Genomic DNA, 144,179 nt, shown 5'->3' on the forward strand with positions numbered 1-144,179 from the left:
AGCCGGGTCGGTACTGGTGGAAAAGGAGCACAAGTGTCCTCGGTAAGTTGATCTTGGCGGCTCTGGCTGAGATTAACGGGACAGAATTAGTTCTGATGGATGCTCTCCCAGAACTGAATCTGTGCCGAGCAGCCAATCAAAAAGGAACTCCTTCCACTTTCATTATTGTGAGTTTTTACTTGGTTGTAAAGTAAAGGAGTCGGCATTTATACAGCCTTTTAAAATTAATCTTTAATTTACTTTTTTTTACACATAAAACAAAGATGAAGCATAATATTGCATTATAAGATATGATGACAGGAAGGGAAACATTTATATTTAAAGCTCATATTGGATATAGTTTTTCATTCTTTTAAAGCCTTTAGAAGCTACTTAATAATTACAGAATTCCATCTTGAAATGAATCTTAAAGTGTTGATAGTCAGTGTGAGGTTTGATGGAGACCTTTTTCATGCGATAAACACCAACATCATTCTGGATTTGATGCAGTATTGTTCCAGACAGCTCAGCTTTGCCAGAAACTCTTTAATTTCTCCAATTTCTTCTGTTTCCGTGTTCAATCTTCTCCAGTTGCGTGATGCTGTGCTGGCGGTAGCGGGATGGTTGTGGTATCGCTACTACCTTCCTGTGGTATTCTATTGATTTCTGGCTCTCCTTTCGAATGTAATATAGATGTTTTGCGTAGCAGTTGTAAAGCATCTGTTGATCTTCAGGGTCTAGATCTGAAGCAGCAGAAAGACACTCGTCGAATATCTTCTCGGCTTCCGCTATGTCACACTTTGCGTATATTTCTGCAAGATTTAATTTTATTTCAAATGAAGAATCGGGATAAAGAGCGATCACCTCCTTGCAGAGGCTGATCGCTCTGTCCATCCGTTGCCTGTCATAGTTGCCTGTCTCATGAAAGATCCTCCTTTTGTAGCATATGGCGGCGCACCTCTTTACATAATGGGAATCTGGATACCTCGTCAGGGCCTCATCTGCCAAATGAATGGCTTCATCCATGGATATATGCTTTCTGTACAGCCTTAATAATGCGGTGAGGCCACTGTAGGTGCCGATTGGCTTCCGTAAAACCTTTCTCGCCAGCTCACGTGCATCATCGTCAACTTCTTCTCCTTTTGCAGCACGTATTTCCAGGTAGAAAGCAGCCAGGTACAAGTTGTCTGGATCGTGTTCTTTGGCGATTTTCATTATCTCCAGGACGTCAGCACTCAGGTTTTTGTCGTTGGCTTTAAAGCCGTGTGATAATGCCAAGGCTCGGCTGGTCTGCCATTCCACCATGTCCGGATTCATCCTGACGGCTCTCTGGAAGTAATCTGCAGCCTGCAGCTTCTTGTCTTTGTCAAACTTCATCAGGGTCCAGGCCTTCTCAGCGCAGATCTCCGGGTGGAGCTCGTCCTGGGACGGAGACGGGTATTTACCCATCAGGTCCTGGACCTTTAACAGGTAATCTTGACTCTGTGCTTGTTCTCCCAGATGATGATGCAGCCAAGCCAGATTCCCATAGTTCACCACCAACCAGGGGCCCTCGTCCGAGACCGAGTTTCTCATCTGGCGGAAAGCCTCTGTGGCCTTGTAGAGGAATCGACGGGCTTCTTCATCAAAGCCCAGCAGGGAATGAACAAACCCCTGCAGGTTGTTAATGTGACCCAGCCAGCTGAACCCTTCCTCTGGGCTGATGTCCTCCAGCTGGTCCCGTATAAAGAAAAGTCTGGACCTGCTGGGATTCAGGTCCCAGGTGAAGTGGCACTCAAGAGCCTCCAGTTTGGACTCCAGTGTGGACTGACTGTTAGCAGCACTGGGGACATAAATAATGACAAATCTTAAAGCACATCAACAGAATAACGTGTTCTGGATAATTACTTGTGAAGAACAAATAAGGAGGAACAAAGAAGCAGACAGTATATTATATAGTACTGCGTCACTATGGGGCGCTGGTAGAGGCGACATTACATCTCCAGAGAGAGGATAAACTTTTTAAACATTATTTTGGGTGCCAATGCCAAAGGCATCATGGCACACATTACTATTGTGCATACTTATTATTTTCCCGTTTCCGTCACAAATTTTGGTGCGCTGCTGGTCCCACAGGGTTGGTCCGACCTGGATAAAAAGCTTATTCCCGGGTGTCCAGGGATTTGGAATAGTGTGCTTGTATTTTACTCTCTCATTACTCAAACGGAATGCCAGGAAAATTGGGAAAAACTGGGAATTTTTGCCCAATGTAAATGCACTACTGACAATGTTTAAATCCAGGCTGAAAACAGTTCTATTTAGCTGTGCATATGACACCTGAAAGTATTTTATCTGCACTCTTCACTTTTAAATTAATTAATTAATGATTATTTTTAATGGGTTTTTAAATTATTATTTTTTTAAATTTTATTATTATTTTTTTTTTTTTTTTTTTAATGATTTTATTGCCTTCTTGTGATTTTATGTAGCTGTGAAGCACTTTGAATTGCCTTGTGTACGAATTGTGCTCTATAAATAAAATTGCCTTGCCTTGCCATAAAAATTCATAAGTAATGGGACAAAAACAGCCCTATTTGGAGGCCTCATAACTCAGCCATACGGCATCACATATACATCATTCGAAGTTTAAACAAAGCAGGAAAGACTCATCTTTAACTGAACGAAAAGGTTTGTTGATCTATTTTATAGCTTTGACACAACGGCAGTTTACGTTTTAGGAAAAATCAGAACTCCTCTCACTCTGCTGTCCTGGGGTCTCGCACTCTATTTTAACCAGTTTGAAATTAATACCAAAATCACTCAAACAAACGCCTTTCACGTCCAAAATGTTTGTTGCACCTAGACAAATTTTACTGTAAAACGTAGGTACTTTTGTCCTCTTTCACCCAAAGTCGTCGTCATTGTGCTCGGCCTCACGGTTTTCTCTCAAATCACCTCTGAGCTCAGAGAGCGACCACTCGGGCTCCCATGCCCGGCCATTACAACCAGGCCTCATCTCCTTATCAAATCGATATGAAGGCTGTAATTAAAACTGCCATAAAAAAAATACCGTACATAGGAGCAGAATAAAAATTACACCAGTGGCTTCCCCCGTCCCTTCTGGCGCTCACGATTCAAGAATTTGTCAGATATGACTCATAGTGTTCGAACAGCGACTATTTGTTCGAGGCATACGAATCAGTACTGAACACCAAGGTAAACTGTCAGTTGGTCATAGTGAGGGCGCTCCTGTCTGTTACACACAGCTGTCTCCATGGCAACCAGCCACACCTCTGCTACTCCTTGTGAGCCACAGCCAAGATGGCTGCCCTGTTATAACAGGTTTACGGACACAGATATGTATAGAATGGCTAGATGTCTCGTCCGCGTTGCTGGGCAACGGAGAGGAACGTCCGCAGATGGCGGCCATCTTACCACAGGCAGCTCTCTCATTGTGTTGATGGTGAAACATTCAAACATTCAAGACATAACTTGCTTAATTCTCAAACGTTTAGGTTATTATAAACATCAAAGTAGTAAGCTAATTATCACACTACAGACGAAGTCCATATTTATTTTTTTTAAATAAAAACGTAAATATTTAACGTTTATTTGCCCCATGACTCAACTTTATTTACCCCTTGGGATGACTCCCTCAGGGAAATTCAAGTCCCCAGTAGCTCCAAACACACACATAGGATCTCTATAAATCTAAAATACAGTATAATATAGAATACTTAATATAATATATAATTATAATATAATTAATATAGAATAGTCTAAAACAAAGTGTAAAAAAGAATATAGGCTATACAAGATATACAAAGTAAAGAGAGTTAAATAAAATAACTTATAGCACTATGGTTGAGTTATTGCCCATATTGCACTACACTTGTGTTAATCACACATTGTATGCACATAGTCTGACCATAAATAGAAAAGATATTGCACAGTAGTGACGTGAATTATTGCACAGATGACCGAATAAATAAAATATCGCACAGGGTCTTTTAGTATGTAAAATAGTGTAAAATGGTGGAGATTTCTGTGAGATGAGAGTAATAGCGTCAGAGCAGATCACTTACCGTAACTATGGTTACCTCAGGTTTGACTGTCTCCCGGACATCTCACCCTGTGGTAAGATGGCCGACTTGTGCGGACGTTCTAAACTCAGACGTAACACATCTAGCCATTCTAAACATATCTGTGTTTACGGAAGCCACTGTGATATGTCTGCTCCCAAAACAATATAACACGACAGCCTCTGTCTTTCAGCGGGCAGTAGCTCCATTGACACCCATCAAAATTTCTTCAGAAATGTTCAAGTTATCACTTCCATTAACCCGTGTGTAAACATATAACTGCTACTTATTATTTTTCTGTACTGAAAATGAGATGACTCGTAGCTCTCTTTTCCCACTCCTGAGGTACAAGTGAATGCAGAGAAAGTAAAAAGAAAGTAAAATGGCATAAAAAAGAGAGGAAATCTCACGGTTCTTTTTGTTTAGTGTTGTTATTTGACCTTATTTTTTTAAGGAATTGGTGAACTTTCAGTTCCTGTTTTATTTTGTGCATTCTCTTTAACGAACTGCATTTTTTTGCACATTCTCTCGCTCACACCTCACTCCCGCACATAGAATAGAATAGAATAGAATAGAACAGAAAAATGCTATTTATTTATTATTTATCCCCCAATGGGGGAAATTAAAAAAACATGCACAAATCTGCGGTTTTGCACACACGGTGTACATATCTCGGACTTTAACTTGTGCACATACATATATTTACTTTATTTTGTACTCTATTTTATTCTAAATGTATATATTTTTAATCTTATTTTGTATTTTAATCTTGCTTATATATTTTATATATTTTATTTGACATTCTACTATTCTAATTTAGGAATATTTAATTTTACTTTAACTTTCTATTAATGTTACTTTGCTACCTAGTTTATATTTTATAGTTTATAGTTTGTATTTTGTGGACGGCGGTCAAAGGTCATTTCACTGCATGTTGTACCGTGTATAACTGTGCATGTGACAAATAAAACTTTGAATTGAATTGAACTTTACTTCCCAATCTTACTTCATACCAAGTAAAAATATGATTCTGCTTTCAGAAGCTCTCATTCTGGTTTGAAGGCCTAAGTACGCTGTCATCACAACCTGGATAAACTGGGATATTAACGAGAATTCAGTTACAGTCAGTGAGGAAAAGAAAACAGCAGCAGATATCATTAAAGGCAGCCACTCACCTCATCGTTCGGTCGACTCAGAAGAACAAAGATGCATCCGTGTTCTGCCTTTTATCTGCGCTGGGCTTTTTAGTGCAGTGCCGTAAAATAACTAATGTTTAACCTTTGTGATCTTGTAAATGATGTTATCTCAGGACTCTGTGAGTTTCCTTTACCCATGAAACAGAAACACAGATGGGTTAGTTAGACCCGGGTCAGAGCGCTGTCAGAGAAATCAGAGTTGGCTGCACACTTTTTTATCTTGGGGTTGGGCGATTATTGAGCCATATTTGCTCAAAAGATTAAAGTCCAAGAGAAGTTAACACGTGTTGAATTCTCCTTTAAAACGGTCACAAGCATATCATAAGACTTCTGGTTAGGTACTAAATACATTCACACCACCAGTCATTTGATACCCAGAGTGGATCTTTACTTTTCTTTTCTTTTTTTTCCTCTCTTTCCTCCCTTCTTCTTTCTCTCCTTCTTTTAAAAAAATCATTTATTTTTTCTACTTATATTATTTATTTTTTTCCCTTTCAAATTATCACTACAATTAAAATTATCATTATTTTTTTTTTTCTAAATCATGTTCAGTTATTTAAAAAATGAATAAAAATTAAGTTATTAAAAAAAAAAAACTGCAAAAAAAACCTGATCCCAACACAATGGAAGACGTTTGGTATTGTTTCCTTTGTAAGAATTTTTTGAGTTATTTGAGATTAATGATTCAGCCACGATTAAAATCTGGTGTTAAACATAATTTTATGAACCATAAATCAGTGACATCATCCCTGAGCAGCTTAAAGCTGGCAGTAATAAACAAACTCATTCTGGTTGTACTGACGGTTGGTTGAAAGTCCACGAACACATGACAGGGAGGCAGATGGACAGCTCAACAACATCGAGGAACCAACTCTGTTGGTTTCCTTAGCTAGGAAATTGTTTTTGAATTGGCTCTATATGAATGAATTGGATTATTTTATGAATAATTATGATTACAATTAATTCAATTCCAATTGGCTTGAATTGGACTTTATTATCTAAGTGCCTTGAGATGACATTTGTTTTATTTGGCGCTATATAAATAAAAATTAATTGAATTGAATTCTGAGTGAACCTCATCCGGCCCCGGCTGGGCCCCCGGGGGCCTTTCCTCACAGAGCCTATGATGATTTTAAAGAAAACGCATTAGTTCAACTTCAAACCATCTCATTTAATTTCATATATTGTGTGAGAAGTAGTTCTGGATATGTCCAATTTGCTGGTCGTGCATCAGATTGTTTAGTATTGTTTGGCTGTTGTTTCATTTAGCTCCAAACTGGGACAAAACTATTTAATTTACATGTGAACAATAAGTTCAGAGATGCTGCATTCTGTGTTGTTTACACATGAAATAAATGTCTTTGTTGTGGGGATGATTTAAAGGTTAAAGATGGTTTGATGTTTATAAGTTAAATTTTATATGAGAGGTTGAATTTAGATTTTTTTTTGGTTTGATAATAGATGAGCCGATCTGCTGGATTTAATCTCTGACTCCGACTTTTAAACGATGACTCGAACTTTCTGACGGCCCGGCGGAGGAGGGCAGGCAGGCGGAGGGTCTTTAAAGTTTAAAGTGAATATCTGCAGATGTTTCCATGGTAACAGCTGCAGAGATGCACTGAAACATGTTCCAACATGAACATAAACCCAGAATCTGAGGCAGAACCAGAGTTAGTTCAGTTCTGAGCAGCTTTAAAGTGAATATCTGCAGCCCCCCTGCATTCCCCAGCCCCCCTCTCCAGCTCCTCCTGGGGGGTCCTGAGGCGTTCCCAGGCCAGATGGGATATAAAATCCCTCCAAAGAGTTCTGGTTCTGCCCTTGGGCCTCCTAACCATCCTAACCAGATACCTGAACCAGAGCATTGGCTCTCCCCTGAGCTCTCTCTGGATGGTCGAACTCCTCACCCGATCTCCATCTCTAATCGCCACCTAAAGGTGGGGGAGGGGTTTAACTACCTCCATGATCCAGAGGGCTGTGTCATTGGGGGTATGAGCCCCTGGTAAGGAGAGCGGTCAGACTACGGCTGTGTTCGAAACCGCCTACTACATACTACATACTCATCGATCAGACAGTATGCAGTCTTTACACACAATGCATTTTGCTCCTGCCCGAGCCGAAATCAGCCGGCCTGAAGCTGATATCTCTTAAAGTGACCATCCGGGATTTTGGACACAGGACCTCATTTCCAAGTCAGCCGGGGTGTAAGAAATGTGTCCAGGTGTTTTTTTTGCATTCCATGCAGTCCTTGTGAAATCCCATATCCCTGTTGCTAAGCTAGCGCAAGTGAACGGCTATGCTCTAGCCTGTCCCAAAAACAGTCTTATCCAGTTTAAACAACATTCAAAACAAAACCGTAATTATGCCAGGCTCCGAATGTAAATGTTTGTCTTCATATAATGAGGTTTGAAATAAAACCGACCTAGCACTGCCTGGATTTTAGAATGTTGAGGGACTATTTTCTCGGGGTGAGCGGAATTTTACCTCGCTGTCTTCAGTTGTGATGTAACCACACTGTCAACAACAGGTGAGGCGCAAGAGACGTCGCTTAGCAAGGCTAGTTGTACAACTCGCTTTCGGATCGAATAGTATATTAAAAAACAGCGACATAGCAACATGGTACATCAATGTGCATATATAAACTGCAACAATAAAGCCCACAGATGGGTACCGGCAAGTTTTCACTATTTTCCGGTAAAAGATGTGGAAAGAACCAAACTCTGTTGGCTGCAGGATCTGCAGTGATCATTTCAGTCCTGACGACTTCACAAAGTCCTTCTCGAAGTTCGCAAACATAACTCTAAAAGTGTCTGCGGTGCCATGATAATTGAGTTTCTTTCAGTGTGAAATAAATAGGTTATAGAGTGTTTTCGGGGCAGGCTAAAGCATAGCCGTTCACTTGCGCTAGCTTAGAAATAGGGATATGGGATTTCACAAGGACTGCATGGAATGCAAAAAAAACACCTGGACACATTTCTTACACCCCGGCTGACTTGGAAATGAGGTCCTGTGTCCAAAATCCCGGATGGTCCCTTTAAGCTATAAACTCTGTAAACTTTAGCAACATTTGAAACATTTTCAGGCGAGAAAGTAGTCGTTTAGATCCCCAACGTGTTGAAAACATGACAAAATACCAGCTATTTACAATTTTGTTCCCACGAATTTGGCGCTACTAAAGCTAGCCGCAGTGAGCTAACGCACTTCCTGTTATTTTCCCAAAATAAAATACCCGTTGCCTTTTATCATAGGGAAAGCCATTACCATACAATTGGTGCTTTTGTTTTGAAAACAGGAAGTGAACCTACCCTCGTTGTAGCTAGCTTGAAACTGCCATTTTGACAGGAAATGACGATCGGCGACGTCACGTTACGTTGCATCTTGGGTAGTTTGAGTATGAGTAGTAACCTCATGATGCATACCCAACATTTCGAAGAATCTCGTATGCATCTAGAACTTAAAAAAAGTTCAAGTTAGTTGGAGTAGTGGGAGTAGTAGGAGAAGTAGGCGGTTTCGAACACAGACTAAGAGTGATTCAAAGGCCTTGATGGAGCAGCATCATTTTAGAAAAGTCACCTCACCTGGAAAAGGAAACCGGTGAGTTCCTGGTGGCAGAGCCAGGATTCTGGGGCTCGGCCCACAGAAGCAACGACATGTCACCTTCACGTGGGCCCATCACTTGTGGAGAGGAAATATGAGGTGGAATTCAGTGGGAGCTGGGCGGGGGCGGGGTCCTGGGTGTTCTGATTCCTGTCAGGGTAAACGGACTCAGCAGGCCAGTTCGTACAGCTAACAGTTTTCTGGCAAAAGTCCAGTGTTGTCTGAATTCTCAGTTGAGTTTTTCTGTCTGGATTTAACATTTTTCACTCTACATTCATCCAACCTGCACTTTCTTTGAATGAAGTGTCACGTGATCACCGTATGTTGTGTGTAGGAACGAAGCATCAAATGACCGTGATGCGCCCATTCATTTGAGAGCTCTCAGAGCTAGCACGGGCTAGCCTGAGTCGGAACCACCGCTGTAGAGCCTTTTGTGTTGAGTCAGCCAGCACAAAGAAAGCCTGGCTGTGTTGAGGACGTACTGTGTAATCGCATCGTTAAACTTATTCTTGTGTTCTCCTCTCCTTCCAGAACTCCCTAAGCATTACATCTGTAGTGACGAGGAAGTTCTGACTAATGAGCCGCTCTGTAAGAAGAAGAGGAACTCCGGTCTGGACCGGGGAGAAGCAGCACCTCCACAGATTAAAGTGGAGGAGGAGGATTTCTGTATCAGTCCGGAGGAAGAACCATTTGTTCTGAAGCCAGAGATGGATGCTTGTATGGTCACTCCAACTTATGAGGACAGTGAGGACAGTGAAGAGGAAGCAAACATGGATCAGCCTCTGTCTCCCAACGCTGCTGCAGCTGAGAGGCAAGACGAGGAAGCAACCGGTCAGAAAGCTGCTAAAAATGCAGCGAAGAAGCTGATTAAAAGACGTCCCATTAACAGAAGTCACACCGACGACGTCGACGGCTCTCAAACTTCCGAGATTCAGCGTGTTTCCAATACGGCCAAAAAGTTTATCAAATGTGAGTTCTTTGGGAAAAATTTTCGGTCTAAATCTAAAACGAAGAAACATTACGTGTCCCACACAAACGAGAAGCCGTACATGTGCAATGCCTGCGGGAAAAGATTCAGCCACGTGTCGACCTTAAAGGTTCATTCCAGGATCCACACCGGGGAGGGCTTGTGGTTCTGTAAAATATGCGGGAGAGGTTTCACCCGAAGAGATATTCTGAGACTCCACATGAGAATTCACACGGGCGAAAAGACGTACTTTTGCAAAACATGCGGGAAAAGTTTCAGGCACAGTGGAACTTTGACCGACCATGTGAGAACTCACACAGGTGAGAGGCCTTTCTCCTGCCACATCTGCTGGAAAAGTTTCACTTATAAAAGGGGTTTGACCGTGCACATGAGAACTCACTCGGCTGAAAATCTGTATTCTTGTGAGACTTGGTAAATGAAAGTAAAGCAGCCAGATGCTGAGGGAGGTGACGGCAAACTGAAGGCATTTTTTTCCCTCCGTTGTTCTTACCAAAAACAGACAAAGTTCAGTTCTGATAATGGCTGACAAAAGGCAGAATGTATATACAGTGGAAACCGCTTATCGTGATCACGTTGGTCCAGAGCCAATTTGAACACTATAAGCGGTTGATTACTAAAACCGAATTTGTATTACATGTACAGTGGAAACTGCAGGTGCTTTTCCCGGGCGCCGTCGTTTTCTTTCTCCGTCGTTAGCATTCATGACTGTCTCTCGTTGCTTAATTAGACTACACAAGGTAGCCTGAGGAATGCCAAGCTTCGCCGCAGCATCTCATTGGCTCGTTTTTGGTAATTTGTCATACGCCTCGAGGAGACTACGTTTTTCATTCAGAGAAAATTACTTCCTTTTTCCAGCCATGATTCGCGCGCTTGCTGCAACTCGTTACGTTAGCTAGCGAGGCAGAAGCAGACGTCCAGAAAGGAATCAAGGGAGTAAAAAATAAAATAGCTACACGTAGTTTTAAAATTATTTTTGCACATGTTTACATTCATAAAATGGGCAAAAATTAACATTATAAGCGGATTTCTTGATTACTATAAACAAATTATTTAAACAGCATTTGTATAGAAATGATTCTGTCCCAAGCCTTTTGATCTATATAAGCGGTTGATTACTATATCCGTGACCACTATAAGCGGTTTCCACTGTATCAATAATGCGAAGAAATGCTATTAGAAGACTTAAAATTATAAATATTAGCAGAACATGCGGAGATGAATGTTTTGTGCATCTCTGTACTGTCTAAAAGTAAGATTTGTGACTTCTTTAAACTTTCACTATTCTGATGTGTAACCTCAGAAACGTCATAGTTTCCATAGCAACTGAGGTCATTTTGTTATTCATTGTATGTGTGATCGTCTATGGCTTTATTGTCCGAGGCTTTTGGGCTCACATTGGACAGAACCAGACTCAGGATGGTCAGTGTTGGAGTTCAACTGTAATGTTCCACTTGGGCGATGCTCTCTTTTTCTCAGTTGTGTTCACACGACAACTAGCGTAAAACTGACCTCATGTGCCTGTCAGCCATTTTGGTTGTTGTTGAACTTTTTTGGCTTTTATCTTAACGTTGTACCTGCACAGATGTGTTCAGATATATATGTCAGCTATATGTCAGCCATGACGGGAATATTCCTCAGACTGGTGCTGCAAAACAGTTTGAGAATGTAGCATTTAGCTCTGAATTTATCTGAAAGGGCTCATCAATTGGTTGGAGGGGGGGGTGTTAGGTAAGCAATACTTATTTATCTCCGAAGGAAAAGGGGACTATACCTCTACGAAACGGAGAGGAGATGAGGGGAATCTGAATTGGGTGGTTTTGTGAGCTGTTGGTAAAAACACTAAATAATATCCAGAACTGCGTAAAGCTGAACATCTGTTGGCGGCGTTATCTCGGCCACCAGTCCAGGATCACATTAAAGGTACAGTTTGCCTCTTTTGACATGAAGCTGTATAACATCCCATATCAGCAGCATCATTTATGAACATCTTCTTACCCCCTGCTGCGTCCTGTGAGCAGAGTTCCAGCCTCGTTTTGGTGTTGATGAAGGTAGTCCGGCTAGTTGGCTGGGGTTTAAAAAATAAAGTTCAACAGAGTAATACATTTGCTACACAAAATCGTTCTCCAGGAAAAAGTCAGACCTCACAATCGCTTGGCCCTATTTTTGCCTGCCTTGATATCAATGCATCCAATATAAAACTGTGCAGACCGAAGTGCAGAGCGAGCAGTCCCCTGCTTCTGAGCAGCAAACACAGTAACAGGCGCGGCTGTCGGCAGGCGGCAGCAGGCAGTGATACGAAGGGAGAGAAAATAGGGCCAAGAGATTGTGAGGTCTGACTTTTTCCTGGAGAACCATTTTGTGATGCAAATGTATTACTCTGTTGAACGCATATTGTTCTGAGAAGCAAAACGCTTTATTTTTTAAACCCCAGCCAACTAGCCGGACTACCTTCATCAACACCAAAACGAGGCTGGAACTCTGCTCACAGGACGCAGCAGGGGGTAAGAAGATGTTCAGAAATGATGTTGCTGATATGGGATGTTACACAGCTTCATGTCAGAAGAGGCGAACTGTCCCTTTAAAGTCCCGCTGATTGCGTGTAAATGCTTGAATGGTCCGGCACCGGCTTCTCCGTCAGACTTTGTCACACTTGAAGGTCATCAGATCAGCAGTCGCTTGTTCGCCGGCCCCATCGTCCGACGCCGTGAACAGATTGTGCTCTTCGTCTTCTCTAAATCTTTTAAGTTTACTTTCTGTCCCTTTCTTAGGGATAAACAAAGCTTTAGGTGCTTTGTTTTCATAGTTTGAATTGAGAATGTGTTCAAATTCATTAGTTTAATTTAGTCTTTTACACCTTTTCAAATGTAAAATGATTGTGTGAATTATTGCAGTTTTTTTTATACTATGTTCTGTGCAACACTTTGGTTCGGTTCACTTATTTTTGAATGTGCTGTATAAATAAACTGACTTGACTTGACGCTGTGCTGTTCTTACTGTCTGCTGCTCTCGTTCTTCTTCTTTATACTTTACAAGTTGAAGCGATTATTGAGGCCATCGGCTTGGCGTGCATTGGCGGCGTTCTTTCGTGACTCATCCAGCGGCATTCCTTCCTGGCCAATCGGTGGCCTGCAGTCTGTAGACGTCGCATTTTCATCTCGACTTAGCTCGCTTGGAACCCCGGCCGAGTAGGTTGCTAAAAATGGACCCGAGCCGGTTGCTCTTACCTGGTGTAAAACCCTAGAAGTCGAGCCGGGTCGGTACTGGTGGAAAAGGAGCACAAGTGTCCTCGGTAAGTTGATCTTGCCGGCTCTGGCTGAGATTAACGGGACAGAATTAGTCCTGATGGATTCTCTCCCAGAACTGAATCTGTGCCGAGCAGCCAATCAAAAAGGAACTCCTTCCACTTTCATTTTTGTGAGTTTTTACTTGGTTGTAAAGTAAAGGAGTCGGCATTTATACAGCCTTTTAAAATTAATCTTTAATTTACTTTTTTTTACACATAAAACAAAGATGAAGCATAATATTGCATTATAAGATATGATGACAGGAAGGGAAACATTTATATTTAAAGCTCATATTGGATATAGTTTTTCATTCTTTTAAAGCCTTTAGAAGCTACTTAATAATTACAGAATTCCATCTTGAAATGAATCTTAAAGTGTTGATAGTCAGTGTGAGGTTTGATGGAGACCTTTTTCATGCGATAAACACCAACATCATTCTGGATTTGATGCAGTATTGTTCCAGACAGCTCAGCTTTGCCAGAAACTCTTTAATTTCTCCAATTTCTTCTGTTTCCGTGTTCAATCTTCTCCAGTTGCGTGATGCTGTGCTGGCGGTAGCGGGATGGTTGTGGTATCGCTACTACCTTCCTGTGGTATTCTATTGATTTCTGGCTCTCCTTTCGAATGTAATATAGATGTTTTGCGTAGCAGTTGTAAAGCATCTGTTGATCTTCAGGGTCTAGATCTGAAGCAGCAGAAAGACACTCGTCGAATATCTTCTCGGCTTCCGCTATGTCACACTTTGCGTATATTTCTGCAAGATTTAATTTTATTTCAAATGAAGAATCGGGATAAAGAGCGATCACCTCCTTGCAGAGGCTGATCGCTCTGTCCATCCGTTGCCTGTCATAGTTGCCTGTCTCATGAAAGATCCTCCTTTTGTAGCATATGGCGGCGCACCTCTTTACATAATGGGAATCTGGATACCTCGTCAGGGCCTCATCTGCCAAATGAATGGCTTCATCCATGGATATATGCTTTCTGTACAGCCTTAATAATGCGGTGAGGCCACTGTAGGTGCCGATTGGCTTCCGTAAAACCTTTCTCGCCAGCTCACGTGCATCATCGTCAACTTCTTCTCCTTTTGCAGCACGTATTTCCAGGTAGAAGGCAGCCAGGTACAAGTTGTCTGGATCGTGTTCTTTGGCGATTTTCATTATGTCCAGGACGTCAGCACTCAGGTTTTTGTCGTTGGCTTTAAAGCCGTGTGATAATGCCAAGGCTCGGCTGGTCTGCCATTCCACCATGTCCGGATTCATCCTGACGGCTCTCTGGAAGTAATCTGCAGCCTGCAGCTTCTTGTCTTTGTCAAACTTCATCAGGGTCCAGGCCTTCTCAGCGCAGATCTCCGGGTGGAGCTCGTCCTGGGACGGAGACGGGTATTTACCCATCAGGTCCTGGACCTTTAACAGGTAATCTTGACTCTGTGCTTGCTCTCCCAGATGATGATGCAGCCAAGCCAGATTCCCATAGTTCACCACCAACCAGGGGCCCTCGTCCGAGACCGAGTTTCTCATCTGGCGGAAAGCCTCTGTGGCCTTGTAGAGGAATCCACGGGCCTCTTCATCAAAGCCCAGCAGGGAATGAACAAATCCCTGCAGGTTGTTAATGTGACCCAGCCAGCTGAACCCTTCCTCTGGGCTGATGTCCTCCAGCTGGTCCCGTATAAAGAAAAGTCTGGACCTGCTGGGATTCAGGTCCCAGGTGAAGTGGCACTCAAGAGCCTCCAGTTTGGACTCCAGTGTGGACTGACTGTTAGCAGCACTGGGGACATAAATAATGACAAATCTTAAAGCACATCAACAGAATAACGTGTTCTGGATAATTACTTGTGAAGAACAAATAAGGAGGAACAAAGAAGCAGACAGTATATTATATAGTACTGCGTCACTATGGGGCGCTGGTAGAGGCGACATTACATCTCCAGAGAGAGGATAAACTTTTTAAACATTATTTTGGGTGCCAATGCCAAAGGCATCATGGCACACATTACTATTGTGCATACTTATTATTCTCCCGTTTCCGTCACAAATTTTGGTGCGCTACTGGTCCCACAGGGTTGGTCCGACCTGGATAAAAAGCTTATTCCCGGGTGTCCAGGGATTGGGAATAGTGTGCTTGTATTTTTCTCTCTCATTACTTGAACGGAATGCCAGGAAAATTGGGAAAAACTGGGAATTTTTGCCCAATGTAAATGCATAACTGACAATGTTTAAATCCAGGCTGACAACAGTTCTATTTAGCTGTGCATATGACACCTGAAAGTATTTTATCTGCACTCTTCACTTTTAAATTAATTAATTATTTTTAAATTTTAAAAGTTTTTAAATTATTATTTTTTTAAATTTTATTATTATTTTTTTTTATTTTTTTCTTTATTTATTTTTAATGATTTTATTGCCTTCTTGTGATTTTATGTAGCTGTGAAGCACTTTGAATTGCCTTGTGTACGAATTGTGCTCTATAAATAAAATTGCCTTGCCTTGCCATTAAAATTCATAAGTAATGGGACAAAAACAGCCCTATTTGGAGGCCTCATAACTCAGCCATACGGCATCACAGATACATCATTCGAAGTTTAAACAAAGCAGGAAAGACTCATCTTTAACTGAACTAAAAGGTTTGTTGATCTATTTTATAGCTTTGACACAACGGCAGTTTACGTTTTAGGAAAAATCAGAACTCCTCTCACTCTGCTGTCCTGGGGTCTCGCACTCTATTTTAACCAGTTTGAAATTAATACCAAAATCACTCAAACAAACGCCTTTCACGTCCAAAATGTTTGTTGCACCTAGACAAATTTTACTGTAAAACGTAGGTATTTTTGTCCTCTTTCACCCAAAGTCACCGTGATTGTGCTCGGCCTCACGGTTTTCTCTCAAATCACCTCTGAGCTCAGAGAGCGACCACTCGGGCTCCCATGCCCGGCCATTACAACCAGGCCTCATCTCCTTATCAAATCGATATGAAGGCTGTAATTAAAACTGCCATAAAAAAATACCGTACATAGGAGCAGAATAAAAATTACACCATTGGCTTCCCCCGTCCCTTCTGGCGCTCACGGTTCAAGAATTTGTCAGATATGACTCATAGTGTTCGAACAGCGACTATTTGTTCGAGGCATACGAATCAGTACTGAACACCAAGGTCAACTGTCAGTTGGTCATAGTGAGGGCGCTCCTGTCTGTTACACACAGCTGTCTCCATGGCAACCAGCCACACCTCTGCTACTCCTTGTGAGCCACAGCCAAGATGGCTGCCCTGTTATAACAGGTTTACGGACATAGATATGTATAGAATGGCTAGATGTCTCGTCCACGTTGCTGGGCAACGGAGTGGAACGTCCGCAGATGGCGGCCATCTTACCACAGGCAGCTCTCTCATTGTGTTGATGGTGAAACATTCAAACATTCAAGACATAACTTGCTTAATTCCCAAACGTTTAGGTTATTATAAACATCAAAGTAGTAAGCTAATTATCACACTACAGACAAAGTCCATATTTATTTTTTAAAATAAAAACGTCAATATTTCAAGTTTATTTGCCCCATGACTCAACAGCACTAGTTTTGCTCTTAGCTGTTTGGTATTGGGAGGAAATGCACTTATGATTTCTTGTGACCTGAAGTTCTTTTGCCTACCGATGTTGAACGCACTTATTGTAAGTCGCTTTGGATAAAAGCGTCTGCAAAATGACCGTAATGTAATGTAATGTAATGACTCCCTCAGGGAAATTCAAGTCCCCAGTAGCTCCAAACACACACATAGGATCTCTATAAATCTAAAATACAGTATAATATAGAATAATTAATATAATATATAATTAAAATATAATTAATATAGAATAATCTAAAACAAAGTGTAAAAAAGAATATAGGCTGTACAAGATATACAAAGTAAAGAGAGTTAAATAAAATAAGTTATAGCACTATGGTTGAGTTATTGCCCATATTGCACTACACTTGTGTTAATTACACATTGTATGCACATAGTCTGACCATAAATAGATCAGATATTGCACAGTAGTGACGTGAATTATTGCACAGATGACCGAATAAATAAAATATCGCACAGGGTCTTTTAGTATGTAAAATAGTGTAAAATGGTGGAGATTTCTGTGAGATAAGAGTAATAGCGTCAGAGCAGATCACTTAGCGTAACTATGGTTACCTCAGGTTTTGTCTCCCGGACATCTCATCCTGTGGTAAGATGGCCGACTTGTGCGGACGTTCTAAACTCAGACGTAACACATCTAGCTATTCTATACATATCTATGTTTACGGAAGCCACTGTGATATGTCTGCTCCCAAAACAATATAACACGACAGCCTCTGTCTTTCAGCGGGCAGTAGCTCCATTGGCACCCATCAAAATTTCTTCAGAAATGTTCAAGTTATCACTTCCATTAACCCGTGTGTAAACATAACTGCTACTTATTATTTTTCTGTACTGAAAATGAGATGACTCGTAGCTCTCTTTTCCCACTCCTGAGGTACAAGTGAATGCAGAGAAAGTAAAAAGAAAGTAAAATGGCATAAAAAAGAGAGGAAATCTCACGGTTCTTTTTGTTTAGTGTTGTTATTTGACCTTATTTTTTTAGGTAATTGGTGAACTTTCAGTTCCTGTTTTATTTTGTGCATTCTCTTTAACGAACTGCATTTTTTGCACATACTCTCGCTCACACCTCACTCCCGCACATAGAATAGAATAGAATAGAACAGAAAAATGCTATTTATTTATTATTTATCCCCCAATGGGGGAAATTAAAAAAACATGCACAAATCTGCGGTTTTGCACACACGGTGTACATATCTCGGACTTTAACTTGTGCACATACATATATTTACTTTATTTTGTACTCTATTTTATTCTAAATGTATATATTTTTAATCTTATTTTGTATTTTAATCTTGCTTATATATTTTATATATTTTATTTGAAATTCTACTATTCTAATTTAGGAATATTTAATTTTACTTTACCTTTCTATTAATGTTACTTTGCTACCTAGTTTATATTTTATAGTTTATAGTTTGTATTTTGTGGACGGCGGTCAAAGGTCATTTCACTGCATGTTGTGCCGTGTATAACTATGCATGTGACAAATACAACTTTGAATTGAATTGAACTTTACTTCCCAATCTTAGTTCATACCAAGTAAAAATATGATTCTGCTTTCAGAAGCCCTCATTCTGGTTTGAAGGCCTAAGTACGCTGTCATCACAACCTGGATAAACTGGGATATTAACAAGAATTCAGTTACAGTCGGTGAGGAAAAGAAAACAGCAGCAGATATCATTAAAGGCAGCCACTCACCTCATCGTTCGGTCGACTCAGAAGAACAAAGATGCATCCGTGTTCTGCCTTTTATCTGCGCTGGGCTTTTTAGTGCAGTGCCGTAAAGTAACTAATGTTTAACCTTTGTGATCTTGTAAATGATGTTATCTCAGGACTCTGTGAGTTTCCTTTACCCATGAAACAGAAACACAGATGGGTTAGTTAGACCCGGGTCAGAGCGCTGTCAGAGAAATCAGAGTTGGCTGCACACTTTTTTATCTTGGGGTTGGGCGATTATTGAGCCATATTTTGCTCAAAAGATTAAAGTCCAAGAGAAGTTAACACGTATTGAATTCTCTTCTAAAACGGTCACAAGCATATCATAAGACTTCTGGTTAGGTACTAAATACATTCACACCACCAGTCATTTGATAACTAGAGTGGATCTTTCCTTTTCTTTTCTTTTTTTCCCTCTCTTTCCTCCCTTCTTCTTTCTCTCCTTCCTTTAAAAAAATCTTTTTTTTCTACTTATATTATTTCTTTTTTTTCCCTTTCAAATGATCACTACAATTAAAATTATCATTTTTATTTTTTTTTCTAAATTATGTTCAGATAAATATCTTTATCTAATTTTCACTTCAAATCTGTGTAATTGGTCCTTTGTTTTATTAGTTTTCATTTATTGAACGACTATATTTCATGACTGTTGATTTTGCTGAGATGATGTGCAGCTGTAAACAGAAACAGGAAAACATGTACATGAAGGGAAATTTGACTTGTCAGGTTACCATTGTGAAAAAATGAATAAAAATGAAGTTATTAAAAAAAAAAAAACTGCAAAAAAACCTGATCCCAACACAATGGAAGACGTTTGGTATCATTTCCTTTGTAAGAATTTTTTGAGTTATTTGAGATTAATGATTCAACCACAATTAAAATCTGGGGATAAACATAATTTTATGAACCATAAATCAGTGACATCATCCCTGAGCAGCTTAAAGCCGGCAGTAATAAACAAACTCATTCTGGTTGTACTGACGGTTGGTTGAAAGTCCACAAACACATGACAGGGAGGCAGATGGACAGCTCAACAACATCCAGGAACCAACTCTGTTGGTTTCCTTAGCTAGGAAATTGTTTTTGAATTGGCTCTATATGAACGAATTGGATTATTTTATGAATAATTATGATTACAATTAATTCAATTCCAATTGGCTTGAATTGGACTTTATTATCTAAGTGCCTTGAGATGACATTTGTTGTATTTGCTGGTCGTGCATCAGATTGTTTAGTATTGTTTGGCTGTTGTTTCATTTAGCTCCAAACTGGGACAAAACTATTTAATTTGCATGTGAACAATAAGTTCAGAGACGCTGTATTCTGTGTTGTTTACACATGAAATAAATGTCTTTGTTGTGGGGATGATTTAAAAGTTAAAGATGGTTTGATGTTTATAAGTTAAATTTTATATGAGAAGTTGAATTTGGATTTTTTTTGGTTTGATAATAGACGATAACTTGATGATAAAATATCTTTCATTGGGAAAACAGCAAAAAAGTTTCTTGGATTACAACAATTTTCAATTATTTTTCCATATTTCAGCTGTTTAGAGCTGAGTAATTTAGATTCTGTGGATTTTATAGGGAAAATATCTGAGACTGAGAACCTGCCAAAAGTTTAGTTAGTAAGTCAGAAGCTTAGAGATTCAAATGAGTTACAGACTTTAAAAAGGAAATATTTCCAGACAGTCTACAGTTTTTTTTATTAGTTATGAGGATGTGAACCATAGTTTTGAACCAGGCTTTTTGGGCTTGAACTTTACATTGGTTTGAACCCCTTTAACTCTTTATTTATCGGCAGGGAACATCTCTGCTGACCCGTCACAATCTGTTCAAGCTCCTTCTCTCAGGCAGGCGTTACAGAGCTCTGTACACCAAAGCATCCCAACATAAGAACAGTTTCTTCCCTCTGATGAACTCATTCTAGTCTCAGAACTCTCACTGTGTAATAACTGTGTCTCTTTGCCTGTAATTAAGACTATTTATTATCATATTCACACTGTATTTGTGTAAATATAATCCATTCTTCTGTTATAAAGCCAAATACACTCTTTCATGTAAATACACCTGTTCCACTATTACACTACTGTTCCCTGTAAGTATTAGTACTTAACTTATTTAGCTATATTTAGTTTCTCTCTTCATTACTGTACATAGGCTGTGTAGTGGCTGTTCGTTCTCTTGTGTCACTAATCAACACTAAAAAATGTCAAAAACCATAATAAACTAATTAAATCAAACGGCCACTGAGACAGCTAGGGAGTGAAGTAGGATTATTTTTATTGGATTATTTTATTATTTTATTATTTTTAATTGGATTATTTTAAAAATAATTATGATTACAATTAATTGAATTCCAATTGGCTTGAATTGGACTTTATTATCTAAGTGCCTTGAGATGACATTTGTTGTATTTGGCGCTATATAAATAAAAATGAATTGAATTGAATTTACGCAGGTAAAATGAGTCCATTGTCCAGGCAAAAAATTAGGTTTCTTTAGGTTTATTTCTCCAAACACAAGCAAACAAACAAAGAACAAAGAACAATGGGCCTTTGCCGCCTCTCTTGCCCTGGTAAAAAACCTATTAGCCCTCCCAGGTGCCTGCTCACCTGCCCATCTAAGTGAACTCTCCCAGTGCGCCCCAGCTAACCAGTGATTTCAAAATAAAAGCAGAATTAAATACCCAAATTAACTCAAACAATACTAAATATCATGAACAACGAAAAAAGGTTTATTCCCCAAACTAAATCCCCAAAAGATAACTAAATAATAAGTGAGCCAAATATACAAAATAACAAATAGCTACTACAGGCTGTATCATTTAGAGAGCTAAGCCAACTGGAGTCAAATTCCAGCTATGGATGCACGTACATGGCCATTAAAGCGGATTCTGATATGTTTTTAATTCTATTTTCTTCTTTTTTTTAACCCTTATGCGGTCTTAACATTGTGTTTACTCCCCTTGTCCTACCAAAGCCCCAAAATAAAGCAACTTAATTGAATTTTAAATCCAAAATCTATTTTGTATGATGAAACCACCTGTTATTTATCTATTCAACTCAATTTAATACATATTTTTTTCATGTATTTTTTGTTACACAAAACAAAAAGACAATCACCAGTTTTCAGGATTACACTTTTTTTTTTTTTACTGTCAGTTGGACCAACAGTTTTCTTGTTTTCTCAGTTTTCTTTTACATAATAAAGGTTTATTATTGCTATTATATAAATGTGAAGTAATTACTTCTGAATTAATTATATTGAAAGGGAAAAAAAACTGAACTTTTTTCTGGTGTTTAAATGTTTTTATAATTCACGGGTTCAAAAATGACCCATAAGACAATCTTTGTACCCTAGTGGTGTACAGCCCACATGGAGACATAAACAAAAATAAAGTGTGACTTTTTCTAATGATGATTACTTTGGGCGTGGAGTATGCAGATCTACTATCCTCGTGCACTTAAATGCGCACGGGTGGCATTCATCGTTTACACACACTTTTTAACGAAGTTAAGAGCGTTTGTTGAATGTGACGTGGCGTGTTTGTACGGAAAAACGGAGAAATTTAGAATAAAAATAGGAAAATGTTCCTGCATGAGGCCCATTGTTTAAAACACACACCAAGATAAAAAGCAGAGCAGAATCACAGCGGCTGGGAGCAAACTTCCACTCTGTTTCATTTCTGCTCTTTGAGCGAAGCCATGAAGAAATCGCGCTCGTTCTGCATCTGCTGGCGGAAGATGGCGTCGGCCCTCCTGATCTGCTCGGGGGTCTTCAGGTGCTTGTCCAGCAGCTTCCTGTAGTGGTCCTCGGGGTGCCCCACCATGTTGTTCTTCTTCCAGGTGAAGTAGGCGTTGAACTCCCTTTCCTTGAGGTTTTGGGCGAGCCACAGCCAGAGCCTGGCGCAGGGAAGGAGGGCCACGGCGAAGAAGATGGGCTCCTGCTCGTTCATGGCGGCCTCGTAGTCCGACAGGTACTTCTCCATGACGGGGATCGCTTTGATCTCCGACACGCCCTGTGGGGGTAACGGGTGGATATGTTACAGATCCTGGATATGAATCAATAAATCAGTTCAGCAGAATATTTAGAAGAAACCGGTTAAGTTCGTGTTCAGTGTACAGATCAATAATTCTGACTTTCCTTTCTTATTTCCTGACACATAAACTCATGATGGTACGTATCTGTGTATATTCTGCATGCTGGAATGTTGTAAAAGCTGCTTCCTGGTTACATAAAGCCTAAATAACCTTGGGGTTCACTTACTTTTTCTACTAGCAAAATTTGTCTGCAATGTTTAACTCAAACTTCCTCGTCTTTACGAGCAGTAATGACTATTGTTGACTGAATGAAAGTGACGGTTTCTCACGCTCAGGTTGAACTGCTTCAGCGTTTCCACGGCGTACTCCTTGTAGCTCTTGTATCTGTCCTGCATGAACTGCCGGATGTCATCGGGGAGTGTCCCTCTCTGGCACATCTCCTGCAGCATCTCCGTTACCTTCACCAGGTAGTTGAAGTCCTGGATCATGAAGCAGGTGTAGTCATCGGCCTGCAGGTCTCCGGCCTGCATGTGCTGAACAAACGGCGCCCTGAGCGTCTGCTCGGCCACGTCCTTATTCTTGTTCCACAGCGAGTCGTAGACGTCCATGCCGCAGATGTGTCTGAGAGAGTAATAGGGACACTCGTTGACATTCATGGCACAAAGGTTTCTGAGAGAGTAGGGACGCCGTGCACGCTTTAAATAAAAGCCCAGATGGAGTTTATGGGAAATGCTTATCAAAGAAGCTGCGTAAATAAACAGCAGTGACCTGGACACTGTGTGCAGAGGTACAACACCCGGGTTCATTCTTTTATTCCACTCAACACGAGCAGGACGACACACATTCAGCTTCACATCATGTAAGATCGGCTCTTTTTACTTCTGCTGATCAAGTGTGAAGCCCTAAAAGTTCTCTTAAAACATAACTGGGAACAAAGCCCGGCTGTCCAAAAAAAAAAAGAACAAAAATGACCAATTCAGCTCACATTTCCATCTTCTCTAGATGTTTAACCAACATTTTCTGCTCCCTGACAATAATATCTTGAACAGCGTTTCTGTATTTTTCTGCTCCGCTCACCTGAACCGGAGCCGGTTCTGTAAATGTTTAACCGGTTCACCATATTTGCTCCTTTTTTTTCCAGCTGGATTTACTGTAAAAACGTGGAGAATTCCCTCATTTTTCTCAACCCTCGCGCAGCCACGGAGACATTATTTAGAATTTAACACGAAAGTTTATTCATAATTCAGGTAAGAAATGGGCGAGTTAACTCGTTATTATCGCGTTAACTCGTTAATTATTTAACGCCGATAAATAAACATTAACGCAGGTTTTATTTATTTATTTTAAAAAATGTATATATTAATTTTTTTTTAAATATAGAGAGACAGGAAGTAGGGGGCAGAGAGGGGGAACAACAGGCAGCACAGGGCCGTCCGATGTGGGACTCGAACCGGGGCCAGCTGCATCGAGGACTATAGCCTCTGTACATGGGGAGCCTGCTCAACCCACTACGCCACAGACCCCCCCTGTTTTATTATTTATTTTATTATTGTAAAAGTCTGTTACTCACAGGCTTTTATTTTGTAAAAGTATGTCGCTCACAGGCTTTTATTTTGTAAAAGTCTGCTGCTCACAGGCTTTTATTCTGTAAAAGTCTGTTGCTCACAGGCTTTTATTCTGTAAAAGTCTGCTGCTCACAGGCTTTTATTCTGTAAAAGTCTGTTGCTCACAGGCTTTTATTCTGTAAAAGTCTGCTGCTCACAGGCTTTTATTCTGTAAAAGTCTGTTGCTCACAGGCTTTTATTTTGTAAAAGTCTGCTGCTGTCTGCTGCGGAACAGGAAAAGAAAGTAATCGGCGGATCCACCAAACATGGAGAAGGGTACGGAACTTTTACTCGGCCATTTTCATTTTAAAGTTCTTCCAGACGGCGGAGTCGACAGAACCAAAGTCATCTGTAAACACTGCCAAGTTGAATTGTCTTCTCAGCGTAGTAGTTCCAGTCTAAAATATCACTTAAAGGCAAAACACACAACTGATAGCAGCAAGTCATTCAAGGAAACAGACAGTGGAGCGAGGCTTCTACATAAAAACTACAGAAAGATGCTGAGGGTCACCTGACACAGATGTGCATCAGGTGAACCTGTGAGTCAGTAAATAAAGTGACTTACCCGACTCCTTCAGAGGGCGAATCTGTCCGACGGCTTCTGTCTGTCTTCTTCTTAAAGGAACAAACTCAGGGAAGGGTTCAGAGGCTCCGCCTCCTGCCGCAGGGCTGCTTATGCACTTGTAAACTTCAGAAATTTAAATTTTCAGTGCGTCTGTGGATGTATCGTAGCATTGAAAATAAAGCCGACTTTGACTTTGAGAGAATCAGGTTGTTGGTCCTGTTTTGACTGAATAAAAGAACTTGAAATACTTTCACTTCCTCTCTCTCTTTCACACAGTCGTTACGAAACTGAAGATTAACAGAAAGAATTACTTCCTCCTCACAAAAGCTCTGAAAGCCAATAAAAAACTGACTGATGTGTCCGAACATTCAGATGATACATGAAACGTATGAAATATATTTGCAGATATGTCGTTAAACCTGCTTGTTGAGGTAACGACATCCTGTTGGCGTTCAAACTGTTTCTCCCTCGTATCGTTTCTCAACACTCGGGTGAAATATCAGATGTGACAATAGGTCGGACTGATTAAAAGGTGGTGTGTCAGTTACTCGATGAGGAAGTTCGTCAACTCAGCTGACCTTCCCGTTCACCCAACATGATACTGTCCTCAGAACATCCCAGAATAAAACCATCTGACCCCTTATCAGGTGGTAAAACTCACAGCAGCACATCACGTATTACACTGGGTCATTATTCATTTAAACATAGAAGCGCTGGGATGGGAAGTCGTTGATATTTAGGCTGAACAGTAGCGGCCCCACAACAGATCCTTGCGGTACCCCCGTGGTGCACGCTGGATCATTTTCAATGCACTCAGAAACAGGGGTACAGTACGAGTCCTTTTTTATCCCCTGAGGTACAATCTATACTAATGTACCCCCTAGGGTTAATTATTGGACCTAAAGGTACATACATGTACCTTTTTTTCTACATGCTGGGGTACAATAGACAGTCTGTGTTAGGCTACTTCAGTATAAGGGTACAAAATTGCTACCAGAAGTACAAGATTGGTCTCTGTAGGGTACAAACCAAAAGGGTAAAAAACTATACCTTCTGAGGGTACTGCCCCAGTGACAAGCCATCGTACCCCTAAAGGTACAATTCTGTACTTTATTTTCTGAGAGTCTGGGCACAAAGGTGTCTGATACTCAAGAGAAACAGTTGGAAAGGACCATCGCTAAGGTCACTGAGTGTATGTGTCCCCAACCAGAGATAGCATATAATAAAATATGGAGATTCAGAGGGAAACCACATTTCAGAGAAATTAAGTCGTATGAAGTCGTATGCATTGTTTCCTGGCTAGATGTCTGGAAGAAAGGAGACCTGGAGCATCTTCACCATATAGGGATAAATTAACACCCATAAGAAGAGGCTTCACCCTCTGGAGGACAGAGATTTCATTCGAACAACTGGGCTGATCTCTCCAGACTTGATGCATCTTTTCTGTAAATTCGGACCTGATGAATGCAATAAAGGTTTCTATGTTAGATTAAGTCCGTGTCAGCAGAGTTCATCCCTCATCTCCACATCGGCTCGGCAACCATCCCTCACATTTACTACAGCACACAGGTAGGATTTTAGCTTTAGCACCGATCAACTCTCCTTTGTCCAAACTCGATTTTAGAGATTTCAGAAATAAACAGCAGAGGAACGGTTCGTCCTGAAGGAGGGCCTCTGGCTCAAGATGTTCTACCAGCTTTTTCCAAACTTATGATTCACCAGTGGATGAAATATGGTCTTTTCCGCAGAAGCTCAGTCAGGAACTTCCTGGAAACATCTCCAAACTCCTTCAGCAGGAACAAACATCGTCCCGAAGCAGCAGAGTTTTTAACGAGATGGAAACATTGCAGAATATGTGTCACATCTGAACTCTGCTGAAGATAAACAGACCAGGAGAAACTCATCCATGCATTCATCTCCAGTAGACTCCATCACTGTAACGCTTTTTTAACTGGACTTCCCAAAAAGAGCATTAAACATCTGCAGCTCATCCAGAACGCTGCTGCTGGAGTTTTAACCCGGACTAAGAGATCTGAACACATCACAGCAGCTTTAAAATCTTTACTCTGGCCTTGCCATATCATTGCATAGGAGAGCACTGCATAGCATTGCTTTGCATTGCTTTGCATTGCTTTGCAATGCTATGCAGTGCCTCCATGCAAATGCATGGCAAGGCACCTATTACTATTCCGTTGGCAAAAGTCTATGGGATTTAACATTGAAAACGTGTCTCTTTATAGATTTATTTATAGATTTATATATTTATTCTTCCGTCCACATTAATGCGGGCCCTGAGGGCCCGCACATCCCAACAATATATATATCAAAACGACCGGCTCGATGAGTTTTCGCGGGCTATTATTTTTATTGAAGATTGGAGTTACCATGGCGACGTAATAAGCAAAAAACAGCCCCCAAAGCCCCCCTAGGAATAAACAGGGGGATGACCTGGAAAAATCATAAAAAACCCAAAATTTTGAGCAGTTACTGTGTCATCATGCCTTAACCTAGAAACGCCATTCAAATTCAAGTCGCCATTCAGTTTGTAGATACGTCCGTGCTGTGCTCAGAAGTGAAGACGCCATGTCGATACCTGCTACGGATTTCCCACAGCATGCCTCCAAGCGACCCAAAGTTTTGGCCAAAATCTGAACAATTTGAATTTTTAGAGCACAACTGCCATTTCATTAGAGTGTGGGAAGAGCAAGAGTTCTGACCTCAGATTCATTTTCGAATCGCCCTCACGCATACAAATATCGCTCCAATGCCATTATGTACTGTCATAATATAGGCACGCATGTTGGGATTCATACAATGTTTTCATATTTCATCTAGGGCTGACCGTTTGCTCTCAGAGCCCCTCAGAGCAAAGTGATGTCGGGGCTCAAAGACCTCAAATCCCCATTTTAATTCATCCAATTCTCAGAATCTCAGCAGCTCCTGCAGCCCTTCTTTCTCTCATCCGTGCTTTCACTGTGAATGTGCTACAGATCTGAAACGCGGGAATATTGAAGTCCAAAGGCGTCCCTCGCTCATTCTGTGAGAATTTTTTCCGTATCTCTTACGGTTTCCGAATGGGAAGCATCTGTTCGTAGAGGTTTTTTGGCTCTGAGAAGCCTGAGTCTCATATAATTAGTGTAGCAGCAGCTGGGGCAGCTTAACTGTCAGTTAAATGTTACCATAGAAACAAGGCTATTAGTGGCCCAGCCAGTCCTTTGCCTCTTTAAAGGGACAGTTCGCCTCTTTAAAGGGACAGTTTGCCTCTTTAAAGGGACAGTTCGCCTCTTTAAAGGGACAGTTTGCCTCTTTAAAGGGACAGTTCGCCTCTTTAAAGGGACAGTTCGCCTCTTTAAAGGGACAGTTCGCCTCTTTAAAGGGACAGTTCGCCGCTTTAAAGGGACAGTTCGCCTCTTTAAAGAGACAGTTCGCCTCTTTAAAGGGACAGATCGCCTATTTAAAGGGACAGTTCGCCTCTTTAAAGGGACAGATCGCCTATTTAAAGGGACAGTTCGCCTCTTTAAAGGGACAGTTCGCCTCTTTAAAGGGACAGTTCGCCTATTTAAAGGGACAGTTCGCCTCTTTAAAGGGACAGTTCGCCGCTTTAAAGGGACAGTTTGCCTCTTTAAAGGGACAGTTCGCCGCTTTAAAGGGACAGTTTGCCTCTTTAAAGAGACAGTTTGCCTCTTTAAAGGGACAGTTCGCCTCTTTAAAGGGACAGTTCGCCTCTTTAAAGGGACAGTTCGCCGCTTTAAAGGGACAGTTCGCCTCTTTAAAGGGACAGTTCGCCTCTTTAAAGGGACAGTTCGCCTCTTTAAAGGGACAGTTCGCCGCTTTAAAGGGACAGTTCGCCTCTTTAAAGGGACAGTTCGCCTCTTTAAAGGGACAGTTCGCCGCTTTAAAGGGACAGTTTGCCTCTTTAAAGGGACAGTTTGCCTCTTTAAAGGGACAGTTCGCCTCTTTAAAGGGACAGTTCACCGCTTTAAAGGGACAGTTTGCCTCTTTAAAGAGACAGTTTGCCTCTTTAAAGGGACAGTTCGCCTCTTTAAAGGGACAGTTCGCCTCTTTAAAGGGACAGTTACCCGCTTTAAAGGGACAGTTCGCCTCTTTAAAGGGACAGTTCGCCTCTTTAAAGGGACAGTTCGCCGTTTTAAAGGGACAGTTTGCCGCTTTAAAGGGACAGTTCGCCGCTTTAAAGGGACAGTTCGCCTCTTTAAAGGGACAGTTCGCCACTTTAAAGGGACAGTTCGCCGCTTTAAAGGGACAGTTCGCCTCTTTAAAGGGACAGTTCGCCGCTTTAAAGGGACAGTTCGCCTCTTTAAAGAGACAGTTTGCCTCTTTAAAGCGACAGTTCGCCTCTTTAAAGGGACAGTTCGCCTCTTTAAAGGGACAGTTAGCCGCTTTAAAGGGACAGTTCGCCTCTTTAAAGGGACACTTCGCCTCTTTAAAGGGACAGTTTGCCTCTTTAAAGGGACAGTTCGCCGCTTTAAAGGGACAGTTCGCCACTTTAAAGGGACAGTTCGCCGCTTTAAAGGGACAGTTCGCCTCTTTAAAGGGACAGTTCGCCGCTTTAAAGGGACAGATCGCCTATTTATAGGGACAGTTCGCCTCTTTAAAGGGACAGTTCGCCACTTTAAAGGGACAGTTCGCCACTTTAAAGAGACAGTTCGCCGCTTTAAAGGGACAGTTCGCCTCTTTAATGGGACAGTTCGCCGCTTTAAAGGGACAGTTTGCCGCTTTAAAGGGACAGTTCGCCGTTTTAAACGGACAGTTCACCGCTTTAAATTTTTAGATTTAAACGTCTTTGATGCCGTTTAGGCTTGAATGCTTCTTCTTTAGGCCTTGCGAACCATTTCTGAGCAGCCGTGATTGGTTGAGCGATACGCACACTTTGGCAGGCCCCTTCTAAATTTCTTCAGAAATTTTCTAGTTATTATTATTATGCTTGAAGTTGTAGTAGTGGTTTTCCACCGATTTTTTTTCAGGTATTGTTTTCTGCCCCCCCAGATGAGCTAATTGCCCACCCACACATGCCATTCTGGTCACACCTCTGCTGTAGACATCGCATTTTCATCTCGACTTAGCTCGCTTGGAACCCCGGCCGAGTAGGTTGCTAAAAATGGACCCGAGCCGGTTGCTCGTACCTGGTGTAAAACCCTAGAAGTCGAGCCGGGTCGGTACTGGTGGAAAAGGAGCACAAGTGTCCTCGGTAAGTTGATCTTGCCGGCTCTGGCTGAGATTAACGGGACAGAATTAGTCCTGATGGATGCTCTCCCAGAACTGAATCTGTGCCGAGCAGCCAATCAAAAAGGAACTCCTTCCACTTTCATTATTGTGAGTTTTTACTTGGTGGTAAAGTAAAGGAGTCGGCATTCATACAGCCTTTTAAAATTAATCTTTAATTTACTTTTTTTACACATAAAACAAAGATGAAGCATAATATTGCATTATAAGATATGATGACAGGAAGGGAAACATTTATATTTAAAGCTCATATTGGATATAGTTTTTCATTCTTTTAAAGCCTTTAGAAGCTACTTAATAATTACAGAATTCCATCTTGAAATGAATCTGAAAGTTAAAACATCTTAAAGTGTTGATAGTCAGTGTGAGGTTTGATGGAGACCTTTTTCATGCGATAAACACCAACATCATTCTGGATTTGATGCAGTATTGTTCCAGACAGCTCAGCTTTGCCAGAAACTCTTTAATTTCTCCAATTTCTTCTGTTTCCGTGTTCAATCTTCTCCAGTTGCATGATGCTGTGCTGGCGGTAGCGGGATGGTTGTGGTATCGCTACTACCTTCCTGTGGTATTCTATTGATTTCTGGCTCTCCTTTCGAATGTAATATAGATGTTTTGCGTAGCAGTTGTAAAGCATCTGTTTATGTTCAGGGTCTAGATCTGAAGCAGCAGAAAGACACTCGTTGAATATCTTCTCAGCTTCAGCTACGTTCCACTTCGCGTATATTTCTGCAAGATTTAATTTTATTTCAAATGAAGAATCGGGATAAAGAACCATCACCTCCTTGCAGAGGCTGATCGCTCTGTCCATCCGTTGCCTGTCATAGTTGCCTGTCTCGTGAAAGATCCTCCTTATGTAGTATATGGCGGCGTACCTCTTTACATAATGGGAATCTGGATACCTCGTCAGGGCCTCGTCTGCCAAATGAATTGCTTCATCCATGGATATATGCTTTCTGTACAGCCTTAATAATGCGTTGAGGCCACTGTAGGTGCCGATTGGCTTCCGTAAAACCTTTCTCGCCAGCTCACGCGCATCATCGTCAACTTCTTCTCCTTTTGCAGCACGTATTTCCAGGTAGAAGGCAGCCAGGTACAAGTTGTCTGGATCGTGTTCTTTGGCGATTTTCATTATCTCCAGGACGTCAGCACTCAGGTTTTTGTCGTTGGCTTCAAAGCCGTGTGATAATGCCAAGGCTCGGCTGGTCTGCCATTCCACCATGTCCGGATTCATCCTGACGGCTCTCTGGAAGTAATCTGCAGCCTGCAGCTTCTTGTCTTTGTCAAACTTCATCAGGGTCCAGGCCTTCTCAGCGCAGATCTCCGGGTGGAGCTCGTCCTGGGACGGAGACGGGTATTTACCCATCAGGTCCTGGACCTTTAACAGGTAATCTTGACTCTGTGCTTGTTCTCCCAGATGATGATGCAGCCAAGCCAGATTCCCATAGTTCACCACCAACCAGGGGCCCTCGTCCGAGACCGAGTTTCTCATCTGGCGGAAAGCCTCTGTGGCCTTGTAGAGGAATCGACGGGCCTCTTCTTTAAAGCCCAGCAGGGAATGAACAAACCCCTGCAGGTTGTTAATGTGACCCCGCCAGCTGAACCCTTCCTCTGCGCTGATGTCCTCCAGCTGGTCCCGTATAAAGAAAAGTCTGGACCTGCTGGGATTCAGGTCCCAGGTGAAGTGGCACTCAAGAGCCTCCAGTTTGGACTCCAGTGTGGACTGACTGTTAGCAGCACTGGGGACATAAATAATGACAAATCTTAAAGCACATCAACAGAATAACGTGTTCTGGATAATTCAATTCAAATTCAATTCAAATTCAAAAATACTTTATTCATCCCAGAGGGAAATTAAATTTCTCGTGAAGAAGAAATAAGGAGGAACAAAGAAGCAGACAGTATATTATATAGTACTGCGTCACTATGGGGCGCTGGTAGAGGCGACATTACATCTCCAGAGAGAGGATAAACTTTTTAAACATTATTATGGGTGCCAATGCCAAAGGCATCATGGCACACATTACTATTGTGCATACTTATTATTTTCCCGTTTCCGTCACAAATTTTGGTGCGCTACTGGTCCCACAGGGTTGGTCCGACCTGAATAAAAAGCTTATTCCCGGGTGTCCAGGGATTGGGAATAGTGTGCTTGTATTTTTCTCTCTCATTACTCGAACGGAATGCCAGGAAAATTGGGAAAAACTGGGAATTTTTGCCCAATGTAAATGCATAACTCTGACAATGTTTAAATCCAGGCTGACAACAGTTCTATTTAGCTGTGCATATGACACCTGAAAGTATTTTATCTGCACTCTTCACTTTTAAATTAATTAATTAATGATTATTTTTTATGGGTTTTTAAATTTATTTAAATTTTATTATTATTATTTAATTTTTATTTATTTATTTATTTATTTATTATTATTTTTTAATGATTTTATTGCCTTCTTGTGATTTTATGTAGCTGTGAAGCACTTTGAATTGCCTTGTGTACGAATTGTGCTCTTTAAATAAAATTGCCTTGCCTTGCCATTAAAATTCATAAGTAATGGGACAAAAACAGCCCTATTTGGAGGCCTCATAACTCAGCCATACGGCATCACAGATACATCATTCGAAGTTTAAACAAAGCAGGAAAGACTCATCTTTAACTGAACTAAAAGGTTTGTTGATCTATTTTATAGCTTTGACACAACGGCAGTTTACGTTTTAGGAAAAATCAGAACTCCTCTCACTCTGCTGTCCTGGGGTCTCGCACTCTATTTTGACCAGCTCAAAATTAATACCAAAATCACTCAAACAAACGCCTCTTACGTCCAAAATGTTTATTGCACCTAGACAAATTATACTGCAAAACGTAGGTATTTTTGTCCTCTTTCACCCAAAGTCACCCTGATTGTGCTCGGCCTCACGGTTTTCTCTCAAATCACCTCTGAGCGCAAAGAGAGACCACTCGGGCTCCCATGCCCGGCCATTACAACCAGGCCGCCTCATCTCCTTATCAAATCGATATGAAGGCTGTAATTAAAACTGCCATAAAAACAATACCGTACATAGGAGCAGAATAAAAATTACACCAGTGGCTTCCCCCGTCCCTTCTGGCGCTCACGGTTCAAGAATTTGTCAGATATGACTCATAGTGTTCGAACAGCGACTATTTGTTCGAGGCATACGAATCAGTACTGAACACCAAGGTCAACTGTCAGTTGGTCATAGTGAGGGCGCTCCTGTCTGTTACACACAGCTGTCTCCATGGCAACCAGCCACACCTCTGCTACTCCTTGTGAGCCACAGCCAAGATGGCTGCCCTGTTATAACAGGTTTACGGACATAGATATGTATAGAATGGCTAGATGTCTCGTCCACGTTGCTGGGCAACGGAGTGGAACGTCCGCAGATGGCCGCCATCTTACCACAGGCAGCTCTCTCGCCGACAACATTGTGTTGATGGTGAAACATTCAAACATTCAAGAAATAACTTGCTTAATTCTCAAACATTTAGGTTATTATAAACATCAAAGTAGTAAGCTAATCATAACACTACAGACAAAGTCCATATTTATTTTTTTTAAATAAAAACGTAAATATTTAACGTTTATTTGCCCCATGACTCAACTTTATTTATCCCTTGGGATGACTCCCTAACTTTCTATTAATGTTACTTTGCTACCTAGTTTATATTTTATAGTTTATAGTTTGTATTTTGTGGACGGGGGTCAAAGGTCATTTCACTGCATGTTGTACCGTGTATAACTATGCATGTGACAAATAAAACTTTGAATTGAATTGAATTGAACTTTACTTCCCAATCTTACTTCATACCAAGTAATAATATGATTCTGCTTTCAGAAGCTCTCATTCTGGTTTGAAGGACTAAGTACGCTGTCATCACAACCAGCATAAACTGGGATATTAACGAGAATTCAGTTACAATCGGTGAGGAAAAGAAAAACAGCAGCAGATATCATTAAAGGCAGCCACTCACCTCATCGTTCGGTCGACTCAGAAGAACAAAGATGCATCCGTGTTCTGCCTTTTATCTGCGTTGGGCTTTTTAGTGCAGTGCCGTAAAATAACTAATGTTTAACCTTTGTGATCTTGTAAATGATGTTATCTCAGGACTCGGTGAGTTTCCTTTACCCATGAAACAGAAACACAGTTGGGTTAGTTAGACCCTAAATTATGTTCAGTTATTTATCTTTATCTAATTTTCACTTATAAACAAACAAATATAAATAATATCTACTTACTTCAAAAGAAGGCCATCCGAATTGTTAATAAAGTTAATTATATAACACCAACAAATCCTCTTTTTATTAACCAAAAGGCATTAAAATTTCCTGATCTTGTCAAATTGAACACTGCCGTAGTGATGTACAAGGCGTATAATCACATGCTCCCATCACCAGTCCAGGAGCTCTTTGAGCAGCGAGAGAGTCAGTATAAACTTAGAGGAACAGGTATATTCAAAAAGATTCAAACTAGAACGAATAAAAAAAGGTTTTGTATTTCTATTCAAGGTGTTAGTGTGTGGAATAAGCTAAATGAGAACTTAAAAAGTTCTAAAACAGTAGAAAATTTAAAAAAAAAAGGTATAAATCATTATTAATTGAAAATGATAAAACTATAGTATGAATGATGGACATTGTTTAGCTTTAAATCTTCTGTCATGTTCAGATGTTTTATGTAAAGTTGTAAAATATCGGCTGCAGTTGTGTTTGCTAGTCTTCTTTTCTTGGAATCATATATAAAGTGTGTAATAGGGCTAGGCACAATAAGTTTCTTTTTACTTCAGCCTAGACCCTTTTGGTCATTACATAATCAAATAAATCGATTGATGTTTATATTTTGTTATGTATTATAATGACCAAATAAAATTACCTTACCTTACCTTACTTCAAATCTGTGTAATTGGTCCTTTGTTTTATTAGTTTTCATTTATTGAACGACTATATTTCATGACTGTTGATTTTGCTGAGATGATGTGCAGCTGTAAACAGAAACAGGAAAACATGTACATGAAGGGAAATTTGACTTGTCAGGTTACCATTGTGAAAAAAATGAAAAAAAATTAAGTTATTAAAAAAAAAAAAAAAAAAAAACTGTCACGAGCAAAAAAACCTGATCCCAACACAATGGAAGACGTTTGGTATCATTTCCTTTGTATAAATTTTTTGAGTTATTTGAGATTAATGATTCAACCACAATTAAAATCTGGGGATAAACATAATTTTATGAACCATAAATCAGTGACATCATCCCTGAGCAGCTTAAAGCCGGCAGTAATAAACAAACTCATTCTGGTTGTACTGACGGTTGGTTGAAAGTCCACAAACACATGACAGGGAGGCAGATGGACAGCTCAACAACATCCAGGAACCAACTCTGTTGGTTTCCTTAGCTAGGAAATTGTTTTTGAATTGGCTCTATATGAACGAATTGGATTATTTTATGAATAATTATGATTACAATTAATTGAATTCCAATTGGCTTGAATTGGACTTTATTATCTAAGTGCCTTGAGATGACATTTGTTGTATTTGCTGGTCGTGCATCAGATTGTTTAGTATTGTTTGGCTGTTGTTTCATTTAGCTCCAAACTGGGACAAAACTATTTAATTTGCATGTGAACAATAAGTTCAGAGACGCTGTATTCTGTGTTGTTTACACATGAAATAAATGTCTTTGTTGTGGGGATGATTTAAAAGTTAAAGATGGTTTGATGTTTATAAGTTAAATTTTATATGAGAAGTTGAATTTGGATTTTTTTTGGTTTGATAATAGACGATAACTTGATGATAAAATATCTTTCATTGGGAAAACAGCAAAAAAGTTTCTTGGATTACAACAATTTTCAATTATTTTTCCATATTTCAGCTGTTTAGAGCTGAATTATTTAGATTCTGTGGATTTTATAGGGAAAATATCTGAGACTGAGAACCTGCCAAAAGTTTAGTTAGTAAGTCAGAAGCTTAGAGATTCAAATGAGTTACAGACTTTAAAAAGGAAATATTTCCAGACAGTCTACAGTTTTTTTTATTAGTTATGAGGATGTGAACCATAGTTTAGAACCAGGCTTGACTTTTACATTGGAACCAGGCTTTTTGGGCTTGAACTTTACATTGGTTTGAACCCCTTTAACTCTTTATTTATCGGCAGGGAACATCTCTGCTGACCCGTCACAATCTGTTCAAGCTCCTTCTCTCAGGCAGGCGTTACAGAGCTCTGTACACCAAAGCATCCCAACATAAGAACAGTTTCTTCCCTCTGATGAACTCATTCTAGTCTCAGAACTCTCACTGTGTAATAACTGTGTCTCTTTGCCTGTATTTAAGACTATTTATTATCATATTCACACTGTATTTGTGTAAATATAATCCATTCTTCCGTTATAAAGCCAAATACACTCTTTCATGTAAATACACCTGTTCCACTATTACACTACTGTTCCCTGTAAGTATTAGTACTTAACTTATTTAGCTATATTTAGTTTCTCTCTTCATTACTGTACATAGGCTGTGTAGTGGCTGTTCGTTCTCTTGTGTCAATAATCAAAACTAAAAAATGTCAAAAACCATAATAAACTAATTAAATCAAACGGCCACTGAGACAGCTAGGGAGTGAATTTACGCGGGTAAAATGAGTCCATTGTCCAGGCCAAAAAATTAGGTTTCTTTAGGTTTATTTCTCCAAACACAAGCAAACAAACAAAGAACAAAGAACAATGGGAATAATTAAAAACCCAATTTAACTCAAACAATACTTAATATCATAAACGACCAAAAAAGGTGTATTCACCAAACTAACCCCCCCAAAAGATAACTAAATAATAAGTGAGCCAAATATTACAAAATAACAAATAGCTCCTACAGGCTGTATCTTTTAGAGATACAGCCTGTAGGAGCTATTTGTTTAAAATGCTTTAAAATGCTTTTAATTCTATTTTCTTCTTTTTTTAAAGCCATTGTTTTTCTTTATTGATTTAAAGTAGTTCACTGTGTTTAATGATGCTTGTTCGGCACTTTGAGCAACGATGAGTTATAAATAAACATGGTTTCCCTGTTACACCAAGAGAATATTCTAATGTATTCGATGCAATACCAGATGGAGTTAGGAGATTTATTGTTGTAAAAGCTGTATTATTCCAGGCTCAACGCCTGATGCCATATATATTGGTAACCTATGTCCTTTACTGAGTGATAAAGCCACTAATCAGTGCATTAGAAATATTATTCAAAGAGATGTTGTTTCTAAACCTGCAGCTGTTTTTTTTTTATTGGAATAATGTTTATAATAACACAGATTTGGAGAACACTTGGATCTTGTCAAGGAAATTTTTTATTACAAATAAGGTACGAGAAGTTACATTTAAATTGCTCCACAGATGTTCTCCAGTCAAGACCCTTCTTGTAAAATACAAGATCAATATTGACACATACTGCTCCTTTTGTGGCAATGTAGATGAAACAATATGCCATTTATTTTGGGATTGCACCTACTCTCATTTCTTTTGGATTGACCTAAATAATTTTATAAACAACAAAATTGACTTTTATTACAAACTGAAAATCCAGCATGTTTTATTTGGTCTGACACAAAATGAGGAAAGAAATCCAGGAAAATTATATATTATCAACCTTCTTTTAATATTTGCTAAATTTCATATTCATTATTATGATTAACATTATTATTAACCTTATTGTATTTAAAGCAGTCTTTTCATCCTATTTAGGATCTTTGGAAAATTGTATGAATTCTAAAACCAGCAAAACAAGAAGATTATGTGAAGAATATAATTTGATTTAAATCATATACCTCAAGCTCTTTTATTTTACTTTTTTTCTTTCACTTATTTTGTTTATAGATCTCTAATTTAAAATGGTGAAATATATTTTATTTTTTTTAACTACCTTTTGTCCTATTGTGATGTAATATTTTCCTCTGTATACCGTATGTTATGTTCAATATGCAATAAAAAAATTTTTTTTTTTAAAAAGAGTTAAAAATAAACTTGACTTGACTGAGTTTCACCGCTGGGTGGCAGCAACGCGCTAAACCGGAAATACGATGAAGAAGAAGAAAAAAGAAGCAGCAGCAGCAGAAGAAGAAGAGCGTGCTGAGGCTATTTCCTGTGCGACAGAGTCTCAGGTAACATGTAGCAGCGTTACTGAGCAGATCTGCTGGATTTAATCTCCGACTCCGACTTTTAAACGATGACTGGAACTTTCTGACGGCCCGGCGGAGGAGGGCAGGCAGGCGGAGGGTCTGAGCTCCGCGTCCGGGATGGAGACCTGGACCCCGAACCCCCGAGCCAAGCCGTTCATCCCGCGGCAGCAGCGGAGCTGGTACCTCACCTGGAAGTACAAACTGACCAATAAGAGGACGGTCCGCCGGCTCTGTCAGGTCCGTAGCTCAGCCAGCAAAGCTGCTCTGAACAAAGCTGCTGGTCCTGGTATGTCTCCGCTTCTGTGGTCGGATTGTGGGGGGAAAAAAGCCTGAAACTGGGAGAGAACCAGAACAAAAAGCGATAAACAGGTAGCTCAGTGATGACGTAACGGCCTCCTGAGACAGGGAGTGTGAACAAAAATACATTTAAGAGAACAAACCTCCATCTTCTGATCAGATGCATGAGGAACAGATCAAATCAAATTAATTTATATAGCACATTTCATGTACAAACAGTTCAAAGTGCTTCACATAAAATAAAAGCATTGCAGCAGGGAGTGGAAGAAGCATTAAAAATACATAAAAGAAGATAAAGATAAACAAATAAAATGATTTAAATGAATTTAAAAACAAGCAACAGTCCAGATAAGTTAGAAGATATCGTGCAGATTTCATGCATAGCTCTTTGGTTTCTGTCTCCTCGCTCTGCTCCTGTAGATCCGTCCTCGTGTCGTCCAAACTTCATCCAGGAAATGTCGAACGATCTTATCTGTTTCATTGTAGGAAGGAGATTAAAATTCGATTAATTGTGCAGCAGCCCCAGAGGATCCAGCTGGTTTGGATCCCTCCTGCATGGAAACACTCAGCTGCTCTGTTCAGGCTCCAAACTTCCATCTTTCTGCATCTTTCAGTAAAAAACATTATAAAGTGTTCATTAATCCCGCTGAACTCCCCATAAAGCTGCTCTCATTCACATGTTTTTCTGTTTCTTTGGTCAGAAACTGGGACTGAAAATCAGCCCATTGAGACTACGAGTCAGCTCAGCTTAAAGGGACAGTTCACCTCTTCTGACATGAAGCTGTGTAACATCCCATATCAGCAACATCATTTCTGAACATCTTCTTACCCCCTGCTGCGTCCTGTGAGCAGAGTTCCAGCCTCGTTTTGGTGTTGATGAAGGTAGTCCGGCTAGTTGGCTGGGGTTTAAAAAATAAAGCGTTTTGCTTCTCAGAACAATATGCGTTCAACAGAGTAATACATTTGCATCACAAAATGGTTCTCCAGGAAAAAGCCAGACCTCACAATCTCTTGGCCCTATTTTCTCTCTTCGTATCACTGCCTGCTGTGCAGACCGAGCAGCAAACACCGTAACAGGCGCGGCTGTCGGCAGGCGGCAGCAGGCAGTGATACGAAGGGAGAGAAAATAGGGCCAAGAGATTGTGAGGTCTGACTTTTTCCTGGAGAACCATTTTGTGATGCAAATGTATTACTCTGTTGAACGCATATTGTTCTGAGAAGCAAAACGCTTTATTTTTTAAACCCCAGCCAACTAGCCGGACTACCTTCATCAACACCAAAACGAGGCTGGAACTCTGCTCACAGGACGCAGCAGGGGGTAAGAAGATGTTCAGAAATGATGTTGCTGATATGGGATGTTACACAGCTTCATGTCAGAAGAGGCGAACTGTCCCTTTAAAGAGGCGAACTGTCCCTTTAAAGCATTTCCAGACCGTCGCTCTGCTCTAATAAAATCCTGATTTTAGAACCACAGAATCAGCGTTAAAGCAGCTTAAAGACGGCGTCTGAGCAGAGAACTCAGCTGAACTCACAGGGACCACAGAGGAGGTTTGCAAGGTTTTCTCTCCCAGTTTTCATCCCCAGAGGAAGAGTTACTGAAGTGTTTCTGGAACACACTGAATACCAGTGAGCTTTTTCTTCTTTGTATTGAGCTTCAGCGACGATAACACCTCAGATACAGCAGCTAAAGGTGCGCTGGAGCACGTCTAATGTTGGCCTCTCTCTGGGGAAGTCTCCCTCAGGCCTTTCTGCCGACAGGTTTGGTAGAATAAAGTTCACTCAGGAGACCCGGGTCAGGGGACCGGTCTGAGCTCAGTGTTTTTATGGTAGAGGCGGTTCTGATGTGGAAGCTTCCTCGCTGTCTGATGGGATGTCTGAACAGTGTTCCCCCCCCGCAGGCCGGCGCTGTGCTGTTTCTCCTGGTAACCGTCATCGTCAACATCAAACTCATCTTGGACACGAGAAGAGTCGCCGACGAAGATGCAGCAGCTCAAGAATACGGTAAGAAACGCCTCTGACTCCTTTAGTTCTGGTTTAGTGAAGATCTCGTCTCGTTCTGAGAGTAAAACTTTCACTTTTCTCTGTTTTTTTGTTTCCCTTTTCCACTCGCTCCTGCAGAGGATGCGATTCCCAACATGGAGACGCCGCGCAGGCCGGCCAACGGACGCAAAGTGCTGGACATCGAAGTGTACTCCAGCCGCTCCAAGGTGTACGTGGCCGTGGACGGGACCACTGTGAGTGGCAGACTCCCACCCACTGATCATAATCATAAAACGCTCTTTTTTTATTTTATTGGTATAAACATGAGGTCTGTGATCATTTTATTTTTATTTTTTTAAACATTTATTGCACATTTTGTTAATTTACAAACGTTAAACAACATCGAACAATAAGGTACATACAAGAAAAAAAAACTGATAATAATAGCAATAATAATTATTAAAATAAAATTAATAAATAACTGGAAGAAGAAAAAAAAGAAAAGAAAAAGGGGGACGTTTTTATCCACAAAAAAAAATATCATTGCTTTGAAATATCTGTTACCATGGAAACGTCTGCAGATATTCACTTTAAAGCTGCTCAGAACTGAACTAACTCTGGTTCTGCCTCAGATTCTGGGTTTATGTTCATGTTGGAACATGTTTCAGTGAGTCTCTGCAGCTGTTACCATGGAAACATCTGCAGAGATTCACTTTAAAGCTGCTCAGAACTGAACTAACTCTGGTTCTGCCTCAGATTCTGGGTTTATGTTCATGTTGGAACATGTTTCAGTGAATCTCTGCAGCTGTTACCATGGAAACATCTGCAGATATTCACTTTAAAGCTGCTCAGAACTGAACTAACTCTGGTTCTGCCTCAGATTCTGGGTTTATGTTCATGTTGGAACACGTTTCAGTGAATCTCTGCAGCTGTTACCATGGAAACATCTGCAGATACTCACTTTAAAGCTGCTCAGAACTGAACTAACTCTGGTTCTGCCTCAGATTCTGGGTTTATGTTCATGTTGGAACATGTTTCAGTGAATCTCTGCAGCTGTTACCATGGAAACATCTGCAGATATTCACTTTAAAGCTGCTCAGAACTGAACTAACTCTGGTTCTGCCTCAGATTCTGGGTTTATGTTCATGTTGGAACATGTTTCAGTGAATCTCTGCAGCTGTTACCATGGAAACATCTGCAGATATTCACCTTAAAGCTGCTCAGAACTGAACTAACTCTGGTTCTGCCTCAGATTCTGGGTTTATGTTCATGTTGGAACATGTTTCAGTGAGTCTCTGCAGCTGTTACCATGGAAACATCTGCAGATATTCACTTTAAAGCTGCTCAGAGCTGAACTAACTCTGGTTCTGCCTCAGATTCTGGGTTTATGTTCATGTTGGAACACGTTTCAGTCAGTTGTTGCATCTATTTCCTGTTTCCTGAATATATTTTCTATGACAGGAGCGGCTGTTTGGACTGTGTAGTTGGGAGTTCTGGCCTTAACTCTGACAGAAGCATGAACAGAGATGTTTAATTCATGTGTTTTAATCGGCCTTGCTGTTGTGGACTCTGCAGGTCCTGGAGGACGACATGCGGGAACAAGGCCGAGGCGTCCACGTGATCGTTCTCAACCAGGCGACTGTGAGCATCGACAGCTTTAACTCTAAGTTAGAGTTTAACAGCTTTAAGTTTGAGTAGAGAAGAAGAAATTAAAGCATCTTTTAAGCCTCCTTTAGTCAGAAAGCTCCCCGTCTGTGTTTCAGGGACACGTGATGGCCAAGAGGATCTTCGACACCTACTCCCCCCACGAGGACGAAGCCATGATCCTCTTCCTGAACATGGTGACCCGGGGCCGGATCCTCATCTTCACCATAAAGGTGAGTGCAGTGGCAGGTGTGAGACGGGTGTGTGTGTTCGAGTCCGCTGACCGCTGGGTTACCGCCCCGCAGGACGAGGGAACGTTCCATCTGAAGGACGCCGCCAAGAACCTGCTGAAGACGCTGGGCAGCCAGGTGTCGCTCAACCTGAGCTGGAGGGACATGTGGACCCTGGTGGTGAAGAAAGGAGGTAGAGGAAGTTAAACTTTCCTCTTTAAAATGTCGCTTCATGCCGCGTGCGTTGATTCTGTGTGGAGTTGAGACCATAGATATAAAAAATTTGGGGAGTTCTGATGATTGTAGTTGGGGATAAACACCTTCCTCAGTGGAAATAAATGCAATGTGGAGGCATTGGAGACCCATCCAAGATGGCGGCCGCGCTGATACGTCAGTCTATGGCTGTGTTCAAAACTGCATACTACCACAGATTCTATAATAGGACAGATACGCCACTCACGGTGCATTTCCGGTTTCCAACGAGGCGATTTTGGTTGCAGTTCCACCCTCTTTCCACGTGGGGCGCTCAATTTTTGGAGACCAGAATGAATGGAGTCCTATGGAGCTATACGCCCTAGCGTGCCCTTATCTCAAGATATAATTTTTTTCTCTAGTAATTCGAATGTTGTGTTCGAAAGAGGATGTTTAGAAAATACCCATGGCTGAGTTTTAGATTTTTAGAGTCACTCATTTGCTTAAAAAAAGGATTTGAAGTGTATATGACGTCATACATAGCTTACGACCGGAGATGCCGCTTTACGGCAACAATCCTGCTTGTTGTTGGTCTCAAAGGCAGCAGCGTTTTCAAGGAAGAGTGACCGTAACTGCGGAAAAGGTTTGGAAGAGCAGAGGTAACATAAGCGGAAAAAGTCCATCTTAATTCTGTTGTCGCTTGGTGTGGAGCCAGCCGTCAAGCGGTGCCTCTGGTCGTAATTCATTCTTTCGCCGGTCGACCAGCTGTCATTAGCACAATGCTAGCGCGTTGTGGACAACAAGAAGCCAACCTGTAAGAAATCAAAGCGATATATGTACTCGTTCAGTAGATTTTTGACTTGAAACCCATGTTGAGCTCTCAGAAACTACATTCAAATCTGAGCGCTCTTGAGGAGACTTGGGTGAAACTGACCATTTGTAGCATCTAGCTCCATTGAGCCCCATTCATTCTGGTCTCCACCGACGCCCCCAGTGGAATTCTGGTGGAACTGCAGCCAAAAAGCCGGTACAATGGGGCTTAATAGAGAGTGGCAAGGCTGTTAGATAGATAGGCTGTGATACTACATACTGCATATTGATTGATCAGAGAGTATGCAGAGCGTTTACCCACAATGCATTTCGCTCCTGCCCGACCCGAAATCAGCCGGCCTGAAGCTGATTTCCCTTAAGCTCTAAACTCTGTAAACTTTAGCAACATTTGAAACATTTTCAGTTTTTTTTTTTAATTGTTAGCGTTAGCTGCTGCTAAAGGAGAAAATAACTCCTTAGAAGCTGGTGGACGTCACTTTCATTAGCTAAGCTGTTAGCGTTAGCTGCTGCTAAAGGAACAGCAATAACTCCTGAGAAGCTGGTGTGCGTCACCTTCATTAGCTAAGCTGTTAGCGTTAGCTGCTGCTAAAGGAACAGCAATAACTCCTTAGAAGCTGGTGTACGTCATCTTCATTAGCTAAGCTGTTAGCGTTAGCTGCTGCTAAAGGAGAAAATAACTCCTTAGAAGCTGGTGTACGTCACTTTCATTAGCTAAGCTGTTAGCATTAGCTGCTGCTAAAGGAGAAAATAACTCCTTAGAAGCTGGTGTACGTCACTTTCATTAGCTAAGCTGTTAGCATTAGCTGCTGCTAAAGGAGAAAATAACTCCTTAGAAGCTGGTGTACGTCACTTTCATTAGCTAAGCTGTTAGCGTTAGCTGCTGCTAAAGGAACAGCAATAACTCCTTAGAAGCTGGTGTGCGTCACCTTCATTAGCTAAGCTGTTAGCGTTAGCTGCAGCTAAAGGAACAGCAATAACTCCTTAGAAGCTGGTGTACGTCACCTTCATTAGCTTAGCTGTTAGCGTTAGCTGCTGCTAAAGGAACAGCAATAACTCCTTAGAAGCTGGTGTACGTCACCTTCATTAGCTTAGCTGTTAGCGTTAGCTGCTGCTAAAGGAACAGCAATAACTCCTTAGAAGCTGGTGTACGTCATCTTCATTAGCTAAGCTGTTAGCGTTAGCTGCTGCTAAAGGAACAGCAATAACTCCTTAGAAGCTGGTGTACGTCATCTTCATTAGCTAAGCTGTTAGCGTTAGCTGCTGCTAAAGGAACAGCAATAACTCCTTAGAAGCTGGTGTACGTCACCTTCGTTAGCTAAGCTGTTAGCATTAGCTGCTGCTAAAGGAGAAAATAACTCCTTAGAAGCTGGTGTACGTCACTTTCATTAGCTAAGCTGTTAGCATTAGCTGCTGCTAAAGGAGAAAATAACTCTTTAGAAGCTGGTGTACGTCACTTTCATTAGCTAAGCTGTTAGCTGCTGCTAAAGGAGAAAATACAGATGCGTGTGTGTGTGTGTGTGTGTGCAGGTCAGGTTTATGGGGAGAAGCACTGCAAGTCTCCAGCTCTGTCCACCTGGGGCGACCCGGTTCTGCTGAAGACGGAGGTGCAGCTCACCGCCTCTGAAGGTACGGAACAGGTGGAACACACCTAGAAAGTAAAAGCCCAAACCAAAAGGTTCCTCTTTGAGCCTTTAACTGTCTCACCCTTCTGCGGTGTTGTGCTGTGCAGAGGCGGAGTGCCACTGGGCCGACACCGAGCTCAACAGGAGGAGGAAGCTGTTCTGCAGCAAGGTGGAGGGATACGGAAGCATCTGCGGCTGCAAAGACCCGGCGCCCATCGAGTTCAACCCCGACCCGGTGAGACTCTGTGTGGGAAGTTCGCTCAGTTATCGTTTATGATACCAAAACATTCTGGCTCTAAACATCAGGTCAGGGAGAAGAAGAACGATGGAACCAGCTTTTAATTTGCAGTTAAAGGGCTTTTTGTGGAGTTTAAGAGAAAAACGAACAGCTTTTAACCTGCTGAAACGACCAGAAACACATTTACCTCCAAACATCCCTCCTCCTGATTCTGATGACAGAGCAGCAGCTGTTAGCTTTCTGGCTAATGTCCAGATGTGTTAGCATCTGTTTGCTTCTCTCCCGCAGTCTCTGATTTCAAATCAAATTTATTTGTACAGAACAGTTCAAAGTGCTTTACATAAAATAAAAGCATTGCAGCAGGGAGTGGAAGAAGCATTAAAAATACATAAAAGAATATAAAGAGAAACAAATAAACTGAAACTGAGGACTTATTTTGGATTTCTTTTAGATTTTTTTTTATGTTTTCATGGTTTTATAAGTTTCTCTACCTGGTGTGAAAAAAAGTAATTTATTACAACAGTCAATCAGTTAATCTGTGTTTTATTTCTATTTCTTAAAGCTGAATAAACCTCCTTCAGGAGGAGTAATTCCACATTTCTTTGGTCAGGAGGAGCACCGCCACAGTTTATCTGCTGCTCTGAGGTCGTGTTTAATGTTTTCCCGGCCTTCCACCAGCTGAAATGGAGTTTACCTTGGCTTGCTACTTTTATTGTTACTGTAATTGTTATTTTATTGCTAATTTTATCTCAAATTTTATTTTTATCTGTGATGAAGTTATTCTCATTGCTATTTTATTGATGACTCTCTTAATATGTGATGCAGTTGCTGTTGTGAAGCACTTTGCTCAGCTGAGGTTGTTTTAATGTGCTTTATAAATACATTTTGAATTGAATGTTGCAGAAGAAGAAGAGGCCAGAGTCATACCTGCTGTTTGATTGGACTGTTTTTATCTTTTATCTGAACATTTTTGCTTCCCTTCTCCTCCCAGCTGCCCAACAGTAACGTCTTCAGCGTCCCGGTGGCCGTCATCGCAGGGAACAGACCCAACTACCTGTACAGGTGAGGAGGGAACACTTAAAGTTAAAGATTTCTTTTAGAACCTGAACCGCTCTTCACCAACGTGGCTCCGGGTCTGTTTCTGATTCAGAATCTGACTTATTTAACGGTTTCTTTCTGTGTCGGGGGCCAAATCTCAGGTTCTCAGAGTGAGATTTCAGGTTTTTATTGGTTAACTGTGGGAGTATTTGCTCTTCTTTGTTGGTTTTTCATGAACATATCGCGGCTTATCATCTGCATATTTGATGATGATAATAGGAACATTTGTTCTGAGAACAATAAAACCTTTTTTTTTTTTTTAAACACTTTCCTGCTCCATATTAAACTGAAATGATGAAGAAAGATGGCAGCTCTGACATTCATTTAAAGGGAAGTTGGATCTGCTTCTCGGCTTCTTGGTTGTTCTGCTCCAAAGAAACGAACTGACTGACCATCCGTCTGTTTCCAGGATGCTGAGGTCGCTTCTTTCTGCTCACGGCGTCAACCCGCAGATGATCACCGTCTTCATCGATGGCTACTATGAGGTACCAGGTTTCAGTCGAGGTGTTCAGCACCTGAACTGCAGCTGAGTGCTGACGGTCAGAGGTAGTAAAGCTCAGTATAAAGATCCATCAGCAGAGTAGGAAACCCCTCCCAAAGTTCTCTGTTGAAAAGTGAAAAAACGAGCTGAAGTGACTCGTTTTGTGTGTCCAGGTAAGTGATGTGATTTTCATGTAAAGTGTTCTCTATCGAGCAGCAGACGCATTAAGTATTGATGCTTTACAGGGAAATTAAAAAAACATGAAAGCTGAAAAAGGTTCCTCAGTCAAACACGGTGCCCTCCATCAGTTTGAATTATTTAAACCTTAATCTTTGTGGAACAGAGGTTCACATGTTCACTTACCGGATCGGATCGTTTTCAATTCCTCGTCAAATATTAAAAACTGGGAATTCTTTGGTTTTCTAGGATAAAAAAGACGGCTTAGACGTTATTTATGTGGCTCACAGTCAGGTTTGTTCTTTAGTTAATTCAATTCAATTCAATACATACATACAAACACAAACTCAACAAACACAGAGGGGGTGTATATTATATTCAGTTATACTTGCTTAAAGTTCTTTAAAAGTCCTTTCTCTCTTTTTTTTTTTCTTCCACTGACTAGATCTTTGTAAATTTCAGTCACCTTTACGTCATATTTCCGCTAATCCAATCCTCTTCTTCGCTCTATATGCCCTAACGAGCATTCTGCGTTAGTATGAGTACTTTACAGGTGCGAAAAACAAACATACAAAAAGAAAAAGAAAAGAAAGAACCCACTCTCCTGTAATTAATTAAAAAATAAGTAAGAAAAACAAGAATATAGAGGTAACTAAGGTCATACTAATAATAATGTACTAATAATGACCATCTTTAATCTGTTAATCGTTTAATCATTAATGCCCATAATCTGTTTCATTTCCTTTTGAATATTCTTCCAAAAATCCTGTATTTGTGGGCGATCCCAGAAGACATGAGTGGAGTCACCCACTGCTCCACACTCCCTCCAACATAAGTCAGTTGTATTGCTGTATTTCGATGGAATAAACGGAGTATAAAAGTAACGCGTTTTCACTTTCCAATCGAATTCCCTCCATGTTGGACTATTAGTTAGTTTATGTCCCTCTTTAAATGTTGATTTTAAACTTTTAATGTTGGTTTTTAAAGCTCTTAGCGGCCTCGCCCCGTCGTATTTATCTGAGCTTTTAACAGTCCTGGTAGAGCTCTGAGGTCAGCAGATCAGTTTCTGCTGGAAGTGCCCAGGTCAGAATACAAACCCTGGGGTGAGCGAGCCTTTTCCCAAAGCTGCCCCCAGGCTCTGGAATAAGCCCCCCGTCCAGCTGCGTCTTATTTCTGACCTGGGCCTCTAAAAACCTTAAAAACATACTGATTTAGGATGGCTTTTAATACCCAGTAGCATGATGACACTTTTATATTATTTGAATTTGTTGTATTTTATTGCTTTCACTGATGGGCGTCGCACCCGTGGGGGATGAGGGTGTTCCGACACCCCCACTTTTACAGCTAGATGATTCCACCCCCCCCCCCCCCCCCACACACACACACACATTTTCCAAAGGTAAACCCGTTTGCCCACCCCCGTAGTGCACCAACATACAAAAATGGAGCGCACCTCAGCCCCCTTACGCTGCACGAAAAGGCATTGGTCAAACTAAACGGACATTCACCCAATCACAGACTGTTATCTGCGACCCGGCCGCCGGCCCGGGATATTTGATATTACGTCAGAGACGAACTATATTGTGAGACTTACGTGCCAGTCGTAAGTTGAACCTACTTTCGTGGAATACATCATTTTGAGTTCAGTTTTAATGTGATTTCCAAATGAGTCATTGTTTTTTAAAGACACTGCACATTTAGAAAAGAGATTTTTGTTGCCAATTGTTACACTGTTCAAGTGGGCTAAAGTTATGAAAGGCTAACGTCACGTTAGCATGAAGCTATGTAGCACTATGAAGTGGTACCTTGAGTTACGAGTGTCCCGACATACGAGTTTTTTTAGTTAAGAGCCGTTGTTATGACGCTGAAGTTGGCATCCGATTAACCAGACTCCGATTTGCGAATTAAACGGATAGGCATAAAGGGCCATTTCACTGCATTTATTGCATTTTAATTGGCCAAAACAAGGTTTTTTTTTTTTTTTTAAGTTTTTTTTTCGTTTTTTTTCAGGAACTTCGTAGCCTACAGTAAATCCACGGTGATGACTCCGTGATAGTGATTAAATGTTACATTTTGTGATTACAAATGTGTAGATTATGATACCGTACCTCTATTGTGAGGCTGGACCTTTTTATATACAGTCTATGGGCTTGATGTGGTGCTCATGTGCCACCCCTGGAACACCCCCACATTTAAAATCACTGCTCCACCCCTGCTTTCACTGTTCTTTTATTGTTTTTATTTGTTTTTACTTCTTCTTCTCTTTATTTATTACCTGCTGTAAAGCACTTTGGTACACCGTCGGACTTTATTTATCACTAAATGAACAAAAAGGCTTCAGTCAGCTGCAGCTTCACCGACTAAAGCAATTATTAAGGTTATTTCTCTGAGGTGCACTGAAACATGTTCGCATCTGTTTGACTCAGGAGCCGATGGACGTCGTGGAGCTGTTCGGACTGAAGGGCGTTCAGCACACGCCAATCAGCATCAAGAACGCCAGAGTGTCGCAGGTAACGTGCAGCCCGCTCATTTAGAACGACACGGATGGTGTTTTTGGGGAAAAGTTTCCACTGATGATCGTTAATGTGTCTCTCGTCTCGATCTCAGCACTACAAAGCGAGTCTGACTGCGACCTTCAACCTTCACCCGGTCAGTCTCACCGCCGGCACGTGTTCGCTGATTAATGTTTAGTTTGGCTGCGTCGGCGCCTCTGATCTGTTGCTTTTCATTCAATCAGGAGGCAAACTTTGCCATCATACTGGAGGAAGACCTGGATGTGTCCATCGACTTCTTCAGGTACACGTTGAACATGGTCCAACCAGGGCTGGGCAACGATTAACATGTTTCATCTAATTAATCACATGATTTCCCTGATTAATCACGATTAATCGCATTTGTACGCAGAATCCAAAAATGAATCCAAAAGTAGTGTATAGCTTTTAGCATTTAGCTTTATTTTAAATGTGCTGCCATATGAATGAAAGTGCCATAACATTTGTTGTGCAAACACACTTTTAACATCAGCATCTTTCTGTAGTTTTTATGTAGAAGCCTCGCTCCACTGTCTGTTTCCTTGAATGACTTGCTGCTATCAGTTGTGTGTTTTGCCTTTAAGTGATATTTTAGACTGGAACTACTACGCTGAGAAGACAATTCAACTTGGCAGTGTTTACAGATGACTTTGGTTCTGTCGACTCCGCCGTCTGGAAGAACTTAAACATGAAAATGGCCGAGTAAAAGTTCCGTACCCTTCTCCATGTTTGGTGGATCCGCCGATTACTTTCTTTTCCTGTTCCACAGCAGACAGCAGCAGACTTTTACAAAATAAAAGCCTGTGAGCAACAGACTTTTACAATAATAAAAGCCTGTGAGCAACAGACTTTTACAGAATAAAAGCCTGTGAGCAACAGACTTTTACAAAATAAAAGCCTGTGAGCAACAGACTTTTACAATAATAAAAGCCTGTGAACAACAGACTTTTACAAAATAAAAGCCTGTGAGCAACAGAAAATATTTATCGGCGTTAAATAATTAGCGAGTTGATGCGATAATAACGAGTTAACTCGCCCAGCCCTAGTTTCAACAAATCACTGCAACTGTTTTCATGGAAACGTGTACAGAAATGAGGGCTGGATCGAGTTGTCTTTCAGTAGAAGGTGTAGTTTGTATCTGGTGGTTAGTCCTGGCATCGGAACATGGTTGCAGAACATGGTTACCAGTCTGTAACCAGTACAGCATCCCCACGGCAGCACCTTCTGAGAAAGTCCTGCTAGGATCTCTGAAGTTAAACACTCTTGACTCAGGCCTTCAGACCCTGTCATGTCACACCTTTACCACCAGGTGGCAGCAGATCCTCAGCTGCTCTCAGATCTGGACTCTCCAGCCTTCCTTTGTTTGACTTTCTGCTTTGAACTCCTTGTTCTGTTTATCGGTTTGAAGAAACAACTTCAAATAGCTTAGAAGCCATCGCCCCCTCCATTGATGTGAGTTTCGTTTGGAGAGCAGTAAAACCAAACCGGAGGGTTTTCTTTGGTTTATGAGTGTAATCGCTGCTCTTCTACAGTCCTGTCCTCAGTTCAGCTTCACCAAACATCAGCTGGATATCTACAGAGTCCAGTTAAACCTTTATGCTGCAGCATTATTGGCCCGTTCGCTTCCTGTTTGACTGTAACTGTGCTCCAGTTGTCCACAGTTTACTGCCGGGGTCGTTAATCCTGAACCTCCTTTGTGTTTCCGGCAGTTTCCTGAGTCAGACCGTCCACCTGCTGGATGAAGACGACAGTCTGTACTGTATCTCAGCCTGGAACGACCAGGTGAGCGTCGGCTGCACTTCAGATCATAATTAAAACTCTTTAACTAAACTACCTTCACACCAAACTGTTTAATTTCATACATTTAGCCACAACTCTTGTTTTAGGTCATTTTTTACATTTTTAAGAAGTCGCTTTTGTCCAATAACTTCTGGGTTTTGGAAGGCTGTAACGTCCCATGTTGAGAATCATTGCTCTATCCAAACATACTGATGGCATCACATTGGCTTCCTGTGGACCTCTGAGTCATCTTTGACCAGATTTTGTCATTTAACCTTGTAGCACCCACAGTTGCAGATATGCAACTGCCAATAAACCAAAAATATTGGTTTATTCCCACCCATTTTTACATAAAATGTAATGTAAAAAAATATTACACATGAATGTAAATAATGTATGTAAATTTAAAAAATCAAATAATGTAAATAAAAATATAATGTAAAATATAGCTGCAAGCAGCGATGTGGGGGTCCTAGCAGAATGGCACAATAGGGAAGGCTTGGGCTGCTCAGGAAGGCGTCGTGAGTCCATGCACCAAGTTTGGCATCGATACATCAATGCATCGCAGAGATACGGCCAAATGTCCCATTTGCGCGTCGGCATGGAGTTTGATTGGCTGCCGCGGTTACACGGAAGTTAATTAAAAATATCCACATAATAACTTATGTGCGGCTTGGTCTGAAGATTCTATGTGCCAAGTCCCGTGGAGATTGGACAATCTTAGTGGCCTGAAATGCATTTTGAAGGTTTTTGATTAAATTCAAAATGGCGGACAATCCAAGATGGTGCAAATGATGTCATTAAGTGTGTTGACCTCGTCCTTATCCAGGGATTCTACTGGTACCTCATTTGTGAAATGTGGACCAAGGGGTCCAAAGATATGAGCAAAAATGCATTTTTGCTACATATAGCGACACCTATAGGCCGAACGTCACCAAACTTCTTGGGCCTCTTACCTTAGCAGTCTTGAGTCTGTGTTATAAGTTTAACGTCATGATATCAAATGGTTGCCAAGATATGACCTCACTTCCAGTTTGGGGGCGTCAACCTCGAGTTTGATTGGCTTTCATGGAAAAATGGAAGCCTAATTAAAAATTCCACACAATAACTTTTGTGCGGCTTGGTCTTAAGAGTCTATGTACCAAGTTTCGTGAAAATTGGACAATCTCTGTGACCTGAAATGCTTTTTTAAGCTTTTTGATAAAATTCAAAATGGCGGAAAATCTAGGCATACGCAAATTGACGTCATAGGGTGCGTTGGACTCGTCATGATCCAAGGATTCCAAGGATGCCTCATTTGTGAAATTTGGACAAAGTAGTCAAAAGTTATTAGGCTGAATGCACTTTGAACTTTGGCGTGTTGGTGGCGCTAGAGAGTAAGGTCTAGGGCCATGAAAATTCTTGAGTTTGCTTTTGGCACTTGGCTGATTAAGTGTGCCAAATTTCACAACTTTTTACCATAGCGTTCATGGGGCTGCCATAGACTTCAATTGCAGAAGAAAGTAGAAGAAATATAGCTGCAAGCAGCGATGTGGGGGTCCTAGCAGAATGGCACAATAGGGAAGGCTTGGGCTGCTCAGGAAGGCGTCGTGAGTCCATGCACCAAGTTTGGCATCGATACATCAATGCAGCGCAGAGATACGGCCAAATGTCCCATTTGCTCGTCGGCATGGAGTTTGATTGGCTGCCGCGGTTACACGGAAGTGAAATAAAAAAATCCACATGATAACTTATGTGCGGCTTGGTCTGAAGATTCTATTTGCCAAGTTCCGTTGAGATTGGACAATCTCAGTGGCCTGAAATGCTTTTTGGAGGTTTTTGATTAAATTCAAAATGGCGGACAATCCAAGATGGCGCAAATGACGTCATTAAGTGTGTTGACCTCGTCCTTATCCAGGGATTGTACTGGTACCTCATTTGTGAAATGTGGACCGAGGAGTCCAAAGTTAAGAGCAAAAATGCATTTTTGCTACATATAGCGCCACCTATAGGCCGAACGTCACCAAACTTCTTGGGCGTCTTACCTTTGCAGTCTTGAGTCTGTGTCATAAGTTTGACGTCATGATATCAAATAGTTGCCAAGATATGACCTCACTTCCGGTTCGGGGGCGTCAACCTTGAGTTTGATTGGCTTTTATGGAAAAATGAACGCCTAATTAAAAATTCCACACGATAACTTTTGTGCGGCTTGGTCTTAAGAGTCTATGTGCCAAGTTTCGTGAAAATTGGACAATCTCTGTGACCTGAAATGCTTTTTTAAGCTTTTTGATAAAATTCAAAATGGCGGAAAATCTAGGCATACGCAAATTGACGTCATAGGGTGCGTTGGACTCGTCATGATCCAAGGATTCCAACGATGCCTCATTTGTGAAATTTGGACCAAGTAGTCCAGAGTTATTAGGCTTAATGCACTTTGAACTTTGACGTGTTGGTGGCGCTAGAGAGTAAGCTTTTGGGGCATGAAATTTCTTGACTTTGGTTTTGGCACTTGGCTGATTAGGTGTGCCAAATTTCACAACTTTTTACCATAGCGTTCATGGGGCTGCCATAGACTTCAATTGCAGCGGAAAGTAGATCAAATATAGCTGCAAGCAGCGATGTGGGGGTCCTAGCAGAATGGCACAATAGGCAAGGCTTGGGCTGCTCAGGAAGGCGTCGTGAGTCAATGCACCAAGTTTGGCATTGATACATCAATCCATCGCAGAGATACGGCCAAATGTCTCATTTGCGTGTCGGCATAGACTTTGATTGGCTGCCACGGTTAAACGGAAGTGAAATAAAAAAAATCCACATGATAACCCATATGCGGCTTGGTCTGAAGATTCTATGTGCCAAGTTCCGTGGAGATTGGACAATCTCAGTGGCTTGAAATGCTTTTTGAAGGTTTTCGATTAAATTCAAAATGGCGGATAATCCAAGATGGCGCATATGACGTTATTTGTTACCTTGACCTCGTCTGCATTCAGGGATTCCAACGGTACCTCATTTGTGAAATTTGGCCCAAGGGGTCCAAAGATATGAGCAAATATGCATTTTTGCTACATATAGCGCCACCTATAGGCCGAACGTCACCAAACTTCTTGGGCCTCTTACCATAGCAGTCTTGAGTCTGTGTCATAAGTTTGACGTCATGATATCAAATGGTTGCCAAGATATGATCTCACTTCCGGTTTGGGGGCGTCAACCTCGAGTTTGATTGGCTTTTATGGAAAAATGGAAGCCTAATTAAAAATTCCCTTGGATAACTTTTGTGCGGCTTGGTCTGAAGAGTCTATGTGCCAAGTTTCGTGATAATTGGACAATCTCTGTGACCTGAAATGCTTTTTTAAGCTTTTTGATAAAATTCAAAATGGCGGAAAATCTAAGTATACGCAAATTGACGTCATAGGTTGCATTGGACTCGTCATGATCCAAGGATTCCAATGATGCCTCATTTGTGAAATTTGGACCATGGAGTCCAAAGTTATTAGGCTTAATAGACTTTGAACTTTGACGTGTTGGTGGCGCTAGAGAGTAAGCTCTTGGGGCATGAAAATTCTTGACTTTGGCTTTGGAACTTGGCTGATTACGTGTGCCAAATTTCACAACTTTTTACCATAGCGTTCATGGGGCTGCCATAGACTTCAATTGCAGCGGAAAGTAGATCAAATATAGCTGCAAGCAGCGATGTGGGGGTCCTAGCAGAATGGCACAATAGGCAAGGCTTGGGCTGCTCAGGAAGGCGTCGTGAGTCAATGCACCAAGTTTGGCATCGATACATCAATGCATCGCAGAGATCCGGCCAAATGTCCATTTTGCGCGTCGGCATGGAGTTTGATTGGCTGCCGCGGTTACACGGAAGTGAAATAAAAAAATCCACATAATAACTTATGTGCGGCTTGGTCTGAAGATTCTATGTGCCAAGTCTCGTGGAGATTGGACAATCTTAGTGGCCTGAAATGCGTTTTGAAGGTTTTTAATTAAATTCAAAATGGCGGACAATCCAAGATGGCGCAAATGACGTCATTAAGTGTGTTGACCTCGTCCTTATCCAGGGATTCTACTGGTACCTCATTTGTGAAATGTGGACCAAGAGGTCCAAAGATATGAGCAAAAATGCATTTTTGCTACATATAGCGCCACCTATAGGCCGAACGTCACCAAACTTCTTGGGCCTCTTACGTTACCAGTCTTGAGTCTGTGTTATAAGTTTGACGTCATGATATCAAATGGTTGCCAAGATATGACCTCACTTCCGGTTTGGGGGCGTCAACCTCGAGTTTGATTGGCTTTTATGGAAAAATGGAAGCCTAATTAAAAATTCCACACGATAACTTTTGTGCGGCTTGGTCTTAAGAGTCTATGTGCCAAGTTTCGTGAAAATTGGACAATCTCTGTGACCTGAAATGCTTTTTTAAGCTTTTTGATAAAATTCAAAATGGCGGAAAATCTAAGTATACGCAAATTGACGTCATAGGGTGCGTTGGACTCGTCATGATCCAAGGATTCCAATGATGTCTTGTTTGTGAAATTTGGGCCAAGTATTCAAAAGTTATTAGGCTGAATGCACTTTAAAATTTGACGTGTTGGTGGCGCTAGAGAGTAAGCTCTTGGGCCATGAAAATTCTTGAGTTTGTGATTGGCACTTGGCTGATTAAGTGTGCCAAATTTCACAACTTTTTACCATAGCGTTCATGGGGCTGCCATAGACTTCAATTGCAGCAGAAAGTAGAGGAATAATAATAATAAATATAGCTGCAAGCAGCGATGTGGGGGTCCTAGCAGAATGGCACAATAAGCAAGGATTGGGCTGCTCAGGAATGCGTCATGAGTCCATGCACCAAGTTTGGCATTGATACATCAATGCATGGCAGAGATACGGCCAAATGTCCTGTTTGCGTGTCGCCGTAGAGTTTGATTGGCTGCCGCGGTTAAACCGAAGTGAAATAAAAAAATTCACATGATAACTTATGTGCTGCTTGGTCTGAAGATTCTATGTGCCAAGTCCCGTGGAGATTAGACAATCTCAGTGGCCTGAAATGCTTTTTGAAGGTTTTCAATTAAATTCAAAATGGCGGACAATCCAAGATGGCGCAGATGACGTCATGATGTGGGTTGATCTTGACTATATCCAGGGATTCCAACGGTACCTCATTTGTGAAATTTGGACCAATGGGTCCAAAGATATGAGCAAAAATGCATTTTTGCTACATATAGCGCCACCTATAGGCTAAACGTCACCAAACTTCGTTGGCCTCTTACCGGCCTGGATATGAGTCTGTGTTAGAAGTTTGACGTCATAACATCAAATGGTTACCAAGATATGGCCTCACTTCCGGTTTGGCGGCGTCAACCACGAGTTTGATTGGCTTTTATGGAAAATCGGAAACCTAATTAAAAATTCCACCCAATAACTTTTGTGCGGCTTGGTCTTAAGAGTCTATGTGCCAAGTTTTGTGAAGATTGAACAATCTGCGTGGCCTGAAATGCTTTTTTAAGCTTTTTGATAAAATTCAAAATGGCGGAAAATCTAAGTATACGCAAATTGACGTCATAGGGTGCGTTGGACTCGTCATGATCCAAGGATTCCAACGATGCCTCACTTGTGAAATTTGGACCAAGTAATCCAAAGTTATTAGGCTGAATGCACTTTGAACTTTGACGTGTTGGTGGCGCTAGAGAGTAAGGTCTTGGGGCATGAAATTTCTTGACTTTGGCTTTGGCACTTGGCTGATTACGTGTGCCAAATTTCACAACTTTTTACCATAGCTTTAATGGGGCTGCCATAGACTTCAATTGCAGCGGAAAGTAGAAGAATAATAATAAGAAAAGCTACTAACACAATGGGTTCCTGCAGCTTCGCTGCTAGGACCCCCAATAATAGGAAAAGCTACTAACACAATGGGTTCCTGCAGCTTCGCTGCTAGGACCCCCAAATATAGCTGCAAGCAGCAATGTGGGGGTCCTAGCAGAATGGCACAATAGGGAAGGCTTGGGCTGCTCAGGAAGGCGTCGTGAGTCCATGCACCAAGTTTGGCATCGATACATCAATGCATCGCAGAGATACGGCCAAATGTCCCATTTGCGCGTCGGCATGGAGTTTGATTGGCTGCCGCGGTTACACGGAAGTGAAATAAAAAAATCCACATAATAACTTATGTGCGGCTTGGTCTGAAGATTTTATGTGCCAAGTCTCGTGGAGATTGGACAATCTTAGTGGCCTGAAATGCGTTTTGAAGGTTTTTGATTAAATTCAAAATGGCGGACAATCCAAGATGGCGCAAATTACGTCATTGAGTGGGTTGACCTCGTCCTTATCCAGGGATTCTACTGGTACCTCATTTGTGAAATGTGGACCAAGGGGTCCAATGATATGAGCAAAAATGCATTTTTGCTACATATAGCGCCACCTATAGGCCGAACGTCACCAAACTTCTTGGGCCACTTACCTTAGCAGTCTTGAGTCTGTGTTATAAGTTTGACGTCATGATATCAAATGGTTGCCAAGATATGACCTCACTTCCGGTTTGGGGGCGTCAACCTCGAGTTTGATTGGCTTTTATGGATAAATGGAAGACTAATTAAAAATTCCCTTGGATAACTTTTGTGCGGCTTGGTCTGAAGAGTCTATGTGCCAAATTTCGTGATAATTGGACAATCTCTGTGACCTGAAATGCTTTTTTAAGCTTTTTGATAAATTTCAAAATGGCGGAAAATCTAGGTATACGCAAATTGACGTCATAGGGTGCGTTGGACTCGTCATGATCCAAGGATTCCAACGATGCCTCATTTGTGAAATTTGGACCATGGAGTCCAAAGTTATTAGGCTTAATGTACTTTGAACTTTGACGTGTTGGTGGCGCTAGAGAGTAAGCTCTTGGGGCATGAAAATTCTTGACTTTGGCTTTGGCACTTGGCTGATTACGTGTGCCAAATTTCACAACTTTTTACCATAGCGTTCATGGGGCTGCCATAGACTTCAATTGCAGCGGAAAGTAGAAGAATAATAATAATAAGAAAAGCTACTAACACAATGGGTTCCTGCAGCTTCGCTGCTAGGACCCCCAAATATAGCTGCAAGCAGCGATGTGGGGGTCCTAGCAGAATGGCCCAATAGGGAAGGCTTGGGCCGCTCAGGAAGGCGTCGTGAGTCCATGCACCAAGTTTGGCATCAATACATCAATGCATCACAGAGATACGGCCAAATGTCCCATTTGCGCGTCGGCATGGAGTTTGATTGGCTGCCGCGGTTACACGGAAGTTAAATAAAAAAATCCACATAATAACTTATGTGCGGCTTGGTCTGAAGATTCGATGTGCCAAGTCCCGTGGAGATTGGACAATCTTAGTGGCCTGAAATTAGTTTTGAAGGTTTTTGATTAAATTCAAAATGGCGGACAATCCAAGATGGCGCAGATGACGTCATTAAGTGTGTTGACCTCGTCCTTATCCAGGGATTCTACTGGTACCTCATTTGTGAAATGTGGACCAAGGGGTCCAAAGATATGAGCAAAAATGCATTTTTGCTACATATAGCGCCACCTATAGGCCGAACGTCACCAAACTTCTTGGGCCTCTTACCTTAGCAGTCTTGAGTCTGTGTCATAAGTTTGACGTCATGATATCAAATGGTTGCCAAGATATGACCTCACTTCCGGTTTGGGGGCGTCAACCTCGAGTTTGATTGGCTTTTATGGAAAAATTGAAGCCTAATTAAAAATTCCACACGATAACTTTTGTGCGGCTTGGTCTTAAGAGTCTATGTGCCAAGTTTCGTGATAATTGGACAATCTCTGTGACCTGAAATGCTTTTTTAAGCTTTTTGATAAAATTCAAAATGGCGGAAAATCTAAGTATACGCAAATTGACGTCATAGGGTGCGTTGGACTCATCAAGATCCAAGGATTCCAACGATGCCTCATTTGTGAAATTTGGACCAAGTAGTCCAAAGTTATTAGGCTGAATGCACTTTGAACTTTGGCGTGTTGGTGGCGCTAGAGAGTAAGCTCTTGGGGCATGAAAATTCTTGAGTTTGCTTTTGGCACTTGGCTGATTAAGTGTGCCAAATTTCACAACTTTTTACCATAGCGTTCATGGGGCTGCCATAGACTTCAATTGCAGCGGAAAGTAGAGGAATAAATATAGCTGCAAGCAGCGATGTGGGGGTCCTAGCAGAATGGCACAATAAGCAAGGCTTGGGCTGCTCAGGAAGGCGTCGTGAGTCCATGCACCAAGTTTGGCATCGATACATCAATGCATCGCAGAGATACGGCCAAATGTCCCATTTGCGCGTCGGCATGGAGTTTGATTGACTGCCGCGGTTACACGGAAGTTAAATAAAAATATCCACATAATAACTTATGTGCGGCTTGGTCTGAAGATTCTATGTGCCAAGTCTCGTGGAGATTGGACAATCTTAGTGGCCTGAAATGCGTTTTGAAGGTTTTTGATTAAATTCAAAATGGCGGACAATTCAAGATGGCGCATATGACGTCATGATGTGCATTGACCTCGGCTGCATCCAGGGATTCCATTGGTACCTCATTTATGACATTTGGACCAAGTGGTCCAAAGATATGGGCAAAAATACATTTTTGCTACATATAGCGCCACCTATGGGCCGAACGTCACCAAACTTCTTGGGCCTCTTACCTTAGCAGTGTTGAGTCTGTGTCATAAGTTTGACGTCATGATATCAAATGGTTGCCAAGATATGACCTCACTTCCGGTTTGGGGGCGTCAACCTCAAGTTTGATTGGCTTTTATGGAAAATTGGAAGCCTAATTAAAAATTCCACACGATAACTTTTGTGCGGCTTGGTCTTAAGAGTCTATGTGCCAAGTTTCGTGAAAATTGGACAATCTGTGTGACCTGAAATGCTTTTTTAAGCTTTTTGATCAAATTCAAAATGGCGGAAAATCTAGGTATACGCAAATTGACGTCATAGGGTGCGTTGGACTCGTCATGATCCAAGGATTCCAATGATGTCTTGTTTGTGAAATTTGGACCAAGTAGTCCAAAGTTATTAGGCTTAATGTACTTTGAACTTTGACGTGTTGGTGGCGCTAGAGAGTAGACTCTTGGGCCATGAAAATTCTTGAGTTTGTGATTGGCACTTGGCTAATTACGTGTGCCAAATTTCACAACTTTTTACCATAGCGTTCATGGGGCTGCTATAGACTTACATTGCAGCAGAAATTGAAGAATAATAATAAATATAGCTGCAAGCAGCGATGTGGGGGTCCTAGCAGAATGGCCCAATAGGCAAGGCTTGGGCTGCTCAGGAAGGCGTCGTGAGTCCATGCACAAAGTTTGGCATCGATACATCAATGCATCGCAGAGATACGGCCAAATGTCCCATTTGCGCGTCGGCATGGAGTTTGATTGGCTGCCGCGGTTATACGGAAGTTAAATAAAAAAATCCACATAATAACTTATGTGCGGCTTGGTCTGAAGATTCTATGTGCCAAGTCTCGTGGAGATTGGACAATCTTAAAGGCCTGAAATGCGTTTTGAAGGTTTTTAATTAAATTCAAAATGGCGGACAATCCAAGATGGTGCAAATGACGTCATTAAGTGTGTTGACCTCATCTGTATCCAGGGATTCTACTGATACCTCATTTGTGAAATGTGGACCAACGGGTCCAAAGATATGAGCAAAAATGCATTTTTGCTACATATAGCGCCACCTATAGGCCGAACGTCACCAAACTTCTTGGGCCTCTTACCTTAGCAGTTTTGAGTCTGTGTTATAAGTTTGACGTCATGATATCAAATGGTTGCGAAGATATGACCTCACTTCCGGTTTGGGGGCGTCAACCTTGAGTTTGATTGGCTTTTATCGAAAAATTGAAGCCTAATTAAAAATTCCACACGATAACTTTTGTGCGGCTTGGTCTTAAGAGTCAATATGCCAAGTTTCGTGATAATTGGACAATCTGTGTGACCTGAAATGCTTTTTTAAGCTTTTTGATAAAATTCAAAATGGCGGAAAATCTAAGTATACGCAAATTGACGTCATAGGGTGCGTTGGACTCGTCATGATTCAAGGATTCCAATGATGTCTTGTTTGTGGAATTTGGGCCAAGTATTCAAAAGTTATTAGGCTGAATGCACTTTGAACTTTGGCGTGTTGGTGGCGCTAGAGAGTAAGCTTTTGGGGCATGAAATTTCTTGACATTGACTTTGGCACTTGGCTGATTACGTGTGCCAAATTTCACAACTTTTTACCATAGCGTTCATGGGGCTGCCATAGACTTCAATTGCAGCGGAAACGGATCAATAATAACAAGCAGCAATGTGGGGGTCCTAGCAGAATGGCACAATAGGGAAGGCTTGGAACGCTCAGGAAGGCGTCGTGAGTCCATGCACCAAGTTTGGCATCGATACATCAATGCATCACATAGATACGGCCAAATGTCCCATTTGTGCATCGGCATGGAGTTTGATTGGCTGCCGCAGTTACAGGGAAGTTAAATAAAAAAATCCATATAATAACTTATGTGCGGCATGGTCTGAAGATTATATGTGCCAAGTCCCGTGGAGATTGGACAATCTTAGTGGCCTGAAATGCGTTTTGAAGGTTTTTGATTAAATTCAAAATGGCGGACAATCCAAGATGGCGCAGATGACGTCATTAAGTGTGTTGACCTCGTCCTGATCCAGGGATTCCATTGGTACCTCATTTGTGAAATGTGGACCAAGGGGTCCAAAGATATGAGCAAAAATGCATTTTTGCTACATATAGCGCCACCTATAGGCCAAACGTCACCAAACTTCTTGGGCCTCTTACTTTAGCAGTCTTGAGTGTGTGTTATTAGTTTAACGTCATGATATCAAATGGTTGCCAAGATATGACCTCACTTCCGGTTTGGGGGCGTCAACCTCGAGTTTGATTGGCTTTTATGGTAAAATGGAAGCCTAATTAAAAATTTCACACGATAACTTTTGTGCGGCTTGGTCTTAAGAGTCTATGTGCCAAGTTTCGTGATAATTGGACAATCTCTGTGACCTGAAATGCTTTTTTAAGCTTTTTGATAAAATTCAAAATGGCGGAAAATCTAAGTATACGCAAATTGACGTCATAGGGTGCGTTGGACTCGTCATGATCCAAGGATTCCAACGATGCCTCATTTGTGAAATTTGGACCAAGTAGTCCAAAGTTATTAGGCTTAATGCACTTTGAACTTTGACGTGTTGGTGGCGCTAGAGAGTAAGCTCTTGGGGCATGAAAATTCTTGACTTTGGCTTTGGCACTTGGCTGATTACGTGTGCCAAATTTCACAACTTTCTCGCATAGCGTTCATGGGGCTGCCATAGACTTCAATTGCAGCAGAAACGGATCAATAATAATAAGAAAAGCTACTAACACAATGGGTTCCTGCAGCTTCGCTGCTAGGACCCCCAATAATAATAATAGGAAAAGCTACTAACTCAATGGGTTCCTGCAGCTTCGCTGCTAGGACCCCCAAATATAGCTGCAAGCAGCAATGTGGGGGTCCTAGCAGAATGGCCCAATAGGCAAGGCTTGGGCTGCTCAGGAAGGCGTCGTGAGTCCATGCACCAAGTTTGGCATCGATACATCAATGCATCGCAGAGATACGGCCAAATGTCCCATTTGCGCGTCGGCATGGAGTTTGATTGGCTGCCGCGGTTACACGGAAGTTAAATAAAAAAATCCACATAATAACTTATGTGTGGCTTGGTCTGAAGATTCTATGTGCCAAGTCTCGTGGAGATTGGACAATCTTAGTGGCCTGAAATGCGTTTTGAAGGTTTTTGATTGAATTCAAAATGGCGGACAATCCAAGATGGCGCAAATGACGTCATTAAGTGTGTTGACCTCGACCTTATCCAGGGATTCTATTGATACCTCATTTGTGAAATTTGGTCCAAGGGGTCCAAAGATATGAGCAAAAATGCATTTCTGCTACATATAGCGCCACCTATAGGCCGAACGTCACCAAACTTCTTGGGCCTCTTACCTTAGCAGTCTTGAGTCTGTGTGATAAGTTTGACGTCATGATATCAAATGGTTGCCAAGATATGACCTCACTTCCTGTTTTGGGGCGTCAACCTCGAGTTTGATTGGCTTTTAAGGAAAAATGGAAGCCTAATTAAAAATTCCACACGATAACTTTTGTGCGGCTTGGTCTTAAGAGTCTATGTGCCAAGTTTCGTGATAATTGGATAATCTCTGTGACCTGAAATGCTTTTTTAAGCTTTTTGATAAAATTCAAAATGGCGGAAAATCTAAGTATACGCAAATTGACGTCATAGGGTGCGTTGGACTCGTCATGATCCAAGGATTCCAATGATATCTTGTTTGTGAAATTTGGGCAAAGTATTCAAAAGTTATTAGGCTGAATGCACTTTGAACTTTGACGTGTTGGTGGCGCTAGAGAGTAAGCTCTTGGGGCATGAAATTTCTTGACTTTGGCTTTGGAACTTGGCTGATCACGTGTGCCAAATTTCACAACTTTTTACCATAGCGTTCATGGGGCTGCCATAGACTTCAATTGCAGCGGAAAGTAGATCAATAAATATAGCTGCAAGCAGCAATGTGGGGGTCCTAGCAGAATGGCCCAATAGGCAAGGCTTGGGCTGCTCAGGAAGGCGTCTTGAGTCCATGCAACAAGTTTGGCATCGATACATCAATGCATCGCAGAGATACGGCCAAATGTCCCGTTTACGCATCGGCGTAGAGTTTGATTGGCTGTCGCGGTTACACGGAAGTGAAGTAAAAAAATCCACATGATAACTTATGTGCGGCTTGGTCTGAAGATTGTATTTGCCAAGTTCCGTCGAGATTGGACAATCTCAGTGGCCTGAAATGCTTTTTGAAGGTTTTCGATTAAATTCAAAATGGCGGACAATCCAAGATGGCGCTCATGACGTCATGACGTGCATTGACCTCGGCTGCATCCAGGGATTCCATTGGTACCTCATTTGTGACATTTGGACCAAGGGGTCCAAAGTTATGAGCAAAAATGCATTTTGGCTACATATAGCGCCACCTATAGGCCGAACGTCACCAAACTTCTTGGGCCTCTTACCATCTTGGTCGTAAGTCTGTGTTATAAGTTTGACATCATAACATCAAATGGTTACCAAGATATGGCCTCACTTCCGGTTTGGGGGCGTCAACGTCGAATTTGATTGGCTTTTATGGAAAAATGGAAGCCTAATTAAAAATTCCCTTGGATAACTTTTGTGCGGCTTGGTCTTAAGAGTCTATGTGCCAAGTTTCGTGTAAATTGGACAATCTCTGTGACCTGAAATGCTTTTTTAAGCTTTTTGATAAAATTCAAAATGGCGGAAAATCTAGGCATACGCAAATTGACGTCGTAGGGTGCGTTGGACTCGTCATGATCCAAGGATTCCAACGATTCCTCATTTGTGAAATTTGGACCAAGTAGTCCAAAGTTATTAGGCTTAATGCACTTTGAACTTTGACGTGTTGGTGGCGCTAGAGAGTAAGCTCTTGGGGCATGAAAATTCTTGACTTTGGTTTTGGCACTTGGCTGATTAGGTGTGCCAAATTTCACAACTTTTTACCATAGCGTTCATGGGGCTGCCATAGACTTCAATTGCAGCGGAAACGGATTAATAATAATAATAATAATAATAATAATAGGAAAAGCTACTAACTCAATGGGTTCCTGCAGCTTCGCTGCTAGGACCCCCAATAATAATAATAGGAAAAGCTACTAACACAATGGGTTCCTGCAGCTTCGCTGCTAGGACCCCCAATAATAATAGGAAAAGCTACTAACACAATGGGTTCCTGCAGCTTCGCTGCTAGGACCCCCAATAATAGGAAAAGCTACTAACACAATGGGTTCCTGCAGCTTCGCTGCTAGGACCCCCAATAAATAAAAAGCTTGTTGCATATCTGCAACTGTGGTTGCTACAAGGTTAAAGCAACACTGGAGAAATCTTTGACTCATTTTGAAGTTCACTGACTTTTTTTACACACATTTCTGGGCCTGAAACTGCCTTCGCGCTCCCAGAGAATGAAGCTGTGGGTTGTGCATGTGCAGGGCTCAGATGGTGGAGTTACACTTCCCAACAGCAGGGGGAGCCAAAGAGCAAGAAATTAGCCAAATTCTCTCGTTTTGCGTCCGTCTGCCTGATGTTACCAAGGTTACCGGAGGAATAAAACGCCATCTTCAGCTGGGTTTAAGAGAGTCGGAGCGCTCGTGTGATCTCGGTCGTTTGATGGTAATAAAACTCAGTCCACGCTGTTTTAAGGCGGTATTTCTCACATCAAAATCAAACCTGTTTAATATCATCAGAAAGTCTTGTTTCATTTAAATTGGGACCCTGAAAGATCTTCAGTCTGTGACTTTAAACTGTGTTTAAAGTTGTGTTCGAAACCGCATACTACATACTACATATTAGATATTACATATTACATACTACATACTTCCATACGGCCTGAAGCTGATTTCCCTTAAGCTCTAAACTCTGTAAACTTTAACAACATTTGAAACATTTTCAGGTGAGAAAGTAGTCGTTTAGATCCCCAACGTGTTGAAAACCTGACAAAATACCGGCTGTTTACAATTTTGTTACCACGAATTCGGCGCTGCTAAAGCTAGCCGCAGTGAGCTAACGCACTTCCTGTTATTTTCACAAAATAAAATACCCGTTGCCTTTTATCATAGGGAAAGCCATTACCATACAATTGGTGCTTTTGTTTTGAAAACAGGAAGTGAACCTACCCTCGTTGTAGCTAGCTTGAAACTGCCGTTTTGACAGGAAATGACGATCGGCGACGTCACATTACGTTGCGTCTTGGGTAGTTTGAGTATGAGTAGTAACCTCATGATGAATACCCAACATTTCGGAGAATCTAGTATGCATCCGGGAAAAAAGTCAGTATGAGTAGTAGGAGAAGTATGCGGTTTCGAACACAGCCTCTGACTTTGTGTTTAGATGTGAGAGGGTGTCAGGAGTTGGTCTGTTAAAGATCTTTGTCAGGTTTCATCAGTTCTCTGGGCTGTGGAAGGTTTTAACTGGGCAAAATACATCTGGGAGGTGTTTACTTCCTCCAGACACTGACACAGTACGTCTGCTGGGCTGCAGTTGCCACGGTGACAGAGACACATAAAGTTGTGTATCGTCTGCATAAACTGTGATAATTGATGTTAAAGTTCTGCAATATCTGACCCAAAGGGAGCATATACAAGTTAAACAGAAGAGGTCCAAGAATTGACCCCTGGGGGACTCCACAAGTCATGGCCACTCGCTCAGATTCATAGATGGATGGATGGTTTAGGCCCAAAATACATCTGTGATCTGTTCAGAGAATATAAAGCCAGCAGAGCTCTTAGATCCAAGGACTCAGGTCAGCTGGTCCAGTCCAGAGTCCAGACTAAACATGGAGAAGCAGCATTTAGCTGTTATGCTGCAAACAAGTGGAACAAACTGCCAGTGGAGATTAAACCCTGCTGCAATGCTTTTATTTTATGTGAAGCACTTTGAATTGTTTTGTACATGAAATGAGCTACAGATAAATTTGATTTGATTTGATAATGGCCAAACTCCATCTTATCTGTAAAGTGTTGTTTACCCTCAGCCCACAGCAACTGTTCTCTTTGTTAGAATCTTTTATATTTTGTGTATTTTTAGTAGCTTTTTATGTGTAGTGGTAGGCTTGATGTGCTCGGAGAACCTTCATGTGACGGCTGTTGTTGTAACAGGGCTACGAGCACACAGCGGAGGACCCGGCCCTGCTCTACAGGGTGGAGAGCATGCCCGGTCTGGGCTGGGTGCTGAAGAAGAGCATCTACAAGGACGAACTGGAGCCAAAATGGCCGACGCCCGAAAAGGTGTGGTTTTTCCTCCGTCAGAACTTTAAATCGGAGTTTGTGGATGTTTACAGGTGGTTAACTTCCTGTCTGCTGATGGAGCTGATTTTATCTAAGAGCAGCTTTGTTTGGTGATGTTTTCAGCTCGTTCTGCTGCCCCCCGGTGGACAGAGCAGTTAACACAGCCTGGTTCCGCATTCTCGTTATTGGCGTGAATGTAGCGGCAATTTTTACCTTTCAGTAATTTTTGCAGAGGTGGGTAGAGCAGCCAAAAATTGTACTCAAGTAAAAGTAAAAAGTATTCACCCAAATAATTACTTGAGTAAGAGTAAAAAAGGTGAAAAAACTACTCAAGTACTGAGTAACTGTTGAATAACGTCTGATTTATTTGTTAACACAAGCATTCAATCAGACAGACAAAAATACTAAATAATCATCTTTAGGCAGATTAGGGTTCATCCAATTGATAAAATGAATTTAAATGAATTCATTAATTACAAAATAGCTTCAATTAAAATAATCCAGGTAAATTCAAGAACTTCAATAAAAAATAAAAGAGACTTAGGAAATGTTTAAAACATATGTAACCCATATGTAACCTAAAAAACAAACATTCACCTATCCATGGGGGGAAAACGAGTTTAGGAAACTTAGCGCTACATGTTTCCTCAAGTTAGATGTTGAGTTTCTGCTGAAATGTGCGTTTGTTTTGGTTGACACAGAAGACACATAATGTAGCTGCTGTTTCTCACTCTTTGTAAGGTAAACATGCTTTCAGTATGAGGCCTCGTCTGCGTCTTCATTTCCCACCGTTGGTTCTGACATTTTTCATCTCTGTTTTTTGTGTGTTTTGGGTTGCAGCTGTGGGACTGGGACATGTGGATGCGAATGCCGGAGCAGAGGAAAGGCCGAGAGTGCATCATCCCCGATGTGTCCCGCTCATACCACTTTGGCATCATCGGCCTCAATATGAACGGTTATTTCCACGTAAGACCTGGAAAATTGTCCTCTTGAGGCTTTTTCCCTGCGAGTTAATACGACTCACAAGATGCTCCAAAGTTTTCCAAACACAGGTTCATCATGAGCAGGAGCACAGGCGGTCCTGGCTAGATTTACGCCCCACCCCCCAAAAAAATAAGACTTACCCCACACCAACACAACAACATATTATATTATTTGTATTATTTTATTATATATATATAATCTTAAATACAAAAAGGTACAAAAAGAACTGAGAAAAAACACGATAAATAAATGAAAGACAGTATAGAAATATCAATCACAAATCCTTGTGCGCCCTCACATAACTCGTTACTACCCACGTCTGATATTAACATATTAATCTTCCATCTTCTCACATTAACTAAAGCCTTGACAGTCAGTATCCAGGTAACACAGGTTGTTTAGTTCTTCTCTGTGACTTTGATGTGTCGTTAACTCCTTCGCTCCTCATCCTCTGTGCTGCAGGAGGTTTATTTCAAGAAGCACAAGTTCAATACCGTCCCCAACGTGCAGCTGAAGAGCGTCGACAGGTGCGTGTACGGCTGATTTGAGCTGCTGTCTGAACAGAACCTCTGCAGCACTCTGACTCATGCGCTGTTGTTGTTTCACAGTTTGAAGAAGGATGCTTATGAAGTGGAGGTCCAGAACCTGCTGAGGTGAGTGATGCGCAGCAGAGCCCGCCGAAGTTAGCGTTGGTAGTAGGGATGGGAATTGATAAGATTTTTACGATTCCAATTCCATTTTCGATTCTGCTTAACGATTCGGTTCTTTGTCGGTTCCCTTATCGATTCTCATTTGGAGAAAAAGGACAACAAACCGGTCGATTAGCATCAACTTTGTTTAGTTTAGAAGTAACACGAGTCATGACCTCACAAACCCAACAACGGTGAGGTCCACATTGGTCTATCCTGGCCTGGGTAATTTAACTCTTCCTGCTCTGGTGAAAGGAGAAGCTGGAGGTAGAGGTGAACTGGGGTTAGTACCACCAGCCTCTGGCTCTGAGCCAGTCAGGCTCTGTCTCTCATGATTTCATCTAAATGTAATGCCTGAGAAGGCATTCATTTAACCTTAACCGTTACTAACAGCAGCTTTTACAATCAGGCAAATGGTGCTAACATGATAGGCAGTGTTTGTTAGTTAGTTAGTTACCTGCAGTGTTAGCCGAGGACATGCTAACGTTGCTAACGTTGCTGGGTTCAGATTCACCAACGTTAGTCCGGAGCAGATCGAAAACGCGACATTCATTCATAGTTATTGCATGTTGGTAGTATTTCCTCCCTTTGGTGAAATATTCACTTTGCAAGTTGCCCTGTTGTCGGCTTTTTTAGGGATGTGTAACCAAACTTTCGAGCGTTTGTACCGCTTGGGCGCCATGTTTACTGTTGGCTGCTGGCTGCACTGGACTCACCACGCAACGTTGCGTGGTGACGTCATTCGCGCCCACTGGAATCGATAAGGGAATCGTTTGCAAAATGGCCAAACGATTCCAAGGAATTGAAACACTGGGAACCGGTTCTCAACAAGAACCGGTTTTCGATTCCCATCCCTAGTTAGTAGCAGCTGTCACAGCTCTGGGTGTGTTTGTGATCCAGAGAGGCGGAGGTGCTGGACCACACGAAGAACCCCTGCGAGGACTCCTTCCTGCCGGACTCTGAGGGGAAGACCTACGTCATGTTCATAAAGATGGAGTCTGAGACAGACACGTCCACGTGGACCGAACTCGCCAAGGTACGGTGCACAGCCCGCCGCTCACGGGGCTCAGCCAAGTGTTTGGTTCCAGAAAATCAGCAGAATTAGAAGGTTTGTGGTGTTTTCTGGCAGTGCCTGCATGTTTGGGACCTGGATGTTCGAGGATACCACAGAGGCCTCTGGCGGCTCTTCAGGAAGAGGAACCATGTGCTGGTCGTGGCCGTGCCGATCTCCCCGTACTCGTAAGTAACGCTCAGATATTTACAAGCAGAAGGCGGCAGAGCACCTTTCAGTCGGTGCTCGGTAAAAACTAGGGCTATAATATTTTTATATTTTGCTGCCTTGCATAATCTAAACCAGTTGGAGCATTTTAATGTTGAATAAAAAAAAAAAAAAGAAGCCCCAGAATTGAACCCTGAGGAACTCCATGTGCCATTTGTGTCTGATCAGACGCGATTACCTGTTGACACAAAGTAGTTTCTGACTTTTAACCAGTTAACTGCTGTGGCAGAAAGTCCCGCCCATGTTTGGAAACGTGCGTACCACAGAAGAAGAAGCCAACGCCGCACCAAATCTTATTTTTTAACCTCTGTCTTTTCCTTCATTTCACACCCAGCGTGAAGAAGCCAGCCGCTGTCACTCCCATCCACCTGGAGCCTCCTCCAAAAGAAGACGGAGCGCCGGTGGAGCAGATGTAGACCTGACGCTACACTCACACACCCAGGCCTTAACTCTGCTCTGCAGCATCACCGATCATCCAGCCTGAACCACTAACCTGACTTTTCCTTCATCCTGAACTCTGACCCGGCTCACGCGGCCGAGGCCGTCCAACGTTTCTACGGCAACAACACTTAAGACCAGGTTTGATTCTGACAATGACGTCGGTTTTAATTCAGACGGTCCGGCTGACGCAAACACACACCAGAACTTTACCTGTGTTTGCGTTAGTGGGTTTTTATTTGAATTTTTTTCAAACTACTGAGCATGTTGTCCATCCTGAACAAGCATTTTAACTTATCTATTTATTTCACATTTTACTGCTGTTTGCTTTTCTATTTTTAAAGGAAAAAAAATCTCATCATGGTCAGCGCATTTTTTAAGAGTCTAACATTTACAAGTAATTAAATAATGTATATACAAGCTGATATATAAATATATATAAATATATATTTTTTTGATGAAAAATGTAAAGGGACGACATATTTTTCAGCATCAGATCTCGGTGTGGGTACAGAAGCCCTGTGGGTTTTCATGTTTAATGAGGGAATCTGCGTCATAACAGACAGAAACTAGAGAAATATTCACATATTTAAATGAAACTCACTGCGTTTAAGGAAAAGAGGAATGTTTGTGTACTTTACCGAGATGCAATAACAGAGCAGAGGGCGGGAAGCTGGAGATGAATCGTCGTAAGACGTAACTTCTTTTTATGTAGAAATTGGAAAGTAAATGAATTTGTGTAAAGTTGGATGAAACTCACCGATGCAGGCGTGACGAACCTGAATATTTAAGCTCTGAGTAAAGCAGAAGTTTTTCACATCACAGAATATAATGTTATTAACCACTCGGTCGAACTTCGGTGATTAAAATAATCAGTTTTTAATTAATTAAAGCTAGTTTCCGAGTGACAGGAAAGTGAGATTTTTTTTTTGTTTGCTGAAGATCAATAGCTCAACTGAACCTCGCTAACATCTGCATCTGCAGTAACTCTTAGTTTATCTTTGTTTCCATTCACCCCAAATGTGTCCAGTAAAAGTGGAAAATGGGCCGGGTGTCAGTGATGATCCTCAACTCTCAAAACGAACTGTGCATCATCTGACCGTAGTTACTCCTAACAATAAGTACGTGCACATACCATCCGTATCGACCATGGTAGCTTCACTCTTTATTAAAAATGTATTCAGTTTGTGTTCATCTCAGGATTCCTCTGCAGTTAAAGTAAACAGCCCAAGTTCTACAGATTCTTACAAGCCAGGAAGATGCATTACTGCGATGAAGGCACGTAGTTGGCTAGTTTGAGGTTTATGAACTATATTAGACCCGTTTTAAAGCTTTTTCTTGCTTTATATACTCACTTCTACATTGTGGATCTCTGATTTCAGACCAGCCCTACAAACCCTGAACAGAAAATTAATCGAAACTATTCAACAAAGCAGGATTCTCACGTACCCCTTTCAGGCATCATTATTATTGATGGGTTGGTTTCTTTAGATGGCGCAAAGAATTCTGGGTCTGGTGCTTCACTTTGTCGGTGTATCCTGTGGTTAAAGTTTTTGTTGGGGCATCCAGCTTCCATGTTTTAACCAACCGTACAACACACATTTAACATTTTCTTTGCATATCTCTGATTTACTCAGACTTTAAACAAAAGTATGAGGCATGAGAAAATCACACAGTGCTGCTGCTGATGGAAGAAAAATTAAAAACTCTAATTTTTGTTTTTATTATTGTCTTAAAATTTTAAAGGCACAGAAGTTCTAACTGGTAATTTTATATATTTTGCACCCAAAAATATCACCAAACAGGACTTCAGGTGCCGTGTAGAGATTATACGTTTGTTTGAAAGGAAAATCTTAGATTTATTCCTGTGAGGTGACGACACGTTACGAGATGCAGTGTTTGTGTTGATCTGTTTTAGTTTTTATGACTTTTATAATTTGATGTCTTTTGTTTGTGTGTAACTTTTGGTCCCTCTCGATCACCGTAAAGGTTAGGGTTCAGAGGGCACCTCATATTTTATGTAGCTGCTATTAGTCATCAGTTTGTTATGACTTTCTTTGCTTAACTCGGTTATAAACTGAGTTTTCATTCACCAGCAAAGTTTATCTGGGCGCATCTTTGGAAAATCACAGAAAACAAGCATTAATCTAACACGTCTCCATCGATGGTTAATAAACTCGGCTGTGTGGTGTCACCAGAGGGGGCGCTATAGGCTACATTGTTAATGATTGTAATTCAGTAGAAGGAGTTGTTCTAACAGGAAACCAACCTGGAAGAAGAAAAAACAACTGGGGTGGAAAACCACCAGAGGGAAATTAAGGGGGCTCTTCTTCAGGAATTACTTTCATATCTGGGAATATCTGAGATATGTCATATCTGGGAATACGCCGGTCAGTCTCTGAGTTTATTGTTTGTGAAGCCGGTGCTGACAGTGTTGCTACGTGGTTTTAAACCAGGATACAACTTTATTTAATCACAATTTATTTAATTTTTATTGAATTTCTAAATCTTGATTGAAACAGTGAAAACTTCTATTAAACCAGCGAATGGATGTCTGAACATTACATTAAGTCAACCGGTATGAACAATTTCTTGGTGTTTTTTAAGCTAACATTTGTATACATAAACACATTATTAGTGCAATTCAGGGAACCAGTGTTAGTTTTCTGTTTCTGTCACAGTATTTTCCATACAATTTATTTTTTTATCCCTGAACATTGAGAAAACACACAAAATAATACATTGTAATGTATTTACAAAACAGAAAAAAAATCCCCATAGAATTTAATGGGATTTTTGCTGAAATTAAGAAGAAAATTTTTTAACTGATCACGGGAAGTTGGACTTTCTCAATCGGTTGATGTCTTTTTATAGTTTTTAAAAATCTATTTTTGTTTTATTTGCAGTCTAAATCTAAAATGTTTTAATTTAAATGGTTTAAACTATTTTCACGCCTTTCTGCCTTTTACCCAATGAATTTCATTATGGAAGGATTTATCTTTATTTTTTTTATCTCAAATCCCCCCCCCCCCCCCCCAAATCTCCAGTTCACTCCCATTACATTTGACCTCTGTTTTGTCTTCAGATTGGAGGTGAGGGGTCTCTTTAACCTGCCATTAAAACTATATAAAACACAGCCAATTCAATAAAAAATATAGCTGCAAGCAGCGATGTGGGGGTCCTAGCAGTATGGCTCAATAGGCAAGACTTGGGCTGCTCAGGAAGGGGCCATGAGTCCATGCACCAAGTTTGGCATCGATACGTCAATGCATCGCAGTGATACGGCCAAATGTCCCGTTCGCCCGTCGGCGTAGAGTTTGATTGGCTGCCGCGGTTTGACGCAAATTGACGTCATAGGGTGCGTTGGACTCGTCATGATCCTAGGACCCCCAACAATAGGAAAAGCTACTAACACAATGGGTTCCCGCAGCTTCGCTGCTAGGACTCCAATAAATCTGTGTGTCCAGAACAAGATTCTGTTGCTCACAGTTAAAGAATTTTTAAAATCCAACTTGTAGTTTTCTCACAGCGAGTGTTTGTTTGAGGTTCTGTTTCTAGTCAGCACAACAACGAGGGGCTGTGTGCTCCCCTCTGCTCCCTAAAAAAGCGGGAATCACCATAGCAACCAATATCAGACCGATTTTGTGAAGTAAAATAAAAAAGGCGGGAATTGCCATAGCAACCATTAACAGAGTTTTGAACTGGGCCTGCTTCAACATGCTGTGGCTGCTTTGGTACCTTTTTTACCCAAATTTCAGCCTGTTGCTGTCTGATGTTTGAACATCCATTTTCCATTCAACTACAGATAGCTGGACTTATCCCTTGTTGATAAATGTATTAAATAAAGTTGTTTACGGTCCCACTTTATCAAAGCAGAGTCTGTTACCCTTGTTCAGAGGGAAGTTCGTACTGAGCATCCAATCTGTCACATGACTGAACTGAGATCTGTTTATTCGCTGCTCTGGTTTTTGAAATCGATTGTTTTCAGTCTGTCTTTTCATTTCATTCTGCAGTGAAAGTGTCTGATCATTTCAGAAGGTAAACCTAAGTGTTGACATGTCTTTGAATCTCCTGGAAGGTACCTTGTACGAGTCTTTTATCTTCTCAGAATGAATAAAGATGTTTTTTACCAAGTTAATAGTCACTTTTTCTTCTCCAAGTTGTTCAAATTATTGCAGGATTTATTACTGAGGGATATTATTCATGGGATAAACTCGCCGCCGCCTGCTTTCTCGGCTCAGATGTCGGCGTTGCCTCCAGATTTCCCTCGGGATCGTCGGCCCAGACGTTGAGGGAAGCGTATGTAAATATCAGGCTTCAGTGGGTTTCCTCCGGCTCACCGCGGACACATGTGGCTTCCTGCCCTTCAGCTCCGACTTTCACAGCATGTGGTGTAAACAAATGAGACCTACTGTTTTCTGGCAGCCGTCCTTCCCTTCTCCTCACTGGTGTGGATATTTACTCAGTTTAAAACTCAACTGAATTAAGACACAAACAGGAAAAAGTAGCTAAATCCATGACTGCATTCTTTGTGGATTAGTCCAAACCAGAGGTGGGTAGTAACGAGTTAAAAAACAGGTCAATTAAACGTGATTAAACGGCTTTTATTCACGCTGTTTTATTGAGGCTGAGGAGCAGAGGTGGGTAGTACTGAGTTACATTTACTTGAGTAAGTTTTTGAAAACATTACACTTTTAGGAGTAGTTTTAAATCTCTATACTTTTTACTTTTACTTGAGTAGATGTGTGCAGCAGAAGCTGTCCTCTTACTCCGCTACATTAGGCTACAATGAGCTGGTTACTTTTCTTCTTACCTCTTTGGTATTCTACGCCTCATTATTTTTATCCCCCGCGTACGCCTCATTTTAATGTTTTATTCTGACAGAGAGAGAGACTTCCGCCAAAGGCTCTACCACCTGACTGTGTTCCACCAATCAGACGCAGCCGTGCAGTCTGGTCACGTGACCGTACTCGATCTCAGCGGCGGGACGGGTTAGCTTTAGCATTAGCAGTCGTAGCAAACAAAGAAAGAAACAGATGAAAAATGTCAGAACCAACGGTGGGAAATGAAGACGCAGACGAGGCCTCATACTGAAAGCATGTTTACCTTACAAAGAGTGAGAAACAGCAGCTACATTATGTGTCTTCTGTGGCAACCAAAACAAACGCACATTTCAGCAGAAACTCAACATCTAACTTGAGGAAACATGTAGCGCTAAGTTTCCTAAACTCGTTTTTCCCCCCATGGATAGGTGAATGTTTGTTTTTTAGGTTACATATGGGTTACATATGTTTTAAACATTTCCTAAGTCTCTCTTATTTTTTTATTGAAGTTCTTGAATTTACCTGGATTATTTTAATCTAAGCTATTTTGTAATTAATTCATTAATATTAATTTATTTGATCAATTGGATGAACTCTAATTGGCCTAAAGATGATTATTTAGTATTTTTGTCTGTCTGATTGAATGCTTGTGTTAACAAATAAATCAGACGTTACTCAACAGTTACTCAGTACTCGAGTAGTTTTTTCACCTTTTTTACTCTCACTCAAGTAATTATTTGGATGACTACTTTTTACTTTTACTTGAGTCATATTATTCTGAAGTAACAGTACTTTTACTTGGGTACAATTGTTTTGGCTGCTCTACCCACCTCTGGTCCAAACTAATGGCTCTAATTTAGGTCAAACTGACGAAAGTCAAACTCAGCATTTCAGCCATTTCTTGTCCAGTAATTAGACCAAGCCGAGCTCTATTCTCTGGTCCGTGTTGTTGCTATCGGGGGGGCTTATGGGGGGCTTTCTACACATGCTTCTACTGGGATGATGTCACCGCCGTGCACCGCTGCAGCACAGCTCAATCACAGCTCAATCACTCCGGTAAGGATGTCAAAATCTGGTAAATATTCTGCCATGTTGCACAAAACCAGCAGTAGCAAACTCCGTGTGAAGATACAACAACACGGCAGCTCTGAGCTAACGTTCATTCATTCATTGGTCTTAAAGTATTGGTGAAATAAAGACGGATAATGTCTTATTTAGAGGCTGTATTGTCTCTGCCCTGTTCTCTCTGTTATATGGATATACGCCGATCTCCAGTGATCTAAATATCTTCCGCAGGACGCCGACTTTCACCAAACTGTTATTGGTGAGTAGATGAAGTTATTTTTTAAATGAGCTACAAAAACTGAAGTACGGCCGGAAAGTGTTAAGTCTAAAAAAAAAAAAAATTCAGACTGATCATGAAATAATGCATTTTTATTTGGCATATTTTATGAACTAATATGATATATTTACACTTTATCAGTGCCCTTAAAAGGTGGAAAACATTTTCAACTACAAGAGAAGGAAGTTCTATAAACACAGTTTTAAACTATAAGGAAGATAGAATATGAGTGATGAAACAGCACTGATTTATAAACACCAGCCACGCCGTCATGTTTCCCGTGAGGAGGCCTCAGCTGCCCGCGTTTTTCAGGTGACAGTACAGGTACATGGACACAGTCATGGCGGCAATCTGAGGAAACACGGAAACAAATAATATAAATAAAAGATATTCACTTAAACTACACCGTCAATAAGTGTTGTCTCACTCTATTATTACTCGATTTCAGATTTTCATATTATTATTTTATATCTATATATATATATATATATATATATATATATATATATATATATATATATAGATATAGATATGTGTGTAAAATAAAGTAGGTCACAAATATTCTCATTCACACCAAAACTCACAGTATGAAAATGTAAAAACTTTAACAACCTGGAGCAGTTTTTATCTTTTCAAACCTCTGATTCAAACTTAAGCAAGTGTTTGAGCCAAAGTGAGCACAATCACTTCGAACAAATGTTCGTTAGCAACTAGCTTTTACCTCTAAGGCTCCAATTCCTGCTGCGATGCCTCCAATAACGTCGGTTTGCCCTTTGACAATCTCCAGGATCTGTTGAAAACAACCCTGAGGAAGAAAATATTTGTAAAAATTATCATCAGTTATTATACATTAGGGGCAATGTTGGCTTCAGTAGCTTAAACAGGGAATCTGACACGAGGAAGGAAAGTTTGAGATAGGGTAACTTCACCAGTCAGAAGTTTCTATTTACTTTTCAGCAAGTCTTTGCATGCTAACCTACGTTAGACATAACTGTGCTTCTTTTCAAGTAAATGCTACCATGTTAATGTAGGCTAGATACTTTACTTTTTTTTTTTATGCTAGCATGCTAGCGACATCCAACCTGTTTTTGTGTCAGATGCTTTTATTTCAAGTTAAGCTGGAGGAACCTGGACTTATTTATTTATTTTGCAGCTTTCAGTATGTATGAGTGTGTTAAGCTAGCAAACTTGCGCTAGTGATAACTGTATATCTATGTTAATACAACAGAGTTATGTGGTCGTTAATTCCACTTGCTGTCTTTTGTTTATATTTGTATCATTTCTGTGGATAGTTTTTGGCTCTGGGGCGCCTTTACAAATATCATGCGTTAAAGTGTTTAATATTCACAGTATGAATCTAAGTTCGTTAGTAATTCTAGAGCTGTTACTAAGAAATAAAATGAGTGAAATAGCTGTGTTCGGAATTTTCTGTGCTATTATTCAAATGATCGGTAAAATACTTTCAGGGGTACAAAGCTAACTAGCCTTGATGCTAAAGTCCTGGTTCTTTTATAGCATGCTGTGAGTGAGCTGCAAATGCTAATATTTTTAAGCTAAACTCGATGCTATTAATCCATTTGTTTACTTGTTTATTTGTTTGTTTATTTAGCAGATTTTAGCATGTTTTAATATGTTAAGCTAAGATGGATGCAAATGGAAATGATAAACGTTAGCTTTAGCTTAGCTTTAGCTTCTGCAGGTTAGAATGCTGATGATTACGTTTGGTTTAAAGCGTTGCTGTTTCTAAAAACACTGCTGTAGAGCATTTTATGACAATAGGAAGTGTTGAGGTGTAGCCAACATCTGACCGCATAGATCTGGGTTCTGGTTTCAAGTAATGAGTTGAAAAATGTATGTTTTGATTCGTGATATTCGTCCTAAAATCATCAGAATAAGCTACATAGTTGGCAGGATGCCACATTGGTTGTTTTCTGACTACATTCAGCCTAATCTTACCATAACATTCCTACATTTCATACTTTACTAATACAGGAACAGTGCAGAAAGCCTGCCAGTTAATGTCACCAGGTAGTCGTAGCATTTAATGATGATTAATCAATGACTAATCTCTTTATTCATTTTACAAATACATTTGCTAGATAGCGTTTCTTTTTTTGTGTTTTTCCTTTAACCTCCACAGGTCTGCGCTCTGCCTCGGCCGGGCTGCAGGGGGCGACACCGGTCCAGCAGCAAGCGGGTGGCAGGCTGCCTCCATTTTGTTCCTCAAACTTGGAGCCCACAAAATCAACGTAGCTGGAGAAACCACAGCACCTCAGCTGGCAGGAAAGAAGCAATACACAGTCGGCAAACGTTTTCAGTGAGTTAAATGGCAAGTTGTTGAGCTTTAATCTGTACATTTGTTTTGGTTTAAGTAATCATTACCGATCACAGAAGGCTTAGAGACGTCTACTAACAAAAACGCATGTTGGAAGTAAACGAATAATCCCGGCTTCACTCAGTGCTGTAAACTTTAAATACAGTGCTGCCCCCAGCTGAAGGGGCTCAGCTTTTTAACTGTGACTTGCCAGGTTGTGGTTCTACAGAAAGCCCACCATTATCTCTATGGATCTAAATCTAAATGGACCCATTCAAGAAGTTTATTTCCTCAAATGTTTGGTTGAATTAAATTTTGGGTATTTTAAAGATTAAAAATTACGACTGACGATCTTTAAAAATCAGTTTTCAGTTTACATCGGGCCCTTTGAGGGCCCTCCAGGACCTCCAAGACCCTAACCCCTTAAAAGCAACTGGAAGGATGCCTTCATTTATTTCTGAAATCTGTTGGTTTCCTTAGCTCGACCGTAGCTTTTTTTTAACTAATTAGGAACTTAATTTATTGGATTTGATTGGATTACGATGAACTGGACTCTAATTGGCTTGAATTGGACTATATCGTTGAAGTGCCCTGAGATGACATTTGTTGTGATTTGGTGCTTAATAAATAAAACTGAACTGAATTGGGTTGAATTGTATGTCAGGGGCACAGATCCAGACTTCAACAGAAGTTTCCTCAAACTTCACTTCTTGCTATCATTTTGATGGAGGTAATGGATTATTTTCTGTTGCTAAGGAACATCGTTTGTCCCGTTTATTTTAGCAAAGCAACAATCTCATGGTTTTAACCTACACTTGCACTCTCAGAAATAGGGGTACAGTACGTGTCCTTTTTTGTCCCCTGAGGTACAATCTATACTAATGTACCCCCTTGGGTTAATTATTGGAGCTAAAGGAACCTATATGTACCTTTTTTGAGGGTCCAAAAGGTACATATATGTACTCAAGTGGTAAAAGGTACATATATGTACCTTTTTTTTCTACATGCTGGGGTACAATAGACAGTCTGTGTTAGGCTACTTCAGTATAAGGGTAGAAAACTATACCTTCTGAGGGTACTGCCCCAGTGACAAGCCATCGTACCCCTACAGGTACAATTCTGTACTTTATTTTCTGAGAGTGTGCAGTTTGTCGTGAAGCTGTAAGACAAACCTTTCGTGTTATTTTCTGTCTCATGTGGGACCTTAACTCGTACCTCTGTCATGGTGGTGTTCCAGAATTGAGTCACAACGGGATCGCTGCCGTAATTGTTCTGTAATTCGGGGGTCGCCCAAAGTCTGAGGATCTCCTCAGCCTGGGAAAACACACACATAGACACACTTAAAGCTTCAATGAAAGTATACCCAACCTCATTCTGAACATACCTCAAAATACAACCCAAGAACAGAGGTCACGGTTTGCAACGGCTGGGCCAGTAAAACTGCAGCCAGTCATGGAGCCAAGCAGTAAATCAGACAAATAAAACAGAATTTACAGAATGTATCACAGCGATTATGTTGAGATGTACAAATAAATACATCCACACAACACCGCCGAATGCATTGTTGGAATTCATGTGATATTACTGTTCAGAGTGTGTTTTTATAGTCCTCGTACAAGCAAAGCTTCGACCTAAAGGTGACCCTACATGCTTGGATAGAAGGCAATTTGATGTTCTATCTTGAAGATAATTATTCAGTTCTAAGTGACATTCAGGCGATTTAAGGTCATCGCAGAAGAAATGTGAGAAACTACAGAAAAATACCAGCTGGGGCTGTTTCTGTCTGCAGAAAACACACCACCACACACTCCTACTGGGTCCAAAGACATGACTGAGAGGGATAGCGTCGATGGGAGGCTATGAGTTTCTAAATGTTTTGCTTAGTCTGCGTTAAAAGTCCCGACAGGTCAAAATGTTTAGTTAATGTTCAGTTATCCAGGTAAAGGTGATCCTAGGAGCTCGAATAAGGGCAGCTGGACTCCTCCCTCTTCTTGATTCTTTTCAGTTCTAAACTAGTTTTTGGGGCATTTCGACATCCCGATGTCAAGGAATTGGCAGGAATTAGTAAGGAATGGATGTGGATAAGGTTTGATCCCCAAAGCATTTGATGCTGTTGGGCCGTCTTTGTTGAAACAAAGATCAGACAGTTTGCAGAGCGATTACCCACAATGCATTTCGCTCCTGCCCGAGCTGAAATCAGCCGGCCTGAAGCTGATTTCCCTTAAGCTCTAAACTCTGTAAACTTTAGCAACATTTGAAACATTTCCAGGTGAGAAAGTAGTCGTTTAGATCCCCAACGTGTTGAAAACCTGACAAAATACCGGCTGTTTACAATTTTGTTCCCACGAATTCGGCGCTACTAAAGCTAGCCGCAGTGAGCTAACGCACTTCCGGTTATTTTCACAAAATAAAATACCCATTGCCTTTTATCATAGGGAAAGCCATTACCATACAATTGGTGCTTTTGTTTTGAAAACAGGAAGTGAACCTACCCTCGTTGTAGCTAGCTTGAAACTGCCGTTTTGACAGGAAATGACGATCGGCGACGTCACGTTACGTTGCATCTTGGGTAGTTTGAGTATGACAAGTAACCTCATGATGCATACCCAACATTTAGGAGAATCTAGTATGCATCCGGGAACTTCTCGCTTACTCAAACTCTCATACTAACTCAGAAAGTTAGTATGAGTAGTAGGAGAAGTATGCAGTTTGGAACACAGACCCAGCCTTGGAGAAGGAGCTGAAATGGTTCCAGGAACTGAGGGTCGTGGTCCTTAGTTCCTGTATGTACGAATGGGGGTAAAAACGGCCCCGTTCCTGAAAAGGTTCTAGCAACTGTAAAAGGTTCCTACAGTGGGAATGCGCCTATTGTTACAGGCCCTTCGGTGCTCATACAACCCAAGTGAGAGCTTTGTTTGTTTGTGTTTCCTGTTTCCAAACATATCCATGATTTAAACTGTCCAAAAATGTTCATATTATCTGATTTATCTGCATATTCTGCCAGGCTTTGGACCCAAAAAGTTTTCCAAAAGTCCTTTTCATTGTCCTGTCCATTGATGTCCCTGTTTATTCCCACTTTATAATAATGCTCAGTATTTTTCAGGCTCCCTCGTTCATAAGATCCTGACCATCAAAGGTTGCTTTAGGGTTCATTATGTAGATGAGGGGCCTTTATGTGTAAATATCTGGACGGTTATAAAAGCGCATGCCTGCACTGCAGAGCTGCTACCGACGGCCTCGTGCACGCATGCATACGCTGGACAATGGAAGCTCCTGAAAGTAAAACACCGAGGCTGATTTAATGGGAGGGAAGGGAAATTCTCCGGGAGTCACCCATTCATCAGTAATTAAATAAATCTCCTCTCACACAAAGCACCTGGGAAATAAACAGCCGCGCCCGCGAAAAAATGAAAATAAATCAAAAATTGTCCGGCCATTATTCTCCATTCTGCTTTCCTTTTTATAGCCGCCGACTGCGAGGCATTTACATATATATTGATGCTCCTGACGGCTTCAGCCCGGACACGTTTGCTCTGATATTCATGTTTATCCGAAGTGTAAAAAAAAATAAAATAGGTTTCAGAGTCTTTTGTTGGAAAGCTCACAGGTTCGCTTCCACTTCTTTAGTCTGTTTTTTTTTGCACTTTTGATTAATAATCCCGTCACGTACACTTGCACAAAGACCGAGGGAGGATGCTCGGTACTGTACGTGCACGTGCACATGCGCTTCTTCTTTTATCCTGATTTATCCTTCACTCTGACTGTGTGTTTGGACGTGTTTGAGCACGTACAATAATGACACAGATGTAGGAGGCGCCCGAGGGGATGCTGGGACTCCTGCCACAATTAAAAGTACCCCCCAAGAAGCTGGGAGAACGGCTCAGATCAGCGAGGGTTATTACCAGACGGCTAATTCATCACTGTCACCGGGCCCCGCGTCCCTCTGCTTCCTGTTAAACACACTCACCGTTTATAGGCTGCAGGAACGCATCTATCAGCAAAGAGCAGCACAAACACACACCGTAAAAGTCCTCATCTTTAGGTGTTATTGATCCTTCTCTGGAAAAAATCTAAATCTTACCAAGTATATTTGTCTCATTTCTCGTCCAAATATCTCATTACACTTAATATCAGACACAACTGCCCAACAAGTTCTATTTCAGCCAGATATAGGGACTTGTTTGAAGACAATACATCTGGAATATCTTGTTAAATGAAAAAGTCTTGAAAACAAATTGTTTTGAGTCAGATTTCATATGAAACAAGCTTTTTTTTTTTGACATTTGAAGAGGTTTTTAAGCTAATTTCAAGATCACTTTTATCTCAAAAGTCCTAAATATCACATCTTATTCCAAGAAATCTGGACAAGCCGATTTTCACTAGTTCCATTGGCAGATTTATTTGCTTATTTCAAGCAGAAACGTCTTTATTTGTTGTTTTTTTAACTTATTTTTGGAGGGGCATCTGAGAGGCCTCAGTCAGCATGTTAAAGGTTAAAGGTCACCCCAAGGTCAGAAACCAAAGAGCTACATCTCAGACTCTGCAGGCCTCAGTCAGCATGTTAAAGGTTAAAGGTCACCCCAAGGTCAGAAACCCAAGAGCTACATCTCAGACTCTGCAGGCCTCAGTCAGCATGTTAAAGGTTAAAGGTCACCCCAAGGTCAGAAACCCAAGAGCTACATCTCAGACCAGCTGGTAGCAGCAGTAAGAAAGTAAGTGAACCCCTGATCCAGCAGCTGGTTGCAGCAGTGAGCTGGATCAGGGGTTCACTTAGTTTTCATATATGGATTTACTGGGTTTTATCACCTGCTGGGGAACAGATGTTTTTATTTTAAAAACCTTGGAACTGAAAGAGTTTGATGAATCTTAAATCGTATGAATTTGGTGTTGTTTCTTGGCATCTTCCCAGTTTCTCTACATCACCAGCTGTAATTTGAATGAATGTGTTTTGGGAACACATGAAACGCACCTGAATAGATTCCAGACTGGTGACATGAAATTAAAGAAATATGTTGAAGAATTTCTTGGAGCCTCAAATTAAAATCTGGTGCTCCAAATAAAGTCCAGCTGTGTGCAATCTGAATGCCAAACGATGTCGGTATGTTTACACAACGGATCCAAAGTCCCAATCCAAGCCCTCGTTTCTTTATTCTTCTTTCCAAGCAGCCAAATCTACTTTCTGTGGGACATCGGACGCTTATTCAACTAATTTTCTGTCCCATTTTTAGGAAAATGAAGACAATGTGACCTGCAAAGAGAGGGCAGACCACCAGAAGAGGAGCATTAATCAATGACGTGACAAAAAGCATCTGGCTGGGAGGCCTCCAGGTCGCCTCCCTTTGGAGGTTTTACAGGCAACTGGGAGGAGGCCAGAACCAGAACTCACCGGAGGGATTATACATACTGCATGTATAAATATGTATGTGGATGAATGGATGGAAGGAGTCCAAATATAACCCTAAATATAACGCAGCTGCAAAGCTTCACTGTGGATTATTTTGCCAAAGAAACAGCCACTTTTAAAGCAATAAACATGAAAACATCTGTGAGAATCAGATTGATATGTGAAAGAAACAAGAAATAACATTTGCACAAATATCATCATAGTACAATATAATGTAAATTATCCATATACCCTATATTTTATCTATATATCCCATATTTAATCCATATACCCTATATTTGATCCATATAGCCTATATTTTATCCATACACCCTATATTTTATCCATATACCCTATATTTGATCCACATACCCCATATTTTATCCATACACCCTATATTTTATCCAAATACCCCATATTTGATCCATATACCCCATATTTGATCAATATAGCCTATATTTTATCCAAATACCCCATAGTTTATGCATATACCCTATATTTTATCCATATACCCCATATTTTATCCATACACCCTATATTTTATCCATATACCCCATATTTTAACCATACACCCTATATTTTATCCATATACCCCATATTTTATCCATACACCCTATATTTTATCCATATACCCTATATTTTAACCATGTACCCCATATTTTATCCATATACCCCATATTTTATCCATATACCCCATATTTTATCCATATACCCTATATTTGATCCATATACCCCATATTTTATCCATATACCCTATATTTTATCCATATACCCTATATTTTATCCATATACCCCATATTTTATCCATACACCCCATATTTTATCCATATACCCTATATTTTAACCATGTACCCCATATTTTATCCATATACCCCATATTTGATCCATATACCCCATATTTTATCCATATACCCTATATTTGATCCATATACCCCATATTTTATCCATATACCCTATATTTTATCCATACACCCCATATTTTATCCATACACCCCATATTTTATCCATATACCCTATATTTTATCCATATACCCCATATTTTATCCATATACCCCATATTTTATCCATATACCCTATATTTGATCCATATACCCCATATTTTATCCATACACCCTATATTTTAACCATGTACCCCATATTTTAACCAAATACCCCATATTTTATCCATATACCCCAAATTTTTTTTATCCATATACCCTATATTTTATCCATATAGCCTATATTTAATCCATATACCCCATATTTTATCCATGTACCCTATATTTTATCCATATACCCTATATTTTATCCATATACCCCATATTTTATCCATACACCCTATATTTTATCCATATACCCCATATTTTATCCATATACCCTATATTTTATCCATATGCCCTATATTTTATCCATACGCCCTATATTTGATCCATATACCCCATATTTTATCCATATACCCTATATTTTATCCATATACCCCATATTTTATCATTATACCCCATATTTTATCCATATACCCCATATTTTATACATATGCCCTATATTTATTATTATTATTATTATTACTATTATTCCTATTATTATCATTTACCCTACTCTTCATACTGTAGATTTGTATATAGCTGACGTTTATTCTCTATTTTTATTCTAATTCTATTTGCTTGTTTTTCATTTAATTGTTTACATTTCTTTTATACTGTATGCTGCTGCAACACAATAATTTCCCAAATTGGGATGAATAAAGTATCTATCTATCTATCTATCTATCTATCTATCTATCTATCTATCTATCTATCTATCTATCTATCTATCTATCTATCTATCTATCTATCTATCTATCTATCTATCTATCTATCCTCTACAATAAAGTCCAATTCAAGCCAATTGCAATTCAATTAATTGTAATCATAATTATTCATAAAATAATCCAATTCGTTCATATAGAGCCAATTCAAAAAGAATTTCCTAGCTAAGGAAACCAACAGATTGCACTGAAACTTTGTTTTTTTTTTCGGTCCAATATACTCCCAGATGCAGAAATGTCACGCAGACGGGTCATGATCGTCTTTTTGTCTTTCCCTCCATTGATTTTTCACAACAAACACAAACCTTCGCTCTTACCGATGAGAATCCAAAGCCAACAGTAATCTGTGCCGGATTATGTTTTGACTCTATATTCTGCGACCGTGCACAGCTGTTGGCACAACTCATTTACCGCCACATTAGCTGCGTCTCATTAATCCACCATGAAGTTCCCACCAGCCCCCGGAAAATAGATCCCAGCTCAGATCTCTTCTGGATCACAACCAGAGTCACTGATGGCTTCTCCTTAATGCCTGCTGGAACTGCTAATTAAATCTCTGTTATTCCAGCCACCTGAAAGTTATCGGCTGCTGGTTCAGATGAGCTGCAGAGATCCAGAGGCAGATTTATGCTGCAGATAAGTGGAGCAGAACAGTTAACGCTCCGTTTATCATCTCCTTTCACTGTCTGCACATCCGTCCTTTTCTTATTGACAGAAGCCCCGATATGCATATGCCCACACTCATTATTCCATGTTCACAGAACTTATCAAAAGCATGAGATGGACAGCTGGGCCCTCACTAACATATACGCAGAGGTGGGTAACATGGGCGTCAACTGGGTATGGCAGCTGCCACACCTTGGCTCCAGGGGAAAATGTAAATGTTCGTTTTTCTTTTTTTCTTTTTTAAATTAATTTATGGAATTACTCTTTGCCAATTTGTATTAATTATTCCATTATTTGATACATATAAATGAACTACAATTGAAATTCAATCAATAAATTGATCTAAGGATCATCTTCCCCTTTTGAAATGTGGTATCTCCCAGCCCATCTCTTTGATATTCTACGCCTCATTATTTTTATCCCCCCGCGTACGCCTCATTTTAATGTTTTATTCTGACAGAGAGAGAGACTTCACCCAAAGGCTCTACCACCTGACTGTGTTCCACCAATCAGACGCAGCCGTGCGGTCTGGTCACGTGACCGTACTCGATCTCAGCGGCGGGACGGGTTAGCTTTAGCATTAGCAGTCGTAGCAAACAAAGAAAGAAACAGATGAAAAATGTCAGAACCAACGGTGGGAAATGAAGACGCAGACGAGGCCTCATACTGAAAGCATGTTTACCTTACAAAGAGTGAGAAACAGCAGCTACATTATGTGTCTTCTGTGGCAACCAAAACAAACGCACATTTCAGCAGAAACTCAACATCTAACTTGAGGAAACATGTAGCGCTAAGTTTCCTAAACTCGTTTTTCCCCCATGGATAGGTGAATGTTTGTTTTTTAGGTTACATATGGGTTACATATGTTTTAAACATTTCCTAAGTCTCTTTTATTTTTTATTGAAGTTCTTTAATTTACCTGGATTAGTTTTAATTTAAGCTATTTTGTAATTAATTCATTAATTGTAATTTATTTTATCAATTGTATGAACTCTAATCTGCCTAAAGATGATTATTTAGTATTTTTGTCTGTCTGATTGAATGCTTGTGTTAACAAATAAATCAGACGTTACTCAACAGTTACTCAGTACTCGAGTAGTTTTTTCACCTTTTTTACTCTTACTCAAGTAATTATTTGGATGACTACTTTTTACTTTTACTTGAGTACACTTTTTGGCTGCTCTGCCCACCTCTGCTGATATGAAGTGGCTCTTTGTGTTTGTGATGAAGAGATGATGCTGAAGCTCATAAACCTGCTTCTGTGACCTCCTTTAGGAACACCAGTTTATGGACTTAGAGTTGTGGAAAAGTCTTGGATTGCCCCTCATTTCTGTGGATACTTCTTGGAAAACAGGTAATAGTTGCTGTGATTTGTTCCATTCCATGAACATAAACCCAGAATCTGAGTCAGAACCAGAGTTAGTTCAGTTCTGAGCAGCTTTAGAGTGAATATCTGCAGATGTTTCCATGGTAACAGCTGCAGAGATTCACTGAAACATGTTCCAACATGAACATAAACCCAGAATCTGAGGCAGAACCAGAGTTAGTTCAGTTCTGAGCAGCTTTAAAGTGAATATCTGCAGATGTTTCCATGGTAACAGCTGCAGAGATTCACTGAAACATGCTCCAACATGAACATAAACCCAGAATCTGAGGCAGAACCAGAGTTAGTTCAGCTCTGAGCAGCTTTAAAGTGAATATCTGCAGATGTTTCCATGGTAACAGCTGCAGAGATTCACTGAAACATGTTCCAACATGAACATAAACCCAGAATCTGAGGCAGAACCAGAGTTAGTTCAGTTCTGAGCAGCTTTAAAGTGAATATCTGCAGATGTTTCCATGGTAACAGCTGCAGAGATTCACTGAAACATGTTCCAACATGAACATAAACCCAGAATCTGAGGCAGAACCAGAGTTAGTTCAGTTCTGAGCAGCTTTAAAGTGAGTATCTGCAGATGTTTCCATGGTAACAGCTGCAGAGATTCACTGAAACATGTTCCAACATGAACATAAACCCAGAATCTGAGGCAGAACCAGAGTTAGTTCAGCTCTGAGCAGCTTTAAAGTGAATATCTGCAGATGTTTCCATGGTAACAGCTGCAGAGATTCACTGAAACATGTTCCAACATGAACATAAACCCAGAATCTGAGGCAGAACCAGAGTTAGTTCAGTTCTGAGCAGCTTTAAAGTGAATATCTGCAGATGTTTCCATGGTAACAGCTGCAGAGATTCACTGAAACATGTTCCAACATGAACATAAACCCAGAATCTGAGGCAGAACCAGAGTTAGTTCAGTTCTGAGCAGCTTTAAAGTGAATATCTGCAGATGTTTCCATGGTAACAGCTGCAGAGATTCACTGAAACATGTTCCAACATGAACATAAACCCAGAATCTGAGGCAGAACCAGAGTTAGTTCAGTTCTGAGCAGCTTTAAAGTGAATATCTGCAGATGTTTCCATGGTAACAGCTGCAGAGATTCACTGAAACATGTTCCAACATGAACATAAACCCAGAATCTGAGTCAGAACCAGAGTTAGTTCAGCTCTGAGCAGCTTTAAAGTGAATATCTGCAGATGTTTCCATGGTAACAGCTACAGAGATTCACTGAAACATGTTCCAACATGAACATAAACCCAGAATCTGAGGCAGAACCAGAGTTAGTTCAGTTCTGAGCAGCTTTAAAGTGAATATCTGCAGATGTTTCCATGGTAACAGCAGCAGAGATTCACTGAAACATGTTCCAACATGAACATAAACCCAGAATCTGAGGCAGAACCAGAGTTAGTTCAGTTCTGAGCAGCTTTAAAGTGGATATCTGCAGATGTTTCCATGGTAACAGCTGCAGAGATTCACTGAAACATGTTCCAACATGAACATAAACCCAGAATCTGAGGCAGAACCAGAGTTAGTTCAGTTCTGAGCAGCTTTAAAGTGGATATCTGCAGATGTTTCCATGGTAACAGCTGCAGAGATTCACTGAAACATGTTCCAACATGAACATAAACCCAGAATCTGAGGCAGGACCAGAGTTAGTTCAGTTCTGAGCAGCTTTAAAGTGAATATCTGCAGATGTTTCCATGGTAACAGTTGGATTAGATGGATCAGCTGAAGGTCCAGATGCATCTCTCAGCTCCTGTGTCAGGTCTTTGCTGGATGTTTTCCTCTTTCTTAAGGACATCACTTTCAGATCCTGTTCATCTGCTGTAGATAGTTCTTTAGGCCTGACACTTCTTCTTTTGTCCTCCACTTGTCCAGTTTCCTCGGATGTTTTAAGGACACACTGCACACCATGCTGAGATATGCCAAGTTTTCAGCTAACAGCTCTTTGGGAATCACCTTGTTGCTGCAGAAATCCTGTTTTCTGTCTGTCACACTGTGTTATCTTTGCTGTTTTTCACACATGCAGCTAAAGAAATGGGAACAAATGATGTGTGTCTGTGACAGGCTGCTGGGAACAAAGTGCCTAAAGATCCAGTTTAAAACGGCTTCTTTGCTAAGTTGTCTGTTCTGTGTATCTTTGTGCAGCGTGCACCAGATGTGCAAACAAAAGAAATTGCACTGCAGAGTTGCCTTTACTCTGTTCATCAGCTCCATCCATGCAGATGGAGAAGCATTAGATTACCACTCAGAAACATCCTCTGACCAGTCCTCACTATCCTCCCTTTATATAGCTCATTTGATGGCCTTGTAATTATTATACGTGGTAGTAAATGGAAATGGAGCATGTGTGCACGTGTATGTATGTTTGCGTGAGTGTGAGATGGGAACACATATGTAAATAGGCTGTTTTGCATATAAAATGCTCCGGCTTCACTATTCCAGAGTAATAAATTGCTCAAAGTCAGAGATGGCGCACGTGGCTCCAGGCTATCCTGGAGTCATCAAGTAGCCGAATGTAGTGAGGCAGACATAAAGCTGGTAATTCAATGAATGCTCGCCACTGCGGTGGAGAATTTACGCGGAGGTAAAAATCCACAGAGTGGGACGAGGAGGTGAGAGGGTAAAAGAAAGAGAGACGAGGAGGCATTAAGAGACAGAAGAGAAGGGGAGGAGGGGGAAGCAGCAAATGAGGACTTACAAATGAAGAGTTGGCCAATAACACGACTCCGGCTGCCACTTCAGTGATGAAGATGATGAGGACGATGGAGAAGAACTGCAGCGAGGAAGAAAAGTCGAGTAATAATCAGCAATAAGTCAGCAATAAGTCGGTAAACAGTCGGTAAACAGTCGGCAATAATCAGCAATAAGTCAGCAATAAGTCAGCAATAAGTCAGCAATACGTGGGCAATAAGTCAGCAATACGTGGGCAGCAATAAGTCAGCAATAAGTCAGCAATAAGTCAGCAATAAGTCAGCAATACGTGGGCAATAAGTCGGCAATAATCAGCAATAAGTCAGCAATAATCAGCAATAAGTCGGCAATAATCAGCAATAAGTCAGCAATAAGTCAGCAATAAGTCAGCAATACGTTGGCAATAAGTCGGCAATAATCAGCAATAAGTCGGCAATAATCAGCAATAAGTCAGCAATAAGTCAGCAATACGTGGGCAATAATCAGCAATAAGTCAGCAATAAGTGGGCAATAAGTCGGCAATAATCAGCAATAAGTCAGCAATAAGTCGGCAATAAGTCGGCAATAATCAGCAATAAGTGGGCAATAAGTTGGCAATAATCAGCAATAAGTCAGCAATACGTGGGCAATAAGTCGGCAATAATCAGCAATAAGTCAGCAATAAGTGGGCGTTAAGTCGGCAATAATCAGCAATAAGTCAGCAATACGTGGGCAATAAGTCGGCAATAATCAGCAATAAGTCAGCAATAAGTGGGCAATAAGTCGGCAATAATCAGCAATAAGTCGGCAATAAGTCGGCAATAAGTCGGCAATAAGTCAGCAATAAGTCAGCAATAAGTCGGCAATAATCAGCAATAAGTCAGCAATACGTGGGCAATAAGTCGGCAATAATCAGCAATAAGTCAGCAATAAGTGGGCAATAAGTCGGCAATAATCAGCAATAAGTCAGCAATAAGTCGGCAATAAGTCGGCAATAAGTCGGCAATAAGTCAGCAATAAGTCGGCAATAATCAGCAATAAGTGGGCAATAAGTTGGCAATAATCAGCAATAAGTCAGCAATACGTGGGCAATAAGTCGGCAATAATCAGCAATAAGTCAGCAATAAGTGGGCAATAAGTCGGCAATAATCAGCAATAAATCAGCAATACGTGGGCAATAAGTCGGCAATAATCAGCAATAAGTCAGCAATAAGTGGGCAATAATCAGCAATAAGTCAGCAATAAGTCGGCAATAAGTCAGCAATAAGTCAGCAATACGTGGGCAATAAGTCGGCAATAATCAGCAATAAGTCAGCAATAAGTGGGCTATAAGTCGGCAATAATCAGCAATAAGTTGGCAATAAGTGGGCAATAAGTCGGCAATAAGTGGGCAATAAGTCGGCAATAATCAGCAATAAGTCGGCAATAATCAGCAATAAGTCGGCAATAAGGCGGCAATAAGGCGGCAATAAGTCGGCAATAAGTCGGCAATAAGGCAGCAATAAGTCGGCAATAAGTCAGCAATAATCAGCAATAAGTCGGCAATAATCAGCAATAAGTCAGCAATAATCAGCAATAAGTCAGCAATAAGGCGGCAATAAGTCGGCAATAAGTCAGCAATAAGGCAGCAATAAGTCAGCAATAAGTGGGCAATAATCAGCAATAAGTCAGCAATAAGGCGGCAATAAGTTGGCAATAAGGCAGCAATAAGTCGGCAATAATCAGCAATAAGTCTGCAATAAGTGGGCAATAAGTCGGCAATAAGTGGGCAATAAGTCGGCAATAATCAGCAATAAGTCGGCAATAATCAGCAATAAGTCAGCAATAAGGCGGCAATAAGTCGGCAATAAGTCGGCAATAAGGCAGCAATAAGTCGGCAATAAGTCAGCAATAATCAGCAATAAGTCGGCAATAATCAGCAATAAGTCAGCAATAAGTCGGCAATAAGTCAGCAATAAGGCAGCAATAAGTCAGCAATAAGTGGGCAATAATCAGCAATAAGTCAGCAATAAGGCGGCAATAAGTCGGCAATAAGGCAGCAATAAGTCGGCAATAATCAGCAATAAGTCGGCAATAATCAGCAATAAGTCAGCAATAAGTCGGCAATAATCAGCAATAAGTCGGCAATAAGTCGGCAATAAGGCAGCAATAAGTCGGCAATAAGTCGGCAATAAGTCGGCAATAAGGCAGCAATAAGTCGGCAATAAGTCGGCAATAAGTCAGCAATAAGGCAGCAATAAGGCAGCAATAAGTCGGCAATAAGGCAGCAACACCACTAATCAAGAGGCACCATGAGAACCAAGGAGTTCTCTATCAATCAGGGTTGGGTTTGTCCCACAGAGCACCATTAAATCCATCATCATAAACTGGAAAGAACATGGCACCCCAACAAACCTGCCAAGAGGGGTTTGTCCACCAAAACTCACAGACCGGGGAAGGAGGGCATTAATCAGGGAGGCAACAAAGAGACCAGAGGAGGTCAGACTGCACAGAGCTGGGCTTTACTGAAGAGAGGCCAGAGAAAAAGCCATGTGGGACACCGCCCCAAACATCTGGAAGAAGGTCCTCTGGTCAGATGAGACTAAAACAGCATCCCCACAGTGAAGCACGGCGGTGGCAGCATCATGCTGAGGGGATGTTTTCCTGAGGGAATGATGGATGAGGCACGACCTAAAGGTCGCCGACGGCAGTTGGCGTCCCGCTGAGTGCAGTCCTGAGTAAGAGGACTCGCAGCATCTATGTTGCCTTGTTTCTGCTCATTCTCTTCTTATTCAGTCCATTACAGCCGGTTCTGTTGCGAGCTGGATAGCAACATCACCGTCATCCGTCAACTCGATGGCAGATGTGGACATGATGGGGGCTCCGTGGGGGGAAAATGTGCCGCCTGCGCTCCTCATTAGATCGACTGCAGTGGGCTAAGAAGTAGTTAACCACGGCATTAATGAGCGTAGTAATGGGCACTGTGCTGCTCAGGGGTTGAACTGGAGCTAAATGCACCTCACAAATCCAACCAAGATCTTTAGTTGTGTTACATATTGTGATGTTAGGGGTATCTACTCCTGAAGAGGCATCTTTTAAGGGCAATGAGATCAGCGTGAAGATGACTGAGTTACTTCTTTATGTGTTTTACCATTTGGTGGTTTTTAAGATGTTTAAAGAATAACCAAATCCCAAGTGGATAGTAACATTAAAGCTGTCTTTTAATAAGTATATCTGTTTAAGGGTAGCTTATAGAAATGGTTTGTTTTCATTCAAGGCAAGGCAAGGCAATTTTATTAATAAAGCACAATTCGTACACAAGGTAATTCAAAGTGCTTCACAGCTACATAAAATCACAAGAAGGCAATAAAATCATTAAAAAGAAAAAAAAGAAAATAATAATAAATAAATAAATAAATAAAATAAAAAATAATATAATATAAAAAAAAATAATAATAAATTCAGCATTAAAGAAATGTTCAAATCTGCATCCAACTGTATCCTTCCGTTTAAAAACGTTTCATCCCTGAATCGTAGTTCATCTCGTGTACTGGATCGTCCCAGAAGGGAACCGATAAACACCCCTGCTGTGTTCTCTAATTGGGTCTGAAGCCTTTTTAAAACGATTATAAATCCCACCGACACCTGCCAACATCCGACTTCTGAGTGCAACGGGAACGTGTTTACGTAACGTCTCACATGGAGACTCTGAAAACTGTCAGCAACAATTTATGGATTAAAACAAAAATGATCGATTTCGGTGGGTTAGTCTGTAGAACAGCTGGCAGCTTGGTTCTGCTGTGTGGGCTGACGGTCCAGTCAGAAATAATAAACCAGTCCGATATCTCAGAAACTGTGGTCCACAAGAGCTGCAGGATTCAGAGAGATAATGTTGAATGAGTGGTCGCCCTCAGAGGGTAAACACATTGGGAAGGGTTTCAGTTAGGGGTTAGGGTTAAAAACGGAGGACAAATCTACCTTCGGGTATAAATAAAGTCACCTTACCTTACCTTGGCTTATTCTGGTGGATACACCCACATCTAAACCTGTTTAAACACAGAACTTTTGGCATAAAAACTGAATAATTGGGAGATTCTTTGAGAATTCATCCATCCATGACGGCAAACGCTGACCAGGCGACAGCATGACAGGATGAAAAATGGTTTCTGAAAAAGTCTTGAAGAAGATTAAAGTTATTCCAACGCTGTGATGGTCCATGGTTTTCTGTCTTTTGGTGTCTTTGCTCTGGGGAGGGGCAACTTCCATGATAAAGAGGGCCAACATTTTTTCAGCACTATCATTGGAGGGCCACATGACCACGCACATCGAATAATTGGATATGAAAGACGCTACAAATGATTCTCCATAAGAACACATTTTATATGATTTTATATCTTTACGATTTATTGCACCAACATACAACTATTTTCTGCAAATAAATGCATTTTAACGTCCTTAATAAGCAACAAAGACAAAACATTTGCTTAAAATAAAGTGCAAAAAGGAATTTGAACTCCTTCATAACAAAGAACAAAACTGAAGAGGTACTCTTCTTCCCATTTCGGCTGAAAAATGCGATTTTCTCGGGCAAGTTTTCTCTTTTTGCCGCTGCTGGTGGCCATGGCTCTTGACTTTCCTATTCGCTGTTGCGGAAAGCGGCCCGGGCCCCGCTACTGTTTGCGTATGGCGCGCCCTCTATCGGTCAACAGTGTAATTAAGAGGTTTTTTTTGTTTTTTTTTAATTATTAAATTATTATTGATCTATTTGCGGGCTGTACTGAGTGAGGACGAGGACCAGTTGTCCATCCCTGGTCTACAGTATACACACAATTTGAACCTTATCTTAAAGGGGAACTCCGGGGCATTTTAAGCGCGTTTCCATTGCTAGAGGTTGTCAAATACTGATAGTATGACACAGAGAGGTGCAAATCTGCGCTCCCTGTGTGGAGATCGCTCTGTCCGCACAGCATGTCATGCTAGCCAAATACATGGTGGCTAAGGGGCAAGCGCTAACCCTTCCACGTAAAACAACAACTTGCACACTGCAGAAACGTCACACCACTTTATAAACCATCCGACAATAAAGTCACAAGCCTTACCATCAAAACCATATGCATGGTTCTCACATTACTGGCATGGGGACGTTACAAAACAACTTTATAAACAGCATGTAACTCACCGGATATTTGTACGCTCGCGCATGTGAAAGCCCAAAAGAGTCTATGGACGATACTCCCATATACAAAACAATTATATTCTCTAGAAAAACTACGTTCAAGTATTTAAAACATTACAACAATACATGCCCAGTAATATTGTTGTAATCGAAACCATGCATATGGTTTTGATGGTAAGGCTTGTGACTTTATTGTCGGATGGGTTATAAAGTGGTGTGACGTTTCTGCAGTGTGCAAGTTGTTGTTTTACGTGGAAGGGTTAGCGCTTGCCCCTTAGCCACCACGTATTAGCCTCGCATGACATGCTGTGCGGACAGAGCGATCTCCACACAGGGAGCGCAGATTTGCACCTCTCTGTGTCCTACTATCAGTATTTGACAACCTCTAGCAATGGAAACACGCTTCAAATGCCCCGGAGTTCCCCTTTAATCACCTCCATCTTCTGGGAACAAATACAGTATTTTGTCATCTTATAAACGGACTTAATCAGCTTCCAGTGCATTATGAATAATCCAGAACCAGCTCCGAACCAGTTTAAACTGGTCACAACTGGCTCACACTATCTAGTCCAAATCAACAAACTAATTTTGAGCTCATAATTCAAACCAAGACTCAAAGGAAACTGTTGAAATTAAATTTCTGTCACGATTTTGTATACATCTGAGATAGTATAACTTGTGTACTTCAAAAGTTGAGGGAAAATATTTAGTCATGTTGGACGAACTAAAGTCAAACTAATTTTAATTCAGTCTGGTTTGAGAATTCACGATTTATTGGTGAAATTCTTGTGAAAACCTCCCAGTTATTGCTTGCATATGGCGCGTCCTCTGTCGGTCAACAGTGTAATTACAATTTTTTTATTATTAAATTATTATTGATCTATTTGCGGGCCGTACTGAGCCCATCCCTGCTCTACTCGCAGTATTTATGGCTCTCTGGTCTCCCCTCCAATAAAACCTCGTCTACCGCCTGTAGATGCTTAACTGAAGCCCAACATGAACGGTAACAGACGCTGCTCTGAACACGTTGGTGGACTAAACCAACCGTAGATCGTGCCTGCACCCTGTGTTACCACGACCTCGATCCCTTACCGTCAGCAGCAGCCACTTGCTCTCCTTCTGGGCCCCGCAGAATCCCACGAGTCCCAGCACCACCAGCACGCCACCGATGGCGACGCAGAGGTAGATCACGTTGCCAAACCTCACGATCTGATTGGAGAACAGTCCCAGGAACTGGAGGAAGAAGCTGCTGTCCACGCTCAGCCATATTCCCGTGGCCAGCACGGTCAGGCCACTGAGCTACAGGAAGGTCCGGGGAAAACACATTCAGGCCAAAAGTCTCAACTTTTCAAATCCACAGTAAATGTCTAATTAAGCGTCACCGGGGTCGAGTCGTAGTCCACCACTCGCCTTATCTGTCAGTGGTTTTTTTCTGTGTTTTATTTTTCTGTTTTATTTTGTTTTTTATTTTTAATTTCCATCCATCCATCTGTTTTCTATACCCGCTTAATCCATCGGTCGGGTCACAGGGGGGGTGGAGCCTATCCCAGCGGTCCTCGGGCGAGAGGCGGTGTACACCCTGGACAGGCCGCCAGTCCATCACAGGGCTAATTTTAATTTAATTTTTTTAATTTTCTGTTTTATTTTTTTTTGTTTGTTTGTTTTTGTGTTTTATTTGTGTGTTTTTTTTCTTTTTCCTGCCTTCTGTTTTATTTTGCGATTATTTAAAAAAATTTTTTTTTTTTTTTTACAAAAAGCATCATTCTTTGTTGCAGATGCACGATGGACAGAAATCTGCTCAGAACTTCTCCAGGCTTGGACTGAGGTGACTCCTCTGTTCATTTCTGTGGACTAAAGCTGGTATTTTAGTTAACTAAGTGCCATGAACATCAACCTACCACATTCTCAAAATTATTATTAATTCTTTTGTGGTTTTTGTGTGTGTGTGTGGGGGGGGGGGGGTTGTGTATTTTTTTTTTTTTTTTTTTTTTTTAGTTTTTTCTGTTTCATTTTGTGTTTTTTTCAATTTTTGTTTTTAATTTTTTTCTGTTTTCTTTTTTTTTCTTTTTCGTTTTTTTTCAATTTATTTTTTAATTGTTTCTGTTTTATTTTGTATTTTTGTGTTTTTTGTTTTATTTTTTTAATTTAGTGTTTTTTTGTTTTTCTGCCTTTTATTTTATATTTATCTGATGTGGTTTTAGTCTTCTTTTATTCTCTTTTTTTGTTGTTCTCTCTTTTGTTTTCAGTATTCAGTTCAGGGCTTTGTTTAGTTTCCTTTTCCCTGTTTTATTTGGAAAGTCAGTTTCCTGTTACTTCTCTTTTAGTTCTTCCTGGTTGCATATATGTTTCCAGTTAATTCTTAATCCCGCATCACTATTTAATCTCCTGAGTTTTTCTGGTCAGTTTCCAGTTATTTGCAGATTTTTATTATTATTATTATTATCATTTATAATTTAGAAATGATTTCTTTCAAGTTTTTGTTGCATTCAGGCAGATTGAACAACTTTTCTGAGCATCATTTTAATTGATAGCGCAGAGTTTGTTTGCAGGTTTTGTTTCTTTAGCAGGTTTCATGACTCGTTATCCGCAGTAAGACCAACAGAAACCTTCGAAGTTAAAGGGATAAAAACGCTTCGTGAGGATAAAATGGAGCAGGAGCATCATCTGAGATGTCTGTTCACATTTACAGAAGGAACAAGTTCTTTCTAACAGGTAGAGATTACACACTCTCCATCCAGCCATCAAACATACTCACAAAGATAAGAAGGTCCAACAAAACCATCATCAGTTTGACGAATGTGAAGCAGCCCATTTTAATCTGCAATAATAAAGAGAAGATGAATGATACAGTTTCTCTCCATATCCAGCCACGCTGGTAATGAGTTGTGACGATAACGCAGCTGTGAGCGGCTGAAATGAATCTGTTAAAGGGAGATAACTGCTGATGCTGGATCCCAGGAAGGAGTTCAAGTTAAAGTGTTGACTTACCATTTTAAATCCAACGAGGAGCAGGTTTAAACCGGTTGAACAGTGCGTGTCCTGCGTTTGGGAAGGTAAATCTGACTTAAAGTGAAAAGATTCTGCTCTGTTTAAACAAAGCTGTACTGGGATGAAGTTCAGACAGGTGAAAAGCAGAGATCAGAAACCAGAGGAGTGTTTCTGCAGGAGTGGGCGTGGCCCCGAGGACACAGGTGACAGCAGGCGTTCAGGTGTTCAGGTGAAGTATGGAGAGGCTCTGAACCCTGCAGGTACAGAGTTTATCTGAAAGATTTCAGCATCTTCCTCACACACCAGAGTACAGTGCCTTGCGAAAGTATTCGGCCCCCTTGAACTTTTCAACCTTTTGCCACATTTCAGGCTTCAAACATAAAGATATAAAATTAAATTTTTTTTTGTGAAGAATCAACACTTTTTCTGTTTTTTATTTGTTAAAAAGGTTTGACACATCCAATAAATTTCATTCCACTTCACGATTGTGTCCCACTTGTTGTTGATTCTTCACAAAAAATTTAAATTTTATATTTTTATGTTTGAAGCCTGAAATGTGGCAAAAGGTTGAAAAGTTCAAGGGGGCCGAATACTTTCGCAAGGCACTGTAAGTCATGGAGTTCCTCAGGGTTCTGTGCTCGGACCGATTCTTTTCACTTTATACCTGCTAAAAAAAACGTTTTTTTTTCTAACGGAACTTTTTCTTCTTCTCCACACACTTAAAGTAACACCCTTTCGTCAAACTTAATTAGTTAATTGGATGTGACAGGCGTGACAGGTGAACTCTAGTTGACCCCTGGGTCACGAGGTGAACTCTAGTGACCCCTGGTCATGAGGTGCGTGGGGGGGGGGGGGGTGCGCGCTAAAGGGGAGAGGGGGAGGAGGGGTTAGGGGGAGTGGTGTTAGGGGTGGAGTTACGGATTAAGTCTAAATATTTATTGAGTGTATAAATGAAAGATTGTTTAATTACAGAATAGGGAAAGTTTAAGTTTTAGGAGCAAAGCTGACAACATTTTAAGTATCCTATGAGTTACGAAAAAAAAGCTGTTTGACAGCTTTGCAGACCCTCATATAATTTAATAAAGTGATTAGGTCATGTAAAGCCCGTGACTTTGAGAACCAATGAGATGATAGAAGGGTGGATGGGTTTAAGAACAATAGTTGATTGTTCTTAAACGTCGCTGATCCTCTCCCCTGTAGGGTAAATATATAATAAAAGTTGGTTATTCTCAGAATAGAAAGAAAAAAAAAAGTGACCGTAGGTTAATAAGGATATCCTGTGAGTAGTCAATATGCACCACTCTCCGCTAATCAACTTGGGTTTAAGAAAAATAGTTAATTGATAACGTCACCGATCCTCACCCCTTTAGGGCAAATATAATTCAAGTTGGTTATTTTCAGAATAGAAAGAAGAAAAAAAATGCACCACTCTCCTCTAATAAACTAACTCGGGTCGATTCATACAGGCAGGCTGTGAACAGGGTTTCAAGTCATGAGAATGCTCCATTGTTTTACCACATGACCATCAAGTATGAATCATATGTAGCTAATTTTAGGAGGGGTGGGGGAGAAAGAAACAATCTATGTTAATGGCATGCGCATGTCCATCTATGCGTTGACCCTCATACTTTGCTACTGTGATTCTAAAAGATTTATTTCTCTTCAGTTGCACAGTGGAAAGAACATTTTCAGGAACCATGTTACTCATCCTTGTAACTTACTAAACATCTAATTAGCTATGTTCAATATGATCTGCTGTATCGAATGCAATTTGTTATTAATAAAGGTAATCACATAGGAGTCTGCATACCTATTAACTAACCCAGAGTGAATAAAAGTTTTTAAAAAATAAAATCCTCTTCTGATGACATTGAGGGTAGACAAAGCATACGCTTCATATAGTGACGCTGTGAACAGAGTTTCAAGTCAAGAGTATGCTCCATTGTTTTACTTCATGAGCACCAAGCATGAATGGTCTGTAGCTAATTTTAGGAGGGGTGGTAGTAAGGCTGGAGAGAAAGAAACAATCAATCAGTTGAAAAAGAAATGACTTCCTAAAGCATGTTTCCTTTACACTTCAGCTGTCTCTTCTCTTCATCGTATGTGTTTATCAGCTTCCACATCCCAGAGCAGTTTATGCATGACTGTTGGTTGCATGCACTCGTCCAGCAGCCTTGTTACGAAAGTCTCATCCCATGGTCTAAGAGACAAGACAGCCACAAGTGGGAAAGGTCACATGCAAACATTCAGTTGAATAAGACACAGAGAGTGCGCCTACTCTTCTTTTTTTTTTTTTTTTTTTAACATCCAGCTAATTATGACATATTAGTTCATATGAGATAAGAAACATAATGAAAAAATAAAAAACTCACTTCTCCGACAGAACAATGTGATAATTTCACCCTGTTTCTTACAGAAATCAAAGTAATTATGTAAAATGTTAAAAAAGATTATTTGAGAAAACCCCTGAAACAGGTTCATATGCACAAGGAGCTGTTAATATAATCTCACACCAACAGTATATCTGCATCTCCACCGGACAAGAATAACATGTGTATGTTACTCCTCATACATTATGTTCCTTTGCTGCTTAAAGATTTATTTAACTTCAGTTGAGCAGTGTAAAGAACATTTTCAGGAACCATGTTACTCATCCTTATAACTTACTAAACATCTAATTAGCTATATTCAATATGATCTGCTGTATTCATTGCAATTTATTATTAATGAAGGTAATCACACACACACACACAAACACACATAGCTAAAGACAAACAACTAAGTTTTCAGGAGTGCTGACCGTTTTCTAAGTGTTAAATCTCAGGGAAACTTCATCCAGGAGCAAATACTAAACCAGACAGATTTCTCAGCCTACTTCAAGCAGGCTACTTCTAAATAGGAATCAGCACACCTATTAACTAGCTCGGAGTGAATAAAAGTTTAAAAATGAAAAAACAAACAAACCACCAAACAAACAAAAAAAAAACCTTATTCATCCCCTGTGCTGCAACAGCAATGGTAGGAATTTTCCTGAGTGACTATGACTGTTGTACAACAACCCAGAAGTTGATCTCCTAGGGGTGTTTAGAATTGATATTAAGAGTTATTTAAGTTTTAAAAAATTTAATAAAAAATTTGAAAATTTAAAAAAAGGATGTAAAAACCTCCTAACAACATGCAAATAAATAAACTACAGTCAAAATAAAGTTTTCAAACAGAGTGCAGCATGTTCATAAAGCACCTGAGCACCAAGTGACCTGCGAAGTGATCAGAACTGATCAGAGGTGTAAAGAGATAGATGTTCCCTTGTGATTAATTAAAGTCAACAACTAATAAACTTCAGAATTTGATTTTCCACAGTGGGGAAAATGATCACCATCACCTGTATGAATGAATGAACAGTTTAGTCACAGAGGCACTAAGTATGTTCTCATGAGAACAGGGTACAGCCAAGTGGTTTGGCAACTACAGACTTAGAAAAAATTGATTTGGAGCTAGTGGTAAGTCCCTTTTCCAGCAGAGTCAGGTTCTCAGCGGTCACCCTGAGAACTACCAATGTCTGATTCCATCTTTTATTCTGAGATCTCGTGAATGTCCAGTTAAACATTTATATTAGATACATGTAACAGATAGTTAGATGTACAAGTCATATCCTGCATTTGCTGTTACTGGTGAGCTGTTAACTCAAATATGAACTAAATCTTCACGGCAGCAAAAGACTCCAGCGCACGCACACACACACAGAAATGTAGTCAAGAGTTATCTTTCCACAAAACCTTTTAAGGGGTGCATTGCAATTGTCCAACCAGGAACTGTAGAAAATAAGCCAACTTTCTGATGAATCACACTGAAGCCACTGTAAAGTTTTTTTTTTTTTTTTTTTTTTTTTTTGTTTTTTTTTTACAAGCATAATGCCTCACTGTATAAAACATGTTTAGTGCGACAAGTCAAAGGTGAAAGTGGATAACATTAGAGTCTGCTCTTAAAAACTTCAATAAACCAGTTCACATATATTCCTGATAAAATAATGTTACTATTGCAACATTCCAAAATATTGGACCTGAATCTGACTTAATGTCTGATTGTAGTTAAGCTGTTAACCAGCAAACAAGGCCTGACTTCATTTAGCCTTAAATACTTCAGACTCTGCTCAATCCATCCTTCATTTGAAATCAAAACACTATAACCTGGCTTTGTGGTAAGATTCAAACACGAACAATTGTTCGATTTGATGAGTAAACACACGAACAAGTGAGCATGCAAAGAAAATATACTGATCTCCTGGAGACTCAGGATTAAATATAATAAAAATGATCAAAGTCTCATCTTTCTTGAACTGTTTAAGACATATTGGTTACTGCCTCAGCTCCGTTTTGTGTTATTTTTCTGATAGTTTAAGCACCACGAAAGATTTGATTAAGCTGAAAGTAAAACTCCATGCTTTAGGTCTGCATACAGACCTTATAATTGTAAATTTTGTGCCCACCAAACTCTTTTATGCTCTTAGATTTTACATGAATGTAACCTTAAAACGCCCTGCTGATATTATTCTTAAGCTTGATTCGTAAAAGATTTTGAACCCGAACACCTTTCTTGATCTTATGTGCTAATGATTTGTAAATCTTAATCAACTTAAGCTGAAGGCGCTAAACAGGTTCTTTAACCTCATTTCCCCACCTTGGTTTATTTAAGACAGCTACGTATTTAAAGCTGCCGTCGGCAGGTTTTCAAAAATTCTGAGTCTAAAGTTGGAAAATTGGAACTGATACAACTTTCAGGTCCCTCCCCCTCTGTGGAGGAGGTTGTGCACTGAGTTCACACCAGTTTGCGGGCACACAAGCTGGGGGCAGACTCACGCTCAGCATGGTTGGTGACTGTTTTGCTCAGATAATGGATAAATAATAAATCTAACGTGATTGGTTAAAAACAGCCGGGGGCGCTTGATTTTTTGCAAGCACGATTACAGGCTTCAGAGGGAGCTACAGAATTCGGGATTTTTCCTAAACAGCTTATTTAATATTCTACTACCAGAATCCCATGATAGTTCAAGCTAATATAACTAAAAAAAAAAAAAAAAAAAAAAAAAATTAAAAAACAGTTGCAGACGGCAGCTTTAACTTAAACAGAATACCGGCACACACTCGATTCTTGTCTGGAATAGCTACGGACAAAAGAAGAAAAATAAATAAATTGACATACAAAATCTTGGTGATGGGTGAGGACAATGAAGACAGGCAATATTTTGCAGACAATGAAAACCAAAAATATATATATGTAGCCTAGGTGTCTCTTGCAACTGCAGTAAAGGTGATATTTAAAAAGCGATAGTTGTTTAATTTAACTAAAAGAGGGCAGGAGGGCTAAATTAACCACACAATATTAAATATTCTGCATCTAATGATTCAATTCTCACATCTTTGAATTAATACTCGTGCAGAGTTCAACACATGCATGGTGGATAGTGCGATGGTGATAATGGTTCTACTGAAACAGAACATTTCATGACACAGAAAATGTATCCTAAATTGTATATCCAACCAACATGAAAATTCCATCCACTGTAGATGATGGCAGCATTATCCAGTGTTTCAATCTTATTCTACTTTTTTATTACCATTATCATTATTTTTTTTTTTAACCAAAGACAAACTATGCCTTTCATCAAATTTAAAAACTAGATTGGATACAAATTAGCACTTTCACCAATTGCAGTCTAACACAACAATCTAAGGGAGGATAGATTCATTTCAGAAGTTGGGTATAGGGAGACTTTCCAATAAAGAATGTCAATTTGCTATCCGGAGAGACCAACAATGGATATAAATCAGTTAACTTTACGTGTTGAGGGTCGACTAAGATAAAAGAATCCTAGTTTACCCCTGTTGTTCTTAATATCTGACCTCCCCACATCCGCACTAAACATAGTGTGACATGATGTGGGAAGTTTGAAATGTAATGAAATTACACGCAAACAGTTAGACTGGTCTTACAATTACAGCATAGCTATGATACGACAAGTGAAGTAACACATTACAACTCTGCATCTCTTGTTTCGTGTGCATCACTGTGTGTCATCCTGTTCAGGGATGGCACCATATCTTGTTCTGTGACCCTAAACTCGAGATTTCACATATAGTGTTAATAATGTAAGAGGATACAGAGCTTAAAACGTGCAGAAATTAAATAGTTGTATGCTAATTAAATGTCATGTCAAGAGAACGGCTGCATATGTTCTTACGAGTGCTAGGATTTAAAAAATGATTTTGCTGTTGTTAAGATACAACATCAATGTAGAACTTTAAAGAAATCAAGAAGCTATCAGGAAGAGACATTTATATATATATATATATATTTTTTATTTTTTATTTTATTTCATTTGTTTAGTAGGACAGATTATCAGTAAACCCAAAATCAGTGTCACAGGAGAAGGAATTACAATATCTATTTCTATTTCATACACACACATAAAACAAGCACAAAAGAAAAGAAACCCCATCCACCTTCCCCACCCCCATTGGTCTGTAATTATAATTTTACCCAAGCAAACCTAAGCATTTTATAGTCTGTATAATGTGCTCTAATCTATGGCTAATACTTTACAAGTTTAGCTAAAAATTACAGGTTGGAAACTGCAGATACTTTGTCAAAATAAAAGAGAAAAGGCCGCCATGTAGTGAAAATATTCTCAACTAATCCTCTTATAGAAAATTTGATTTTTTTCCAGTTTTAAGAATAACATCATATCCTCTGTCCAGGTATGCAGTCCTGGACCAATTGGTGACTTCCAATGTAGGAGGATACGTCTACGGGCAATTAGAGAGGCGAATGATAGTACATTACATTTTTGTGCGCTGAACGTAGGGTAGTTCAGAGGCACCCCAAAAATAGCAATAAATGGAGAAGGTTTTATATCAGTCTCTAAAACTTCAGACATGATTTAAAAAAAAAAATCTTCCAAAAACCTGTCAGCTATGAACAGGTCCAAAAAGTGGGGGCGAGATGTGATGGAACAAAGGTACATCTATGACAGGCCTCACTAGTACCAGGAAAATAATTTGCAAATTTGGCTTTGCTTAAGTGCATCCTATGTACCACCTTAAACTGTACTAGGTTAAGACGGGCACATGATGTAGAATAATTCACTTGTAGTTGGGGTTTATCCCACCATTCGTCCTGAAACTGAACTTCCAGTTCGGCCTCCCATTCACATTTGATTTTGTCAAGAGTAGAGGGGGTTTAATTTCAGAATAAAAGTATATCATTTGAATGTTAGTCCCACTTGCATAAACGGCTTATCAAGAATATGTGGTGATGATGCCTCCTGAGGCAGATGTGGAAATGTAGTACAGTGGCCCTTAACAAAACTCCAAAGTTGAAGATATCAAAAGAAATGGTTTTGGGGGAGATCAAATTTATCTGACAAGGATTTGAAATCTACAAACACACCATTGAGGAATAAGTCTCTAAATGATCTGACACCTTTATAACTCCAGAATCCATATGCAGAGTCAAGCTTTGATGGCAAAAAGTAGTGATTATTGCATAACGGTCCAAAGCTTGACTCTGCATTTGCATTCTGGAGTTATAAAGGTGTCAGATCATTTAGAGACTTATTCCTCAATGGTGTGTTTGTAGATTTCAAATCCTTGTCAGATAAATTTGATCTCCCCCAAAACCATTTCTTTTGATATCTTCAACTTTGGAGTTTTGTTAAGGGCCACTGTACTACATTTCCACATCTGCCTCAGGAGGCATCATCACCACATATTCTTGATAAGCCGTTTATGCAAGTGGGACTAACATTCAAATGATATACTTTTATTCTGAAATTAAACCCCCTCTACTCTTGACAAAATCAAATGTGAATGGGAGGCCGAACTGGAAGTTCAGTTTCAGTACGAATGGTGGGATAAACCCCAACTACAAGTGAATTATTCTACATCATGTGCCCGTCTTAACCTAGTACAGTTTAAGGTGGTACATAGGATGCACTTAAGCAAAGCCAAATTTGCAAATTATTTTCCTGGTACTAGTGAGGCCTGTCATAGATGTACCTTTGTTCCATCACATCTCGCCCCCCACTTTTTGGACCTGTTCATAGCTGACAGGTTTTTGGAAGATTTTTTTTTTTTAAATCATGTCTGAAGTTTTAGAGACTGATATAAAACCTTCTCCATTTATTGCTATTTTTGGGGTGCTTCTGAACTACCCTACGTTCAGCGCACAAAAATGTAATGTACTATCATTCGCCTCTCTAATTGCCCGTAGACGTATCCTCCTACATTGGAAGTCACCAATTGGTCCAGGACTGCATACCTGGACAGAGGATATGATGTTATTCTTAAAACTGGAAAAAAATCAAATTTTCTATAAGAGGATTAGTTGAGAATATTTTCACTACATGGCGGCCTTTTCTCTTTTATTTTGACAAAGTATCTGCAGTTTCCAACCTGTAATTTTTAGCTAAACTTGTAAAGTATTAGCCATAGATTAGAGCACATTATACAGACTATAAAATACTTAGGTTTGCTTGGGTAAAATTATAATTACAGACCAATGGGGGTGGGGAAGGTGGATGGGGTTTCTTTTCTTTTGTGCTTGTTTTATGTGTGTGTGTGTGTGTATGAAATAGAAATAGATATTGTAATTCCTTCTCCTGTGACACTGATTTTGGGTTTACTGATGATCTGTCCTACTAAACAAATGAAATAAAATAAAAATATATATATATATATATATATATAAATGTCTCTTCCTGATAGCTTCTTGATTTCTTTAAAGTTCTACATTGATGTTGTATCTTAACAACAGCAAAATCATTTTTTAAATCCTAGCACTCGTAAGAACATATGCAGCCGTTCTCTTGACATGACATTTAATTAGCATACAACTATTTAATTTCTGCACGTTTTAAGCTCTGTATCCTCTTACATTATTAACACTATATGTGAAATCTCGAGTTTAGGGTCACAGAACAAGATATGGTGCCATCCCTGAACAGGATGACACACAGTGATGCACACGAAACAAGAGATGCAGAGTTGTAATGTGTTACTTCACTTGTCGTATCATAGCTATGCTGTAATTGTAAGACCAGTCTAACTGTTTGCGTGTAATTTCATTACATTTCAAACTTCCCACATCATGTCACACTATGTTTAGTGCGGATGTGGGGAGGTCAGATATTAAGAACAACAGGGGTAAACTAGGATTCTTTTATCTTAGTCGACCCTCAACACGTAAAGTTAACTGATTTATATCCATTGTTGGTCTCTCCGGATAGCAAATTGACATTCTTTATTGGAAAGTCTCCCTATACCCAACTTCTGAAATGAATCTATCCTCCCTTAGATTGTTGTGTTAGACTGCAATTGGTGAAAGTGCTAATTTGTATCCAATCTAGTTTTTAAATTTGATGAAAGGCATAGTTTGTCTTTGGTTAAAAAAAAAAATAATGATAATGGTAATAAAAAAGTAGAATAAGATTGAAACACTGGATAATGCTGCCATCATCTACAGTGGATGGAATTTTCATGTTGGTTGGATATACAATTTAGGATACATTTTCTGTGTCATGAAATGTTCTGTTTCAGTAGAACCATTATCACCATCGCACTATCCACCATGCATGTGTTGAACTCTGCACGAGTATTAATTCAAAGATGTGAGAATTGAATCATTAGATGCAGAATATTTAATATTGTGTGGTTAATTTAGCCCTCCTGCCCTCTTTTAGTTAAATTAAACAACTATCGCTTTTTAAATATCACCTTTACTGCAGTTGCAAGAGACACCTAGGCTACATATATATATTTTTGGTTTTCATTGTCTGCAAAATATTGCCTGTCTTCATTGTCCTCACCCATCACCAAGATTTTGTATGTCAATTTATTTATTTTTCTTCTTTTGTCCGTAGCTATTCCAGACAAGAATCGAGTGTGTGCCGGTATTCCGTTTAAGTTAAAGCTGCCGTCTGCAACTGTTTTTTAATTTTTTTTTTTTAATTTTTTTTTTTAGTTATATTAGCTTGAACTATCATGGGATTCTGGTAGTAGAATATTAAATAAGCTGTTTAGGAAAAATCCCGAATTCTGTAGCTCCCTCTGAAGCCTGTAATCGTGCTTGCAAAAAATCAAGCGCCCCCGGCTGTTTTTAACCAATCACGTTAGATTTATTATTTATCCATTATCTGAGCAAAACAGTCACCAACCATGCTGAGCGTGAGTCTGCCCCCAGCTTGTGTGCCCGCAAACTGGTGTGAACTCAGTGCACAACCTCCTCCACAGAGGGGGAGGGACCTGAAAGTTGTATCAGTTCCAATTTTCCAACTTTAGACTCAGAATTTTTGAAAACCTGCCGACGGCAGCTTTAAATACGTAGCTGTCTTAAATAAACCAAGGTGGGGAAATGAGGTTAAAGAACCTGTTTAGCGCCTTCAGCTTAAGTTGATTAAGATTTACAAATCATTAGCACATAAGATCAAGAAAGGTGTTCGGGTTCAAAATCTTTTACGAATCAAGCTTAAGAATAATATCAGCAGGGCGTTTTAAGGTTACATTCATGTAAAATCTAAGAGCATAAAAGAGTTTGGTGGGCACAAAATTTACAATTATAAGGTCTGTATGCAGACCTAAAGCATGGAGTTTTACTTTCAGCTTAATCAAATCTTTCGTGGTGCTTAAACTATCAGAAAAATAACACAAAACGGAGCTGAGGCAGTAACCAATATGTCTTAAACAGTTCAAGAAAGATGAGACTTTGATCATTTTTATTATATTTAATCCTGAGTCTCCAGGAGATCAGTATATTTTCTTTGCATGCTCACTTGTTCGTGTGTTTACTCATCAAATCGAACAATTGTTCGTGTTTGAATCTTACCACAAAGCCAGGTTATAGTGTTTTGATTTCAAATGAAGGATGGATTGAGCAGAGTCTGAAGTATTTAAGGCTAAATGAAGTCAGGCCTTGTTTGCTGGTTAACAGCTTAACTACAATCATACATTAAGTCAGATTCAGGTCCAATATTTTGGAATGTTGCAATAGTAACATTATTTTATCAGGAATATATGTGAACTGGTTTATTGAAGTTTTTAAGAGCAGACTCTAATGTTATCCACTTTCACCTTTGACTTGTCGCACTAAACATGTTTTATACAGTGAGGCATTATGCTTGTAAAAAAAAAACAAAAAAAAAAAAAACAAAAAAAAAATACTTTACAGTGGCTTCAGTGTGATTCATCAGAAAGTTGGCTTATTTTCTACAGTTCCTGGTTGGACAATTGCAATGCACCCCTTAAAAGGTTTTGTGGAAAGATAACTCTTGACTACATTTCTGTGTGTGTGTGTGCGCGCTGGAGTCTTTTGCTGCCGTGAAGATTTAGTTCATATTTGAGTTAACAGCTCACCAGTAACAGCAAATGCAGGATATGACTTGTACATCTAACTATCTGTTACACGTATCTAATATAAATGTTTAACTGGACATTCACGAGATCTCAGAATAAAAGATGGAATCAGACATTGGTAGTTCTCAGGGTGACCGCTGAGAACCTGACTCTGCTGGAAAAGGGACTTACCACTAGCTCCAAATCAATTTTTTCTAAGTCTGTAGTTGCCAAACCACTTGGCTGTACCCTGTTCTCATGAGAACATACTTAGTGCCTCTGTGACTAAACTGTTCATTCATTCATACAGGTGATGGTGATCATTTTCCCCACTGTGGAAAATCAAATTCTGAAGTTTATTAGTTGTTGACTTTAATTAATCACAAGGGAACATCTATCTCTTTACACCTCTGATCAGTTCTGATCACTTCGCAGGTCACTTGGTGCTCAGGTGCTTTATGAACATGCTGCACTCTGTTTGAAAACTTTATTTTGACTGTAGTTTATTTATTTGCATGTTGTTAGGAGGTTTTTACATCCTTTTTTTAAATTTTCAAATTTTTTATTAAATTTTTTAAAACTTAAATAACTCTTAATATCAATTCTAAACACCCCTAGGAGATCAACTTCTGGGTTGTTGTACAACAGTCATAGTCACTCAGGAAAATTCCTACCATTGCTGTTGCAGCGCAGGGGATGAATAAGGTTTTTTTTTTGTTTGTTTGGTGGTTTGTTTGTTTTTTCATTTTTAAAACTTTTATTCACTCCGAGCTAGTTAATAGGTGTGCTGATTCCTATTTAGAAGTAGCCTGCTTGAAGTAGGCTGAGAAATCTGTCTGGTTTAGTATTTGCTCCTGGATGAAGTTTCCCTGAGATTTAACACTTAGAAAACGGTCAGCACTCCTGAAAACTTAGTTGTTTGTCTTTAGCTATGTGTGTTTGTGTGTGTGTGTGTGATTACCTTCATTAATAATAAATTGCAATGAATACAGCAGATCATATTGAATATAGCTAATTAGATGTTTAGTAAGTTATAAGGATGAGTAACATGGTTCCTGAAAATGTTCTTTACACTGCTCAACTGAAGTTAAATAAATCTTTAAGCAGCAAAGGAACATAATGTATGAGGAGTAACATACACATGTTATTCTTGTCCGGTGGAGATGCAGATATACTGTTGGTGTGAGATTATATTAACAGCTCCTTGTGCATATGAACCTGTTTCAGGGGTTTTCTCAAATAATCTTTTTTAACATTTTACATAATTACTTTGATTTCTGTAAGAGACAGGGTGAAATAATCACATTGTTCTGTCGGAGAAGTGAGTTTTTTATTTTTTCATTATGTTTCTTATCTCATATGAACTAATATGTCATAATTAGCTGGATGTTAAAAAAAAAAAAAAAAAAAGAAGAGTAGGCGCACTCTCTGTGTCTTATTCAACTGAATGTTTGCATGTGACCTTTCCCACTTGTGGCTGTCTTGTCTCTTAGACCATGGGATGAGACTTTCGTAACAAGGCTGCTGGACGAGTGCATGCAACCAACAGTCATGCATAAACTGCTCTGGGATGTGGAAGCTGATAAACACATACGATGAAGAGAAGAGACAGCTGAAGTGTAAAGGAAACATGCTTTAGGAAGTCATTTCTTTTTCAACTGATTGATTGTTTCTTTCTCTCCAGCCTTACTACCACCCCTCCTAAAATTAGCTACAGACCATTCATGCTTGGTGCTCATGAAGTAAAACAATGGAGCATACTCTTGACTTGAAACTCTGTTCACAGCCTCCTTATATGAAGCGTATGCTTTGTCTACCCTCAATGTCATCAGAAGAGGATTTTATTTTTTAAAAACTTTTATTCACTCTGGGTTAGTTAATAGGTATGCAGACTCCTATGTGATTACCTTTATTAATAACAAATTGCATTCGATACAGCATATCATATTGAACATAGCTAATTAGATGTTTAGTAAGTTACAAGGATGAGTAACATGGTTCCTGAAAATGTTCTTTCCACTGTGCAACTGAAGAGAAATAAATCTTTTAGAATCACAGTAGCAAAGTATGAGGGTCAACGCATAGATGGACATGCGCATGCCATTAACATAGATTGTTTCTTTCTCCCCCACCCCTCCTAAAATTAGCTACATATGATTCATACTTGATGGTCATGTGGTAAAACAATGGAGCATTCTCATGACTTGAAACCCTGTTCACAGCCTGCCTGTATGAATCGACCCGAGTTAGTTTATTAGAGGAGAGTGGTGCATTTTTTTTCTTCTTTCTATTCTGAAAATAACCAACTTGAATTATATTTGCCCTAAAGGGGTGAGGATCGGTGACGTTATCAATTAACTATTTTTCTTAAACCCAAGTTGATTAGCGGAGAGTGGTGCATATTGACTACTCACAGGATATCCTTATTAACCTACGGTCACTTTTTTTTTTTTCTTTCTATTCTGAGAATAACCAACTTTTATTATATATTTACCCTACAGGGGAGAGGATCAGCGACGTTTAAGAACAATCAACTATTGTTCTTAAACCCATCCACCCTTCTATCATCTCATTGGTTCTCAAAGTCACGGGCTTTACATGACCTAATCACTTTATTAAATTATATGAGGGTCTGCAAAGCTGTCAAACAGCTTTTTTTTCGTAACTCATAGGATACTTAAAATGTTGTCAGCTTTGCTCCTAAAACTTAAACTTTCCCTATTCTGTAATTAAACAATCTTTCATTTATACACTCAATAAATATTTAGACTTAATCCGTAACTCCTCCCCTAACACCACTCCCCCTAACCCCTCCACCCCTAACACCACTCCCCCTAACCCCTCCTCCCCCTCTCCCCTTTAGCGCACCCCCCCCCCCCCCCCACGCACCTCATGACCAGGGGTCACTAGAGTTCACCTGTCACGCCTGTCACATCCAATTAACTAATTAAGTTTGACGAAAGGGTGTTACTTTAAGTGTGTTTCTCCTATTCGAACCTTGACCTATTCTCAACTGACATATAAACAAAGAAACGCCCCCTTGTGGTCTAAACATGTAACACCACATACCAAAATAAATTAAATCGGGTTTAGAAATAACTGTCTTTTTAATACTATCTATATCATATTTAAACTACATCTGAATGTAAATAATAACAATTAAAGATACAACAGCTTCCATTAGGTAACAAAGTGTGTTTTCTCTTTTGCTGTTGTGTTTTGCACTTCAGGGCCACCGTAGGTAACATTATTAGACAGCATGGCATAAATTTCCATTGCTATGCTGATGATACTCAGCTGTACTTATCTATAAAACCAGATGAACCCAATAGGTTGGTCAGACTACAACATGTCTTAAAGACATAAAGACCTGGATGACTCAGAACTGTCTGCTTCTAAATTCAGACAAACTGAAGTCGTTATCTTTGGACCTGAGCGCTAAATGGAGAAACTGTCTGGTTATATAGTTACTCTTGATGGTATTTCCTTGGCTTCTGGTCCTACAGTGAGGAACCTTGGAGTTATTTCTGACCAGGATCTGTCCTCTGAGTTACAGTTAGTGATGCAGAGGTGTATGAGGACTCTAATGCAGACATGGAGGCAGGAGGTTGTAGGAAACTTGAACTGATTCATGAGATAAACTCAACACCTGGAACACCCAGAAACTAAACTTGATGAAACAAAACCAAAAAGACCTGGAATGAATCACAGAACTGAACGTGAGAATATACCAGCGAGGATCTATCAAACACGAAGAGAAACCAGGTGAATGACTGCGGAAGTTAAAATCAGGAACATCCTGTTCCAGAGTGATGCAGAAAAACTATTCGTCCTGAGAAATTACAGTAAAATCTGCCGGACCTCCAAAGGAAAGCGGAGAAAAAGAAACTTCAGGAACGCCCTGACTCCACATTTTGGGGGCAGAAACTGAAAAAGCTCCATCAGCTTCTGGTTTTTGCCTGATTCTGGACTCATTAAGCAGCGTTTTGTTGGCTGAGCCTTTAATAGATCAACTGAGTAACGTCAGAATGAGAGAAAAGACACGGAAGGAAGCAAAAACAGTAGCTGACACTCAAATATATTCAAAATCAATCACTTTTCCCTTTACTTTCACTCTCATTTTGCAAAGAAATTCATATTCTGATGGCGTAACTTCTCATGAAAGTTCAGCTCTTATTGTTTCCTGATCAAGTCAAACACATAATGAGTGTATTAAAATATGCAGTCGGCACGTATCCCTGCTGATTTTCTGATGTTTGCAGTGAACCTCAGCTGTGTGTTTGGTCTCTTTCTTCCTTCTTTGTTCCTTTCTTTGTTCATCTGCCTCCTGAGTGCCCGCAGTGCCCCGCTCCCGCCACCAGAGGGAAGCACTGAGCTGCACTGAGTCTTGTGTTTTCATTGTTCTCTGCAACCTGATCTGGTGATTGCTGCTGATCCCAGTGGAAGAATGTGCTCTTCTTTGTCTCTGATACAGCAAAACAAATTGTTCTTAATATTGACTTCTCATCATGGCATCACAAGTCTCTTATTTCCCAATCGATCAGACGTTGTGTGCATAAATAATGGGAATTTGAATGGAAATGAAGTATTCTGCTACAGATATTCATTGTTTTTATGGGTGAATGCAACAGCTGGAAGTTTCCTTTTCGCCCATTTTCAGATTTCTAAGGCAAGACGAGAAGAAATCTGAAAAAATGTCGGGAAGCGTCCAACTAAAACCACCTTGTTGGAAAGTTGAGGCCACGCCAGCCAAGGTCTTCCTCAGTTGCATCATTTTAATGGCCTCGTTGTGAGTTATGACAATCTCCCCCACGGTGCCATTAACCCACCGGCTCTTAATCTCCGTAAGAGAAGCACCTGTCAGGCTTCGTTAGCCATTAAAGCCTTAATAATCTGCGCCTGCATCCAGGCGTACACACACTCTGCAGCGTGGAAATGGAAATGATCCGACAGGTGCTTCCTCATCCCGTTTGATGGAGGCGGCGTTGGGCCGCAGAGTGCGTGGGTGAGATGGAGAAGCTAAAGAAGCCGGGTGTCCTAATGAGGTCGGTTAGATTGAGCATTATCAGTGGCCCTCCAGGGCAGCTGCCACAGCCATACATCTGCTGCTGCCATTACTTGTGTGCCTCGTGATCCCATGTGAGCACTGATTCATCCTGTAACTTGATTTTAAGGTTGATATAATATCAGCCGGTATGTGCCCAGCAAGTGTAATGGTCGTAAAGCTCATTAAAAGCTTTCAGAGGCCGTGATGGAGCTTCTGTGGATCGGCCGGGAAATGAGGAATCATCTCAGATTGCCCCAGGAGCGTGAAAATCAGTTTCACCTCCGTGTTGTGCTGAAATGCCACTCGTTTGTTTGGAAACTTTCTTTTTTCCTGCATCACTGATGGGATCGGTCCATCAAAAAATACAAAAATGACGCCCTGAAAATATTTAATTTAAACATCCGAAGAGCTTGAATGAGGGGAACCGGGCGTCTTCTTCTTCTGGGGCTTATAAACTGATACTCTCAACCAACCAGCTTAAAGCTTGTTTGGATCGTCTGACTCCGCCCACATCCAGTTTGATTGGTTGGTGGGCGTGGCTTCTAAAGACGTTCTGGATTTGCCTTTTTTATGCTCATATTTGCTGATAAAGTCAACTTTCTGTTCTATTTTAAATCGTATTTTCCCCAGTTAGCCACACTACATTTTCTTTAATTTGTTTAATTTATCAACCTTAAACTTGATTTTAAATATGATTCTGACTCCGCCCACATCCAGTTTGTTTGTTTGGTGGGCGTGGTTTCTAAAGAAACACCCACCTCTCTCTCTTCGGTAGCGTCGTGTTCGCCTGTTTGTTCCTTTTTAACCCAAAACTCGTAGTTTGCGTTTGTAAATCTTTGTGATTTTTCCCAATCAGAGAATAATTCTTTGTTCTGGATTTGACTTTTTTTTGCCCATATTTGATGATAAAGTCTACTTTCTGTTCTATTTTAAATCGTATTTTCCCCAGTTTGCCACTCGACTTGCTTCATTTTCTTTAATTTGTTGCCTTGAGCGTTCTGTTCAGGTTGATTTCAGACTTGATTCGACCCGTTTCAGCTTCCACTTCCAGATTTCCTTCTTCAGTTCGGTCTTCTTCTTCTTCTCTTCCTCGTCCAGCTTCATTCATTATTATAGCTTCGTATTAGAGTGTTGTTGTTGTTGTGGTTTTGTTTTTCCCACGTTCATGGATCGTTCATCATTTCTTTTGGGGTGAATAAAACCCCCTTTTTGTCCTCGTTGCCTGACCGCTGAGTCTCTAGCAAACAAGGAAACTGAAAACGTAAAAATTAATTGTCTCCAAACTCCAAACTGACACCAACGTTAACATGGACACAGAATAAATACATATATTATCACCGTGATCTGTGTTTTGGGGTTTCATTCCTGATTTTTCTTGTCATTTCTCAGGTTAGCCCCTCTTCCTGTTTGCCTTTCACCAGCTGCTCGGTTTTAATTAGCTCACCTGCGTCCCTTCTCCTAATTGCCTCCTTTTGAAATATTCCTAGTTTTCCGCTGTTTCGTGTCAGATCTGCCAAACCTGCTGGATTTATGTTAGAGTGGAAGTTTCCTGCGTTGCAGCGTCTCAGGTTGGTCTTTTTTTTCTTTGAATAAAGTCTTTAAGTTGGGTTTCCTCGAGCTTCCTCATGAGAAGCAGAACTTTTAAATTAAACTTTTTTAATTTAAAAAACTTTCTTAGTATAAAAAATTAATAAATAAATGAAACTTTTTTTAATTTAACATACGTTTTTAGTTTTAAACAAATAAAATAAAATAGATTAAAAAAAAATAGTAAATTAAACTTTTTTGATTTTAAAAAACTTTCTTAGTTAAAAAAAATAATTAAACTTTTTAAATTTAAAATACGTCTTTGGTTTTAAACAAATAAAAATAAATAAATGAATGAATAAATTAAACTTTTTTAATTTAAAAAACTTTTTTAGTTAAAAAAAATTAAACTTTTTAAATTTAAAATACGTTTTTAGATTTAAACAAATCAAATAAAAAATAAAAATGAATAAAAAATAAAAATGAATGAACAAATTAAACTTTTTTAATTTAAAAAAACGTTTTTAGTTTTAAACAAATAAATTTACCTGGATTATTTTAATTTAAGCTAGTTTGTAATTAATTAATTCATTCATTCATTCATTTTAATTTATTTTATCTATTGGATGAACTCTAATTTGCCTAAAGATGATTATTTAGTATTTTTGTCTGTCTGATTGAATGCTTGTGTTAACAAATAAATCAGACGTTACTCAACAGTTACTCAGTACTCGAGTAGTTTTTTCACCGAGCACTTTTTTACTCTTACTAAAGTAATTATTTGGATGACTACTTTTTTACTTTTACTGGAGTCATATTATTCTGAAGTAACGGTACTTTTACTTGAGTACAGTTTTTGGCTGCTCTGCCCACCTCTGGTGTTTCCTCTTTGAAGCGAAGGCACTGAAGGGTCCTGTTGGTCCTCAGCCCGGCGGTCATAATGTTATGGCTGATTGGTGAGACGTGATTGATCTGACATCCTTCCCGTGTGGTAGAAGTTGAATTAAGTCGTTTCTTTGAATGAATCGCCCCGCTGACAGCAGGAAGCACAAAGGAAAGATCAGTGTTTGAGGTTTATTTGGTGTAAATGACGTCGTGAATCATCCAAACTGTGATGGAGCGCGAAGCCTCTCGCTCCTCTGATTTGTTCTTTGGGCTGAAAGTGAAAAACATGGCTGTTTTTCTCAGTTAGCGCCTGTAAACGTTGACGTTGTGAAGATGAAAGGTTTTCCCCCTGACAGCGGTGATGCAGTGTGTGTTAATGTGGGTGTGTTTTCTGATTTGGACCTCAGAGTTCACGACCCCGTGAACCATAAACCACCTTTCCTAAGACGTGTTACTAAGAGCCAGAGACCAAGTCACACATGTGCAAGTCTCAAGTAATTTTTTTCTTGGGCAAGTCACCTTATCATTGCAGTTTTACCTGCAGAATCTGATCTTAATAAAGTGAAAAGACTAAAAATAGACTAAAAGCCACAATGAGTGGAAATCGGCGGCTGGATGTATAAAAGTGTGACGCCACACAGCTGCTTGGACTGGGCTGAAACAAAGCACTCCACTCCCAGATTGATTGGGTGATACCAACTAGAGGGGGAAGACTATGGAGTCTTTTAATTTCTGCATTAGTTCTTTTAGCTTTTGTGATTTGTTTATTCTTTTTAACTTGGTTTAGTTATTAGGCATTTAAGTTCATTCTTGAGCTAACTGTGTTTATTTACTTTCGTTAGTTAAATTTGTGTTGTTTCCCTTCCCTCTTCCTCAGTGTGTCATGGTCTGATCAGCCAACATTTAAGTCCCCTTAGTTTCCTGTGTGTCAGGTCAGTTTTGTTTGTTAGCTTAAGGTTGAGTTAAAATCTTGATTTTTGTCTTTGAATTTAGTTTCCTCATTTGACCTCTTTTAAGGGCCCTGTAACTGTTGTTTAAAGTTTTGTTATGTTTTGGGAATAAACCTAGCCTGGCTGACGCGTCCACATCTCGATGAGATGGTGGTCTGGGAACTCGGTGTGCATTTTCCCGTATTTGAGGCGTGGTTTACGAATGCCAAGAGCCGTTTATTGGGCGCTACGAATGTCTATCAAATGGCGTCTGGTTCTTCCCATGCTGCCTTGCGCGCGATTCATAGCCAGTTGTATCACTTATACCAGATGACGTATGTAGAGCGACAGAAATTCGACGAGGAAGAAGAAGACGCGTTGCTCTTTTTTAAAAGTAAACTTGCGTTCTAAGCTACTTAAACACTTTCTAAGGCTGCATCGATCGGTAACGTTGTGTCCGCTGCCATGTTGGATTAACACTCTACGAGCTTCGGTGTCGCGCATAGACGTCGTCATCGTCTTGCTGCCCCCCCCGTTCTGTGATTGGTTCCCTAACTCAGGCATATAAGGGCGGTGGTTTCCAGGCTGCCTTTGCAGTGAGAATGAAATCGCACGCAACGCAGCATGGGAATTCCCAGGTTAAGAATAAACCCATTCTTTCTTGAAAATCATTTCTGTGTCCTCATGTTTTGACCGGCTCGGTCCCTCCCAAAAAGCGATGCTCTGTAAACTCTTTGTGTCTCCTGCTCTCTGATTTATCTCACGCAAACATCGCATATTAATTCACAGCAATCCATTTGGTGGTAGGAGGTCGGCAGTCCATAAATCAAAAGCAAAAAGGACCCGCTAATTGACTCGCACACAAAGGGGAAGCTGTGAGGAAGATGGTTGGAGATTGGAGGAGGGGGAGGAAGGGGTTAATGGGAGAGGAGATGAAGGGGGTGAAAGTGGCGTGCAGCGGCGTATCGCTGCCCGTGACCCTCCTTTGTTCTATGACTGATGGGATGCGGCGGTGACACACATTGCTTATGAGCCCCGGTGGCTCGGGCCCGATCTCCCCACCTATAGGGGCAACATGCAGCAGCTCATCGGGGGCCAATCCTCTTAGGGCTCTTAGCGCTGATGCTAATCAGCTAAAATGAGTCATTTGTATGCGGCTCTATCCGTCTCTCTTTATCTCACACTCAGCCTCGGCTCTCCATCCATCCCCCCCTCGTCCTCATCTCGGTCAGCTTTAATCGTATTTAGTCTGATAATTACTGCGACTCAGGTATAATAAGTTGGCTGTTAGTTTTAGCTCCTCAGAAACATCTGGAAGCTACAGGGACACCTTCCTTTCTCCAGATGTGGAACCAAATGCTTGGTTTGGTTCTGGAGATATTCAGTCCTCAGGGTTAGATTCTGTCTTTACCCCCAGATGTCCTCAGGTGTCTTGGTCTGTCTCCTGGGCTGTGTTCGAAACCGCATACTACTCCTACTACTCCTACTAACTTTAACTTTTTTAAGTTCCCGGATGCATCCTAGATTCTCTGAAATGTTGGGTATGCATCATGAGGTTACTACTCATACTCAAACTACCCAAGATGCAACGTAACGTGACGTCGCCGATCGTCATTTCCTGTCAAAACGGCAGTTTCAAGCTAGCTACAACGAGGGTAGGTTCACTTCCTGTTTTCAAAACAAAAGCACCAATTGTATGGTAATGGCTTTCCCTATGATAAAAGGCAACGGGTATTTTATTTTGTGAAAATAACCGGAAGTGCGTTGCTCACTGCGGCTAGCTTTAGTAGCGCCGAATTCGTGGGAACAAAATTGTAAACAGCCGGTATTTTGTCAGGTTTTCAACACGTTGGGGATCTAAACGACTACTTTCTCACCTGAAAATGTTTCAAATGTTGCTAAAGTTTACAGAGTTTAGAGCTTAAGAGAAATCAGCTTCAGGCCAGCTGATTTCGGCTCGGGCAGGAGCCAAATGCATTGTGGGTAAACGATCTGCATACCGTCTGATCGATGAGTATGTAGTAGACGGTTTCGAACACAGCCAATGTTTCTTCTTTTGTTTGTTCTTCTTCTTCCTGTTTACAGTTTTTGTTCATCCTGCCTTGGCGTCGCCTGTTGATCCTGCACGTGGCTTCTTTTCCTCCGATGTCACACGATGAATCCTGACATGATGTCAAACGAGATCAAAACGGTCAGTGATGATGAAATATTGACATCAAACTGTCACATTTAACCGTAATTAAGCCGTCAAACGAACCCTGAGGACTTTAGTTGAAAGAGCAACTCGAGGTCGTATTTTTCTGAAACGCAAACAAATTCTGATCTGGAATTAGGTTTTTGGTCTGAACTCTAATTTATGGACAAAAGTCCAAACAAATGGTTTCAACCTTTTATACCCAACCCTGACACCCTCACATGTCAGCAGGTAACCTGCTGGTTGGAGAATCTAAACTGTAGATTCTATAAACTCGTTTCTGTGACTCCAGAACAACTTTTACTGAGTGTTGCTGCATCATTTGGTTCTGTTGGTCAGTGAAGACTCTGAAAATCTGAAAAATAAAGGTTCAAACTGATTCAGTGATCACATGTTCGAGTTTTATTTTTGTTTCAGACATTTTTTTGTGATTAAATTAGGGCTGGGCAACGATTAAAATGTTTAATCTAATTAATCACATGATTTCCCTGATTAATCACGATTAATCGCATTTGTACGCAGAATCCAAAAATGAATCCAAAAGTAGCGTATAGCTTTTAGCATTTAGCTTTATTTTAAATGTGCTGCCATATGAATGAAAGTGCCATAACATTTGTTGTGCAAACACACTTTTAACATCAGCATCTTTCTGTAGTTTTTATGTAGAAGCCTCGCTCCACTGTCTGTTTCCTTGAATGACTTGCTGCTATCAGTTGTGTGTTTTGCCTTTAAGTGATATTTTAGACTGGAACTACTACGCTGAGAAGACAATTCAACTTGGCAGTGTTTACAGATGACTTTGGTTCTGTCGACTCCGCCGTCTGGAAGAAATTTAAAATGAAAATGGCCGAGTAAAAGTTCCGTACCCTTCTCCATGTTTGGTGGATCCGCCGATTACTTTCTTTTCCTGTTCCGCAGCAGACAGCAGCAGACTTTTACAAAATAAAAGCCTGTGAGCAACAGACTTTTACAAAATAAAAGCCTGTGAGCAACAGACTTTTACAAAATAAAAGCCTGTGAGCAGCAGACTTTTACAAAATAAAAGCCTGTGAGCAACAGACTTTTACAAAATAAAAGCCTGTGAGCAACATACTTTTACAAAATAAAAGCCTGTGAGCGACAGACTTTTACAAAATAAAAGCCTGTGAGCAACAGACTTTTACAAAATAAAAGCCTGTGAGCAACATACTTTTACAAAATAAAAGCCTGTGAGCGACAGACTTTTACAAAATAAAAGCCTGTGAGCGACAGACTTTTACAAAATAAAAGTCTGTGAGCGACAGACTTTTACAAAATAAAAGCCTGTGATCAACAGACTTTTACAAAATAAAAGCCTGTGAGCAACAGATTTTTACAAAATAAAAGCCTCTGAGCAACAGACTTTTGCTAAATAAAAGCCTGTGAGAAACAGACTTTTACAATAATAAAATAAATAATAAAACAGGGGGGGTCCGTGGCGTAGTGGGTTGAGCAGGCGCTCCATGTACAGAGGCTATTGTCCTCGCTGCAGCTGGCCCCGGTTCGAGTCCCGAATCGGACGGCCCTGTGCTGCATGTTGTTCCCCCTCTCTCTGCCAAAAAAATAATATATATATATATATATATATATATATATATATATATTTTAAATTAATTATTAAAAAAAAGTAAATAAATTAATTAAACCTGCGTTAATGCGCGATAAAATATTTATCGGCGTTAAACAATTAACGAGTTCACTCGCCCAGCCCTAGTTAAAACACAACACAGAACACTGAAATAAGTCTTTCTTCGTCCTTTTTTGTGCTGGGACAGAGAATAAAAAACGCTCTGAGGCATTCCTCAGCATCTCCGAGGCTTCGGTCCCATTCCATTAATCACAAAAGATAAATGGACTGAACCTCTCATGTAGGTCGGCTGCATTTTGATTTTCTTCATCACGTCTAATTATTTTCGGGACTGTTTTGGGCGACTTCCCTCTGACCTTCGTTTGGAAATGAAGCTCCGCTTGTGTTTGCCGATTGGTTCTAAAATCCTTTGTCTGGCTCCTTTGTCTACTTTGCCTCCTCGCTTCCTTCCCTTCTCCTGTCTCCTTTCCTGTCTCCTTTCCTGTCTCCTTTTTTAAACACACTCCGCCGCCCCCTCAGCCCTTCATCCTGCCCCCTCCCGCCTCCTTGTTTCCCTGCTCGTGTCGGGGATTGATGGAGATACGAGAGGCTGTCATGCAGTAAATAGCTTGGACACTGGCTCCCTGCCAGGAGATGGTAATCAACCCGCTTCCTCTGCTTCCTCCTCTTCCTCCCACAGCTAAAACCTACAGCTTGTGGAGGCCATGGAAGTCTCCATGAAGCCGCTCTGCCATCCCTCACCCTGATGCATGAGCCAATCTGCCATCCCCAACAGAAGAGCCTCCTTCTCCAACATCTTGTTCCCCCCCGACTCCTTCCCATCCTCCCCGTTCCTTTGTTTTCCCCGCCGGATGAGTTATTTTCCCCGCCTCGTTTCGTCGGCCATGCAAAGTGTCTCATCGCGGCATCATGGACGATGAGTCCCCGCGGCTCGTGAAAGGTTAATGCTTTGAGTGATTGTAAATTGTTTGGCTATTTCAAGGAGCCGAGAAAGGGATAACTCGAGCATAAAATTTGATCGGCTGCCTCCCGTCTCTTCCTCCTCATCTGCAGCCTCCCCCGTCACTTCCCTCCATCATTCTAATTTCCTCTCCCGTCTATCTGCGCTGCCCTCACATTTTCTTTTTTTTTCCAGGTGATAAGACTGAGATTTTATCCCTCCAGTGTCCCACATTAAGAAGGGATTTCAGTAGAATTCCCCCCCCTACCCCCTACCATGTCTTTATGGCTTAAAACACAATTTACAGCACGGGGCGACAGTGGGAGATCACGCTGTAAGACCTTGTGTGGTTATCATTCAGGCCAGCTGGAATAAAAGGCGTCCACGTGGAGACCGGTCCGCTCTCTGAGCCGTAAACTCCGGAGGCTCGACGGCCTGAGGCCGGTCTCTGATCCCATCACGTGCGCAGTCAACCGGAGTGATCATTACAAGCCTGCAAACTGGCCTTTAATCATTTCATTACATGATATTGAAAACTATTTTGACGCAGAGCTCCATTTAATGTTGGTCAAAAGCAGGTTTTATTGCAGCTTTAACGCGTGCAGCTCTGTGTGGAAGCCCGTTTCCGGGCTCTTAAAGCTGCAGTCTGCAACTCTTTTTCAAGCATAATGCCTGGAACTGTCCGGGGATTCTGAAAGTAGTACATTAAATACCCCAATACAAAAAAAAATGAGTTCTCTAGGTCCCCTATATGTCCCGCTAGGTCCCTCCAAAGCCAGCAGGTTTGTTTACAAAATTGCAGACCGGACCGGTAAAAGGTAACCAATCAGGTTACGAGCTGGGCTCTGCTGCCTGTCAATCACCGATTGTGCACGCGCGATACAAGGTAGGCTCGTCCCCACGCTTATTTATCTAGACTATTGAACTTCATTACGGGCTAGTCTACTTACTGTGTCTTCCATGATCGCAAATGACAGGTGAGTTGATGAATGAGGAGTCGTGTAGGCGCATCTGGCGTGCACTTCGACGTGCACGAGTTCTCATGTGTTTTGATGGGGCGGGACAGGAAGTTGAATAACTTTTTATTTTTCGGTTAAAAAATAAGCATTTCTTGCATTTTGCGACTACGGAGGTCACCGTTTTCAACTTCAAGCGTTCTGATAGATCATGTAAACTCTTAAAATGCCAAAAAGTAGGACTTTACGTATGACAACAACAAATCCTGCAGACTGCAGCTTTAAGCTATTACAGAGTTTAGAGCTTTAAGGGAAATCAGCTTCAGGCCGGCTGATTTCGGCTCGGGCAGGAGCGAAATGCATTGTGGGTAAACGCTCTGCATACTGTCTGATCGATGAGTATGGAAGTATGTTGTATGGAAGTATGTAGTTTTGAACACATTCTCTCTCTGTCAGAATAAAACATTAAAATGAGGCGTACGCGGGGGGATAAAAATAATGAGGCGTAGAATACCAAAGAGGTAAGAAGAAAAGTAACCAGCTCATTGTAGCCTAATGTAGCGGAGTAAGAGGACAGTTTCTGCTGCACACATCTACTCAAGGAAAAGTAAAAAGTATAGAGATTTAAAACTACTCCTTACTGTTCACCATCAGAGCGGCTCCTCGGTGACCAGCTGAATCCGTCTGAGCTGAAGTGAGTCCAGGCTCATTATAGCTGCAGCCGGCATGAAGAAATTAAGCCTGCAGGCCCTCAGGGGTCCAGTGTGTGAGATACTCAGCATTTACTGAGGGAACTACACAGGGAAACCATGATTATTTGGGCTCAGCAGTAGAAAAAACAGTTTTTTTATTACATTTTACTGGTATTAACAAACACAATAAAAAGATAAATGATAAATGAATCATGCTAACGAGTTGTTCACAGGCTTTTATTCTGTAAAAATCTGTTGCTCACAGGCTTTTATTTTGTAAAAGTCTGTTGCTCACAGGCTTTTATTTTGCAAAAGTCTGTTGCTCACAGGCTTTTATTTTGTAAAAGTCTGTTGCTCACAGGCTTTTATTTTGCAAAAGTCTGTTGCTCACAGGCTTTTATTTTGTAAAAGTCTGTTGCTCACAGGCTTTTATTTTGTAAAAGTCTGCTGCTCACAGGCTTTTATTTTGTAAAAGTCTGTCGCTCACAGGCTTTTATTTTGTAAAAGTGTGTTGCTCACAGGCTTTTATTTTGTAAAAGTCTGTTGCTCACAGGCTTTTATTCTGTAAAAGTCTGTTGCTCACAGGCTTTTATTCTGTAAAAGTCTGTTGCTCACAGGCTTTTATTCTGTAAAAGTATGTTGCTCACAGGCTTTTATTTTGTAAAAGTCTGCTGCTCACAGGCTTTTATTTTGTAAAAGTCTGCTGCTCACAGGCTTTTATTCTGTAAAAGTCTGTTGCTCAAAGGCTTTTATTTTGTAAAAGTCTGTTGCTCACAGGCTTTTATTCTGTAAAAGTATGTTGCTCACAGGCTTTTATTTTGTAAAAGTCTGCTGCTCACAGGCTTTTATTTTGTAAAAGTCTGCTGCTCACAGGCTTTTATTATTGTAAAAGTCTGTTGCTCACAGGCTTTTATTTTGTAAAAGTCTGCTGCTCACAGGCTTTTATTTTGTAAAAGTCTGTCGCTCACAGGCTTTTATTTTGTAAAAGTCTGTTGCTCACAGGCTTTTATTCTGTAAAAGTATGTTGCTCACAGGCTTTTATTTTGTAAAAGTCTGCTGCTCACAGGCTTTTATTCTGTAAAAGTATGTTGCTCACAGGCTTTTATTTTGTAAAAGTCTGCTGCTCACAGGCTTTTATTTTGTAAAAGTCTGTTGCTCACAGGCTTTTATTTTGTAAAAGTCTGCTGCTCACAGGCTTTTATTTTGTAAAAGTCTGTCGCTCACAGGCTTTTATTTTGTAAAAGTCTGTTGCTCACAGGCTTTTATTGTGTAAAAGTCTGCTGCTCACAGGCTTTTATTTTGTAAAAGTCTGCTGCTGTCTGCTGTGGAACAGGAAAAGAAAGTAATCGGCGGATCCACCAAACATGGAGAAGGGTACGGAACTTTTACTCGGCCATTTTCATTTTAAAGTTCTTCCAGACGGCGGAGTCGACAGAACCAAAGTCATCTGTAAACACTGCCAAGTTGAATTGTCTTCTCAGCGTAGTAGTTCCAGTCTAAAATATCACTTAAAGGCAAAACACACAACTGATAGCAGCAAGTCATTCAAGGAAACAGACAGTGGAGCGAGGCTTCTACATAAAAACTACAGAAAGATGCTGATGTTAAAAGTGTGTTTGCACAACAAATGTTATGGCACTTTCATTCATATGGCAGCACATTTAAAATAAAGCTAAATGCTAAAAGCTATGCACTACTTTTGGATTAATTTTTGGATTCTGCGTACAAATTGATTGATTGATTGAGAGACTTTATTAATCCCCAATGGGGAAATTAAATGCCACCTGGTCATCCACACATTACATAGACAAACACATAATAAATAAATAAGAGCTAAAAATAAATAAGAAACAAGAAACAGTCCATCATAAAAACACACAAAGAATCACCACAACAAGTAAAGACACATAAAACCACTAAAAAGCGCACTCAGCAGGTGTTGTTAAAAGTCTGATAGCTGCAGGAATAAAAGAACGTCTAAACCTTTCGGTGGAGCACCTAGGAAGGAGGAGCCTTTGGCTCCTGCCACTCTTTGTGAATGAGCTGTACAGTGGGTGGTCGTTCATGCTCAGCACACTGTACACCTTCCTCAGTGTCCGCTCCTCTAAAATTTGCTCCAACGAATTAAAACACACACCCGTGATGGACCCCGCTTTCTTGATAAGCTTATTTATCCTGTTTCTGTCCTCCAGTGAAATCCCTCCACCCCAGCACATAACCGCATAAAATAAAACACTTGCCACAATCCCATGATAAAATGTGTTTAAAAGAGGCCTCCCCAAATCAAATGACCTTAGTTTCCTTAAAACAAAGAGTCTTGATTGGGCCTTCTTAAAAATCACCCTGCTGTTCTCCTTCCGGTCCAGTTTACTGTCAAGATGGACTCCCAAGTATTTGTAGGAGGAGACAGCTTCTACAGGATGACCTTTGATTAAAATAGGGGCTGGAACAATTTTATTCTTCCTAAAATCAATTATGAGTTCCTTGGTCTTTTCCACATTTAAAATGAGATGGGCATGTTCACAACAGTTAACAAAATGATCTATCTCAGCCTGATATGCAGCATAGTTATTATTGTTGATGCAGCCCACTAATGCAGAGTCATCTGAGAACTTCAGCAGCTGACAGGACAAACTACTATGTCTGCAGTCAGAGGTGTATAAGGTGAATAAAAATGGAGATAAAACAGTTCCTTGTGCCATTAATCGTGATTAATCAGGGAAATCATGTGATTAATTAGATTAAACATTTTAATCGCTGCCCAGCCCTAAATAAAAACATGAACATTCTGCCATAATAATAAAAAAATAAGCTGTTATTGTTTAAAGCACAGCCTGGAAAAGTCTTGGAAAACACGCCCGCTGTGGCAGAAAGCTGACGGACTTCGCAGTGTGACTGCATGTTATTGGCTGTCACACGGGATTCTCTCTGTAAAAACAGCCTCAGGTAATAACACTCCTGCAGCACTGTTGCTCGTTACAGCCTCAGCTCAGAGGTGCAGGACACCAGAACAACCCAAGGACGCCACATTCCCCCTCAGCACAGTGCTGCGTAGTTAGACTGCATTAAATCAGATGCCTCACCAATGCATTATCTGCAATATTCTGCATCTTATAGGTGAGAAGCCATGCAAAGTATGTCATAACTCCTTATTTCATGCCGGCAGAGCCTCCTGCAGCCCGCAGACGTAATTATGTGTGACCCTAATTCAGTGCTGGTGCAGGATTATAAAAAGTGAGGGTGTTATGTGCAGCAGGTGCAGAGCCCCACAGCTGGAGCCTTCCACCGCAGATGCATTAAGGACGGCTGGATATCCGATTACCTCATTTATTCAAATGAAGGTGGCTCAGCGGTGCGGACGCTGGGAAAGTTTTCCAATCTTCCTGCAGGAGGTATCTGGGTGCTACACATGTTTCTGCCATTTTGGGCTCGCAGAGCATGCACATTAGCTTCCGGCTCCGTCGGGAACGATGCGCTTAGCGTGACCAGAAGTCCCAGAGACGTTAAGAAGATCAAATAAAACCATCATCCAGCTCTTCTGGGCTTTCTAAATCTCATTGGATCAGATTCTCAAGATAAATTCTGGGACTCAAGTGCTCAGAAAATCTATTCAGCAGAGATGGGACCAAGTCCCACATGTGCAAGTCCCAATTATTTTTTCTTGGGCAAGTCAAAGTCACCTTATTATTGCAATTTTACCTGCAGAATCTGATCCTAATAAAGTGAAAAGACAAGATATAAGTAACTGTAAGCTGCCACCCCGTATCATATCAAGCTAACGTTAGCTAACTACCGCCTAATTCAGAGATACTCATTGCGCGGCTCCTCGAGCTTTAATTGGCGGCTCGCACTCGCATAGTAGCTTATAACAATATGGTAACAATAACAATACATTTTTTCAAATACATACAGCGAATACTGCACAGTATTAAGTATTTTTATTAAGTTTGCATTTTTGTAGTATGAAGTATTTTTATTAAGTATTAATTAAGGCTTAATGGTGTTTCCTAAAGGGGGCTCTGTTAAACCTGGCAACGCAGCCCGCTTAAACCACCTCACACTTGACAGCAGCGCACGCTAGCTCCTTTAGCCAGCGCACGCTAACTCCTTTAGCCAGCGCACGCTAGCTCCTTTAGCCAGCGCACGCTAGCTCCTTTAGCCAGAGCACGCTAGCTCCTTTAGCCAGCGCACGCTAGCTCCTTTAGCCAGCGCACGCTAGCTCCTTTAGCCAGAGCACGCTAGCTCCTTTAGCCAGCGCACGCTAGCTCCTTTAGCCAGAGCACGCTAACTCCTTTAGCCAGAGCACGCTAGCTCCTTTAGCCAGCGCACGCTAGCTCCTTTAGCCAGAGCACGCTAGCTCCTTTAGCCAGCGCACGCTAGCTCCTTTAGCCAGCGCACGCTAACTCCTTTAGCCAGCGCACGCTAGCTCCTTTAGCCAGCGCACGCTAGCTCCTTTAGCCAGAGCACGCTAGCTCCTTTAGCCAGCGCACGCTAGCTCCTTTAGCCAGAGCACGCTAACTCCTTTAGCCAGAGCACGCTAGCTCCTTTAGCCAGCGCACGCTAGCTCCTTTAGCCAGAGCACGCTAGCTCCTTTAGCCAGCGCACGCTAGCTCCTTTAGCCAGAGCACGCTAACTCCTTTAGCCAGAGCACGCTAACTCCTTTAGCCAGAGCACGCTAGCTCCTTTAGCCAGCGCACGCTAGCTCCTTTAGCCAGCGCACGCTAGCTCCTTTAGCCAGAGCACGCTAGCTCCTTTAGCCAGAGCACGCTAGCTCCTTTAGCCAGCGCACGCTAGCTCCTTTAGCCAGCGCACGCTAACTCCTTTAGCCAGAGCACGCTAGCTCCTTTAGCCAGCGCGAGATGCAGGCACAATGGATCGGTTTTTAATTAAAAAAAGGCAAAAACCAGCACAAAGACCATGCTCATCCTGAATGTCTCACTATGATTACAACAACAAACTACAAATACAACATGAGGAAAGTCGAGGACATGCACGCCAGCTTCCGCTCAGCCCAGTATTAAGGTAAATGTGGTCTGATTTGAAAATGCATTGGCTGTGTTGTTTCTTTTTTTTGTCGGATGTTTTATATGTAGAAATGTATATTTGCTAAAGGGGACTTTAGTATGTTGTGGTAAAAGTGGCTCTTCCCTTGATTTTGCTGCCAATGTGGCTCTGGTGAGAAAAATAGTGAGTATCTCTGGACTAGGCTAACAGGATAATATTAGCTAATTTGACAGCACTTACTGGTCAGAATGGATCTTCAAATGAGGAATAAAGTTGGAAGTTGTCGTCTGGCTGTCTGAGACAGTGTTGTATAGTAACAAAGTAAAAATACTTCACTACTGGACTTAAGTATATTTTGGAATACTTTGTACTTTCCTCAAGTTTAAAATTTTTTTGACAACTTTCACTTTTACTTCACTATATTTCCGAACTTAATTGCATACTTTTACTCCGATACATTTTCATTGTTCGGTTTAGTTACTCGTTACAAAAAAAAAAAAGAGAGAGAAAAAACGCAACAGTGTTTTGACCCCATGCATGTTCTGCCTGCCCAAAGACGTGGAAATCCTATCTTACAGAAACTCCCTTTTTTAGGTTTTAAGGTAGTTTTACAAAAAAGGTCTTCCTCTTCAGATGCCAGATAAGCTTCAGTTTTTTCTTTAAATTTTGTTTATAATGATGGCAATAACAGCAGCAGCCTCTTTTGTTTAATTTTTTTCTTAATGGTGTAATGTACGCCTCATTTTCAGCACTGACCTTACTTGTATTTGACCTTCAAAGTTTACCAAAATATAAAAAATGTCATTCAAACTGCATTTGCATTACTTAAGTACATCTATTTTTACAGTAATTCTCATACTTAAAGTCTTAAAGTATCCGAAACGTCTTGTACTTAACTCCAGTAACATTTCAGTCAGTGACTTGGACTTTTACCAAAGTCATATTTTGGAGGGGAACCTATACTTTTACTTGAGTGTGAGATTTCAGGACTTTATACAACACTGGTCTGAGATGTTGATGCCGCATGTCTTGCACTGCGCTGTTCGTCTTTTGCCGTCAAAACGGTGATTATGAAAGCCGAAGACAACGACTCTCGGTCCCGCTGACATGTTGCATATCTGATATAGGGGTGGACGATATGTATCGTTTGCGAAATTATCGTGAATGTTATTTTGACGATGAGTAATTTTGCAATATCGATATATATATATATATATATATATATATATATATATATATATATATTTTTTTTTTTTTTCCGAGATCCAACTACAAGCTTTTTAACTGCAGCAACTTTAAGATACGCTATTGGAGCTGGAATTACCGCGGCTGCTGGCACCAGACTTGCCCTTCAATTGATCCCCGTTAAAGGATTTAAAGTGTCCTGTATTGTTATTTTTCATCACTACCTCCCCGAGTGGGTAATTTGCGCGCCTGCTGCCTTCCTTGGGTGTGGTAGCCGTTTCTCAGGCTCCCTCTCCGGAGGGAGAAGTAGCCTGAGAAACGGCTCGAGGTTATCTAGAGTCACCAAAGCGGCCGCGGCACCCCGCATGAGTTTTGGGTCTGATAAATGCACGCATCCCCGAAGGTCAGCGCTCGTTTTGCATGTATTAGCTCTAGAATTGCCACAGTTATCCAAGTAACGGTAGAGCGATCAAAGGAACCATAACTGATTTAATGAGCCATTCGCAGTTTCACTGTACCGGCCGTGTGTGCTTAGACTTGCATGCTTTTGTTCATTTTATTGTGATCTTAACGCAAGTTTCAATTTTTTTTTTTAAATATCGTCAAAATATCTTTATCGTGAAAATCCTAAAAAATATCGAGATATTTTTTTTTGCCCATATCGCCCACCCTTAATCTGATCTGTGTTTATTCTCTCCAATAAACACTAAGGTATGCAGAGAGGGCATGGCTGATTGACAGGGTAGGGATCCAATCAGGACGCCATTCTCAGCCTGCGCTCCTACCGGGTAATCCATGTTATTTTTTAATTAATTTATTAATTTTATATTCAAACTGAAAACATGAACTGAATAACTCTCAAGTCATTCAAGTCATCGTGTCTCAAGTCAGGTCAAGTGCCGAGTCTTTAACTTCTAAGTCTGAGTCGAGTCTCGAGCCTTTTATTTTTTGTCAAGTCACAAGTCATAAAAACAGCGACTCGAGTCCCCATCTCTGCTATTCAGCATTTTATTGTCCAATGGTTGTCGTGAGGAATCCTGGTGTTTACCAGCTGGGATGCCTCTGAGTCTGACAGTCAGAAGGTCGGTAGTTTGATTCCCAGGCCGTGTAAAACATCCTGTGGAGTCCAGCCAACCTCAGAGGAACATCAGCCGACTTATTACAGAAAAACTTCTCCAAAGCTCCATCCAAACTTACTCTGTTCAGATTTCAGCCAACATGATGGTGACATTTTATATTAAATGACTGTTGTAGCGCATCATCATCATTTGGTGCTTTTTATGTGCTGGAAGAAGTTCAATTCAACTTTATTCATATAGCATCAAATTACAACAACTGTGCTTCCCAAACTGGCAGCTGGTTCCACAGAGAGGAGCCTGATAACTGAAGGCTCTGCCTCCCAAACTGGCAGCTGGTTCCACAGAGAGGGGCCTGATAACTGAAGGCTCTGCCTCCCAAACTGGCAGCTGGTTCCACAGAGAGGGGCCTGATAACTGAAGGCTCTGCCTCCCAAACTGGCAGCTGGTTCCTCAGAGAGGGGCCTGATAACTGAAGGCTCTGCCTCCCAAACTGGCAGCTGGTTCCACAGAGAGGGGCCTGATAACTGAAGGCTCTGCCTCCCAAACTGGCAGCTGGTTCCACAGAGAGGGGCCTGATAACTGAAGGCTCTGCCTCCCAAACTGGCAGCTGGTTCCACAGAGAGGGGCCTGATAACTGAAGGCTCTGCCTCCCAAACTGGCAGCTGGTTCCACAGAGAGGGGCCTGATAACTGAAGGCTCTGCCTCCCAAACTGGCAGCTGGTTCCACAGAGAGGGGCCTGATAACTGAAGGCTCTGCCTCCCAAACTGGCAACATTCTCCCGTAATGCTTTAAAAATAACGAGCCACATTTTTATTTGAACGTTTTCTTTGTGTCTCTGTAAACAAAACGTTCGCGGTTGGAGAAACAGCCTCAACAATAACGGAGATATGCCCCCTTTAATATGAATCTGCCCCCAGCAGCCGGGGACGGGGCTGAATGTGGGTGCAGATGTTAGATGATAACATTAACCCCTGCTGAAGCTCCTCTATGGTGAAGGTGTGTTAATGTGGAGTCAAGCCTCGTAAATTGAGAGGACATTTAGTTGCCGACGCCATTAGCCGTCCTCATTTTCCCCGTGAGATTTATCCGGCTCGTTCTTGGAGGGCCGACTGAAGCGGCGCCACATCCATTTCTGATGTAAGTATAATTAAACAGCAGGCGGCAGCGCAGGAAAACACACACACTCATGCCAAATGTTCGATTTCTACTCCAAACCCTTCAACTTTTTGACCTTTTTGGATGAGGAAAAGATGGGATCCATGTGCTTTGAGAAGGACCAGCTGTGGGCGATATTCCATAAGTACCGCCGGTTCCTGTCCACATGTTCGTTTCTCTCTGTGTGAGGTGGGATGGAGCGAGCTGTGGAGATGGAGATGCTGTGTTTGGATCGAAGGTGAATGGAGCAAAGTGTCAATTAAAGCTGCAAGCAGCTGTATGCGGGACCGAGATGAGCGCACGTTGGGGTTTTTGAACATTTCTAGGGGGCGCCACTGAGCCATTTAGCTCCGCCCACACACGATACCCTTCACATACTTACGAGGTCGTCAGGGTGGACGTGTGTGCCAAGTTTCATGACCTTGCGATGACGATAAGGCTTTCAAATCACAAACGCCATCACACGATTTTCACCGCCTGGCCACGCCCACACCGTTCAGAGTTTGGAAAAGTTTCGCCATGATTTTTCCCCCCCATGTCTTAAGAGTAACCTGGCCAAGTTTGGAGCTGTTACCATTAAATCTGACGGAGGAGTTCGATCAAATGCGAGTTGTGGAAAAAAAAAAGAAGTTCCCAACCACCAGCAGGTGGCGCTATAGGTGGATGTCGTTATGATAATATGTCCGTATTCAGGCTGGGTCCAGCATTCACCGTATGAAGTTTGGGACAGACTGGATAATGTATGTGGGAGTTATAAGCGACTTCATTTTTTGTGGCGAGTCATCGAACTTTGAGGCGTCGCCACGGCCACGCCCTTTAAGTTTTGAAAAAGTTTCCTCATGATTCCCCCCCCCCCCCCATGTCTTAAGAGTAACCTGGCCAAGTTTGAAGTCTGTAGCATTAAACCTGTAGGAGGAGTTCGATCTTATGCAAGGCGTGGAATCGGTCAAAACTGGCACGAAAACGCACTTTCCATCCAAAATGGCCGCCTTCCTGTGGGCGTGAGACCATGGCGGCATGAGACTTTTTTGTGCGTCTGGGCCTGATGAATGAGTGTACCGAATTTTGCCGTCCCACGCTAAACTAACCCCAATGCGGGGACCTTTTTTAAGCATCCTCGGGGGCGCTACAGAGTCAATGAGCGACTCCTGGTCGGAACTTCTTGTCGGGACTCCGGACACTTTATGTAAAAACTGTGTCACATGGAACACGATGAAATAAAATGAATTTAGTTCTGTTCTTTTCTAAAACTGGACAGTATTTGTTATTCTGACAGACCAACAGGAGGACGGTGCCCCCCCAAAGGGAGTCAGGAGGAGCTCAGCGCTCCATCATTAGACCGGGGAGAAGAAATAAAATGCCGGCCGGCCGGCAGCAGGATCCGCCGTCTCAAATTAAAATTCCATCTCCGACTCTGAGAAGTATATAAGTCTGTAAAATATATATATTTGAGATTTATCGGACCCACAGAGCTGGTTGGGGGCAGTTAATCACGTGTCATATACGCGGCCGCCACATATAGAGCCATATTGTTGAAATATGAACGCCATAAAAGGGATGTGAGACGTATGGGAGAGTGGTAAAAACAGGGATGTGGAGGCAGGAGAGGAGCTCTCTTTGTTCCCTCCCGTTTCTGCCGGCCCGATCTGCCCTTGTAGCTCGTTCCGTCGTTGTTCTTCTGCCCTCGCCGCCCATCGTCCCCTGTGCTGCCTCAGCTGCTCAACAGATGGCCGGCTGGCTCATTAACTTTAATAAATCTAACATCAATTAGACCCGAGGTAATTGGGATGCGGCGGAGGTGGCTGCATACCAAAGCCTTCGCCTCTTAATGAATGAGTCTCATCAGGCCGTGTGGCGGCGTCAGGACTGACGGACGGATGAGTGAAGGACGGTTTCTTTCTGATCACCTCAGCTGACCTTGATGGGCTCATTCTCTCCATCTGTTCTTCTCTCGGTCCACTTTCTCCTCCTCGTCGGGCTTCTTCGTCGCTCCTTCCCGACCTTGGCGGCAGCTTCGGGAGACGACTCTTCTTCACTGGCTTCGTGCACATCTGCTTGTTCGTGTGCATCGTGAGCGAGCCCGTTAAAAACCTGCTCAATTTTTTTAGGTATCTCCAGTAGGGCTGGGCGAGTTAACTCGTTATTATCGCGTTAATTCGTAAATTATATAACACGATTAATATTTTATTGCGCATTAATGCAGGTTTTATTTATTTATATTTTTTACTTAAAAATGTAATTAAATCAAAACATTTAATTAATTAATTAATTTTAATCAAAAAATTAAAACAAGGGAAATAAATAGCTAGGTCGTTAGCTGCTTAGTTAGCATCTTCTGCCTTAGTGTGTAAAGTCCTTTAGTCTTAAATCTGTCAATAAAAGCATCATTACGATCATAAACCAAACAACATATTTCTGCCACCACCGCATGTTTTACTGTAAGTTTCGGCCTGAAACTGCGTTTTAACTGCTTTTTAAAGTAAAGAAACGGGCTCGTTCTTTGCTCTTCGGCTCCCCCTACAGGTGTGGAATGTAACACCACCGTGAGCCCTCCTCATTAGTACAGCCGCACACATGAATTTGTTGTCATGTTGAAGAGGCAACAAAGACGCCATCAAAAGCCCCAAAAAATGACATCATGGATGTATTATATTAACTGGAGACCGGACCACAAAATGGCCGCCGTTGATTTCAATGGAGTTGCGCGCCTGGCGCATACGCCGGAAAAGTTTCTGACTTCCGGGTTATGTCGTTTAACCTCAGCTGACCTTGATGGGCTCATTCTCTCCATCTGTTCTTCTCTCGGTCCACTTTCTCCTCCTCGTCGGACTTCTTCGTCGCTCCTTCCCGACCTTGGCGGCAGCTTCGGGAGACGACTCTTCTTCACTGGCTTCGTGCACATCTGCTTGGATGTGCGTCATCAGATCACCTCGAGTGAACGCCGCACTGCGTCCCTTTCTTTAGTTCCCGAGGGCCGCGGTCCCTAGTTCCCGAGGGCCGCGGTCCCTAGTTCCCGAGGGCCGCGGTCCCTATTTCTCGAGGGCCGCGGTCCCTATTTCTCGAGGGCCGCGGCCCCTAGTTCCCGAGGGCCGCGGTCCCTAGTTCCCCGAGGGCCGCGGCCCCTAGTTCCCGAGGGCCGCGGCCCCTAGTTCCCGAGGGCCGTGGTCCCTAGTTCCCGAGGGCCGCGGACCCTATTTCCCCGAGGGCTGCGGCCCCTAGTTCCCGAGGGCCGTGGTCCCTAGTTCCCGAGGGCCGCGGACCCTATTTCCCCGAGGGCCGCGGCCCCTAGTTCCCGAGGGCCGTGGTCCCTAGTTCCCGAGGGCCGCGGCCCCTAGTTCCCGAGGGCCGCGGCCCCTAGTTCCCGAGGGCTGCGGCCCCTAGTTCCCGAGGGCCGCGGTTCCTAGTTCCCGAGGGCCGCGGTTCCTAGTTCCCGAGGGCCGCGGTTCCTAGTTCCCGAGGGCCGCGGTCCCTAGTTCCTGTATGTGTGAAAGTGAGAAAAAACGGCCCCGTTCCTGAAAAGGTTCTAGGATCTGCAGAAGGTTCCTACAGTGGGAATGCGGCTCATGTCATTGTTGTCTTTGTTTTATGATCTAGCAGAATGGAAAAAAAAAAAAAAACTTTAACAACTCGAACATGTATTTTTCTGTGGCGATGTTGTTCAATAAAAAATAAAGTTGAAAAAAAAAAAAACCTGCTCATTGCTGCTGTGGGTGGAAGCCCCAGAATCAGCCCATCTGCTGAGCCGATGCTTCAGCAGGACGAGCCGCCGCCGAGCCGCCGCCGAGCCGCCGCCGCCGAGCCGCCGCCGAGCCGCCGCCGCCGAGCCGCCGCCGAGCCGCCGCCGAGCCGCCGCCGCCGAGCCACCGCCTCGCCGCTCTTAGACGGATGAAACCATTGAGCCGGCTGCGTCGGCCTCCTCTAATCTCAGGGTTCGAGCTCCTCCTGTCAGCTCGTTGACGCGTCCTTGGGCAACGCGCCCGAGTTGCTCCCGGCGGTCGGACCTTTGGCTCGACCCGGTATCTCCCCGAGTGAGAGACTGACAGGCGAACCATCAGGAGGAAAACCGCATGAATAAGATACCTCACTGAGATCAGCACAGGATCCACCTCAGTGTTCCCGCCGTGCGTTTCAGGACTTCTTCTTCTTCCCTTTAATGGGGCAGCGTGAGGCGCTTACAGATGGCGGCAGGCATGTTTGAGGATTTTACAGCCACTGTGTGATAACTTCACCAACTTGGACACAGCAGAATGTGAAATAACTTAATTGCTCCACAGCACAAAACGTTGCTAATGTTCTTCCTGCGCTACAAAACCATAATGCGTCTGTTTTGCATTACATAAAGCTGTCTTGCATGCTCAAAAATGATAAATTTACATGTTTTCAAGACTCCAAAAATGTCTCCAACGGTTCGATCAGACCAACAGGTTTTCTCTTTTCCACCTATCAGTCATGTGATTGTCCTGCAGGTTGCGCAACATTTTCTTCAACTGACATCATACAAAACAAGGGAAATAAATAGCTAGCTCGTTAGCTGCTTATTTAGCATCTTCTGCCTTCGTGTGTACAGTCCTTTAGACTTAAATCTGTCAATAAAAGCATCATTACGTCATATTTCCTGGATGCAGTCATAGACCAAACAACATATTTCTGCCACCAGCACATGTTTTACTGTGAGACTCTGCCTGAAACTACGGAAGCCCAGAGCGGACGTGGTACGTATAAACCTTTTTTTTGATGGTTTTCTCGAGATAACCAGTTAATTTACCGATGGTTCTCAAGACCACTTTTTCTCCCCAGTCCACCCCCGTTTATATGTGTTTATATGTATTTCTGGCAACGGTTTTTACCCATTTTTACTCCCTTTCATCAAAAGCCCCAAAAAATGACATCATGGATGTATTATATGAACTGGAGACCGGACCACAAAATGGCCGCCGTTGATTTCAATGGAGTTTCTCTCCTGGAAAAAGTTTCTGACTTCCGCGTTCTTCGGCCCATAGAGCATGCGCAGTAGAGTCACCCCCCATGATGCTTTGGGGCCTCCCATCATGCCACGGGGTGATGAGGACGTGCACGTGCGTACACATCACAGTTCACGTACACAGCTGTGACGTCACGCTGGGAAAAGAGACTTTTCTGGCCGTTAGAAAACTTTTTGACGGATAAAAAGTCCATGACTTAAAAATATAGAATACAAAGGTTAGTGAATAACAGCAGTTACAGCTGGAGGCGTCCTGTGAACAGTTTTACAGGCGTCTCGTTTACTGTTGCGGTCTATGGGAAACATGCTTTTTGGGCCACAGGGGATTTTTAGTTGCAATACCACGAGTGGCCACTGGGAAAAATCGGCGTGCCGGCTGAGAGGCGGCGCCGTATCCACTAATAATTTTTTTTTCTTCATTTTTTTTAAACTTTATTTAAACAGATATAAGTATACAATATAATATGACAGTTACGTAAACAAACAAACAACCAGGGGTGTTAGATGAAAACATGCAAAGATGTACATGTAGAAATTGTCCTTAGAGCCTTTTCTATAGTTATTGATTTTAAAATATAGTTCTATATCATTAATAAAATGGGGAAAACATGATGTTTTATTAGCAAATTTCCATTTATGAATATAAAATTTTGCAAAAAAGAATAAGTTTATTATGAAAAAAAAAACATTTAGCATCCTTTCTGGGGAATCTATAGAAACAAAATAAAACATTTTCCCAGCATATGGAAAAATTCCTTAAAATATGGTCATTATAAACCTGCTAAACTCCATCCAAAACCTTTGTGTGAAAGGGGCGGAGCCAAAATAGATGCGTCACAGTTTCTGGAAGGCCATTACAGAAACTAAAATTAGTATTTATGTCTCTTTTAAATTTTACCATATAGAGCTTAGCAGGTAAATTTCATGTAGAATTTTAAATGACACTTCCTTCCTTCACCTTGTTTACAATTAAATATTTATGGGGGATCATCCAAACAGTTTTCCAGTGGATATTCGGGATATAACGGCTCCAATACTATCCACTAATAATACAGACTGGAAAAAATGCCCCTCCAAAAATAAGTTAAAAAAAACAACAAATAAAAGACGTTTTTGCTTGAAATAAGCAAAAAAATCTGCCAATGGAACTAGTGAAAATCGGCTTGTCAAGATTTCTTGAAATAAAATGTGATATTTAGGACTTTTCAGTTAAAAGTGATCTTGAAATTAGCTTACAAACCTCTTCAAATGTAAAAAAAAAAAGCTTGTTTCATGTGAAATATGACTTAAAACAATTTGTTTTCAAGACTTTTTCACTTAACAAGATATTCCAGATGTATTGTCTTCAAACGAGTCCCTATATCTGGCTGAAATGGTGCTTGTTAGGCAGTTGTGTCTTATATTAAGTGTAATGAGATACTCAATGAGACAAATATACTTAGTAAGATTTAGATTTTTTTCCAGTGCATCCATGGTTTCTCTGATTCTCTCCTGTTTCTGGTGGGCGTGCCGGCTCGTGGTGCCTTGATCACTCATCGGCATCACCTGTGGCTGATCCGGTGTTTCCTGCTTAAAAGCTCCCGTCTCCTCTCATTGCTGCTTCCTTTGTTCTCCTAAAGTGAAAGACCGGAGTGGCTGGTGATTCACCAAGCAGCAACCTGAAGGAAAAGCCACAACAAGTTAGGTTCACCACCGGAAACTTATTCCAAGTCACAATGCAACAGCTTACCGGTTAGTACAGATTTCTTTACCCAAGCCACCAAACCAGAGAAATGTTTGTTTCCTGTTTTCACCACCAGTTTAGAGGTGGGTAGAGCAGCCAAAAATTGTACTCGAGTAAAAGTACTGTTACTTCAGAATAGTATGACTCAAGTAAAAGTAAAAAGTATTCATCCAAATAATTACTTGAGTAAGAGTAAAAAAGTGCTCGGTGAAAAAACTACTCAAGTACTGAGTAACTGTTGAGTAACGTCTGATTTATTTGTTAACACAAGCATTCAATCAGACAGACAAAAATACTAAATAATCATCTTTAGGCAAATTAGAGTTCATCCAATTGATCAAATAAATTAAAATGAATTCATTAATTACAAAATAGCTTAAATTAAAATAATCCAGGTAAATTCAAGAACTTGAATAAAAAATAAAAGAGACTTAGGAAATGTTTAAAACATATGTAACCCATATGTAACCTAAAAAACAAACATTCATCTATCCATGGGGGGAAAAACGAGTTTAGGAAACTTAGCGCTACATGTTTCCTCAAGTTAGATGTTGAGTTTCTGCAGAAATGTGCGTTTGTTTTGGTTGCCACAGAAGACACATAATGTAGCTGCTGTTTCTCACTCTTTGTAAGCTAAACATGCTTTCAGTATGAGGCCTCGTCTGCGTCTTCATTTCCCACCGTTGGTTCTGACATTTTTCATCTGTTTCTTTGTTTGTTTGCTACGACTGCTAATGCTAAAGCTAACCCGTCCCGCCGCTGAGATCGAGTAAGGTCACGTGACCAGACTGCACGGCTGCGTCTGATTGGTGGAACACAGTCAGGTGGTAGAGCCTTTGGCGGAAGTCTCTCTCTCTGTCAGAATAAAACATTAAAATGAGGCGTACGCGGGGGGATAAAAATAATGAGGCGTAGAATACCAAAGAGGTAAGAAGAAAAGTAACCAGCTCATTGTAGCCTAATGTAGCGGAGTAAGAGGACAGTTTCTGCTGCACACATCTACTCAAGGAAAAGTAAAAAGTATAGAGATTTAAAACTACTCCTAGAAGTATGTTTTCAAAAACTTACTCAAGTAAATGTAACTCGTTACTACCCACCTCTGGTCACGAGTCCATGTTAAAAAGATAAATTGGAAGATTATGGAAGTTAAAAAGCCGTAAATAAAAGCTTGCTTATTTGTTCATCATCGTAGTTTGTTGTTGTGGCCAGAAGCACAGAAAACAAAGAATTAACTTTGAACAATTGAACTCAAAATGTTAGTTTTTGCATTGATGGGAAGCCTCCTGACAATAATCTTTAATTATCTACCAGGGACGCTCCGATGTGCCAGAACTGGTTTTAAAGATAATTGTTTCGACACATTATTTTCCCTTTGATGCCAGGAAACGATGAAACGGTGCGTGCCCCCCCTTTAAACCAATGACAGCTGGGATACGCTCCAGCCTCGGTGCAGAACGGTTTCTGCTTCAGGTAAGACACAAAAACCATCTGAGACATTCCTTTAAGGCTAAAAAGTTTGAGTGAGTCTTCAGATGGTGGCACAGATGCTCACAGCTGCATTTATATCGGAACTGAAGACTGTAAAAAGAGCAGAGAACATCAGTTTTTCTTGATTTGACTGATTAACAGAGCTGTAGTTTCCCAATCAGAGGGTTTGGAGGCACCAGCTTATCATTATTATTATTATTATTATTATTATTTTGCTAATTTAACCACTGAGGTAAACTAAACCTTGGCAGGTGGTGTGGTGTTTTATCCACTCAGCCTCTGTCCGTGTGCACCAGTGATCGAGTTCAGATTTACTTGTGAAGCAAATCTGAAGCGATTTCTTTTTTTTTCATTTATTCAATTTTTTAATTTTACTTTTTTTTTAAATTATTATTGTATTTTTTATTTATCTATTCTTTTTATTTATTTATTTTTTAAGAGACACAAAAACAAAAAAAAACCTAATCAGACCCGTTTCAGTTGATGTTTGAAGCGAGTAAACTCGTCCGTGTGGTGTCACCACAGGGGGGCAGTAAAGGATAATCTATTTGTGGTTGTAATTCAGTAGAAGAAGTGGTTGTCCAAACAGGAAACCAAAAAAACAACAACTACTGTGGTGGATGTCCACCACAGTAGTTAAAGGTGGAGGTAGACGGGGCTCAGGGGGGTCTGAATGGAAACCAGTGTGTCAGCAGTAATGAGGACTGGGTTTCTCTGAGTCCTGATGAAGTACCGGGGGGGTCAGACACTCTGATGAGCCTGTTGGCCATCGAGGAGACAGATGTGCCAGATGCTGAGCCCACTGAGCTGCCGTCCCTCTTCCTAACTGAAGACCTCTGGACTCTGAGAACAGATGAAACTAACAGAGATGAACACCAGTTCTTGGCCACTGATGGAAAGACGTTTTACTGATTTTCTGTTGTTTTTATGTGGATAAAATGACAGAAAAACACGAAAAAGATCAGAAGCTGGAACAGCTTTGTTCATAGTTGTGTTCATGAGTTCAGAAAAATAACAGAAAAACATGTGGAAATGTGTTCAGAATCCAATGTTCTCTACAAGCTGTGGAATCCAAGGAGCAGTGATGTCATCAGTGATGTCACCACATCAGCTGATTAAATTCACTACTTTCATAAACCTTTCTGCTGTTTCTGTGTGTATAAAATGACAGAAAAACATGAGAAATCCTGAAACTCTTTACAGCGCTGCTGAGTAAATCCGACTGATCGGGTTAAACCGTTACACACTCGGCCTTTTGTGGTTTAAAACGCTCATCTTTGATCAAAGCTCCTTCTGAAAGGCTAATGCTGTTTTCGGTGAAACCCACGTATTACACACTTTGGGGGGGGTTGTTTGCTCAAATCAGAGCCAGAAAATGGTTTATAAGGGGAGTAATTTCCTCTTAGCCCTCCTCTGGGTCCCATAACCTTCCCCAAATATGGGAGCGTGGTTATCTGGCATCTCAAAGCCTCACTCCTGATGTACCTTTGTTTCCGCAGACTGCAGGTGGTGCAGCGGGGAAGCTTCTTCTCTTTGTGTAGACGTCCCTCTGGACCGGTGTGGATACGAGGATAACTGTGGGGGGGGGGAGGAGGCGAGTGCAGATGATAACCATTAACAGGGGACCACACAGGCTCATCCCTGGTTTTATTAGACAACAGGAAATTGAATCGAGGTAGCAGAGGCAGCTTTCTTTGTTTTCTTTGAGCTTTATTCTTTGTGTTCGCTCTTATTTTTCAGTCCTCAGTGTTCGATTCTGCTGGATTCTTGTTTCTTATCATGACCCCGAGATGTTCTCAGGTGTCTTGGTCTCGTCTCCTGGGATGTGTTCCAAACCGCATACTTCTCCTACTAACTTTCTGAGTTAGTATGCGAGTTTGAGTAAGCGAGAAGTTCCCGGATGCATACTAGATTCTCTGAAATGTTGGGTATGCATCATGAGGTTACTACTCATACTCAAACTACCCAAGATGCAACGTAACGTGACGTCACCGATCGTCATTTCCAGTCAAAACGGCAGTTTCAAGCTAGCTACAACGAGGGTAGGTTCACTTCCTGTTTTCAAAACAAAAGCACCAATTGTATGCAGAGTGTTTACCCACAATGCATTGCGCTCCTGCCCGAGCCGAAATCAGCCGGCCTGAAGCTGATTTCCCTTAAGCTCTAAACTCTGTAAACTTTAGCAACATTTGAAACATTTTCAGGTGAGAAAGTAGTCGTTTAGATCCCCAACGTGTTGAAAACCTGACAAAATACCGGCTGTTTACAATTTTGTTCCCACAAATTCGGCGCTACTAAAGCTAGCCGCAGTGAGCTAACGCACTTCCTGTTATTTTCACAAAATAAAATACCCGTTGCCTTTTATCATAGGGAAAGCCATTACCATACAATTGGTGCTTTTGTTTTGAAAACAGGAAGTGAACCTACCCTCGTTGTAGCTAGCTTGAAACTGCCGTTTTGACAGGAAATGACGATCGGCGACGTCCCGTTACGTTGCATCTTGGGTAGTTTGAGTATGAGTAGTAACCTCATGAT

The 144,179-nt window shown here is 41.0% G+C and overlaps 3 protein-coding genes and 3 pseudogenes across 3 annotated transcripts; 1 reads left to right on the forward strand and 5 right to left on the reverse strand.

Moving 5' to 3' along the window:
- Window positions 1-449: 449 nt before the first annotated feature.
- LOC142400004 (interferon-induced protein with tetratricopeptide repeats 2-like) lies at window positions 450-7,098 on the reverse strand (annotated as a pseudogene).
- Window positions 7,099-13,514: 6,416 nt separating this feature from the next.
- Window positions 13,515-20,321, reverse strand: LOC142400005 (interferon-induced protein with tetratricopeptide repeats 2-like; annotated as a pseudogene).
- Window positions 20,322-20,926: 605 nt separating this feature from the next.
- Window positions 20,927-24,980, reverse strand: LOC142399954 (uncharacterized). Its single transcript, XM_075484518.1, has 3 exons — window positions 24,648-24,980; window positions 22,808-23,099; window positions 20,927-22,456 (listed from the first exon to the last, which is right to left on the reverse strand). Exons 2-3 carry the CDS (start codon window positions 23,084-23,086, stop codon window positions 22,118-22,120), a joined length of 618 nt encoding a protein of 205 aa, XP_075340633.1. The 5' UTR covers window positions 23,087-23,099; window positions 24,648-24,980; the 3' UTR covers window positions 20,927-22,117.
- Window positions 24,981-30,275: 5,295 nt separating this feature from the next.
- LOC142400006 (interferon-induced protein with tetratricopeptide repeats 2-like) lies at window positions 30,276-36,132 on the reverse strand (annotated as a pseudogene).
- A 1,863-nt stretch (window positions 36,133-37,995) lies between these two features.
- pomgnt1 (protein O-linked mannose N-acetylglucosaminyltransferase 1 (beta 1,2-)) lies at window positions 37,996-74,500 on the forward strand. Its single transcript, XM_075486090.1, has 21 exons — window positions 37,996-38,294; window positions 40,253-40,355; window positions 40,473-40,588; window positions 41,910-41,975; window positions 42,098-42,211; window positions 42,284-42,401; window positions 44,759-44,857; window positions 44,961-45,088; window positions 46,083-46,153; window positions 46,599-46,674; window positions 49,274-49,357; window positions 49,455-49,496; window positions 49,585-49,643; window positions 51,088-51,160; window positions 66,844-66,972; window positions 67,813-67,938; window positions 68,419-68,483; window positions 68,565-68,609; window positions 69,546-69,681; window positions 69,775-69,884; window positions 70,259-74,500. The coding sequence occupies exons 1-21, from the start codon at window positions 38,175-38,177 to the stop codon at window positions 70,338-70,340; spliced, it is 1,962 nt and encodes a 653-aa protein (XP_075342205.1). The 5' UTR covers window positions 37,996-38,174; the 3' UTR covers window positions 70,341-74,500.
- Window positions 74,501-76,758: 2,258 nt separating this feature from the next.
- On the reverse strand, window positions 76,759-98,692 carry tspan1 (tetraspanin 1). Its single transcript, XM_075484519.1, has 7 exons — window positions 98,636-98,692; window positions 96,973-97,179; window positions 90,754-90,828; window positions 80,057-80,155; window positions 78,660-78,803; window positions 77,249-77,332; window positions 76,759-76,878 (listed from the first exon to the last, which is right to left on the reverse strand). Exons 1-7 carry the CDS (start codon window positions 98,690-98,692, stop codon window positions 76,819-76,821), a joined length of 726 nt encoding a protein of 241 aa, XP_075340634.1. The 3' UTR covers window positions 76,759-76,818.
- Between the last annotated feature and the right edge of the window lie 45,487 nt (window positions 98,693-144,179).

The sequence above is a fragment of the Odontesthes bonariensis genome, chromosome 15 (genome assembly GCF_027942865.1).
Source record: "Odontesthes bonariensis isolate fOdoBon6 chromosome 15, fOdoBon6.hap1, whole genome shotgun sequence".
NCBI classification, from domain to species: domain Eukaryota; kingdom Metazoa; phylum Chordata; class Actinopteri; order Atheriniformes; family Atherinopsidae; genus Odontesthes; species Odontesthes bonariensis.

Excerpts from the sequence above, each read along its gene's own strand:
- pomgnt1 (XM_075486090.1), top strand. The coding sequence starts at position 38,175 with ATGGAGACCTGGACCCCGAACCCCCGAGCCAAGCCGTTCATCCCGCGG. Across the intron at positions 68,484-68,564 it reads CAGCTGAAGAGCGTCGACAG|TTTGAAGAAGGATGCTTATG; the intron begins GTGCGTGTACGG and ends GTTGTTTCACAG. Across the intron at positions 69,885-70,258 it reads GTGCCGATCTCCCCGTACTC|CGTGAAGAAGCCAGCCGCTG; the intron begins GTAAGTAACGCT and ends TTTCACACCCAG.
- LOC142399954 (XM_075484518.1), bottom strand. The coding sequence starts at position 23,086 with ATGGACGTCTACGACTCGCTGTGGAACAAGAATAAGGACGTGGCCGAG. Across the intron at positions 22,457-22,807 it reads TGAAGCAGTTCAACCTGAGC|GGCGTGTCGGAGATCAAAGC; the intron begins GTGAGAAACCGT and ends TTACCCCCACAG.
- tspan1 (XM_075484519.1), bottom strand. The coding sequence starts at position 98,692 with ATGGGCTGCTTCACATTCGTCAAACTGATGATGGTTTTGTTGGACCTT. Across the intron at positions 90,829-96,972 it reads GCAAGTGGCTGCTGCTGACG|TTCTTCTCCATCGTCCTCAT; the intron begins GTAAGGGATCGA and ends TCCTCGCTGCAG. Across the intron at positions 76,879-77,248 it reads CAGGAATTGGAGCCTTAGAG|ATTGCCGCCATGACTGTGTC; the intron begins GTAAAAGCTAGT and ends GTGTTTCCTCAG.